Source organism: Glycine soja, chromosome 4, assembly GCF_004193775.1.
Source record: "Glycine soja cultivar W05 chromosome 4, ASM419377v2, whole genome shotgun sequence".
Classification (NCBI taxonomy): domain Eukaryota; kingdom Viridiplantae; phylum Streptophyta; class Magnoliopsida; order Fabales; family Fabaceae; genus Glycine; species Glycine soja.
In genome coordinates this window covers 35,437,467-35,581,645 of record NC_041005.1, presented here as the reverse complement: position 1 = coordinate 35,581,645, position 144,179 = coordinate 35,437,467, and the positions used below count along the sequence as shown (strand labels likewise).

The following is a 144,179-nucleotide window of genomic DNA, read 5'->3' as shown; positions in this document are numbered from 1 at the left end:
AGGTGATGATAAAGTGACCAATATGCATGATGATGGGGTGTTTCGTGGTGCCACAAGGAGGGTATCTATTAAACATAATCAATCAGATTTGGAAGGCTCAGGAGAAGGGTGCTCAAGGGTCCCACAAACTCAAGCTACTAAAGAGATCTCAACACAAGGCCAATAGATAAACAAAAATGAAAACAGCGTTGGTGAAATTAACAATTGTAATAGGGTGGTATGGCAATACAATGATGGTAAGGAGCACAAGAAAATTTGGGTGATGGTCCAAAATATGGGTGTTATCTTTGAGGGAGAAGGCAAGATAATGGTGGATAGATTAAAACAAAAGGAGGATAAAGACGAACAAGGATTGAGGAATGCTAGGTAAGGTGACAAGGAGGGGTTTCAAGAATAGTCACTTATGAAGATGCTATCATACAATGTGAGGAGTCTAGGGGGAGGGGAGAAGGGGAAGATTGTGAGAAGATTAGTGCAACAAGAAGAGGTACAAGTTATGTGTATTCAAGAGACCAAGAAAGATATGGTGGACAAGGGGCTTTGCTCAATGTTGTGGGAAGATGGAGACATGTGTTGGGTAGATTCGCCATTGACGCATGCATCGATGGGACTTCTTTGTATTTGGGATATTAAAGTTTTCCAAATTCAAAATCAATTTGTAGGGAGAGGATTTATTGGTTTGGAAGGTGTATGGAAAGAAATGGGAAAGAAATTGTAATAGTTAGCATCTATGCACTGTGTGACAGTGTAACACCCTGAAATATCATTAATTATAAATCGATGCTTAATTATATTTTTTGTGTTATTTGATTATATGATTGACTTGAATGAGTTTAGGTATGGTGTGAATTAATCATGTGTGATTTGTTTGATGTGAATGTTGAGTTATGTGGAGTTTTATTGACCTAAGTTGAAATTATGAGATTTCAAATTTTACCTAAACCTATTCCAGTAAAATCGTGATCCTGGGTTTGTTAACTGTTGGTTCGTCATAAAATTTTATTGGAGGTTCCTAAGACACATTCCCACGGTTTGACCGTTAGGATTTTCAAAGTAAGAACTTTTTTTACCTCTCACTTAGCGCGAGAAGCGCGCTAAGCGCAATTTCCTCTCGGGTTGGAATTGCGCCGAGCGAGAATTGTCGCGCTTAGTGCAAGAGGAATTGCACTCAGAGCAAATCCCAACCCGAGAGGAATTGCACTAAGTGAGAAAAGTCGTGCTTAGCACCAAAAGTGGACTCCCGCTTAGCGAGACGAGCTCGCTAAGCGAGATATGCAAATTATAGATACGTTTTTCAGCGTGTAAAACACGATTTCACGCCTCTCTCTCTCAAAACTCCGTCCAAACCACCCTAAAAACTCCTCCTCCACCACCCATGATCATCGGTGGCCACCACGAGCCGCCGTTGCTTGCTGCTGAACCACCACACCAAGAGGAACATTTTAATTGGAACGGAATCCTCAGAATCCACCTCAAGGATTCGATGAACAAAAATCCCTCAATCCTTTCTTTCGTAGCTTCTTTGAGGTAATCTTGACTTCTAAGCCTTTCTCTTAGTTAGTTTGAGTTTCTCTTAGTGTCTCTTGTGTTTTGGGTACTGTAATAGGGTGTTTTTACTCTTCCTTTGAAAAACCCTTGAAAATGAGACGTTGTAAAAGTTATCTTTTTATAAAATTGATGTTATTTTCGTGAACTTCACTGAACCCCAGTCATATTAGCGTGATCGAAATTTCAAAATGATGTCTCCTTTTAGTAGAATCCGAAACACCCCTTAGCCCTTTATGTTTTGACAGGGGTAATTGACCCTCAAATGTTGTTATTCACCTTGTTTTTGAAATCTATACTAAATTTCCTTCAATTTGGTATACAAAACCTTGCATTTGGACTTACAAACGTGAACGGGAGAGGTCTCTGGGCGACGCAATGAGGAACTGACAAGGAACTCACGATAGGTGAGGGGAGTTTATTATAATTTACGGGTTTTGATACGATAGTCGAGGTCAGGGAACCTAACTATGAGAATGTATGCTTGTCCCTATTGCATGCTGGTTTTCAAGAAAACAATGCTTTTGACTAATGGGATGTGATACGTCTGTTATTGATATATGACATTATTGTTTTTATTAGACTTGTTTTGTCTGAAGACCTGAGGAGTGTGAATCTCATATATGTGTGTATATACAGAATGTGATTTACTGATGATATTGTTATTGATGATATTAATTGATATGAGGTGACGTTGATGTTTATGATAATGTTGATAGAGAATGATGTTGTTATTGAAGATGGTATTGATAATAATTGATACGAGACGATGTTGGTGTTATGATAATGTTGATATGAGATGATGTTGTTATTGATGATTATGTTGATATGAGATGATGTTGTTGTTGTTGATAATGTCATTGAGATGAGATGATGTTGATGTTGAGAATGACATTGAGATGAGATGATATTGATGTGGAGAATGATATTGAGATGAGATAATGTTGATGTTGATAATGACATTGAGAAGAGATGTTGTTGATGTTGAAAATGTCATAGTGATGATGTGTGATGTGTATGTACATGGGGGGGGGGTGCAGTGATCATGTTGGATATCCCTGGTGGGGGAAATAGAGTAGTTAAAGAGTTTTGAGCATCTCTGGAGGGGGATGACTTAGAATCTTTAATTATCCACGTTTAGTACATTGATGATGCCCATGTTTCATACTTCATATTGCATGAAAATAGTATAAACTTTGTCAGTAAGTACTTGTAGTATCTCATGAAGGGGAATACTTGTACTTGGGGGCATGTCACTCGGTTTGGAACTCTCTTGAAACTCAGGCTGATCACCATGGGGGGAGGGAGTTACCTGTGCGTGACAGGGTGACCTCGACACTTGTTGCCTAGTTTTCCTAAGTGAGAGTGTCATGTGGACACGCTTAGGCTATTTCCTTGATGAATGGTACCACATTGCATTTAAGAGTTGAGGTCAAGTGCATGCATCATACTGAGCATGATTGATTGGAATTATGGATGGATGATGACTACTTGTTGAGTGTATGTTAGACTAATGGATGTTTGTGTATGCTTATGGTATTTGTTAATGTTTTCTTACTAATTATGATTATTTGACCTTTTTTTGTGTTAATTTCTTTTATAATAAACTCACCCTTGTAATTTTTGTACTGTGTGGTTGGTACTTGTGATGATTGCGAACCTTTGTTTGTGAGAGCAGAATGATAGCATAAGAGTACGTGAAGTGAGATTCTTTTGTGGAGCCGCCAAACGACGTGATGACGTTTGGATTATTTTGGGAGAGAGTTGTGTTTTGTTAATCAACTCCTCCGTGACTGGTTCCATAATTCTTTTTTTTTGAATTGAGGATGTAAATCACAGATTTAATTATATGTATGAACTAATTTACTTTCCATTATGTGAATGATGTGTACTGAGTTACTCTCTCTCTCTCTCTCTCTCTCTATATATATATATATATATATATATATATATATATATATATATATATATATATTCATTTAATTAATTGTGCGTTGTTTGATGAATGCATATTGTGAAAAATTTACTTTCATTTTTCATAAGCAAATTAATGGAATTTTCATTTAAAAATTGAAATAGTGTGGAATACATTCTTGATGGAAACATCTCAGATCATTGTCCTATTGTTATAAAAAAATCATTGTGTGGATTAAGGACCTAAACCATTTAAGGTCCTTGATTGTTGGTTTTCGGACAAGGATTTTGTGAAATTTATGGAGATCATATGGCAAGGTATGGTGTATATACAAGGAAGGGATGCCTTTGTTTAGAAACAAAATTTGAAAGGTCTAAAGAAGTGTTTAAAGGGGTGGAATTTGGAACACTTTGGTATGCTAGACAAGAGACAAAAAAGGGTGGAAAAGGAGTTGAACGACTTAGATAAAAAGGAGGAACTTGGGGAGCTTAGTGAAGGATAGAGGAATAGAAAAATTGAGTTGAAAGAAGAGTTTTGGAAGGTAGCAAGATGTAATAAATCTTTGGATAGACAAAAGTCTAGAGCAAAGTGGGCTATTGAAGGAGACCAAAATTCAAAATTTTTTCACTCATATATCAATTGGAGAAGGAGGAAAAATATGTTGAAAGGATTAATGGTGGATGGAGGAACAACGACAAGTTAAGGAAGAGGTGGGAAAGCTCTTTGAAGAGATGTATAGGGAGCAAAGGGAGTGTAGACCTAAGTTGGATGGCGTTCGTTTCAAGATAATATCACTTAAAGATAATTTATCCCTTTTGACAAAGTTTAAGGAAAGGGAGGTAAAGGAAGTGGTGTGGGAATGTGGAAGCTCAAAGAGTCTGGGACTGGATGACTTTAATTTTAGTTTTATAAAGGCTTTTTGGGATTTGATTAAAGGGGAGTTTATGAGATTCCTTGAGTAATACCATGCACATGGAACCTTTCTTATGTATAGTAATTATGGCAAACTATTGGCAATGCAAATTGAATGGGTGATGGTTTCAGTGATGACTAACATTATGCTTAAGCGTTTCCGTGTTTATTACTTTAAAAAGAAATCATGTTCATTCATTCTAAATTGATCAGAATCATCCTAAAAAAGGTTTAGAACAATTGTCCAAGTTAAGAACTCATAAGATTTCTTAAATCCCATCAGAATAGTGAAGATTGCTTCCCTTTGAATACTTCGTTTTTGGCAAGATATTGAATAACAAAGGCCTTACATAGAAGACTTATCAAAGGCTACATGGGGAGCATCCAAAGTCAAAATGAAGCTCTAGTAGAGTCAACATCAGAATGATAAAGACCTTGACTTTGAATATCTGAACATCATAATGACTCAAAAAACATCACAGGGACAACATCGGTTCTTCTGTAAGATGCCACACATATAAAGGATGCATTAGAAGATTGAATTTGACAAAGCACTTCATTTTTTGTATGCTGCCACATTAATTGAGGGCACATAAGAAAGTAAGAGCTAACCACATAAGGAAGATGCAAATCTGTTGAAAATTGAAGTTGTCCATGAGAAGCATTGATGAGAAACATCAGAATGAAAGACTGAAGAATGCCACTCAGTCTAACCTTGGACAAAACATTAACACCCCAACAATTGAACTTGTACTCAGTCTTGTTGACGTAATCAACTTTAGAATTCTTGAACCTGTGAAGAAGTGTTAAGAGTGATGAAGTTATGCTACTTCAGATTGGGATATCGGTATGAACTTCATCAACTAAATTCATTAAGTATGGATTCATTCTCATCATACATTAGAATGAATATTCTGATGGGTTTTTCAAAATGCCCATCAAAAAAGTTTCTTAGAATGGGAACCTCAAAATGACTACCTCAGAATGGCTCTGCATGTTGTCACTTCATAACAACTGTAAAGTGTACCTGCTTGTTCTAGAAGCTTGTCAGTTAAGTAGAGCCTACCTCAACGGTCTTCTTGGAAGCTTTATGAGGTATTTTCAAAGGGCATGATGAACAAGTTAAAGCATTCCAAAATAGAAACACCTAGAGCAAGATCCTTAAGTGAGAAATCTGCATTTTTGTTTCAACCCTCTTTGTGAAAGTGACTCACTTCTGCCTTGTGCTTAAAAATTTGTAATATTTTTTAGGTAGAAGTGAAAGATTTAATTCTTGAGCGGAATTCCTCTTTCAAGGTGAAGTCTTGTATTTTGTGCAGTAAAACACAGATCCTTTTTTCCTATCATAAGTCCAGCAGTAGTTGGCCAAGTTGAAATCCAGTGGTGTTGTTGGTCTAGTTGAGGCTAGGATTGAAACCCAGTTGGGGAATTGATAGGTTGTTGAAGAAATCCAGTGGTTGTTGGTACAGTTGGGAATGGTTGTGTTAGTGAAATGTCATCTTGAAGGGTGAGGACTAGACATAACCTAAGGTTGGGGTGAACCAGTATAAAAATCTTTGAGTAGTCTTCTTCCTCCTCTCTTTACTTTGGTTAGCACAGATCTAATTTTTGTTTTTTGTTCAATCACTAAACTAGATAACCTTTTCTAACCAACACCTAAACTAAACTTGTTTTCTTCAAAAAGGTTTTAAGTAAACAATTATCTTTGATACAAAAGCTTTGAACTATAAAAAAATATATTTCCAAAATTGTTTGCAATTTCATTTTGAGCAACTTAAATTTTTATTCTGATCTCAGAACAATTCTTCATTCTAAACTGGTTCATTTTGAACTAACATAAAAAACCTTTTGTTTTCAAAGGAAACATAAAAAGATTTTTAAAACTCCAATTCAATCCCCCTTCTTGTGATATTTTTGTCACTTCAATTGGCATCAAATCTTAACTCTCTAGGTTAAGCACACTTGACAATGTGAGAGGAAAATCATGGAAGAAGTGATTGTTGTACAAGTTCCAATTGTGTTTTTACTTGAAGGTGCCTTAACCAACAAGCCTCCTGGTTTTGATGGAAAAGATTTATACTACTAGAAAGGCAAAATGAAGATATTCCCAGAATCTTAGGAAGCGGATTTGTGGGGGCATCATACAAATTGGTCCCTACAAACCAAAGAAGATAGATCAAGCTAAAGTTGAAATAGACAAACCAAAAGAAGAGTGGACCCCAGATTAGAGAGCCAGAGTTCTTTTAAACTCTAAAGCCAAGTTCTTTCTGACATGTGCTCTGAGTATATTAGAGTATGATAGAATAAAAGAATGTGAGACAACACAAAAAATCTGGAACACAATCAGAACTACACATAAGGGTACAAATCAGGTAAAGGACTCAAAGGTCAATATTTTAACTCACAAGTTTGAAATGTTTAAGATGCAAGAACATGAATCTATAAAAGAAATGTTCACAAGGTTCACTACTATAGTGAATGAACACAATGCTCTAGGAGAGAAGTACACAACACATTAGAGAATCAAGAAGATTCTAAGTATTGGACAAGTGGCCTTAATAACTTAAGGGGGGGGGGGTGAATTAAGTTTTAAAGTTTTCGACTAACAATTTTTTAACCCCCTTTTAAATGAGATATGATAGGCTCAAAATGCAGAAGAAGAAGCAGCAATTAAGTTAATCAATGTTCTTTAAACGTGCAAGACAAAATTAGTTGCAATAAAATAAATGAGATAAGGGAAGAAAGAATTACAAACTCGATTTATACTGGTTCGACCACTTCCCGTGCCTACATCCAGTCCTCAAGCAACCCACTTGAGATTTTCCACTATGTTTGTAAATCCTTTATAGTCTTTGAACACACCTTGGGATCCCTCACCCTTGTGTTCAAGATTCTCACAAGCCAAGAGACAAATAGTCTCTTGATTACAACTGAGTATATGAGATGTACAGAAAGATTTCTCTCATTTAGAGTAAATGATACAAATTGAAGTTCCAAGAAGAATTCTCAATAGATTTGCAAGAGTTTGACCAATAGTTGTTTAGAGAGAACTTGAAATTAAGTTCTTGGAATAATATCTCTCATACTTTTCGAAGTTAGACACACATATATATAGACCTATTGTGCCTTTTCAAAATAGTTTGAAGAGATGTGTCTTTTCAAAAAGTTTTTTCTGAAATTTTCTCACTGGTAATCAATTACACAATTATATTTCTGAAGAGTCATGTCTTTTCAAAGATTTTCTAAAATCTCTTCGCTGGTAATTGATTACAGGATTCTGACAACTGATTACACAGATCAAAATTCAAATAAGTTTGTGCCGTTATGTCACCAGTTCAAAATTTCAAAATGCCATTTTCATGGTCTCTCTGGTAATCGATTACAGGATCTGGTAATCGATTACCAGTTTAAAAATATCTTACTTTTGAACTGATTAAACTTTGATAAAGGGATTTTGATAGAAGACTTTGAGGCCAAACTATTGCAAATAAAAATGAGATTCTTTTAACAATTTGACTAAGTCCTTATCTGTGATTATCTTGATCTTGTTTGTTGACTTGAAACAATCTGTGCTTTCATCAAGTAAATTCTTTTGGCATCATCAAAACCTGCATGATTCATACTAAGGAGTTTGCCCTAAATCTAGAGACCAAAAGTCATTGCCATAATAGAAGCCAATAATATGAAGACTCTAGCTATGGATGAACTTATTGGTTCTCTAAAGTTCATGAACAAGAGCTGATGGATGAGATACAACTACCTAAAGGAAAAATCATAGCTCTCAAGGTATCTCAGAAAACCAAAACAAAGCATTAGTCCAAAGCACTAAACTTGGTAGTAGCTTCTGATGCTGAAAATAATGATGATGAGCTTTCTAAGGAAGATGAAGAACTGGCATTCTTAACCCAAAGAGAACAAAGACTACTCAGAAGAAGAAAAAGGCCAAGAAGGAACTTCTCTAAAAGAGACTTCCAGCAAGGACAAAGTTCTAGATAAGTCAAATGCTTTGAGTGCAACAAAGTTGGCCACATCAAAACTGACTGCCCTTTCCTTAAGAAAGATATCAAGAGAAGTGATCTAAAGAAAAAGGCAATGATGGATACATGGGATGATATAGACTCAACATCCTCAGAGAAAGATGAGGAGCATGCAACCAACCTATGCCTCATGGCAGACTTAGCCAAATATGAGGTATTTGATTCTGAAAGTGATATGGATATTTCTAATTAGAAATTATTAGAACAAATCTTTTGATAACCTACTCTATGATTCACATATTTTAACTCAGAAATATGCTCATTTGAAAGAGCAGCTTTCTGATGCTCAGAAAGAAAATGCGAAGCTCAAAATGGATAATGAGAAAAACCATTGTTTGCAGGAATCTCATCTCAAGCTTTTTGAACAGTTAACACTAAGAAGAGAGACAACTACAAAATGAGTTATTTCTTTTGATCAAACCCAACTTGAAAATAAAGACAAATTTTTGAAATAAAAAATTGAGAAACTATCAAAAGATTTAGCTAACTTTGTGGCTAGAACAAATAATTTGGATAAGCTAATAGGAGTCCAAAGAAGTTTCTATGATAGAATTGGTTTAGGGTTCAATATGAATCCTAAAAGGTTTTTCAAAAGTATAATAGAAACAAACCTCATAATGTAATATATGGGAACACCAGACCTCAGAATGTAACAAAAAAGGAACATTCCTTTCTCTGATGTGTTGTGTACTTTTCTCCTAGAGCATTTAGTTCATTCACTATAGTAGTGAATGTAACAACCTGCCTCATTGCTACGATATCAACACTCTAATATGTGATAATTTCAATTTTTATAAAAATAAACTCTCTTAATTTGCTTATAAAAAAAATAGAAGTAATTTTGTCCCAACATAAGTTCGTTAAACTATACACATTTACTTAGGTGAATACACACACACACACATATATATATATAGGAACAACAACTTAGTACACATCATCCACATGAGGGAAAATTAAATCTATTCATACATATAAGTAAAATCTGAAGTTTACATCTTTGATTCAATAAAATAAAACTTGAAAACCAACTATGGAGGAGTTGATTACAAAACAAAACTCTCTCTCCCAAAATAATGCCAACGTCATCACGTCAGCTCGGCGGCTCCTCACCAGAATCTTACACCCTGCACCCTGCTATCGTCATTTTGCTCCCACGAACAATGTTCGCGATCATCACAGGTATCACCACACGATAAAAAATTGCAAGGGTGAGTTCATTATAAAAAGAACCAATACCAATCCAAATAATCACAATTAGCAAGAAACATAAGCAAAACATTATGAGCTTACACAACATTCATTATTCAATACTCACATCCAACAATTATTCATCATCCACATTCAACAATTGCTCATCATCCATATTCAACAATTACTCATCATCCATCCATGGGTCCAATCAAGACTGCACAAAATGATGCATGCACCTGACTCAACTCTCAGGTGCAATGTGGTACGTACCAACAACCAAATCCTAGGAAATAGCCTAAGCGTGTCCACACGATACTCTCACTTAGGAAACCATGCAGAGTTCGTCGAGACCACCCAGTCGTGCACACAACTGCCCCCCTAGGTGATCAGCCTTGGGCCCAAAGGAGTTCCCTACCAAGTGACGCGCCCCCTTAGTATAAAGTACACTTTGCCACAATTATTCTATTTCCTGTGTCGTATGAGCTATGAACCATGGGCACCATCAAGTGCAATGACCATGGACAAGTTAAAGCGCCTAAACATCCTTGTAGCGAATGCTTAGATTCTTTAACCACACTAGTCCCCCACGAATGTGCCATCCGACAAGGTCAATGCACCCCCCATGAACATACACTACATACGACGTATGAACGTGGCCACAAGCAAGTGCCAATGACCATGGACCAATTAAAGCGCCTAAGCATCCCCACAACAATGCTTAGATTCTTTAACCACGCTTGTCCTCCACGAATGGGCGATCCGACAAGGTCAATGAACTTCCCCTCCCCCACGAACATACACAACATCCAACGTATCGAACATGGGCACCATCAAGTGCAATGACCATGGACAAATTAAAGCGCTTAAGCATGCCCGCAACGACTGGTTAGATTTTTTAACCACACTAGTCCCCCACGAATGGGCTGTCTGACAAGGTTAATGCACCCTCCATGAACAACACAACATGCACATGCCAATGCATTTCTAACATCAGTCAACATTCATTTTCATACAATTCTCAACATTGGGTATCCCACACAAAAGCTTGACCCTTACAAGTCAGTTTAGTCAAAGGTAAAACCAACTTGGAGAAACCTTCTATGAATCTCTGGTAGTATCCTGCTAAACCTAGAAAACTCTTAATCTCGAAAATAGACTTAGGACTCTCCCACCCAAGAACAACTTCTATCTTAGAGGGATCCACAACTATACCCCCTTGAGATATCACATGCCCTAGGAAACTAACTTTCTCTAACCAAAACTCACACTTGGACAACTTAGCCTAGAGTTGTTGGTCCTTAAGGGTATGCAACACAATCCTCAAATGTTCTTCATGTTCCTTTCTAGTCTTGGAGTATACCAAAATATCGTGTATGAATACTACCACAAAACTATCAAGGTAAGGGTGAAAAACTCTATTCATGTAGTCCATAAACACTCCTAGAGCATTAGTCACACCAAAGGGCATGACTAGATACTCATAGTGACCATAACGGGTCCTAAAAGAAGTCTTTGGTATATCTTCAAACTTTACCCTAATCTGATGATAACCCGACCTAAGGTCTATCTTGCTAAACACACAAGCTCCTACCAGCTGGTCCATAAGGTCATCTATTCTAGGCATAGGGTACTTATTCTTAATCGTTACCTTATTCAACTAGCGGTAATCCACACACAACCAAATGGTCCCATCTTTCTTCTTCACTAGCAACACTGGTGCTCCCCATAGAGACACACTAGGCCTAACAAACTGCTTATCCAATAACTCCTCTAACTGTTTCTTAAGCTCAGCTAACTCTATAGGAGACATCCTATAAGGAGCTATGGATATGGGTCCAGCACCAGGTACTAAGTCTATGGAAAACTCTATCTCTCTCTCAGGTGGCAGACCGGATATATCCTTAGGAAACACTTCAGGAAACTCTCTGACAACAGGGAGGTCACACATAGAAACCTTTGTCTCTATTTCCAGGCTAGACAAGATTATGTATACTTGAGCATCTTCTTTTAAAGATGTCACAACTTGGTTGGCAGAGATAAACATCGTATTCTTACTCGCTCTAGAATCATCAAACACCACACTTTTATCAAAACAGTTCAACAAGACATGGTTGGAAGATAACCAGTCCATGCCAAGAATAACATCAATCTGGCTCAAAGGCAAACAAATCAAATCGATCAAGAAAGTTCTACCAGAAATCTCCACAAGACAATTCAAACACACATCAGAAGTTAACACAGAACCACTAGTAGGGGTCTCCACCACTAGATCTTTATTTAAAGAAGACACAGAAAGCTTAAGTTTTCCTACACACAAACAGGATATAAAGGAATGGGTAGCATCGGAATCGAATAGCACAAGCAACGGAATCCCATTTATGAAACATCTACCTTGGATTAGATCTTTGGATTTTGAAGCTTCAGCACCGTTAAGGGTAAAGACTCTTCCTGTGGCCTTTGGATGTCCAATTTGACCATTCGGGCCCCCACCATTTTGCTCCTTCTTGAGTTGTGAACAATCTCTTTGAGTATGTCCTTTTTGTCCACAATTAAAACATGTTACGCCTCTATCAGGACAATTTGAGGAGATGTGCCCTGGCTTACTACATCTGTACCAAATGATATGAGTGGGGAAAGTACTGGGTTTGCTACCACTACCACCTGCAAATCCCCTAGCAACAGTCCTCTGATTGTTGGGGCGGTTACCATATTACTTAGAAGGGGTTGAGTATGGTTTTCCCCGATGTTGAGGCCCATTCTTTTTGTTCCTCATTGGACCTGTATTCCTATAATAGGTTGCCCTATCTCTGGAGTCCTCATCCCAAATCCGACACATGTTAACCAAAAGTGGGAACTGACGAACACCTTGGTAATTCACAGCCTACTTCACTTCAAGTCGCAAGCCATTCAGAAACTTTACACACTTGGAACTTTCACCATCTCTCCCTTGATAATGGGGAAAGTACCTCACCAGCTCCTCAAACTTGGCTGCATATTGAGCCACAGTCATGTTTCCCTGCTTGAGCTCCAAGAACTCCATCTCTTTCTTGTTCCTAACATCCTCAGGAAAATATTTCTCCAAAAACACTCTCTTGAAGACTTCCTAGGTCACATCTTGACCTTCCGCCTCTAGGCATTGGCGAGTATTCTCCCACCAATATTCAGCTTCTTCTGCTAGAGTATACGCACCAAAAGCAACCTTTTGCCCCTCTGGACATGCCATAACTCAAATTTTTTTATCAATTTCCCTTATCCAGTTCTGAGCACCATCAGGGTTGTATCCTCCATTGAATGAAGGAGGGTTGTTTCGTTGGAAGTGATCCAACCCTTGGTTCTCAACAGCTCCACCAGCTTCTCCCCTATTCGGATTCCCTATAGCCTGAGCTAAGGCTTGAAGGGCATCGGCTATCGCACGATCATTCCATCCAGCCATCACTCCCTATACACACCAGGGAGTCAGACATGGAAGGAATACACACAAGAAAAAGAACCACACAACAATCACAACCATCACAAATTCCTACTTAGTTACTCTTGAGAGTTGATGCCTCAAGACATTAACACTCTCTTTCCATCATTTATATTTTCTAATCGCTTGCCATATCATCCCATTGCCCTTCACAAATTATACAGATGGCCAGTCTGATAACCCGTGACCTGGCATTGAAACTCATGGTATAGCAGACATCAGAAAAACAAATCCAATATGACTACAACAATCAAATCTCTATAGGTCATAGAAACACAACTAGTGAGTAAGTGCTAATAGCAAACAACGAACATCAAGCATTAGCAAACAACCAACATCAAGCATTCAACAAAGCAACCAGAGAATGCATAGAAAAACATAGCAGACTCACAATTCACGGGCCGAAAGGTTCAACCTGCTATGATACCACTAAATGTAACGACCCATCTCGTCGCTACGATATCAACACTCTAATATGCGATAATTTTAATTTTTATAAAAATAAACTCTCTTAATTTGCTTATAAAAAATAGAAGTAATTTTGTCCCAACATACGTTCATTAAACCATACACATTTACTTAGGTGAATATATATATATATATATATATATATATATATATATATATATATATATATATATATATATATATATATATATAGGAACAACAACTTAGTACACATCATCCACATGAGGGAAAATTAAATCTATTCATACATATAAGTAAAATCTGAAGTTTACATCTTTGATTCAATAAAATAAAACTTGAAAACCAACTATGAAGGAGTTGATTACAAAACACAACTCTCTCTCCCAAAATAATGCCAATGTCATCACGCCGGCTCGGCGGCTCCTCACCAAAATCTTACACCCTGCGCCCAACTGTCATCATTTTGCTCCCACGAACAATGTTCGCGATCATCATAGGTATCAACCACACGATACAAAATTGCAAGGGTGAGTTCATTATAAAAAGAACCAATACCAATCCAAATAATCACAATTAGCAAGAAACATAAGCAAAACATTATGAGCTTACACAACATTCATTATTCAACACTCACATCCAACAATTATTCATCATCCACATTCAAAAATTTCTCATCATCCATATTCAACAATTACTCATCATCCATCCATGGGTCCAATCAAGACTGCACAAAATGATGCATGCACCTGACTCACGAATGGACCGTCCAACAAGGTCAATGCACCCCCCCATGAACATACACAACATGCACATGCCAATGCATTTCCAACATTAGTGAACATTCATTTTCATACCATTCTCAACACAGACATCATCTCGTCTCAATGACGTTATCAACAACAACAGTGACCTCATTTCATATTCACAAAATCATCAACAATAACATAAATTCATGTTAACATGGTCTTTATTAACAACTTCATCTCAAATCAATATCATCATAATTATCAACATCACCACATATCAATTAAAATCCTCAATAGCAACATCAACAATAAATCGCATTCCACTCATACATATTTCTTTTATGCCTGAGATTCACACTCTCCAGGTCTTCAACAACACAAATCAAATAAGGACAACAATTTCATTCATCACAATAAATATATATATCGCATCCCATTCGTGAAAAACATAGTTTTTTCCTGAAAGCTAGCATGCATATCAATAACTATTATATCGCATCCCATTAGTTAAAAACGTTGTTTTCAGTAAGGGAATATCGGCATGCAACATCAATATCAAATATATCGCATCCCATTAGTTAAAAACGTAATTTTCTTGAAAGAAAAATCAGCATGCAACAGGGACAGACAAATATCCTCATAGCTAGGTTCCCTGACCCTAACTATGGTGTCAAAATGGTAAATTTTATAATAAACTCCCCTCATCTATTGTGAGCTACCTGCGGGTTCCTCGTCACCTCACTTGGAGATTTCTTTTTCGTCCCCGCTCATCAGTTTCATGCAAGCCTTTATCATACCAAAACGAAGGAGACTTAATATAGATTTCAGAAACAAAGCTAACAACAATGCTCTGGGTCAAACACCCACGTCACTACATGAAAGTGCTGAGAGCATTTCGGGTTTTACAAAGGGGCATCATTTTGAAATTCCGATCACGCCAATGTGACCGGGGTTCAGTGTAGGTCACAAAAATAACACGCATTTCATGAAGAAATAACATTTTACAAAGTCTCTTTGCTCTAGGGCTTTTCAGAGGAAGCGTAAAACATGCAATGGCGGTTTCCAAACTTAAAAATGATGCAAAGTTAAGATGAAACTAAAAAGAAACAAACATAGAATCATAGTTACCTCAAGGAAAGCCATGAAGGTCAGACCGGGCTTTGTTTTCAACCGAAACTATGAGGCAAGTTTGGAAGATTCCGCTTCGGTTGAAGGGTTCCTCTTGGTGTGGGGTTTCAACAGAGAACAACGGCGGTCCGTGGTGGCTACTGGTGGCTGTGGGTGATGGAAAAGAAGCTTGGCACGTTGGAAATGGTTTTGGAAGAAAGAAGGAGAAGGAAATGGCGTTTTTCCAAGGCTACACGAAAAGCAAAGGCTGAAACACTCAAGTGTTTCTGCTCACGGGAAAGGAAGCGTTCCTCACACGCTAGACGTTGTATCGAAGATCGCAACGGTCAGATCGTGTACAAGTGCTCTGTGAAGCTGCAGACCAAATGTTGAGAAGATCCAACGGTTAAAGAAGGTTGGGTAGCGTTTTTACCAAGACAGCTTCATGTAGCTTCCTTGAGAAGCTTCATTAAGAGGCTTCCTCGAGAAGCTTCCTTGTGGCTTCTTTGAGAAGCTTTCTCGAGAGGCTTCTTTGAGAAGCTAGATTCTTATCTACCCACACCGCTCTATTAACTAAATTCAACTCTTTGAAAATAATTACAGATAAAATAACACAACAAATATAATCAAACATCAAACATATTACTAATAATATTTCAGGGTGTTACGGTGAACCTTGTGAACATTCATTTCTTTTTGTTACATTCTAAGGTCTGGTGTTCCCATATATTACAATTGGAGCATTTCCTTTTGGTCTGGTGTTCCCATATATTACAATTGAAGCTTAGAAAGGTTCAAAAAGGCTAACTTCAGGAAGGCAAAGCTTAGAATAGGAAATAGAAGTTGATATGCCAAGAGATTGAAGATTTGTTTCTTTACATCCTCCAAATCTAATCATTGTATAAACAACATCTGGAATCAAGACAAGAGTCTCTCTGAATAGAGAAAAAGGAATGGTGGCTCTTCTCTCAACCCTTAAGTCTAAGAATATTGATGCACATTGCATGAATATTCTTGGGTGACTTCTATGGAAGAGAAAATACGTCAACTCACTAAGAACAAGGTTTGGAATCTTGTTTCCCTCCTAAGAATCGGTTAGCGATTGGAACCAAATGGGTGTTCCAAAACAAGCTTAATGAAGAAGGAGAAGTAGTAAAAAACAAGGCTAGACTAGTTACTCAAGGGTATAGTCAACAGGAAGGAATTGACTATAAAGAAACCTTTGCACCAATAGCAAGACTTGAAGCCATCATAATACTTTTAGCCTATGCAACACATAAAGACATCAAGCTCTATTAGATGGATGTCAATAGTTCCTTTCTGAATGGATTCATAAATGAAGAAGTGTATGTGAAGCATCCACCTAGATTTGAAGATAAGGAGAAACCTTAGTATGTGTACAAGCTTGTCAAAGCCTTGTATGGATTGAAAGAGCTTGGTATGAAAGACTAAGCCCATTCTTAATTCAGAATGGCTTCTCCAGGAATAGTGGACACTGCACTATTCAAAAAAGCTCAGAAAGGATATTTGCTTATTATACAAATCTATGTAGATGGCATAATCTTTGGTGCAACCTCAAAAAGGATGTGCAAGGAGTTTTCTAAGCTAATGAAAGGTGAATTTGAAATGAATATGATGAGTGAGCTAAATTTCTTCCTAGGGCTTCAAATTATTCAGAAAGATGATGGAATATTCATCCATTAAGAGAAATACACAAAGGATCTACTTAAGAGGTTTAGAATGGATGAAGCCAGACCTATGGCTACCCATACGCATCCATCTACTATCATTGGCAAAGATGAGAAAGGTAATGATACTCCAGAAAAGTACAAAGGTATGATTGATTCCTTATTATATTTAACTGCTAGTAAACCAGATATTGTCTTTGATGTGTGTCTTTGTGCAAGATTTCAATCTTGTCCAAAAGTGTCGCATGTTACTGCAGTTAAAAGAATTATGAGATATCTTGTTGGAACTACCAATCATGGCCTACGGTTTGAGAAAGGGTATGAGTTTGATCTTGTAGGCTATTGTAATGTTGATTTTGTTGGTGACAGGTAGAAAGGAAAAGCATGAGTGGTGCCTTCCAATTCCTTGGAAAATCAGTGGTATCTTGGTTATCAAAGAAACATAGCACAATTGCCTTATTAACCTTAGAAGTTGAGTATGTCTAAGCAACAAATGTTTGATTATTCACTTGAATATACAAAGATTTGCATTTGGTGTGACAATACAAGTTCCACAAATCTATCAAAGAACCCAATTCAACATTCAAGGTCCAATCACATAGATATCAAACATAATTTTATCAGGGGTCATGCTTAGAAAGGGAATACTGAGTTGAAACTCAATGAGACCTTATGCGTAAAAATATGTTTGCACTAGAGCAAGCATACCCAAAGGACTAAAAATTTGGATATCGAACCCAAAGGACTAGTTGTGTTCCAAAATAAATAATTTTGTAAAACTAAGAATTAAGGTTACATTATGAAAGATAGTTGTGATCAATTGCTTGATTTAGTAAATAAGAATCAGAGATAGAAGAGTTGATGTGAAAACAGTTATAATAAGGAACCTAGGATTGTGATTTCACACTTACCCCAATTTCTCCCAATTCTAATTCTAACAAAACCCCAAATATTGTCAATTACCAATATTCCCAAATTCAATTATTAAACTTTGGTCATGGTTTAATAACACTTTTTGCCCTCATCAATACTCAATTAATCATAGAAATATCATATTAGGTCAAAGGATTAAGTTCAAAACAAGGCTGATCAATTAATTAGTCTACTGGAATTTCTCATAACAAGTTTGGCTAGAATCTGTCCCAATTGTGATCTTTGGGCTCCTCCGCAACTTAGAGACTCCTGCATGACCCTCTTCTCTCTCACAACTCTCAAGAACATGAATAGAACAAAGGACAAAAAAGAGAAATGTCGTATTCCTTATTTACAATATTCTATGGAGGTTCTCCTTCTTTTTCCTTAATTAAACAACATTATCAATTAGGATTTAAATCTGGTAGGTGATCCTTACAATCTTTAAGTGATAGGTGACATAGGCAGGCGACAGACAAACAAAATTGTCACGGCCATACTAAATTACCATGGCCTTAGTCTTTTGGTTAGCTCCAAAAATTCATGATATTTAGTTCTTTTTCACATAAAACCTCTTAAGCACTCATCTTTCACAAACTTACCCTAAACCATGAGTTTTGTGAAATAAAATATATCAAAATGCATGAATATGACATGAAAACTCACATCAAAATACAGTCAAATCCAGGTTTATCAAGACCAAACTTCAATTAGTTGATATTCTCACTAAACCTTTGGCTGAAGACATGTTTAAGTTTCTTAAATCCTTAATTAATGTCCAAAGTTTGACTAATCTTTGATTGGGCAGGTAATTTCGTGCTTAGTTTGTTGAGTCCAAAACCTTTGTGTTTTACTTATGACAAACTTTCTGAACACAAATCATAAGCCTTATGAGTTTATGCCTACTAATGAGTTTGCTTAAGTGTATTTTGAAAAGATAAGTTCTATGCAGAACAACAAGTAAACTCAAGGGTGCCATGACTCACTCAAAAGGATGATAGGCTTGAAAGCTCAAAGTGTCTTCGGTTGTGTACTTCAATGAAGAAGTCAACACACTCACTAGATGAAGAGACAACTTCAAGTCATGAGAAGTAATCAGCAGCTAAAGAACAAGAAGAATGTTGCACATGAAGATGTGCAAAATGAACATGACATGAAGAACAACATTGTTGCAACACATTTAGAATTGAATTTCATCAACAAGATGAGTTCTTTGTGGACATTGTATCTGGAGTTCTACAAATGAAATTGAGTTGTTCTTGGTGGCTATAAAAAGCTTGAAGAAATGTCTTCAACCTTCATCAATAAGTTATTGTCTTTTACAACTTGAACCATGGACAAAATTGAGCCTAAAGTTGCAGATGACGGTCTGCCTAAACAACTTGATATGTGCAGTAATTTGAAGACTGCATGAGCTACAAGGGTTCATTTGAGATTATATTAGTGTCTATGGAAAGACAAGAGAAATATATATATCTTTCATGCAGAAGTTGTGAGCTAATATTACTTTTGTCTTGGAGGAAATTGATGATCAAGATAAAAATGTCATTTTTTCCTCACAATATAACACAACTACAATGCTTTGAAGATTGCTTATGTTGTATTGGTCCAAATGACATAAAATGAGTGCTTGGATTTCAAGGAAAGAATTACCTACAACTTTCATGAAGACATCAAAAGCTATTTTGGCCATTTAAAGGTTCAAAGAAATAAAAAAATAGTAACAGGCATAACATGCTACAACAAGCTCACACTAGAATGTTTGGAATACAAGTTTCCCATGCCATATCATTAAATTATTCCTATAAGAAGAACATTTTGTGTCTTTCCATCTACATTAGAGAACACTCTCAAAGCATAACATCATATGCAGGAAAGCTATGCAAGCAAACATATCTGCAAACAATACATATACAAAAAGCATAACATAGTATGTGTTCTTACGAGTTCAGAACAAGCTCAAAATAGATGTCTCAAATGTGCTTTCAAGTGAAAAGCTTCAAAATATTTGAATGAATCCCATTTGTGTGATGAAGTTAGTGCTTCCATCTAAAGATCTCAACCTTACTAAGTTGCAAAGACATCGAAAAGGCCTTATATAAAAGATTTATCAAAAGCTACAATGAGCATATAACATCAGAATGGTTTAATTAAGAACTCTAAGAATAAGAACATCGTAATGATACTCTGATTATAGACCAAAATCAAAACAAGAAAGATTTTGAGATAACTACATCAGAATGATGTATTGAATCAAGATCATGCAGTATATATGCAGCAGAAAAAAGTTGCATCAGAGTCTAGATCAGAATGATGAAGAACCTAACTCCGAAGTCTGAACTTTAGAATGGTTCAGAATGCACCTCAGAAGACAACACCTCACTCTTCATATGTTGCCACACACATTGAGGGGACATCAGAAAGTAAATGCTAACTGCATTTGAAGATGCACAAGTTAGAAATTGAGAATGTCCTTGAGAAGATAAGGTGTGCAACATCAGAATGAAGATTGAAGAGACTTTGTGAAATCCGAATCAAGGAATGAACACTAACACAACAACAAATTTCCATGTTACCTATGTTGAAGTATGCTACTTCAGAATGATATGTGTTATGATGAAGTGTTTTGGATTGATGAAGTTGAGCTATCTACATTGTCATATCATGTTATCTTCATCAGAAGGAACCTACATCAGAATAGGTCCTTCCTTAGAAACATCAAAATGCATTTCTAAGGGACCATCAAAAAGCTACTAATAAATTGATCATCAAAATGACAACATTAGAATGGACTGATAAAAAAGGATCTAACAACTGTTAGTTAAAAATAGTCTATCAACTTCAAAAAGAATTCATCCAGTTGTGATAATAACTAGATAATGGCTAGTTTGACATGTAGGGCCTATAAAAGGATAGAAGACAATTGCAAAACTAGAGAGAGAAGGTAGGAGACAATCTACATTGTGTAGAAACCAGATTCATCTCCTTTCCCCACTCTGGATGCATTTTGAACTCAAAATGGTTGCAGCAGAAGTGAATATAACTTAGAGCTTCAATGAATATTCACCTTGATAAGTGTTGTAAAGCTGTAAAAACCCCTCAAACACATTCTCCTAGTTTGTAATCTGTATGTATCCCAAATTAACCATGTAGATTAAGTTTGGTTGTGAAAAAAGTGATAGGAAGAACTTATGTGGGTAGCTTAGAGAAAGTCTCTAAGATGACAGCCTAAAAAGGCTAGAGTGAAATAATACTTGAGTAGTTTGGATAGGTGAAAAAAATACTTGTTTTGTCTCTTCCATGACCAATTGGGTGTTGTGGTTTAGTGGGTTTTGCTTCCCAAGATTAAGGAGAATCATTTTATGGGTTAAGCCCATATGAAGAGGTGAAGAATACTTGGATTGTCTCTCCCATGATGTTGTAGTTGAGACATGTTATCTCCAAGCCAAGACCAAGTGTGGTGTTGTGGTGAAGGAGATGTTATGAAGCAACAAGTGGTTGGATGTTGTAAGAATCCAGCATGTTGTTGGTTGTGTTAATGGAAATCTTATCAATTTGAGTGAGGGCTGGACGTAACCCAAGGTTGGGGTGAACCAATATAAAAATCCCTATGTTGAATCCTTGTTTCCCTTCTTCCCTACATTAATTTATTTGTTGTCATATATACTGCATCTGCATCAAAACATTTGAGCATTAGAAAGACAAATATCAAAATACATACATAAGAAAGTTTTCATAACAAGCTTAATTATTTTGTAAAATGGAATATATGAACTAAATCATGTTTTTGATAACAAGATCTTTTTTAAACCAATTCTATTATATGCATCAAAGTATGAAAAGCTTTCATAAAACATGAAAACAATTTTGTGCATGAAAAGCTAGAAATAACATTTTGAACAATGTCATTCTGAGTATAACATTATGAGTAACAAAATTTTGTGTATTGCAGTCATCACAAAAACTTTCCGAGTGTTGAATCATCATTACATAATCTATGTTTTCATAACAACTAAGATACATTTATCTATGTAATGATCTTTTGAACACGAGCAAATGCACATTGACATTAGGTTCTCATAATCATATCAAACATTTAAGAATGAGTGTTGTGACTAACCACTTAGAAATTCAAACTCTCTATGCTTGAACCTTTGTGTCAAGACTTTCTGAACACCAAGGTAATCTTGAGTAAAAGTTGATAAAGGTTAAAGTTGACAGTCACAATGCAACCCTCATTCTTATGATATTTTGATCTTTGATTGGGCATGTAATTTTGTGTTTAATTTCCTTATCTAATAGGATATATGCTTGGGTGTTTGTTATAATTGTTAATTTTGACGTGTTGCATTTATGCTTGACCATTCTGGGATTGTTCTTGTTTTCTAAGCCATGTGCATTTATGGAAAAACTATCCATTGTGCTCAATGACTATTTTATTAAAATATGTTTTTCTCATTTAATTTTTATGTTTTTATATTTTGTCACTAGTATTATTTACAATAGTGACAAAAAAAAGTTGTCACTATAATTTTATTATTAGTAACAAAAAAAATATATTTGTCACAAAAGACTTGTCACTAATATCTACATATTTTAATTCCATATTTTAAAATTGTCACTAATGCACATTCTAGTCAAGTAGTCAACGTTATTAAGGTATTCAAGGCAAAAAGAAAAAAAAATTGCATTTGTCATAAATATTATATTTGATTAGTTTATTTGTTTTCAATTACAATTGAAAAATTATTCATCATAAAAAATTTAATGCAGAAAGAAGAGTTGAATCTATAATCTCTCACTATAAAAAGCAAACTAAACCACTAAGCCATCTTTGTTTCTTGTAAATTAAGTGACAATTAATATATTTATATTCTATTTATGTTATACATTTACATATTGTATTATTAATATGGCATTATTAGTATTTTATTATTTATATTTTTTAGTTATATAATCTTATTCATTTTTATTTATAAAAAATATAATAATGCAAATATAAATAATGAAATATAAATAAGAAAACATAAATAAGAAAATATAAATAAGGGCATATAAATAATGATAAAAAAATATATAATGATCATGTGGTAAAAATAGACGACTTTCCATAAATAATAAATTATTAATATAAACATTTACATTTTTATTAACATAAATAAGAAGTAAAATGACAAACCAAAAGGTAAAAGAATATTCTTCTTCATACGAAATCATTTCTAATTTTTATAGTAAACATAATATTTTTATTTTTTTTTATTTTGATATAGCATTTAAATTTGAAATTTTTCAATAGAAATAGTTTTACGTGATGCAAAATAATTTTTTTACTTAAGGTTAAAATTTTCTTTTTTATATTTTCAAATTCTTCTTCAATTTAAGTTTATTGATATAATCTTGATGTTAAAATTAATTCAAATAATGGGATAAAATTTTATACATTTTAATTTTTTAATAGTTATCACAAAAATGATAAATAAATAAATAAAAATAAGAAATAAAATAAAAACCAAAAAAAGGAAGAAAAATGTTCTTTATTCACATATTCATTAACTATTACATACTGAAATCAATTAAGTGTGGATTCAAATTCCTAATTTATATTTAGAGGAATTCAGGTCAAGAAAATATGCCTTATCAATTGATTCAAATTCCTAATATATATTATCCAAAACAATGCTTCTTTAATTGATGATTTGGTCATTCATTTTTAATCTCACCGTGCATCTTTGTATTGTGAATTTAAATAATGAACTAAGAGCTAATCATTATTATACATAAAGTCACGTGACAAACAACAATATTAAATAACACACATCATCAATTGAAAGTATGAATTATAATTTATAAGCTTATCACATTTTATAAGGTAAAGATCACAAGTATCCATTACGAAAAGCAATCTAATTCATTTGACAAAGTTCTCCATCATAACATTGAACACACTTATATACTAAAGGTTTGAATTCGAGATCATACGTTGAAAATGAATAATTAACTATGATTACTTATATCCACGAGCTCAACAATACGTAAGAAATCACTGAGCAATTGAAAAAAGTAATAAAGGATGAAAGAGATGCAGAGAAATAAATTCAATTTCAGATTAAATCTTGTGCATTTTGATGTAGTTAACATAAGTATACCTATCGCTATACCTATCGCTAAAAATTCACCAAAGAAATTGGAATTTTATTTTTCTTATCGTGGTTAGTTTTTATTTTTCCTAATATCTTTTTATATTTATCTCTTTTGCTTTATTAATAATTATTATTTTATCATTTTTATATGTTTGCTGTCATTTTATACTAACTATTATTACTCGTTATTTAATTTGTCAAAAATACATATGTATTTTCTAAAAAAAAATGACAAAATTGTGTTATAAGAAAAAATGTTAATCCAAAAATTAATAAAAATAAATTTTAAGTAAATAATTTTATTTTTTTATACATTTTAAAGTATTTTTTTAATGCATAATATTTATTTAGTCTAATTATATTATAATATTTTAACTATAACTATAAATTTTATGCATTAAATGCGACTCATGTAATGCACATGAAAAAATAATAGTCAGAAAAAATATATATTTAATAAATTAATTATGATAATAAAGTTATCTTGATTAAGAAAATAACATTATCAACATTTTAAAAAATTGTTAAAAGGAAATTTATCACATTAACTTTAATTATCTAGATTTATCTTTTCTTTTAAACTGATTAAAAGTTTAGTTTTAATTTTTATTTAATCATCTAGATTTATGATTATTTTTTGATATTTTTTCAACCTATTGCAATTTGAGCGTTCTATAACACGTTCAACATTGTTTCTGTTGCCCACTCTCTCCGTATATATGAAGGACTCATGAGAGAGCACAAGTGGGGAATGAAACTTATCAAAGAAAACAAGGCGGGAAAAAAGTGGGTCAAAAGTTAGATTATGTAACTTCTAGTTTTGTAGCTTTTTTTTCTTATGTCCAAGAAAAAATGTTCAAAAGGTCAAGGATTTGTAATCGAAAGAGAAGGAGAGAGGAAATACAAGGTGCATGCTTTTTTGTTCGCACTATTGATTTTTCTTATGCAATTTTATTCATTCATTATTGTAATTAGATCACTCTACACATGCAACTCATGTCGCTTGCCTTACCCATACCGTAATTCTATTCCATTCTCATTGTTGCTTAATGAATAATTTTTATTGCTAATGATATTCTTTGCTTTTTTTATTGGCATGCTGAATCAATTGTTTCTAAAATTTACATGAATCAACCAATCAAGTTATGGTAGCATGAGTTAGCTGGGATCCCTATTACCATTAGAAAAAAAATTGGCTTTCTTGAACGACATGATGAGGTATATGATTTTCCTCTCAAGTGTTAATATATGGTTTGTCACAACCTACCCTTCTGTGGGAGGGCGAGGTGAAACAAAATGGCGCGTCTTCTCATGGTTCAGAAAACGTGTGGAGTCGCCACCAACGTTTATTCGAGAAAAACATTAGAAAAACCAAAAAGACAAAGGTATGCATATTTTGAAAATAAGGCTTCGGGAATTGTTTATGCACAAGAAAGGTATTAGCACCCCATGCGCCCGTCACAAGGGACGACAACCTTTAATCAAGTGTGCAAAACATGACTTCAAAATTATGTATTTTCCCTTTTTATGTTTATTATTTTTTTTGGGGTCGACAAGGGTGTTGCCCTTGCTCCTACGTATCCTCAGGTGCAATGAGGAATTCAGACCTACTTAGTTCTTTAAATCTGAAAGTTTGTGTGTTACATTGATTTCATATTTTTTGAAAGATTGATTTTAATTGCAAACAAAAGTCATTTAAGACGTTGGACCTTGAAACGATGTTTTAAACTTTGAAAAGCGGAGATAATCGTTAAGGCGTTGGACCTTGAAACGATCTTTTAAATTTTGAAAAGAAAAGAGAGTCATCAAGGCGTTGGACCTTGAAACGATCTTAGGCGATATTTGATGAAATGAAGAAGTTTATGAGTTGGTTTTATTTTGGTTCTTGCTTATTAACCTTCAATCTTTTTTTAAAGATAACGTGTGGCAATAATGAACGGTTAAAACTTACTTTACAAGAAGAAAAAAAGATTACAAATGATAGAAGAAGGAGATGAAGATGCACAAAACAAGAAAGAGGACCCCTAAGGGTGCATAGATCATATTCAAATCCTTAAAACAAAAACTAATCGGATGACGAACGAAGAACGATGTAGAAGTCGATTACGATTGCAATTCGGTAGCGCCTCCGCCTCATTTTTCTCTTCTTTCTTCTTCTTCTTCTTCTTCTCTCTGATTTCTCTCAATGTTGGTCCTTTTCCCTTTACTCAGCCCCCCTCACGCCTATTTATAGCAAAAGATGGACATTAGGGGTCATGGCAGCTCATCCAAACGTGCTATTGCTTCAACCTGAAGTAACCTTGCTCGCCCAGGCGAGCTGGTTACTTCACCCCTAAGCTATTTGGGGCCTAGGCAAGCCAGAGGCTAGCCTGGGTGAGCCAGGGTTCAGAAAACCCTTTGAAATGACCCTTTTGCCCCTCCCTTTCAGTATCTTTTGCATTCTTGATCAAAACATTGAATGATCATATGTTTCGCATTGTAACTGGCGTTCAACACCGTAAGTCGACTAACAAGGATCAAAAGATCAACAAACGATTGTCCCTGGACGAAATTAGGGTATGACATGGTTTTATGAATAGTAATTTATTTTCATGTTTTGGTTCTTAAATATATATATTATTTATTTTATTCTTTTATACTTAGCATTAAATTGGAATATTTTTTTATGGGAAAAATTCTTAAATGGCTTACTCCTTCATTCCTTCTTCATAGTGGAGAAGGAGAAAATAATGTCAAAGGTTGAAGGTTCCAAGTACAAGGAACTTAGAATACGGAGAATTTTAGAGAATCAAGCAAAAAGTAGAAGCTTTAGGGTTGTTCAAATTGGCAACCATTTCCAAGGATAGAATTCAAAAGGTTAAGAAAAAGGATAAAAAGAAGGTCAATGATGATATGATGAAGACTATGTACCTGAATATGAAGGGGACTTGGATCAAATCCTTCAAGTGAAAATTACGAGCATGACAAGCATGATGAGTTTGCTACTATAAATGATCTTGAGTCACATAAATGAAAGGTAAATCTTGAAATTTTTTCAATATAATGCTAATATACATTATTTTGTTAATAAATGAGTGGGTGGTTTGGTGAGTCAAAGTAATATATATATATATATATATATATATATATATATATATATATATATATATATATATATATATATAGTATGTGTATCAATGATCTAGGCAACTTTTCAATGCAAGAAACAATTTAGTTAAAAACAATGTATCTGTGTAACATGTGAGGTCTTTCATTTCCATAGGAAATTGGCTTCATTTTCCTGATCTATCTACATCTTGCTTAAAAAAAATCTCAATAAAATTCACTCTTGCTTAAAAAAATAAAATTAGTTAGTGATTAATTGTGCCGTAAGTGTATCATTTGATGCTAGGAAGTTAAATTTGGAGAATTGGTTAATTTCAATTGTAAATTGTATATATGTTGTTTATGAATTTATCTATTCTTTATTCTTTTAGGCTGAAAAAAATTAAGATATAATTTTCCCATTAAATATACAGGCTTTCTTGATGTATTACATTTATAGTTTATATTAGACACAAGTTTAACTTATATTTTATTTCTTATTTTTATGATTAATCTTTGTGATTGACAGATGGTGAAATCATTGATATTGAATTCTAAAAGAGTCTATAATAATCCATCCATACACCACTCTCTTGAGAAACAAGTGAAGGAATCTCTACCTAATAGTGCATCTCATGCCTCAGAATTGATCAGTGTAGAACAAGTTGAATCTAATGGAGGTACTTTTATAGAATAATATTTAATAAAAAAATTATTATTGAAAAAGTTATAACTTATTTATTTTAGGTAAGCATGTCTAAAAGAAGGGATGTGAGCATTGTAACGACCCGCCTCGTCGCTATAATATCACCACTCTAAAACCACGTAAATTTCAATTTTTAAATGAAAACTCTGTTAATTTGCTTATGAAAAATGAAAGTAAATTTTTTACAATATACATTCCTCAAACAACGTACAATTACTTATATGAATATATATATATATATATATATATATATATATATATATATATATATATATGTTAATTCAGTACACATCATTCACATAATGGAAAACAAATTAGTTCATAACTATAATTAAACATGTGATTTACATCCTCAATTCAAAAAGAATTATAAAACCAGCTACAGAGGAGTTGATTATCAAAACACAACTCTCTTCCAAAATAATCTTAACGTCGGCATGTCGACTTGGTGGCTCCACAAAAGAATCTCACTTCACGTACTCTAATGTTGTCCATCTACTCCCATGAACAAAGGTTTGCAATCATCATGGGTACCAATCACACAGTACAAAAATTTCAAGGGTGAGTTTATTATAAAAGAAATTAACACAAAAACCAAATGACCATGATTAGTAAGAAAACATTAACAAATACCATAATCATAACACAAACATTCATTAGTCTAACATACACTCAACAAGTAGTCACCAACCTTCCATAATTCCAATCAATCATGCTCAATATGATACATGCACCTGACCTCAATTCTCAAATGCAATGTGGTATCATTCATGAGGAAATAGCTTAGCGTGTCCACATGACACTCTCTCACTTAGGAAAACTAGGCAGTAAGTGTTGAGGTCACCCTGTCGTGCATAGACAACTCCCCTCCCCCCCATGGTGATCAACCAAAGTCTCAAGGGAGTTTCAAACCGAGTGACATGCCCCAAAGTACAAGTATTCACCCTTATGAGAAAATACAAGTATTTATTAACAAGCTTTATACTATTTTCATGCAATATGAAGTATGAAACATGGGCAACATCAATGCACTGACCATGAATAATTAAAGATTTTAAGCCATCTCCCTCTAGAGATGCTTAAAACTCTTTAACCACTTTATTTCCCCTACCAGGGATATCCATCATGGTCACTGCACCCTCATGTACATACACAACATACATCATCACAATGACATTTTCAACGTCAACAACATCTCATCTCAATGTCATTATCAACATCAACATCATCTCATCTCAATGTCATTCTCAACATCAACAACATCTTATCTCAATGAAATTATCAACATCAACAACAACAACATCATCTGATATCAACATAATCATCAATAACCACATCATCTCATATCAATTATTATCAATATCATCTTCAATAACAACATCATACTCCATCAACATTATCATAAACATCAATGTCACATCATATCACTTAATATCATCAATAACAATATCATCAGTAAATCACATTACACACATACATACATGTATAATTCATGCCTGAGATTCACACTCCCAAAGTCTTCATACAACACAAGTCTAATAAGAACAATAATATCATTTATCAATAATAGACGTATCACATCCCATTAGTCAAAAATATTATTTTGCTTGAAAACCAACATACACAGGGATAGACATACATTCCCATAATTGGGTTCCCTGACCCCAATTATGGTATCAAAGTCATAAAATTATAATAAACTCCCCTCACCTATCGTGAGTTCTCCGTCATTTCCACTTTGCGTCGCTCAAAGATCTCTCTCGTTCACGATCGTCAATCCAAACACAAGGTTCTATATACCAAATCGAAGAAAATTTAGTATAGATTTCAAAAACAAGGTTAATAACAACATTCAGGGTCAATTACCCCTGTCAAAACATAAAGGGCTAAGGGATGTTTTGGATTCTACTAAAAAAAGACGTCATTTGGAAATTCCAATCATGCCAATGTGATTGGGGTTCACCGAAGGTCACGAAAATAACATTAATTTTATAAAAAGATAACTTTTACAATGTCTCATTTTCAAGGATTTTTCAAAGGAAGTGTAAAATCATCCTATTACACTACCCAAAACACAAGAGACACCAAGAGAAGCTCAAACTAACTAGGAGAAAGGCCTAGAAGTCAAGATTACCTCAGAGAATCTATGAAAGAAATGATTGAGGGATTGTTCTCCACCGAATCCTTGAGGTTAGTATATAATTAGGTCAATTATATTAAATTTATTTATATATTTGAATATTAGTTATATCTTCAAATTGATTTGATAATGTATCTTGATAGTATTTAATTTTTACTTTTTTTGATTAAAACATGTGATATAATGATGCTTCTAGTTTATATGATGAGGTGAAAGAATATGCAATAAAGAAAATTCAATCTCAATACTTGAATAAACTTTATCATTTACATCATGCTTATCTTAAAGAAAAGGGTAGACCAAAATATGTATCTCCAGGGGATTGGAATTGGCTAATTAAAAACAAGTGGAGTGGTTCAAAATTTCAGGTAAGGTTATTTTATTATTTTGCACATGAGTTTTTAAAAGGTTTATACTTATAATATAAAATCATTTATACTTTTATGTAGGAAAGAAGCTTGACAAACAAAGCTAATTGAAGAAAGCAAGAAATAAAATCAATTATTGGCACAAAATCAATTGTGCAAAAGGCATTTGAAATGGTAACATCTTTTAATATTTTATATTAATTTTCTTATAAGTTATGTTAGTGTTTAGCTCTACTGAGCTTTAAAAGATTGGCTAAGATTTTGTTAAAACATAAGCACTTAGACAATGAAGGAAAGCTGGAGTTGCTGCACATGATGTCCAACGTTATGTCAAGGAATAAGATCGGGCTGCACAATGCACAAGGCAAGATAAAATGTCAAATGAAGAATTGAAGTTGCAGGATCCACGATGTCGGATACAATGTCCTGACATCCTGCCCGAGAATACTGGAGTTGCTGTACAATGCAAGATAAAAGTCAAGTGCAGAATTGAAGTTGCAGGATCCACGATGTCGGATACAATGTCCTGACATCCTGCCCGAGAATACTGGAGTTGCTGTACAATGCAAGATAAAAGTCAAGTGCAGAAGTGAAGCTGCAGGATCCACGATGTCGGACACGATGTCCTGACATCTGGCCCGATAATACTGGACACATAAATCTGTTATATCTTTAACAGATTATTGTGCAGTTAGCAAGAGATAAGAAGATCTATCTTTAGGAACGAACTAAAAGATCATTATAGTTCGAATTTCAAAGTAGAAGAGTTCGTTCAGGGATTAAAGATTAAAGATTAAAGATTCAAACTAAAAGATCAAAAGTTATCTTTTAGTTCTTTAACTGCAGATTTTTTCAGAAGAAGATAGATCTCCTCCAGCACAAGCCGTTGCAGCCCAGAAACGCAAATTGCTATATAATCATGGAGGCTGCACGAGTTCTGTACCAAGTCCGGGATTGAAGAGTTATTTTGTGAGTTTTGGGACTTGAGTCTTTTGTGAGCCACCTTGATGGTACCCTAGCATCAAGTGTTGGACCTATGTGTGTAGAGTTGATCTCTTGTGTCTAGAGTTGATCTCTAGTGTGTAGAGTTGATCTCTTTTGTTCAGAGTTGATCTCTGGTGTGTCTTTGACTTAATTGTAAACACGGGAGTGTGAGTGAGAGGGAGTGAGCGGAGGTTCTCATATCTAAGAGTGGCTCTTAGGTAGAGATCGCACGGGTAGTGGTTAGGTGAGAAGGTTGTAAACAGGGGCTGTTAGACCTTGAACTAACACTATTGAGAGTGGATTTCCTCCCTGGCTTGGTAGCCCCCAGATGTAGGTGAGGTTGCACCGAACTGGGTTAACAATTCTCTTGTGTTATTTACTTGTTTAATCTGTTCATACGGACACATATAATCTGCATGTTCTGAAGCGTGATGTCGTGACATCCGGTACGACATCTGTCCCCCAGTATCAGAATTTCAATTGGTATCAGAGCCAACACTCGAAATCACAGAGTGAGATCTAGGGAGATAAATTCTGATGAACATGGAGAAAGAAGGAGGACCAGTGAACAGACCACCAATTCTTGATGGAAGCAACTATGAATACTGGAAAGCAAGAATGGTGGCCTTTCTCAAATCACTGGATAGCAGAACCTGGAAAGCTGTCATCAAAGGTTGGGAACATCCCAAGATGCTGGACACAGAAGGAAAGCCCACTGAAGAATTGAAGCCAAAAGAAGACTGGACTAAAGAAGAAGACGAATTGGCACTTGGAAACTCCAAAGCTTTGAATGCTCTATTCAATGGAGTTGACAAGAATATCTTCAGACTGATCAACACTTGCACAGTGGCCAAGGATGCGTGGGAGATCCTGAAAACCACTCATGAAGGAACCTCCAAGGTAAAGATGTCCAGACTGCAACTCTTGGCTACAAAATTCGAGAATCTGAAGATGAAGGAGGAAGAATGTATTCATGACTTCCACATGAACATTCTTGAAATTGCCAATGCTTGCACTGCCTTGGGAGAGAAGATGACAGATGAAAAGCTGGTGAGAAAGATCCTCAGATCCTTGCCTAAGAGATTTGACATGAAAGTCACTGCAATAGAGGAGGCCCAAGACATTTGCAACATGAGAGTAGATGAACTCATTGGTTCCCTTCAAACCTTTGAGCTAGGACTCTCGGATAGGGCTGAAAAGAAGAGCAAGAATCTGGCTTTCGTGTCCAATGATGAAGGAGAAGAAGATGAGTATGACCTGGACACTGATGAAGGTCTGACTAAGGCAGTTGTGCTCCTTGGAAAGCAGTTCAACAAAGTGCTGAACAGAATGGACAAGAGGCAGAAACCACATGTCCAGAACATCCCTTTCGACATCAGGAAAGGCAGTAAATACCAGAAAAGATCAGAGGTAAAGCCCAGTCACAGCAAAGGAATTCAATGCCATGGGTGTGAAGGCTATGGACACATCATAGCTGAATGTCCCACTCATCTCAAGAAGCAGAGGAAAGGACTTTCTGTATGTCAATCTGATACAGAGAGTGAACAAGAAAGTGACTCTGACAGAGATGTGAATGCACTCACTGGGAGATTTGAAACTGCTGAAGATTCAAGTGATACAGACAGTGAAATCACTTTTGATGAGCTTGCTACATCCTATAGAGAACTATGCATCAGAAGTGAGAAGATTCTTCAGCAAGAAGCACAACTGAAGAAGGTCATTGCAGATCTGGAGGCTGAAAAGGAGGCACATAAAGAGGAGATCTCTGAGCTCAAAGGAGAAGTCGGTTTTCTGAACTCTAAACTGGAAAACATGACCAAATCAATAAAGATGTTGAATAAAGGCTCAGATATGCTTGATGAGGTGCTACAGCTTGGGAAGAATGGACTTGGGCTTAATCATAAATCTGCTGGCAGAATAACCATGACAGAATTTGTTTCTGCCAAAAACAGCACTGGAGCCACGATGTCACAACATCAGTCTCGACATCATGGAACGCAGCAGAAAAAGAGTAAAAGAAAGAAGTGGAGGTGTCACTACTGTGGCAAGTATGGTCACATAAAGCCCTTTTGCTATCATCTACATGGCCATCCACATCATGGAACTCAAAGTAGCAACAGCAGAAAGAAGATGATGTGGGTTCCAAAACACAAGGCTGTCAGTCTTGTTGTTCATACTTCACTTAGAGCATCAGCTAAGGAAGATTGGTACCTAGATAGTGGCTGTTCCAGACACATGATAGGAGTCAAAGAATTCCTGGTGAACATTGAGCCCTGCTCCACTAGCTATGTGACATTTGGAGATGGCTCTAAAGGAAAGATCATTGGAATGGGAAGGCTAGTTCATGATGGACTTCCTAGTCTGGACAAAGTACTGCTGGTGAAGGGACTGACTGCAAACTTGATCAGCATCAGTCAGCTGTGTGATGAAGGATTCAATGTAAACTTCACAAAGTCAGAATGCTTGGTGACAAATGAGAAGAGTGAAGTTCTAATGAAGGGCAGCAGATCAAAGGACAACTGTTACCTATGGACACCTCAAGAAACCAGCTACTCCTCCACATGTCTATCCTCCAAAGAAGATGAAGTCAGAATATGGCATCAAAGATTTGGACATCTGCACTTAAGAGGCATGAAGAAAATCATTGACAAAGGTGCTGTGAGAGGCATACCCAATCTGAAAATAGAAGAAGGCAGAATCTGTGGTGAATGTCAGATTGGAAAGCAAGTCAAGATGTCCCACCAGAAGCTTCAACATCAGACCACTTCCAGGGTGCTGGAACTACTTCACATGGATTTGATGGGGCCTATGCAGGTTGAAAGCCTTGGAGGAAAGAGGTATGCCTATGTTGTTGTGGATGATTTCTCCAGATTTACCTGGGTCAACTTTATCAGAGAGAAATCAGAAACCTTTGAAGTATTCAAGGAGTTGAGTCTAAGACTTCAAAGAGAAAAAGACTGTGTAATCAAGAGAATCAGGAGTGACCATGGCAGAGAATTTGAAAACAGCAGGTTCACTGAATTCTGCACATCTGAAGGCATCACTCATGAGTTCTCTGCAGCCATTACACCACAACAGAATGGCATAGTTGAGAGGAAAAACAGGACTTTGCAAGAGGCTGCTAGGGTCATGCTTCATGCCAAAGAACTTCCCTATAATCTCTGGGCTGAAGCCATGAACACAGCATGCTACATCCACAACAGAGTCACACTTAGAAGAGGCACTCCAACCACACTGTATGAAATCTGGAAAGGGAGGAAGCCAACTGTCAAGCACTTCCACATCTTTGGAAGTCCATGTTACATTTTGGCAGACAGAGAGCAAAGGAGAAAGATGGATCCCAAGAGTGATGCAGGAATATTCCTGGGATACTCTACAAACAGCAGAGCATATAGAGTATTCAACTCCAGAACCAGAACTGTGATGGAATCCATCAATGTGGTTGTTGATGATCTAACTCCAGCAAGAAAGAAGGATGTCGAAGAAGATGTCAGAACATCTGGAGACAATGTAGCAGATGCAGCTAAAAGTGGAGAAAATGCAGAAAACTCTGATTCTGCTACAGATGATTCAAACATCAACCAACCTGACAAGAGACCCTCCATTAGAATTCAGAAGATGCACCCCAAGGAGCTGATTATAGGAGATCCAAACAGAGGGGTCACTACAAGATCAAGGGAGGTTGAGATCGTCTCAAACTCATGTTTTGTCTCCAAAATTGAGCCCAAGAATGTGAAAGAGGCACTGACTGATGAGTTCTGGATCAATGCTATGCAAGAAGAATTGGAGCAATTCAAAAGGAATGAAGTCTGGGAGCTAGTTCCTAGGCCCGAGGGAACTAATGTGATTGGCACCAAGTGGATCTTCAAGAACAAAACCAATGAAGAAGGTGTCATAACCAGAAACAAGGCCAGACTGGTTGCTCAAGGCTACACTCAGATTGAAGGTGTAGACTTTGATGAGACTTTTGCCCCAGTTGCTAGACTTGAGTCCATCAGATTATTACTTGGTGTAGCTTGCATCCTCAAATTCAAGCTGTACCAGATGGATGTGAAGAGCGCATTTCTGAATGGATACCTGAATGAAGAAGTCTATGTGGAGCAGCCAAAGGGATTTGTAGACCCGACTCATCCAGATCATGTATACAGGCTCAAGAAGGCTCTCTATGGATTGAAGCAAGCTCCAAGAGCTTGGTATGAAAGGCTAACAGAGTTCCTTACTCAGCAAGGGTATAGGAAGGGAGGAATTGACAAGACTCTCTTTGTCAAACAAGATGCTGAAAACTTGATGATTGCACAGATATATGTTGATGACATTGTGTTTGGAGGGATGTCGAATGAGATGCTTCGACATTTTGTTCAACAGATGCAATCTGAATTTGAGATGAGTCTTGTTGGAGAGCTGACTTATTTTCTGGGACTCCAAGTGAAGCAGATGGAAGACTCCATATTCCTCTCTCAAAGCAAGTATGCAAAGAACATTGTCAAGAAGTTTGGGATGGAGAATGCCAGTCATAAAAGGACACCTGCACCTACTCACTTGAAGCTGTCAAAGGATGAAGCAGGCACCAGTGTTGATCAAAGTCTGTACAGAAGCATGATAGGGAGCTTACTATATTTAACAGCTAGCAGACCTGACATCACCTATGCAGTGGGTGTTTGTGCAAGATATCAAGCCAATCCCAAGATAAGTCACTTGAATCAAGTAAAGAGAATTCTGAAATATGTAAATGGCACCAGTGACTATGGGATTATGTACTGTCATTGTTCAAGTTCAATGCTGGTTGGGTATTGTGATGCTGATTGGGCTGGAAGTGCAGATGACAGGAAAAGCACTTCTGGTGGATGTTTCTATTTGGGCAACAACCTTATTTCATGGTTCAGCAAGAAGCAGAACTGTGTGTCCCTATCTACTGCAGAAGCCGAGTATATTGCAGCAGGAAGCAGCTGTTCACAACTAGTTTGGATGAAGCAGATGCTGAAGGAGTACAATGTCGAACAAGATGTCATGACATTGTACTGTGACAACATGAGTGCTATTAATATTTCTAAAAATCCTGTTCAACACAGCAGAACCAAGCACATTGACATTAGACATCACTATATCAGAGATCTTGTTGATGATAAAGTGATCACACTGAAGCATGTTGACACTGAGGAACAAATAGCAGATATTTTCACAAAGGCTTTGGATGCAAATCAGTTTGAAAAACTGAGGGGCAAGCTGGGCATTTGTTTGCTAGAGGAATTATAGCAACTACAGCAATCTGAACGTGCCCAAACGAATCACTTAACATTAATAGCACGTTCACTATTAAGCCAAAACGAATTCGACCGTTGCTTCACACGCCCCTCTACATTCTTCATTCAAATTTATATCTGCTTGGCATTCGTGTTTTCACCAGCATTTCCCAATAGTTTTCTGAGATTTACGAAATCATTCCAAACGCTCTGCTTTTCCATGGCTACCTCACCAAAAGGAACTTCCGCTTCTGGTTCACCCGCTGTACCATCATCTCCGCACCAGGAACAACCAGAATTCAACATCCAACCCATACAAATAATTCCTGGTAAAGCTTCAGTCCCTGAGAAACTGGTTCCCAGAAGACAACAGGGAGTAAAGATTGCTGAAAACCCTAGCCTTGCAACAAGTCCTAGGGAAGTAGACACGGAGATGGATAAGAAAATCCGCAGTATTGTGAGTAGCATTTTGAAAGACGCCTCTGTGCCTGATGCTGAGAAAGATGTTCCAACATCGTCCACCCCGAATGTTTCTGTGCCTGATGTTGAGAAAGATGTTCCAACATCTTCCGGTCCAACTGCTGAAGTACTCTCTTCCCCCAGCAAAGAGAGATCAACAGAGGAAGATGATCAAGCGACAAAGGAGACCCCTGCACCAAGGGCACCAGAACCTGCTCCAGGTGACCTCATTGACCTGGAAGAAGTAGAATCTGACGAGGAACCCATTGCCAACAGATTGGCACCAGGCGTTGCAGAACGATTACAAAGCCGGAAAGGGAAAACCCCCCTTAAGAGGTCTGGACGAATCAAGACTATGGCACAGAAGAAGAGTACTCCAATCACTCCTGCCACATCCAGAAGAAGCAAGGTTGCTATCCCCTCCAAGAAAAGGAAAGAAATTTCCTCATCCGATTCAGATGATGATGTCGAACTAGATGTCTCGACATCTAAGAGGGCCAAGAAATCTGGAAGAAAGGTGCCTGGAAATGTTCCTGATGCACCATTGGACAACATCTCTTTCCACTCCATTGGCAATGTTGAAAAGTGGAAATATGTGTATCAACGCAGACTTGCGGTTGAAAGAGAACTGGGAAGAGATGCCTTGGATTGCAAGGAGACCATGGACCTCATCAAGGCTGCTGGACTACTGAAGACAGTCACCAAGTTGGGAGACTGTTATGAAGGCCTAGTCAGGGAATTCATTGTCAACATTCCCTCTGACATATCAAACAGAAAAAGTGATGATTATCAAAGAGTGTTTGTCAGAGGAAAGTGTGTTAGATTCTCCCCTGCTGTGATCAACAAATATCTGGGCAGACCTACTGATGGAGTGATAGATATTGGTGTTTCTGAGCATCAAATTGCCAAGGAAATCACTGCCAAACGAGTCCAGCATTGGCCAAAGAAAGGGAAGCTTTCAGCAGGGAAGCTAAGTGTGAAGTATGCAATTCTGCACAGGATTGGAGCTGCAAACTGGGTTCCCACCAATCATACTTCCACTGTTGCCACAGGTCTGGGTAAATTTCTGTATGCTGTTGGAACCAAGTCCAAATTTAATTTTGGAAACTATATTTTTGATCAAACTGTTAAGCATTCAGAATCATTTGCTGTCAAATTACCCATTGCCTTCCCTACTGTATTGTGTGGCATTATGTTGAGTCAGCATCCCAATATGTTAAACTACACTGACTCTGTGATAAAGAGAGAATCTCCTCTATCCCTGCATTACAAACTGTTTGAGGGGACACATGTCCCAGACATTGTCTCGACATCAGGGAAAGCTGCTGCTTCAGGTGCTGTGTCCAAGGATGCTCTGATTGCTGAACTCAAGGACACATGCAAGGTGCTGGAAGCAACCATCAAAGCCTCCACAGAGAAGAAAATGGAGCTGGAACTACTGATCAAAAGGCTCTCAGAGAGTGGCATTGATGATGAAGAAGCAGCTGAGGAAGAAGGAGAAGCAGCTGAAGAAGAAGAAGAAGCTGCTGAGGAAGAGGAAGATGCAGCAGAAGAGACAGAATCAGATGATGATGATTCTGAAGCCACCCCATGATCATCAGACCCTTATTTTTGCTTTTCACTTTTATTAGCTAAAGGGGCATGTCCCTTGAACAATTACTAGTTATTGGTCTGTAATATTCGCACATTAATTTCATGCATCCTACTTTTGCCAAATTTATGTCTAAAAAGGGGGAGTAATAGTATTATGCTTGCTATTATGCATGATTATGTTGAATGTATGATGTATGGCAGTAGGATAGTAGGATACGATGTATGCATGATTCATGACCTTGAGGGGGAGTTGTATGTACACGATTTTGAGGGGGAGACTGCTGCTGATGATGACTGATGTAAGCTACTAGAAGCTGCTAGAAGATGCTGCAGTAAGAGCATGAAGACAGGGGGAGCAGATAGCGGATGTCACATGAGATGTCTCGACATCCTGGAAAAGACTAGTAGCTGATAGAAGATGCTGCAGTAAGCATGAAGACAGGGGGAGCAGAAGCAGAAAGCTGATGTCACGTGAGATGTCTTGACATCCTGGAGAAGACTTGTAGATTTGCAACTTGAAGAATTTCCGCTGTGCTTGATTACTCTGATAATGGAAGTTGCTGATCCCACTTGCATAACTGCTCGTACCTGCTCAGGAAGTGTCTAAGTATGTTTTAGACAAAATTTGCCAAAGGGGGAGATTGTTAGTGTTTAGCTCTACTGAGCTTTAAAAGATTGGCTAAGATTTTGTTAAAACATAAGCACTTAGACAATGAAGGAAAGCTGGAGTTGCTGCACATGATGTCCAACGTTATGTCAAGGAATAAGATCGGGCTGCACAATGCACAAGGCAAGATAAAATGTCAAATGAAGAATTGAAGTTGCAGGATCCACGATGTCGGATACAATGTCCTGACATCCTACCCGAGAATACTGGAGTTGCTGTACAATGCAAGATAAAAGTCAAGTGCAGAATTGAAGTTGCAGGATCCACGATGTCGGATACAATGTCCTGACATCCTGCCCGAGAATACTGGAGTTGCTGTACAATGCAAGATAAAAGTCAAGTGCAGAAGTGAAGCTGCAGGATCCACGATGTCGGACACGATGTCCTGACATCTGGCCCGATAATACTGGACACATAAATCTGTTATATCTTTAACAGATTATTGTGCAGTTAGCAAGAGATAAGAAGATCTATCTTTAGGAACGAACTAAAAGATCATTATAGTTCGAATTTCAAAGTAGAAGAGTTCGTTCAGGGATTAAAGATTAAAGATTAAAGATTCAAACTAAAAGATCAAAAGTTATCTTTTAGTTCTTTAACTGCAGATTTTTTCAGAAGAAGATAGATCTCCTCCAGCACAAGCCGTTGCAGCCCAGAAACGCAAATTGCTATATAATCATGGAGGCTGCACGAGTTCTGTACCAAGTCCGGGATTGAAGAGTTATTTTGTGAGTTTTGGGACTTGAGTCTTTTGTGAGCCACCTTGATGGTACCCTAGCATCAAGTGTTGGACCTATGTGTGTAGAGTTGATCTCTTGTGTCTAGAGTTGATCTCTAGTGTGTAGAGTTGATCTCTTTTGTTCAGAGTTGATCTCTGGTGTGTCTTTGACTTAATTGTAAACACGGGAGTGTGAGTGAGAGGGAGTGAGCGGAGGTTCTCATATCTAAGAGTGGCTCTTAGGTAGAGATCGCACGGGTAGTGGTTAGGTGAGAAGGTTGTAAACAGGGGCTGTTAGACCTTGAACTAACACTATTGAGAGTGGATTTCCTCCCTGGCTTGGTAGCCCCCAGATGTAGGTGAGGTTGCACCGAACTGGGTTAACAATTCTCTTGTGTTATTTACTTGTTTAATCTGTTCATACGGACACATATAATCTGCATGTTCTGAAGCGTGATGTCGTGACATCCGGTACGACATCTGTCCCCCAGTATCAGAATTTCAAGTTATATAAAAATTACTCATTTTTTTATTGTGATTTTTTTATATGATATATGAAAGGTTGGTGAAATTTATAAAGGCACGATGCATTAGATTATATTATTTTTATATTATTTAATTTGTTTTTTACTATATTTAATTTTAATAGAAAAAATATTCAATATCTAGTGAATGGCTAGATGCTATGGAAGTTTGGAAGGCTGCACACATGAGATCTAATGGAACTTGGTGCATTCCAAAAGTAGAAGAAATCATGGTAAAGAAAATTTTCATTGAAGTCTTGATGTTGATATTAGAATTAAAGACATTAATTGTATTATGATATCATATCTAGTTATATTTTTGTGAAATGTTTTTGTTTCCATTTGTCAACTAGTAGTGTGAAGATTTTAATGTCATTATAAAAATTATACATATTTTTTTAACATTGTGCATGAAGCTTTGGAGAATGTGGGTGATATATATCAAGAGGAAATTTTAAAAGCTCTTGTACCACTTGTTGAACACTTTGTCATGGTATTAGGAAGAAAGTCAAACCATTCTTTAGGCGTTGGTAGTGCACCAATAACAAAGAAGTTTTAACATAAACAAAATCGAGCATATAATTTGGAGTTGGAAGTGCAAAAGTTGACAGATTTACAAAAAAGCAAGAGGGTGTCATTACTCAACTTGATATTGAAGTACAATTCCAAAAGAGTTTATTGAAACTAACCAAAAACAAATGAAGCAAAATTTTGAAAATAAAGTGAAACACCAAATTGTAGACATATTGGAAGAATTATCGACCTCTGAATCACCTACTAACTCAAGTGCTCAGGTTTGTAATATAAAACTCTTTTATTGAATATTTTCTTTTAAGACTTATTATATGATTATTTCTCTAAAACCAAAATACCAATTATTTTATTTTTATTTGATTTATTTTTTATATTTATTTGTAGGATTAAAACTCACGAAGATACTACTTACTATAATTATGGGATTGAAACTTATGAAGATAGTATGTTTTATTGTTATGTCAACACTTTAATATTATAGGTTTTGTAATTGGTTCTATTATTTTTATGAGAATTTAAATATTGTATTAATTTATTTTATTTACATATTTTTGGATATTATTGTTTTAGTTTATCGTTCAATGTGTAATGACTTTGTTATATTTTAATGTAAACTTTGATTTATTTGAATTTTTTACTTTTATTTTAATGATATTTATTTCAGCATTTAAAAATAATTTTCAATGCATTATTGGTATATTTAAAAAATAATAGTGATAATAAGACAATATTTTATTTTAAAATAGTAATAAAAATCATACTAATTGCTATTAGTAACTAGTTGTGACAAAAAATTGACACTAATAATAACATTTGGTCATTAATTATTTTGTCATTGTAAACTCTTATCAAACATTGGTGACGATTATATAAAAATACTAGTGACGATATTTGTTTTTACAATAAAATAATATTTTTGTGACGACAAAAAATATCGTCACTGTTATAACAATGACTCGCGTATTAGTGATGACTAGTGACAAATCAAAATATTGTCACAAAATATTTTTATTGACATTTTTTTTAAAGTTTTTAATGATAACTTTTTTCATCACAAAAGATATATTTTCTTGTAGTATTGGGCTGGGAAGAAGGTTGTCTATGGCAGATACATTGATCTCTTAGACATCAAGGAGAATGATTGTGACATTCTTTGTTTATTGAAAAAGCAGAGGAGAATTGGGTTCTTTGAAGTGAATGAATCAGTCTACCCAAGTTGGTGAGAGATTCTTTGTTGTTGCTAAGGTAGCAACAACTTCACACTAAAGGCTACATTAAAGGGAGATTCTAATCTCAGAACAACTCCTAGCAGATCTGTTGGGAGTTCCTATTGATAGCTCAAAGCTTTATGATGATTGGATCGAGATCATGGGGCTTAGAAAGAAAAAGATTAAAAAGAATTTCCTGGAGGATAAACATAAAGACTTCAAGTCTAAGTCTCTGACATATTTTAGAAGGATAGTCCATTGGATCAACTTGCATTTTGAGTTGCCAAGGGCCGGTACCTTCCAAGAGGTAAATGACCATGATCTTCTGGTTATTTATTGTTTATGGAGGAAAAACCCTCTTAGTCTATGCCATTTGATTATCAACCATATTGATGTAAGCTCCATTGGAGCTTGTAGGCCTAGGATCTTCTTCATCAATGGATTCCTTTGCTTCTTGGAAGATGAATGGCAGTGGAATGGAGAAGGAAGAGAGAGAGGAGATGCCACTTCAATGAGAAGATGAGTCTAGAAGAAGCTCACCACCATAGGAGGCCATGGATAAGAGCTTGGAGGAAGAAGGAGATGAATGAAGGAAGAGGAAGAGAAGAGCACAAAATTTTATGCTCTAAAAGAGCTCTGAAATCTGAAGTTTAATTTTCAAATGATCAAAGTTCCAAAAAATGCACACACATGACCTCTAATTATAGCCTAAGTGTCACACGAAATTAGAGGGAAATTTGAATTTCTATTCAAATTTCATTTGAACTTGGAATTGAATTTGTGGAGTCAAAATTTCACTAATTACGATTAGTGAATTTTAGCTATGGTTCAGCCCACTAATCCAAGATCAATTCCAAGATTCTCCACTAAGTGTGTTTAGGTGTCATGAGACATGTAAAGCATGAAGGACATGCACAAAGTATGACTATATGATGTGACAATGGGGTGTAGCAAGCAAATGCTCACCTCCCCCTCTAAAATTTAGTTGGATTGGGCTTCTCCCAATTCAATTAAATTTATTTCCAACCACACACATCAAATATTCACTTAATGCATGTGAAATTACAAGACTACCCCTAATACAAAAACTAGTCTAGGTGCCCTAAAATACAAGGGCTGAAAAATCCTACATTTCTAGGGTACCTTAACTATATTATGGAGCCCTAAATACAAGGCCCAAAAATAATGAAACCTTAATCTAATATATTCAAAGATAAGCGGGCTCATACTTAACCCATGGGCCCGAAATCTACCCTAAGGCTTATGAGAACCCTAGGGCATTCTCTTGCATCTCTGGCCCAATCTTCTTGAAGTCTTCTATCCAAGCCCTTACGGGGTAGGATTTCATCACATATGATCAAGGAAACCAAGCCTATCAAGTCCTCTTCTAGTGTTCCTTATAGGATGTTGGTGACTGTGATTTTCAGACACATTGGAGTACCTATGGAGGATGAACCAAGGGGTGATAAGGTTCTATCCAGGGGTGCATAGAATGTTGTAGCTTTGAGGTTGAATCCCCAACCACGAATGGAGACTACTTGCACCTGTTTTCATAAGGATAATGCTCAAAACAAGGAAAAGAAGAAGAAGAAGAAAGAAAGAAAGAAAGAAAGAAAGAAAATAAGAAGAAGAAAGAGAAAAAGATATCCTTGACCCTTATCGCTAATCTTGTCAAAAGTGAGAAAAGATTAAAGACCAAGATAGGAAGAAGCCCTTAATCAAAGTCTAATGAGGTAAAGGAGACCTTAGAAAGGAAGAGGATAAGGAGACTATTTACTCTCTGGCTGCCGAAGCAGCTGCTTCAGAAAAAGGAGTTTTCTGAGCAGATTAAGAAGGTTGCTGAAGAGGCAAGAGTGAGTCATGAGGAACCTTGAAAATCTAAGAAGAAGAGGTCTTCTGAAGTTAATTTTGAAGGAGCTAAGAATGGGGAGTAAAAAGTAGTATCCCCTCAACATAAGGAAGAGGTATCAAAAGAAGATCCTTCTAAGGAGCTACTGGATTTTGGCTCTTTTTATGATAACTCAAAACATCATTATGAGGAAGAGAAGAAAGATGAGGAAACTATTATGAGCCTAAAAATGAGGAGTTTGCAACTGATGAAGGTTGCTCAGAATGAGGTTGATTTAGAATGAAGACATCCACCCTTCTGAGGGTGTGGAAACTGCTAAAGCTTAGAACCCCTCGGGTTCTGCACTTGCATAAGATGATCTCAATGTTGAGATTATTGTTGATGTGTTGGCAAAGCTTAGGACTATTGATTCTAGATTAGAGAAGGAAAGCATAAAAGGAAGAAGCAAAGGAAAAAAAAAGCCTTCTTAGAAGGCAGAAGAGGTTGGTGTTGTACTACAACTGCTCATAATACACCAGAAGCAGAAGTTGGTGATAGGACCCCTATTGGGTCAGTGAAGGATTCTATGCTCAACACTGAAAATCTTGGGAATCTGCATTGTTGTTTTCATTCATTTGATAAAGAGTAAAATAGAATTCATTTTTATAAAATAAAGAAAAAATGGAGTAAATAATAGGCTGTGAGTATCCTAGCAAGACATAATAGGTTAGTTTTTACATTTATGACGCATCTCTATGATCTCTCTTCCTCTAAAATTCGTTTTTCTTTCTCCCTCTCCCAAAACCCTTTATTTTTCTCGCATATACTCAAACCTGTCCCAATAAAACTGTTATCCTAGACTGATTATTCGTTGGATCGTCATGAATATTGAACACCATGTTTTGAACTCATCTTCAAACATCACCGCCGTTTGGATTTACGAAGTAATGTGTATGGTGAAAAGAATATCCCTTGCATTGAGATAGTAAAATGGAGGCTCTAATCCCTTCTCCTTCTCTCTAACGCTTACAAACCTTAACAGAGCAATTAGAGGAAAAGTTTGAGGAATCTTAGGGAACCACTAGAGACACCGCTATCACTGTTGAAATATACATGTGAGTTCGCTTAGAGGTAAGGGATGAGTTTATTATAATTGGGGTTAGAATGAACATTTGTAGGGATCCTTAGAGGATTAAATTGGAATTTATTTTGAGATGTTTATTGAATTATAATTCTTCTTTTACGATTTTAATTACGATATTGTTGTGTTTGACAAACCAATTGATGTCTTGATGTAAATTGGTTGATAAAATTGAGTGCTCTTAGTGTTTTAATGTTTTTGACCTATGATTTTGATTCCTTTGATTTTGATATGATTATGTGAAATTGTTTGAGGGGTTTTACTCCCCATGTTTTGAGAAACATTTTTGTATAATGTGTTTATGTTGGATCGAGTGACCTCAGAATAATTAAGAAGGGGGGTTGAATTAATTATTCCTAAACCTTTACTAATTAAAAAATTACTCTTTTAATGCTTTTACTAAATTGTTAAGAGAATGAGGAGTAGAAGAGAAACTTAACTGAAAGTAAAAGCAGAAATTAAATGCACAACGGAAAGTAAAAGAGTAGGGAAGAAGGAAACAAACACACAAGAATTTTTATACTGGTTCGGCAACAACCCGTGCCTACATCCAATCCCCAAGCGACCTGCGGTCCTTAAGATTTCTTTCAACCTTGTAAAAATCCTTTTACAAGCAAAGATCCACAAGGGATGTACCCTCCCTTGTTCTCTTTGAACCTAGTGGATGTACCCTCCACTAGAACTGATCCACAAGAGATGTACCCTCTCTTGTTCTCAGTCAAACCCAAGTAGATGTACCCTCTACTTGTACCACAAAGGATGTACCCTCCAATGTGTTAAGACAAAGATCTCAGGCTGTTAAACCTTTGATACTTTTTGAATGGGGATACAAAAGAATGCTCAGGCGGTTATTCCTTTGAACACTTTTGTATAAAGGAATGGGAAGAATCAAAAGAATTCTCAGACTGTGTTGTTTCGAATTCTTTGACAAGGGAGAAGGGAGACACAAAAGAATTCAGGCGGTTAGTCCTTCGTTCTTTTGGAAAAGGGAGAAGAGAGACACAAAAAGAATTCAGGCAGTTAGTCCTTGGCGAATTCTTTTTGGCAAAGGGAGAAGGGAATGAAAAAGATGAATAGCACAAGTTTTCAAGGTTTGGAAAACCAGAAAACTTCAGAAAGCTTTTGGTACAAAGAAGAAGAAGAAGTTCAAAGAGATTCAAGGCTTGTAAAGGATTGTAATGAAATGATTGGAAAAGTATACAAGATTTTTGAAATGCAAAACAAAGCCTTGCTTTTATAGACTCTCCATGTCTGGTCAAGAAGACCATTAAGAAGAGTTATAACTCTTAGAAAAACTTAAAACCCATTTGAAAAAGTCAAAACCTTTTTGAAGAGTTACACCTTTTGATTTTTTTCAGAAATAATCACTGGTAATCGATTACCAAATATGTGTAATCGATTACACAAAGCTTTTGAGTGAAAGGATGTGACTCTTCACATTTAAATTTGAATTTCAACGTTCAAGGGCACTGGTAATCGATTACCAAAACATTGTAATCGATTACAGCCTTTTGAAAATAATTGGAATGCTGTAAATTCAGTTTGAAAACTTTTTCAAACTCATTTTGCTACTGGTAATCGATTACCAGAGAGTAAAAACTCTTTGGTAAAGGTTTTGTCAAAAACTCATGTGCTATTCAAAGTTTTGAAAAAACTTTTTAATACTTATCTTGATTGAGTCTTTTCTTCATTCTTGAATCTTGAGTCTTGAATCTTGATCTTGATTCTTGAGATCTTGAATCTTGAATCTTGATTCTTTTGAGATGTTCTTTGATTCACTTGAGTTGTTCTTTGATCTTTGAGCTTTTTGTTCATCACCTTTGTAATCATCTTTTGTTGTCATCATTGTTATCATCAAAACACTTTTGAATCACATTCACCATGAAGCCTTGCTTCTACAATTTGTGTTCGACAAGTTTTACTAAATTAGCATGATAAATTGTTATATTGGGATCATGAAATTGTGATTCAAATCATGTTTAAGTGATAAATTGAATATGTGATGAATTATAAGATACATGTGTATTGAAATGTTGTGTAAATTGAGTTGTGAGCTATGAACCGTATAATCACACGACTGTAGGACCCTTTAATGGCGATGTGTTAATGTGCGACGAGTATTGTGATGAAAACCACTATGGGAACCCGACGAGCTTAATCATTTTGAGACGCGATGAGATAAAATTATTTTGAGAACAATTGAGGAGTCGTGTGTTTTGTGCAGTTCATAGATAGAGTTTGTGTGCTAAAATGTTTTCCGGGTTAGACCAGAATCAGGAGGGAGAGGCCTTGACGGACTCTTTAAAGTCTAGGCCTTGAGGATAAGTACACTCTGTTGCATAACGCCTATGTAATGACTATTGTGACTCGTTATGTGATAGTGGGTAATGAATTATGTGAGTGTGAGACACTGTGTTGTACTTGAGATGTGTTGTTCAGAACATGTAATTAATGTGAAGGTTTGGAATGTGATTGTGTGATTAATCCTTAGGACAAGTGATGTTACACAATGAGTGATAAGATGATGTGAATTGTGCTAAGTTGAGTTTGTTATACTTATATTATATATATGTGATTTTGTTTATCTCTACATGTTTAGGAATGTGATAACTCACTCCCTGTGTGTTGTTTGTGTTTGGATCCTGTGATGATCTCGAACCTTGTGTTCATGGGAGCAGATGATTAGGTGGATGACTTTGAAGAACCTCGTGTAGAGGACGTTGGGACACAATGCTCTGATAGGAAGTGACATTTGGGACATGAGTTTTTATTTCAATTGCATGATGTTCTGAACATGTTTTTTTACTTTATTTTATTCTATTGCTTAACTTGAGTTCTTTTGTAAACTTGGACGGCCTTGTTCTAAGCCGGATATATTTTTAATAAGTTTTATTTGGTAATAGTAAAATGAATGTGACCCTTTTACCCACATGAATTTGTTTACGTGATTTGAATACAATTGGTTTGATTAAATTCCTTTTTTTTATATGTTTTTCTTATTTATATGTATGCTGGGATAGAAGGTGTCACAATTATGGGATCAATGTTCTGATTGAGTCTAGAAATGACCTTTGTCTCACAGTTGGAGGCGATGCAATATGGTGTGCTCTGAATGGAGAGGACATGAATAAAAGTACAGACAATTACATGTGCTCCTCTTTCATGTTGAAAGCGGCCCTTGAGAGAAAATTTTGCGAATTTCTTCTATTCCCTTCTATTATGCTTTCCTTAAATTCAAATGTTAGCAATTCAAATAAAGATAAACAAATATGAATATTCAAAAAGCAGTTTCGTGCACTTCCCTTTGTGGCTAACATAGTCCTTTTGTACTTTGTTGGATGTCACTCCTAAAGATATAAAAGGAAGTCTATTAGTGATTTAAGTCCAGTGTACGTGAATAAAAACACCTCAGTGTGCAAACATTACGTGATTAATTTAACAACACATTGGACATTGAACATATCTTAATAAAACAATTTTCCACTTATGGGTGGGCACATACTTACGTGATTATTTCATGATGTTTCTATGATTAATATTGTTTGTTTGATGACTTATTGTTGGATTATGGTGATTTATGTGCCATGATCATGAGTAGAAGTGGTGCAAAATATTTTCTTGATGATTATATTGAGATGAAACATATGGTGTTTCATAGGTCCATTTTGTTTTATTCTATTTTTTACATGTATAAAAATAAGTTTTAGATACATAGAATTTTATTGTTTTATCTTTAAAAAATGACTATCAAAGAAATATTAAAATCCTTACAATTTAAAAATTTCTAAAGTTGTTAATGACATTTTCTAAACACACATCAAGTGTGGAATATTTGGGTTTAGGTCCAACAATCCTAACTATAATTCATTTTGGTAGGTAAAAAGAAAAACAAAGAGGTTAGTTTGGATCTGAATGAAACATGTTCCATGATTGAGGAAACATATAAGATTTTAGTATACGACTGAACTTCTTATCGTAGAACTAATTGAGGAATTTATATAAAATTTGAGTAAACAAAATATTTAGTCCTTAAAAAAGATAATTTTTGGTTGTTTCAAACATATGAAAACTTATCAGTAGTCAGTAGCTTATGTCTTTTAAGCATATGATAAGGATTTAATTCCTAACTATGCTAATAGAACAGTATATATCGGAAGAGGATTTTTTTAGATGGCATATATAGGTGAAGTGAATCAGAAGGTCACTAGAAGAGGGCTCAATGGTAATATTTGACTGACTATTGCTTATTTTGTAAAAAAGCATGCAACTTCTAAAGTTTTAAAGATAGATTAGAGTTTAGTTTTTTGGAATTCTTTTTAGGAGCACAACTTATCCTTTTATAGTTCTTTTGTCCGAAGATAGTTTTCTCATAAAAACCTTACAAAGGTACTATTATATGCCGCTTCATAAGCTACTTAAAATATCATACTCTAGCTAGTGTAGAATTTGTTCTTTTCTTTTATAGAAAAGAGTAGACGTTGCTTTTGCATTTTGAAAATAGTTTGAAAAATTTCTTATGATTTTATATCAAAGATATAGCATTGTAAAACATGTACAATATGACTTTTGGTCTATACCTTCTATATCATATTTTCCTTCCTAGCAAAGAGCTTCAACTATACTTCAATGTCCTGAAACAACGCCTTGAAGATGATCCATGCTCCTTTTCTTGAGAGGCTTAGAGGCCAAGGAGATCTATAGTGAGTTGTCTCCATTAACACAATTACTTCCTACTTCTTTCTTAGTTGGAACAACTTGCACATAATTTAAATTAAAAAATTTGGTTGTTGGTGCTTGTTGTTAGTGGCTCATGATGACATAGCTCCATGTGGAGCTTGTAGGCCTTGAATCTTCTTCATCAATGGAGTCCTTTGCTACTTGAATATCAATGACAGCGGAATGAATAAGGAAGAAAGATGATTGGAGACGTCACTTCAAGGAGAGATGAGTCAAGAACAAGCTCACCACCATAGGAAGCCGTGAATATGAGCTTGAAGGTAGGTGAAGTCGAGTGAAGAGAGAGAGAGAGAGAGAAGGAGCACAAAATTTTATGCCTCAAATGAGATCTGAAATTTGAAGTATAATTCTCAAATGATCAAAGTTCAAAAAAAGCACACACAAGGCCTCTATTTATAGCCTTAGTGTCATACAAAATTGAAGGAAAATTTGAATTTCTATTCAAATTTCACTTGAATTTGAATTTGAATTGGTGGATCCAAATTTGGAGCCAAAATTTTACTAATTATGATTAGTGAATTTTAGTTATGGTTCAGCCCACTAATCCAAGATCAAGTCCAAGATTCTCCACTAAGTGTGCTTAGGTGTCATGAGGCATGTAAAGCATAAAGGACATGAACAAAGTGTGACTATATGATGTGGTAATGGGGTGTAGCAAGTAAATGCTCACCTCCCCCTTAAGATGGTCCAAAATTTAATTGGATTGGGCTTCTCCCAATTCAATTAAATTTATTTTCCAATACACACATCAAATAATGCACTTAATGCATGTGAAATACAAAACAGCCCCTAATACAAAAACTAGTCTAGGTGCCCTAAAATACAAGGGCTGAAAAATCCAACATTACTAGTGTAACCTCCCTACATAATGGAGCCCTGAATACAAAGCCCAAAAATAATGAAACCTTAATCTAATATGTATAGAGATAAGTGGGCTCATACTTAGCCTATGAGCCCAAAATCTACCCTAAGGTTTATGAGAACCCTAATGACTTCTCTTGCATCTCTGGCCCAATCTTCTTGGAGTCTTCTATCCAATGCCCTTAGGGGGTAGGATTGCATCATTCTCTCCCCTTTGAAAAGGATTTGACCTCAAATCTAGAGGTTCTTGAAGCTCTAGGCTTCTTCCCACAACACCTGTAAAAAGAATAAAAACATATATATTAGTGGTGTTTGGTATGTTGGAGTAGGGTAAGGTCTGAAAACCCCTTTCATGGGCATCTTCCCATGAAGGAACATGGTTCCTCACCAAATCAATGAGTGGTGCTACAAGTATAGAAAAATATGGGACAAACCTTTTGTAAAAGTTTGTTAAGTCATGGAAGCCCCAAATTTTCCTTATACTTGGTGGAGTGGGCCATTCAGGAATGACCTTTATTCTCCTAAGGTCCATGAGAACCCCTTGATCTTTATTTAAAAAATTAAGGAAAGTAATGCAATAAAACATACCTTTTTCTGTATTTTCATGTTGATTATTCCTACCAAAAAGTACGACAAGCCTAAGGTGTCCCATATGAGCACCTAAGTTTGTATTGAAACTAAAAATAAGAACAAACCTACCTAATGAGTCCCTATGTATGCGAATCATGAAGATGTTGGATGCATGGGTGATTTTACAAAAGAGGGTTGCACCACTCAAACACATTCATCATACCACCTATCATAGGGATTTGGTGCCTCATAATACCTATTTTGGGCACCAACAAAGCACAAGGATTTAAGCTCTTATGAACCAAACCCTCATCCAACAACTCCTTTACTTGAGGAATAACTTCAAGCTCAAGAGGTATGACAGTGCTAAGGGATGTTTCCCTTGATAGGAGAAGGTAGAAGGATTGTTTAAGAAGGAGTGCTCTTTTGATATCACCTTTTGTTGCAAAATGGTTTTCCTTCTTTACAATCTTCTTGGAGGAATCCTTTTCCTCTTTTTCCTTCCCCTTGGCCTTTGAAGACAAGGCCTTACTATCCTTCTTTTTCTTTTGTTTTTCTAGTTTTTCTTCCTCATCCCTCTTATCTTTCATAGTTAGTTGATCTTTGACCACCCGTGAAGGTGTTTGAGGATGCAACACAAACTTTGTTCCAAGGTGGGTGAGGGTTATCTCATTAGTTAGGCCATTATAGATTATTTTCCTATCATATTGCCATGGCCTACCTAAGGGAAGGTATCCTGCCTCCATAGGAACTACATCACAAATCACTTCATCCTTATATGCTCCAATGTAGAAGGGCACTTTCACTTGTTGATTGACAATCATCTCCCCTTGCTCATTGAGCCATTGAAGTTTGTAAGGCTTTGGATGGGGAGTGATAGCAAGGCTCAACTTAGAGACTAATCTAGTGCTGCAACAATTGCAACATGAACCACTATCCACAATGAGAGAATAAGTTTTATCTAAAATTTTGCATCTTGTATGAAAGATGTTCTCTTTGGGATTGGGATAGATCACAAGATTAACCTCCAAGGAGCCTTCTAACCATTAGGAGGTCACCTTCTTCATAGGGGTAGACTTTCTCACTAGACTCTTCACCCCTTACTTCATCTTCACTTGCACTAGAGGAAAGGGAAGAAGTAGTCTCCTCTTGACTACTATAAATATCTTGACCCCTCATAATCATGATTTTCTTTGTGGGGCATTGAGAGACAATGTGACCTCTCCCAAGACATTTGAAGCATTTAATGTTGCTAGTCCTTGCTTGGGAACTAGTCTTAGGGGTGAGTTTCTCTATTGTCTTACCTTTATCTTCCTTGGGTTTTGAAGGTGCAGCCCCCAAAATTCCTTGGGCTTGGTCCTTCCGTGGATAAAAGTGAAAGCCGTAAGATTTTGAAGAAGGTTTTCTTTTAATTTGTTGCTCTACTCTTATACAAAGTTGGATTAGCTCATCTAGGTCCCTATATGGAAGGAGTTCAACCTTGTCCCTCACTTCCATATTAAGCCCACTAAGGAACCTAGCTAAGCTTGTTCTTTCCTCCTCCCTAAGTCCAGCTCTTAAAAGGAGTAGTTCCATTTGTTGTCTATATTCTTCAACTCTCATACTCCCTTGTCTAAGCCTTTAGAGCTTGTCCATAAGCTCCCTTTCATAGTAGGAGGGGATGTGCCTCTTCCTAAGGGCACTTTTCAAGTCATTCCAATACTCTATTGGAGGATCCCCATGAATCCTTCTTTCCCTAACAAGGGAAGTCCACCAATAGAGTGCATACCCTTGTAAGCTAAGGGTAGCCAAAGGAACCTTTTTTTTCCTCACTTGTATGATGGCAAGCAAAGAGTTGCTCAACCTTCATTTACCAATATAAATAAGCATCTACATTGTCCTTCCTATGGAAGTATGGGAGGTTAATGTTAGCCTCTTGAGGTTTTCTTTACTTTTCTCTCCTATGGGAGTGGGGTCTAGGATGTGACCTATGCCTTCCTCTATAATAGTCACTAAATTCTTGACTTAGGCTCTTGCAAGAGTCACGACTACTATAGGAGGCATGTTTTTCTTTTTCCATTTCTTTTATTATTTTTCTTCTTTCTTCCTCTCTTATTTGTTCTCTCTCATCTTGATTTATTTCTACCCTCTCTTTTCCTTTTTCTTTTCTTTCGAGTTTTTCTTTCTATAACTTGAGGGAACTCAACTCATCTAAGATTCTAGATAGAGGGTCCTTATGACTAGTACCCTCACCATTAACACTAGATGAATGATGACTCATGTTGGTTCCTAAATTGTGGTTCTTTCTTGTTGGAGGTTTGTAAAAGTAAAAGCTAGGGTTCAAAAGAACTCAATATAAGTGGGATAAACAAGAAGAAAGTATTATGTAATTACAAGATAAACTAGGCGTGACTAGTAAAGAAAATAAGCTATAAAGTAAGCAAGAAATTAAATTGCAAGAAATGTAAACTAGGTGGATCCTAGGAGTGTTTGGATGACCACATTTAAGGTTCCCAAAAAAACACTCACTATCCTAATGGAAAATTGCCTAAAATTATTACACACAAATGCAAGTTTGGTAACCTATTGGAGGCTCCCAACACACTTCCAATGAAAGGCCTTTTTGTTACAAAACTTGAAAGCAATGAAGGTAAGTAAATTGTCGATTACAAAATTACAAAACGGTCCTCAATTTTGGTGGTTGTTCTCTCTTTAGTGATTCACTCAATTTGGAGTGCTTCTTAGTCCAATAGCTCTTAAGGTGGTTGGCCCCTTGCTTTTTGACTCAAATTCTTCAAGGGATGACATGATGAGGACATGACCAAGAGCAAGGGCAAGGATCCACTTGAAGGACTTGGAGGACCTATGACAAGGGCTAGAGTAAGGAAAGCCAATGAAGCTCTTCAACAAGTGCTGTCCATACTATTTGAATACAAGCCCAAGTTTCAAGGAGAAAAGTCCAAGGTTGTGAGTTGTATCATGGCCCAAATGGAGGAGGACTAAATGGCACCACTTTGTCTCAATTTTAGAGTGTTTAGTTTGTCTAAATAATGGCCCAATCCTTGTAAAGTTGGCTGACCAAAAATGTTTTGGGTTAATCAAATAAAAGGGCTTTAGTTAGGTTTAGTTCAAGTTGTAATAAGGGCCCAATTGGCAACCTAGGCATCAGCCTTTTGGGAGACCAAATGGTGGCTGACTTGATGGCTGTTGGGGGTGACTTTTGGTTGCCACAATTTCAGTTACACTCAACCATTAAGTTCTTTAATTCCCTAGGTTAATGGCATTAAGTTATTTTAATTCTAGGTTAGTGGGTCATTACTAAAATCTGATGTAAAGCTTCTATATAAGCTGAACCATTTTATCAATAAACACAAGTTGAGTTTTATTCAGAAAATTAGAGTTTATCTCTTTTATCTTAGTGAGAGTGATTCTCCTAAATTCTTGAGTGATTCAAGAACACCCTGGCTGTATCAAAGGACTTTTACAACCTTTGTGTGTTGCCCTCGCCGGAAAAAGTGATTCTTTCCTTCCTTTCATCTTCAACCTTGTTCTTTCAAACCACAATTCCAGAAAATTCACTTCTGCCCAGAATTATTTCGTGGCCATAACTCCCATTTTACGCACTCAAACTAAGTAATTCTTGAGCCTAAATTGAATTTCAAAACGAGACCTTTCATCTCGTTTTGGAATCACCTCATTTGGAGCCCTGTAGCTTGAGGTATTGTCATTTCTATATTTCTGTCCAGCCACCACTTAACCTACGTTTTACCATCCCATTCATCCATTTCATGCCAAGTACCACCTTATTAAGACCCACAAAATTAACCACCTTATTTTCCATCCTTGATCAATTTCAGCATTTTCCATCAAGGTTTAATCCTAGACGATCCTAAGTCAGCCCTTGTGCCATGAGGGTTCATATCATTTGGTATCAGAGCTCCGGTTCTAGGATCAATACTTCCTTTGCTAGAAATATTGGGTAACATCCTTCTTTGTTTTTTATTTGCCATTTATATTACCTTCTTGTTCATGTTCTTTTTTTTTTCTCTTAGGCTGAACTATTGCAAAAGTTAAACCTTTTGATCTCTTTGTTATATAAAAAAATAGAAATTCGTATAAGCAAAAAAAAAAAAAAAAACTGGGCTAAATGGTTCATGCTTGAAGAACTTTTTTTTTAAAAAAAAAAAATCTCTTTAAGGTAATATATTGGTTGTATGAAGGATTGTTACTTGAATTCCTAAATTCTGAATTTTATTTCCTTCAATCGTGCCTAAAAACATTGTTAGCCTTTTTCTTGGTTAACCTTTTCCTTGTCTCTCTAGCCTTACCTTACACATATTGGTGAATTGTTCTTTATTGTGGCCATAATCTCTTGAATTGCCTAAGAACTCAAGGGGAATTAGAGTGGTAAAAGGCAAGAGTGTTTTCATTAGAGAAAAGTCATAATTGTGTGATACACTTGAGTGGGTGAGGTATTCAAATAGCAACTATAATTGTCTTGTTATGTTTGATTTGTTTGTTTGAGATGTCAGGTACTAATCCTAATGATGGAGTGGGGCTTTCACAATTCCAAATGCAAGCTTTGATGCAACATTTGGAGAGGTTAATGAAACAACGAGATGATGCGCTCTATGAGAGGTTGGATCAAATGGAGAATAGAGATCATAATGAAGAAGAAAGGAGGAGAAGAGGGAATGATGGTGTTCCTAGACAAAACCGAATTGATGGCATTAAACTCAACATTCCTCCCATTAAAGGAAAGAATGATCCGGAGGCCTACTTGGAGTGGGAGATGAAAATAGAGCATGTTTTCTCATGCAACAACTATGAGGAGGACCAAAAGGTGAAGCTTGCCGCCACGGAGTTTTCCGACTATGCTCTTGTGTGGTGGAACAAGCTACAAAAGGAGAGAGCAAGAAATGAAGAGCCAATGGTTGATACATGGGCGGAGATTCAAAGAAACCAAAGAGATTCAAAGACAAGTGGATGAACTCATTAGCAAAGGTTGGGTAAGAGATAGTGTGAGTCCTTGTGTTGTCCCAATGATTTTGGTCCCTAAAAAGGATGGGACATGGCGCATGTGTTCCGATTGTAGAGCCTTTAATAACATCACCATTAAATATAGGTATTATATACCTAGGCTTGATGATTTGCTTGATGAATTGCATGGTGCATGTTACTTCTCTAAAATCGATTTAAAAAGTGGATACAATCAAATTAGGATTAGAGAAGGGGATGAATGGAAAACTGCTTTTAAAACAAAATATGGTTTGTATGAATGGTTGGTTATGCCTTTTGGCCTAACTAACGCTCCTAGCACTTTCAGGAGATTAATGAACCATATCTTGAGAGAGTTCATAGGAAAGTTCGTTGTGGTGTACTTTGATGATATTCTTATCTATAACACTTCACTTGATTTGCATATTGATCATTTAAAATCTGTCTTGACTGTGCATAGAGAAGAACAATTGTATGCCAATCTTGAAAAATGCATCTTTTGTACTAAACATGTTGTGTTTCTTGGTTTGTTGTGAGTTCAAAAGGAGTGCAAGTTGATGAGGAGAAGGTTAGGGCTATTCAAGAATGGCCTACACCTAAGTCCGTGACTGAGGTGAGGAGTTTTCATGGCTTAGCAAGTTTTTATAGACGATTTGTGAAGGATTTTAGCACATTGGCAGCACCTCTCAATGAAGTGCTCAAGAAAAATGTTGGTTTCAAATGGGGAGAGAAACAAGAAGAAGCTTTCAATATTCTTAAGCAAAAGCTAACTAATGCCCCCATACTTGCGTTGCCAAACTTTCAAAAATCTTTTGAAATTGAGTGTGATGCTTCAAATGTTGGGATTGGGGCTGTGTAGATGCAAGAAGGCCATCCAATTGCTTATTTTAGTGAAAAGTTAAGTGGTTCTACCCTTAACTATTCAACTTATGATAAGGAGTTGTATGCCTTAGTACAGGCTTTGAAAACATGGCAACACTACCTTTATCCCAAGGAATTTGTCATTCATAGTGACCATGAGTCCCTCAAATATATCAAGGGGCAAGGCAAGCTTAACAAAAGGCATGCGAAGTGGGTGGAATTCCTAGAGCAATTCCCTTATGTTATCAAACATAAAAAGGGAAAAGGTAATATTATAGCCGATGCTCTTTCTCGGCGTCATGCATTACTTTCTATGCTTGAAACAAAATTGATTGGTCTTGAATGTTTGAAAAACATGTATGAAAATGATGAAACTTTTGGAGAAATTTTTAAAAATTATGAAATTTTTTCAGAAAATGGTTTCTTTAGACATGAAGGCTTTCTTTTCAAAGAAAACAAATTGTGTGTGCCTAAATTTTCTACTAGAAATTTGCTTGTTTGTGAAGCACATGAAGGAGGTTTAATGGGGCATTTTGGGGTCCAAAAGACTCTAGAAAAATTACAAGAACATTTTTATTGGCCTCATATGAAAAAGGATGTGCAGAAATTTTGTTAACATTGCATTGTATGTAAAAAGGAAAAGTCTAAGGTAAAGCCTCATGGATTGTATACTCCATTGCCAATGCCGGAGTATCCTTGGACTGATTTATCCATGGATTTTGTTTTGGGGCTGCCAAAAACAAGCAATGGCAGAGATTCCATTTTTGTGGTTGTTGATAGGTTTTCTAAAATGGCTCATTTTATTCCATGTAAACAAGTTGATGATGCTTTCCATGTGGCTGATTTGTTTTTCAAGGAGATTGTGAGACTCCATGGTTTGCCAAGGAGCATTGTTAGTGATAGGGACTCTAAGTTCCTAAGCCATTTTTGGAGGACTTTGTGGAGCAAGTTGGACACTAAATTGTTATTTTCAACCACTTGTCACCCACAAACCGATGGGCAAATGGAAGTTGTTAATAGGACTTTGGGAACTTTGCTTAGGACAATTTTGAGGAAGAACTTAAAAACTTGGGAAACTTGTTTACCCCATGTTGAATTTTCTTACAATAGAGTTGTTCATAGCACCACTGATTGTTCTCCTTTTGAAGTTGTTTATGGTTTTAACCCACTAACTCCTCTTGATCTTTTGCCTATGCCTAATGTTTCTGTTTTTAAGCATAAAGAAGGTCAAGCAAAGGCGGACTATGTGAAGAAGCTTCATGAGAGAGTCAAAGATCAAATTGAGAGGAAAAATAAAAGCTATGCTAAACAAGCCAACAAAGGGAGAAAGAAGTTGTCTTCGAACCCGGAGATTGGGTTTGGGTGCACATGAGAAAAGAAAGGTTTCCGGAACAAAGGAAATCAAAACTTCAACCAAGGGGAGATGGACCATTTCAAGTGCTTGAAAGAATCAATGACAATGCTTACAAAGTTGAGCTGCCCGGTGAGTATAATGTTAGTTCCACCTTCAATGTCTCTGACTTATCTCTTTTTGATGCAGATGGAGAATCCGATTTGAGGATAAATCCTTCTCAAGAGGGAGAGAATGATGAGGACATGACCAAAAGCAAGGGCAAGGATCCACTTGAAGGACTTGGAGGACCTATGACAAGGGCTAGAGCAAGGAAAGCCAATGAAGCTCTTCAACAAGTGTTGTCCATACTATTTGAATACAAGCCCAAGTTTCAAGGAGAAAAGTCCAAGATTGTGAGTTGTATCATGACCCAAATGGAGGAGGACTAAATGGCACCACTTTGTCTCAATTTTAGAGTGTTTAGTTTGTCCAAATAATGGCTCAATCCTTGTAAAGTTGGCTGACCAAAAATGTTTTGGGTTAATCAACTAAAAGGGCTTTAGTTAGGTTTAGTTCGAGTTGTAATAAGGGCCCAATTGGAAACCTAGGCATCAGCCTTTTGGGAGACCAAATGGTGGATGACTTGATGGCTGTTGGGGGTGACTTTTGGTTGCCACAATTTCAGTTACACTCAGCCATTAAGTTCTTTAATTCCCTAGGTTAATGGCACTAAGTTCTTTTAATTCAAGGTTAGTGGGTCATTACTAAAATTTGATGTAAAGCTTCTATATAAGCTGAACCATTTTATCAATAAACACAAGTTGAGTTTTATTCAGAAAATTAGAGTTTATCTCTTTTATCTTAGTGAGAGTGATTCTCCTAAATTCTTGAGTGATTCGAGAACACCCTGACTGTATCAAAGGACTTTCACAACCTTTGTGTGTTGCCCTCACTGGAAAGAGTGATTCTTTCCTTCCTTTTATCTTCAACCTTGTTCTTTCAAACCACAATTCCAGAAAATCCACTTCTGCCCAGAATTATCTCATGGCCATAACTCCCATTTTACGCACTCAAATTAAGTGATTCTTGAGCCTAAATTGAATTTTAAAACGAGACCTTTCACCTTGTTTTGGAATCACCTCATTTGGAGCCCTGTAGCTTGAGTTATTGTCATTTCTATATTTCTGTCTAGCCACCACTTAACCTACATTTTACCATCCCATTCATCCATTTTATGCCAAGAACCACCTTATTAAGACCCACAAAATTAACCACCTTATTTTCCATCCTTTCCATAATCAATTTCTTCATTTTCCATCAAGGTTTAATCTTAGACGATCCTAAGTCAGCCCTTGTGCCATAAGGGTTCATATCATGACACCAATCTTCCTTTCCAATTTCCTATATGGCAACTCACAAATAAGGAATCAAAGAGACAAGCAATAACCAAAGACCAAAAAAATGAAATAAAAGCTAAACCAATAGAGTTTTAACAAGAAAATTTTTCAAGGATTATTCATCAATTAAAGCAATGAAAAACACATAAAAGCAAGCTAGGACTCAAAGAGAAACCTAGAATGGCTCTAGAGTAGAGTAGAAAAACTAAAAAAAAAAAAAAAAACTCAAGAAACCTTTAGTTTTGGCACTTATTTTCACACTACTTTGCAATTGAAATTTCACAGCTAAGATTGGTATAAAATTGGCACCAATCATAGAACAAATTTTGAGCCAAAAAACAAGCACACTTCCCTTTCACTTTTTTTTTCTTTTCTGGACACTGATTTTCCCGTCAACGTGTATGATTTTTATTATTTTTTTTCCATTTATCCAAATCACTTGGTTCTTTTTTTCTAATTTTGGTTCAGATGTCTAGAAAATTCAAAAAACATTTCAGCTCAAAATTCTTAGAGACCAATTCCTTGTAATTTTTAAAAGTTCGTATGTTCAAGCTACCAACACTAGCGATTTCAACCTAGAAATCAAGAGTAGTGTTTATGTTGCTTAAGGCTTGGATAGTTACAATTTGTATTTGCTTATGCTTAATTGTTTTGAATAACACAATCCAAGAGAGCTTAAGACTTATTTTTATTCACAAATCCAACCACAACTCTACTTCTTCATAGGCATCATGTAGGAAACTTAGAAAACAAAAAAAAAGTTGAACTACAAGACTACTTCTAGGAATTGATTTAGAACATGTTATGAACTAAATAACATGCATGAATTAGACTCAAAATTCAAAAGATAGGCTAAGAATGACAAGAATACACGAAAAAATGTATCTAGAATTCAATCAACAAAATCAAAATTCAACACAAACTTAAAACATAATGTGACAATTGTTATGACTAAACATGACTCTAAGACAACATGGATTAAGTGATTTACACTTCGATTTTTTTGTTTTTTTTCTAATCAATATTTTGGAAGAAAATTTAGATCTAAAGGTTCAACACAAGAAGATTATGACTGAAAAATGACAGAATCTAAAATCAACACAAAAACATGATTCAAGAGTAGGTCTATAAAATTTGAATCGTAGAAATGCAATAACAAGTGTAGATCTAAGATTTTATCGGTTTATTTTTTTGAATCTACTCTAAATAGGACCAAACCAGAAGACAATGAAGGATATGCATGGAGAATAAGATGAAGAACAAGGAATTAAAGTGAATTGATCAAACAAAAAGATAGAGGAAGCAAAAGAACATCACCTAGATGAAATTGCTCTTGATATCACATGACGTAGCTTCATGTGGAGTTTGTAGGCCTTGAATCTTCTTCATCAATGGAGTCCTTTGCTTCTTGAAGATCAATGGTAGCCGAATGGAGAAGGAAGAAAGATGATTGGAGATGCCACTTCAAGGAGAAGATGAGTCCAGAACAAGCTCACCACCATAGGAAGTCATGGATAAAAGCTTGAAGGTAGGAGAAGATGAGTGGAGGGAGAAGGAGAGAAAGAGCACGAAATTATATGCCTCAAGTGAGGTCTAAAATTTGAAGTGTAATTCTCAAATGATCAAAGTTGAAAAAAATGCACACACATGACCTCTATTTATAGCCTAAGTGTCACACAAAATAGGAGGGGAATTTGAATTTCTATTCAAATTTCACTTGAATTTGAATTTAAATTGGTGGAGCCAAATTTGGAGCCAAAATTTCACTAATTATGATTAGTGAATTTTAGCTATGATTCAACCCACTAATCCAAGATCAAGTCCAAGATTCTCCACTAAGTGTGCTTATGTGTCATGAGGCATGTAAAACATGAAGGATATGCACAAAGTGTGACTATATGATGTTGTAATGGGGAGTAGCAAGCAAATGCTCACCTCTCCCTTAAGATGGTCCAAAATTTAATTGGATTAGACTTCTCCCAATTCAATTAAATTTATCTCCCAACACACACACATCAAATAGTGCATTTAATAGTGTGACTATATGATGTGGTAATGGGGTGTAGCAAGCAAATGCTCACCTCCTCCTTAAGATGGTCCAAAATTTAATTGGATTGGACTTCTCCCAATTCAATTAAATTTATCTCTCAACACACACATCAATTAGTGCATTTAATGCATGTGAAATTACAAAATTACCCCTAATACAAAACTAGTCTAGGTGCCTTATAATACAAGGGCTGAAAAATCCTACATTACTAGGGTACCCTCCCTACACTATGAAGCCCTAAATACAAGGCCCAAAAATAATGAAATCTTAATCTAATATGTACAAAGATAAGTGGACTCATACTTAGTCCATGGGCCCAAAATCTACCCTAAGGCTCATGAGAACCCTAGGGCCTTCTCTTGCATCTCTGACCCAATCTTCTTGGAGTCTTTTATCCAATGTCCTTGGGGGGTAGGATTGCACCACATCACTTCTATTTTCTCTTGCATTGTCATAAGTTCTGCTACTCTAGAAAAGTAACTTTTTTGCAGGTTAGTGTTCCTCCTTTTTGTTACCATTGTAGATGAGTTTGAAACTCATTTTCTCATCTCTGGTTACCTTGTTGATATAGGACTTCCGTTTGGTGACTAGCTCTCTCTTCTTTAGTTTGATCCTTGTCTTCATAGGATCTTGTCACTTCACATGACAGTGCCTCAATACACTATTTGCATGACATTTTCCTTCATAGTTTCTTGTACGTGTTTTTGAATTGTGTAGATACTTCTTCCTTTACTGTTGTCTTCTGCATTGCATCTTTTGATGATCCTTAAGTTATGTGTAACTTTTGATATCTATCTCTTGACTTAAATTTTCTTTAGAATCATGCTTCTAGTGATATGTAGTTTTTGATATATGCACTTTGATGTAGAAATCATGATTATTTTTCTGCTTCTAGTTTCTTGCTTTTGAAGTTAGATAGTCCTCAAATTTGAGAGTCCTTCACTATAGGCCAATGATTCACTCCACTTTTCATGCATCTTGAATAAGTCCTATTTCTTTAAGAGCACTCAAGGCTAGCACAAGTCTAAAGGATTAAAATTTATAGCTTACAAGTTTATTGTTATTACAATGTTTCGTTTAAGAAAGGTTATGCTTCAACCATAGAAAGAGGAATTTGTTCCTTAATTATTAGTATTAGTATTATAATTTTTTCAATATATTAGTTTTACACCTTTTAACTATAAGAAATCATGTTTCAAAAGAGAATTTCAAATGTAAAGAAATTGTATTTCAAAAGACAACTTTTAGTAATTGTTTAAAAATCATAATTGACTGAAAAAATTACACCATTTTAATTAAAAAAAATCGATAAATAACTAGAGAACATGATAATATGATGAATGGACTAGCAGTAGCAAAAGCAACAGACACCACAAGACAATCCACGAAGATGATGAGATGACATCAAAATGAAGTGGTTCCACCACCGGTAACAACCACTACCCTCATGCCATGGCCTCCTTCTTCAGATTCTCCCTTTCCCTCGACGCCTCCGATTCCCTTCAGTCCAACCTACATCCCCCTTTCAAAATCAAAACCAAGCTCATCGAGGCCAACCTCAACTCCAAGCCTCAGCTTCGGGCTTCGAAGCCAACGCCCAAGCCAAACCGACAACACCCAAAAACAAAACCCAGTTACTTACCCAAGAACACGGAGAAGCAGAAACTCTTCTTCTCACGCGATGCTGACGTCGATTTCTCTCCCGAACTGAGCACGGAGCACTGCAACGCGATCCTCAAACGCCTCGAAGCGAGCGCCGCCGCCGCCGACAAAACGCTGTCGTTCTTCGAGAGGATGAGGGCGACGGGCAAGTTGGAGCGCAACGCCGCCGCTTACAACGTAATGCTTCGGTTTCTCAGCAGAAGGCAAGACTGGGAAGGCGCGGAGAAGCTCATCTACGAAATGAAGGGTTCCGAATTGATAAGTTGCAACGCCTTCAACACCCTTATCTACGCGTGCTGCAAGCAGAGCCTCGTGCAATTGGGAACAAAGTGGTTCCGAATGATGTTGGATTGCGGCGTCGTGCCCAATGTGGCCACCATTGGGATGCTCATGGGGCTCTACCGGAAGGGTTGGAACCTCGAGGAGGCGGAATTTGCCTTTTCCCGAATGAGAGGGTTTCGTATTGTGTGTGAATCCGCGTATTCGTCCATGATTACCATTTACACGCGTCTCAGGTTGTATGAGAAGGCCGAAGGCGTGATCGAGTTGATGAGGAAGGACGAGGTGGTGCCCAATTTGGAGAATTGGTTGGTGATGTTGAATGCTTATAGCCAGCAAGGGAAACTGGGTGATGCTGAGAGAGTCTTGGAGGCAATGCAAGAGGCAGGGTTTTCTGATAATATTGTTGCTTTCAATACTATGATAACTGGTTTTGGAAAGGCTAGGAGAATGGATGCTGCACAGAGGTTGTTTATGAGGATAACGAGGTGTTTGGAGGTGGATCCGGATGAAACTACTTATCGATCCATGATTGAGGGTTGGGGTAGAGCTGACAACTATGAATACGCGACAAGGTATTATAAGGAGCTCAAACAGATGGGGTTCAAGCCCAGTTCATCAAACTTGTTTACGTTGATTAAGTTGGAAGCTAATTACGGAGATGACGAGGGTGCTGTTGGGATCCTTGATGATATGGTGGATTGTGGATGCCACTATGCTTCTATAATTGGTACTCTGCTGCATGTGTATGAGAGGGCTGCGAAGGTTCATAAGGTGCCGCGTTTGCTCAAAGGTTCGTTTTATCAGCATGTGTTAGTAAACCAAAGTTCTTGCTCCACTCTCGTCATGGCTTATGTGAAGCATCGGCTGGTGGAGGATGCCTTGAAAGTGTTGAATGACAAGAAGTGGCAAGATCCTAGATATGAGGATAACCTGTATCATCTTCTGATTTGCTCGTGCAAAGAGGCAGGTTTGCTGGAGGATGCTGTGAAGATATACAGTCGAATGCCCAAAAGTGACGACAATCCGAACATGCACATTGCGTGCACCATGATTGACATTTACAGTGTCATGGGCCTCTTCAAGGATGCCGAAGTGTTGTATCTGAAGTTGAAGTCTTCGGGAGTTGCCTTGGATATGATTGCTTTTAGCATTGTTGTAAGGATGTATGTCAAAGCTGGAGCTTTGAAGGATGCTTGTGCAGTTTTGGATGCAATTGACATGCGGCCTGATATTGTTCCAGACAAGTTTTTGTTATGTGATATGCTGCGTATTTATCAAAGATGTAACATGGCGACTAAATTGGCTGATTTATACTACAAAATCTCAAAAAGTAGAGAGGATTGGGACCAGGAACTATATAATTGTGTCCTAAACTGCTGTGCTCAGGCTCTTCCAGTAGATGAGCTTTCCAGGCTTTTTGACGAGATGGTACAGCATGGATTTGCACCTAGCACAATTACCTTCAATGTCATGCTTGATGTCTTCGGGAAAGCCAAGCTTTTCAACAAGGTTTGGAGGCTGTACTGCATGGCTAAGAAACAAGGCCTGGTTGATGTGATCACTTACAATACTATCATAGCTGCATATGGGAAAAATAAAGACTTCAACAACATGTCATCAACAGTCCAGAAAATGGAATTCGATGGGTTTTCAGTTTCTCTCGAAGCATACAATTCAATGCTGGATGCTTATGGGAAAGATGGCCAAATGGAGACATTTAGATCTGTATTGCAAAAGATGAAGGATTCCAATTGTGCCTCTGACCACTACACATACAACACTTTGATCAATATCTATGGAGAACAAGGATGGATTAATGAAGTTGCTAATGTGCTTACAGAATTGAAAGAATGTGGACTCAGACCTGATTTGTGCAGCTATAACACATTGATCAAGGCGTATGGGATTGCAGGAATGGTTGCAGAAGCTGTAGGTTTGATCAAGGAAATGAGAAAAAATGGAATAGAACCTGACAAGAAAAGCTACACTAATCTTATCACTGCACTGCGACGAAATGATAAATTTTTAGAAGCAGTTAAATGGTCATTATGGATGAAGCAGATGAAAATATGAATTTCATAAAGCTATGGCATTATCTAAGTGGTCTTGGACCCTCTAACCCTTGTTCTTTGAAGAATAGTTTGACCTTAAAATTCCTACATGAGTAAAGCCTCTGAACTATGGCTTCCCTTGGTAAGATTTTTCTGTATATCTTGTAGCAAAAATAAAACAAATAAACAGATGTTTGTTGATGTATCAAGTTTTGCAAATTTGTGTTCGAGAATCAGAGCCATTCATCCTTCTGATACTGACTGTTTGATGATGTTCAAATATCAACGTCACACTCCCACAGGGGTGAGACCTATTTGTATGAGTGAGTCATTTATGTATGCTTGTGTGGTCAAGATTTACTCTAACAACTATATTGCAAAAAAAATCCTCTCACTAAATACATCTCCACTACCACCCCCCCACCCCGACACATATATATGTTGTGTATAAAATGAGAATTCTTATTATTGTGAAAATAAGATGTATAAATGTAGATTATTAAATCATATTTAAATGATTAAGATTACATGTGCATGACTTTTCAACTCTAGTTACTAATCTTGATCATTCATGTATAGTTGCATGACCAATATTTATAGTCTGATTAGCACAAGTTCATATTTTCATCTATAAATTGTGTATGTTATATGTATTTTATTCAGAAAGGAAGTTCTTTTTATTTGCTTTCTACATCCGTTCTTTTCATAGTAGAAATCATGATTGACTTCTGAATCTGAGTCCAGATATCCTGGTTTTTCAGTGCAATAGCCGTACAAGATATTGACCTGCATGAATTGTTAAGTATGAAATGGAAGTATGACGATATGCCATGGAAAGTTACTGTGATGACCCTGAATATTTCTCGCTAATTGCACGAGCACAATATGCACTCTCGCATATGCAACCAATCGGTCGAGAAGATAAAATGCCACTTAAAGCTCCAATTTTGAGGCTGATTTCAGAAATTGCCTGCGCTAGAGTTTTCAGCTCCAAAAGCAGCCATATGGTTGAATCCGGAATTGTGATTCACTGAAGCATTGGTTCTATGATGGTAGGTTGGCACATTACATAAACTAGGTCTACAATTCTGTATTATTACTTCCTACAAAGTGTGCTTTTCACTGTTTATTTGGTAGGTACATGATTTTATTACTTGTGCTTATGAACTACTCCTAGAAAGTGATTACATTTCTTTATACGGGCTTTCTGTTTCCATAATTATTGTGCTATGAGCTGAATATAACCCTCCTCTGAAACATAGACATAGATCTTGCTTTAGAAGAACAAACTCTCTGAAACTTGTCTTCTTTTACGATTAAATATGATTTTGGTCCTCGGAAATACATCAAATTTAGTTTATAATCTTCAAACTTTTTTTTTTCATTGATTTTATTTCTCAAATTTTTAAAAATAGATAAAATTAGTCGCTCACCTTAACTTTGGTAAAATTTTTGCTAATACGACTAATGATTGACATCTAAAATGAATGTCACATGTTAGTTTCATGTGAATGTCACATGACATAAAAGGATCAAAACTATGATTATTTTTTTAAAAAAACGGGAGCAAAACCAATTTTGACAAAATATTTAGAGACCAAAACCATGATTTTGAAAATGTAGGTAGGGACTAAGATCAATTTTGACGAATTTTTATTGTTGCAATAAAATGTGTTTAGTCCCTAAAAATTGTCAAAATTGACCTTAGTCTGCAATTTTAAAACTATGGCTTTAATCCTTGAAGATTTGGTCAAAATTAGTTTGAGTCTTTGCTTTTCTTAAAAAAGTTCTCAATTTTCTTTTGATGTCACGTGACACAAACATCACATGTGGCATTCACGTAGTAGTTGTTAGTCACATTAGCAAAAATGTTAACAGAGTTAAGATGAGGAACCTTCCACCTATTTTCAAAAGTTTGAGGGCCAATATCAATAAAAAAAAAAAGTTTAAAGATAAACCAAATTCGATGAAATTTCTGAAGATCAAATATATATTTAACCTTTTTTTTACGATGATAATAACTTCTTGCTTTCACCACACTCCATTCAATTCAAGAGTTTATTGATAGACTTTACATGCAGTAGTGGATGGGCGTTCGTTCAGGAGTTTGAAGAAAGAAGCATAATTATGGCAATATAGTCTAAACTCCGATAACTAACCTAAATAAAGATTAAATGTGATAGTTTGAGTAATTGGAGTCCTCAGAATGTGAAGCCACACCACCTCTATTATTTCTTGGTTTGGTTGAACTAAAGCTTTGTCAGTTGTCACTAGAACGCAGAACAGTTATCAAAGGATTGAATAAACTTGTGCTAGCGAGGAATCCAAACACCCATACCCTTCATCAACTCAGACAAGGGTTCAAAAACCAATTGCATAACTTTTACATGCCACTTCCTCGGAAGGCACATGCTTGTTAAATGGAATTCACCCTTTTAACCCCATCGTGAAGTTCTCACCGCAATGATACAGAAATAAGTTATTGACCGTTTCAGTATTTTCCATATTATGATGAAAGTTAATGGTTTCGCATTAACATTACATGAGTGCAGATAACGGCGTGCAAACCATAAAACATACTTGCGGCCTAAATACATTAATGAACTGCAATTTAATTCATAGCATTAGTGGTTCTTTCTTCAAACTTCAATTTGGGATAACAAGGACGAACTGCACTATACTTCTGCATTTCTTCTCAATATAACACTTTATAATTGCATTTCCTCTGATAATTTTATATACTATATAATACATTTATCATTTATTTTGCAAGTAAAAAATGCATTGTCAAAGTTAGCCCTAGCCATAGGTTCCGCACTGTACACAAGATTCTGCTGCAAGCAGTTAGCAGTACCCACGTCTATTGTGCAGCAGCAACTCAATTCAGGTGTTGGATATCACCAACATTAAAATTTCATGGTGAATTTCCTTCCCTGAATGTTGGTTATAAATTTGAGGGGTGATAAAACCTCTCTGTAATGCCACCTTGTGTTAAATAGATCTTTATATCAAGTTCTGTGTTAGACACAACGTGAAAAACTGCTGGATTCGAGGCCAGCACCTCCAGAATATAAGGGAGAAGAGGATAGAAGAAGGCACAGAAGGAAAGGAAGCTTGTATTTTGTTCATATATCATCACTTTTACAATTGTTTATTTATACTAGTTTCCCTACTAACGGAATTTGTCCTTTTGTGCTCAGGGAATATTTTCTAAATCATTGGCTAATTCTATTGTGATCATGCTGTCCCCTGCAGTACCAACAGCCAACAATTCTGCAATTGTGGATTTCCTTTGCGCAACCAGGTCAGCTTCCTTTCTCACCAACTTTCATATGTAATCCTTGAGGTAAGAGGGCCTTGTGATGACCCTCTTGGGTTTTCCTACTGACTGCACCCGTGTCTTGTGAATGCACCCTTGTTTCGTATTCTTGGTCTGCTATTGCTGTTTTCACCTCCTTCTTGCTTGTGCTTTTGCTTCAGTCTTTGTATCATTCTGACTTCAGAGCATTCTAGAACATGATACATTTTCAAAATATTATCAGAACCTATTTTCTTTCCTTCTCGGCCTTCTCCATAAGCAATGTTGGATCAGCATTCCCATCTCCAAACAGGATGAATTGCACCCCACAAGTTCATCCATATTTTGCATTGGAAGCAAAGAATACTTTCAGTGCAACTTATAATTGTTGAATGTGAAGAATTGCTCAGTTGAAGAAGTATGGAGAATCAAGAACCTTCTGTAAGTCAAAATCACCTCTCTTTGGCAAAGGAGGGAAAGCCAATCCTGGATATGTAGTCTGGAAGCCCTCAAGCAACTGTCAACAAATCAAAGTTCCATCATGAGAAGGTTAAAGAAAACAGCCTATGGTTTTTTTTTATCCACTCTGGTGCTCTAAAAAGGTACATTTTGGATTACAAACGGACAATATGATTTAGCATAAGTTTACTTTCAACTTAGATGTTGTCAGTTTAATATTGGCCAATGGATAAATATTTTTTTAAGAAACATAGCATTATCTCAACCAACATCTGTAATAGTACGTAGGATCAGCTGAGCTTTAACATTTCCTAGTTCACTGGGAAAGTAATTTATATAAACTAGGTGAATAAATAAATATTAAATCAATTCAACAATAATATAAGAGATAGATAAAGTGCACAAGACAGTGGGGTTTGGGGGAAGGTAGATGCAGATAGGCTTGCCCCCACAAAAGCAGAGACCTTTTCCAAGATTTAAATTCATGACATTCAAGTCCCTTGGCAGCAACCTTACCATTGCATCAAAACTTTTACATCATTCCATAATATAATAAATTTAATTTAAATTTTGAGGCAATAGAAATCTAATAATACTTAAGCTTTCAGATTCCAGAGTACTAGTCCGGGTGTCCTCAAGCAAATACCACGATAGTATAAGGCTAAAGCTATGGTCAATCCTGTACTTAAATGGTCCTCATATAATGAACCTGAGCAAGCCTTAGGATGTTTATTTGCAAGTTTCAGAAAAAATAATAACCTCAATGTGAATTTCAAAATGGGATAAATTTCAAAGAAAAATTTTCTTTTGCAGTTTAGCACACATTTTACAAAATGTTTTAGATCAAAAAATTCTATAACTTCACCCATGATAAAGGTCAATGGATAGTGAGATGAAAAATATTAATTTTTTCTCCATGTACTCCTAGAAGATAAGCATATATTTCTCAGGCCACAGCAAGAACTCACATTTTCAAGTATAGGCATGTTATAAAGCTCCACAAATTTTTCCCTTAGAATCTGATTCATTTTCTCAACATCGCATGGGTGTGTCCAAAACGAATCATGAACCCCTGCAAATAATAATCATTTCTCAAAAATCAAGCAGGAAGAAACATGTAAGAAAAGAAAAAGAAGGCATATTTCTCCAATAGACATTTCCCTCCACCAAATTTCTCGAAGTTAAGCATAAAAAGTGAAAATAAATGTAAATATATTTACAGAACCTGAAAGCTAAAACTGGATTTATGTTCATTAAAATGGATTAACCTAAATTTTCTCATTGATCAAAGCACAATCTCAAGATCTTCAGTATTGAACACGTATTTAAAGACAAACTGAGAGGTTTGAGATGAAGAAACCAGAAAAAGGATCAGGACACAATGATGAAAGAATGACATTTCAACTATAGAAACTATGATATACGGCCAATCCTACTCATACTAAGTGAACTAAAGATTGAATTTTCTATCTCACAAAAGAGAGAGCGCAAGCAAGTTTCTGCATGCAATTTTCAGAAATTAATCACTAATTTCACATACGGCAATTCTATTAGTGTCCCTGTGGATGACCTTAACTAGAAGAATGGATTCTATAAAGAAAGAAAGAAACTCCTCTAAAATGCAAGCCTACAGCAAACTGCATTTTCTTTACAATTACAATCGTAAAAGTAACTGATTCCAACTCCATCCCTACTTCCAAATACAATTAAACAAACACCAAAGACAAAACAGGAAAATTCTATCCATTTAAAAAGAATAGCAAACTAATATTTATGAATTTATTATTCTAAAGCGAAACTTCACAAATGTTTATTATATCATTAGTAAAATGTTGTCTTCAAACCTGCAAAACATAATCCAGCGTCATTGCAAGCTAGAGCAGTCATCATCATGTGTGAACTATCCAATGAATGTACAAAGTTTGGAGGAAATGCACTTCTCTGCTTCTTGACAGATACCTGGAATACAGTCTTAATAATGAAAATAGTTCAGAAAGAAAAGAAAAGTGGAATATAAAGATTATCTATACTTACTGCGCTTCCCTCCCTCTGCAAAGCCAAAAGCTGAAGAGATGTTCTTATCTGCAGTCCATGGTGAGATTCATTATTAAAATGTATGGAGATCAGCCAAAAAGTTTAAAATCCATATAATTTTATCAAAATGTATAATTATTGGCACCTGGCCATGGATTTCTATTTTCTATAATTTATATTATCGGGCTATTTATGAGAAAATATCAGGTTGTCAATATGCTACTAATTCCAAGTGCAACAGAACGCAGTGTCCACTATCACTAATATATTATTACATATTGTGTAGGTAGACTGTTGATCTAGGCCTGGCCCACTTAGGTAGGACTTTAAATTTGCCGTCTCATTGTTGAGTTACTATTCTATTTGTTGAAATTATCGCCTCATGGAAAGATGGAGAAGAGAGAAATATACATAAATAAGGAGATGTGATACAAAGCACCACCCTAGACTCCTATTATACTAATATTCTGGACCAACTAGCACAAGCTAAACCCAGTAATACCACATAAATAATAAGGCTACTAACAACAGAAATTCTAATATTTTAACACATCCTCTCAAATCAAAACTTATAAAAACTCAACTCGTTACAAATAAACACACTGAAAAATACATATTACGTTCAATAATCCAGTTTAAAGATATTCCAACTCCCAAACAAGTACAAAGTGAAATGAGGCATTCCTAACATTTGACTACTAAAGAAACAAATTATCATAGATGCAAAGATGACAGTGAGAATATGGACGAAATGATGCACAAACAACACATGGAATGCTTAGCTCCATTTTTTTTTTAATAAAAAAAAACTCAAAAGCTAATTTTATGCTAAATCTAAAGATAAAAAACGGTACAAGTCGTTTGCCATATTCAATTTTTTTAGCCTAAAAGCTACTTTTAAGCTAAAAGTTTTTTGGTAATATTTTTAAAATCTTTAGTTTTATTTAAAACTACTTATCTCGACCAATGAAAAAATAATATTTATAAAAAATATTCTGTAAAATTAATTTAATTTACATATAACTATTTTAATAATAATGAAAAATATTAAAGTATAAATATTTAAAAAATTTAATTTTTAAAAATGTCAAAAAATTATTTAATTAATAAAAAATTTTAATGGTGATTTATAAATAATATATATAATATTAATTAAAGTATTATAAACATTGATTGCAAATGATAAAATATATAAATTATTGTATATTGTTGTTCAATAATATTTTAAAGGAGATAAAAAAAAACAAGTTTATTTAACATAATTTAATTCAATAAGAGTTTAATGGCCATGCATAGACAGTACAAAACAAGTTTATACTGGCATTCAATCACAAGTCATTGTTGGTGTTGAGAATCTGAAAGATATTCTAAATGACATTGTAATAAATGTAGTTTGTAGGCATATAATCCTTGATTTAAAGGAAACCAAATATCATGTATTTATGTGCAATCAATGCTATAAGCCTATATAAACTCTACACCGTTGTGTATTGGAACACATGGTTTCAGTCTATTATCCCTATATATTTTCTCTCATTTTACATGGTATCAAAGTCTATAAGTCCATATTGGTTCTCGCCTTCACCTATTAGAGTAGGCTTGCTTGTTCTGGCAGGCATCTATATGGAAGGGGGTGTTAGGAAATTCCACATTGCTTGCTCTTTGATTTAGGAAGTTCCACATCTCTCTGTGAAACGAGATAATCAATTACCACAATCTGTAATTGATTACCACGTTTTTGGAAATGCAGAGCAAGAGGGATTTGAACAAATTAATTGATTACCACACTTAATAATCGATTGAATCGGTTTTATCTGTTAAAATTATAAATAGCTTCACTTGTTATTTCTCATTAGTGACTCTTGATTCAATCTTATCTTTTAAAAAACACTTTCTGAGAGTCATCTATAGGAATCACTTTGCATTTCAACAAGAGATTCAAGTTGGTCAAGATTCATTCCTTTTTGGCTCTTTTCTCCTACAAGATTCATTTAAACCTTCTGAGGCTGATGTGTTCTCCAGCTCTCTTTCTAGCAATATTCCCTGACTTCACCAAGATCTCTGAGTTATCTTCAAAATAATGGTTTGAAGCTTCCAAATGTTGGTTTTAAGAAAGTCAGAATTTTCTTTTTTTGGACTCATGGATATTCTAGCTCTTTCTTTCTAGAAATATTCCTTGACTTCACCAACATCCCTGAGTTGTCTTTCAAACTATTGTCTTTTTTTTAGTGGAACTCAAGTTTTATGTACAAATGCAAATGTAGGAGTATGCCAATAAAAAGATCAGCTTCTAGTTGTTTATACTCGGACAAATGTACATGGTGGGAACTAAATAGGAGTTTGCTACAAAAATGCTCCGCATAAGCATAGGAGAAGCTATTCCAATGGAGCTTTTGTAGAAGCTTTTTTTTTTAGAATTATACTATAAAATAAGGTCCTTATAATTTTTAGAACTTCAATATAAATACTGTTTGGTCCAGCTTCTCCTGTTAAGAAGAAAAAAAGCTAATATTATGCAGAGCCAACACTACCTTAGAATGGCACCAGCTCAAGATGGCCAAACTCTTACTTTCAACATGTTATCCAGAGCTTGACAAGAGACAACTATTTCATGCCTTCCGGTGGACCCTATTAGTGCTAACATTTTTTTCAGAAACTGTCTCCTATCTGGTTTTCAGCTCATGCCAATGCTCAGTGATTTCCCCTTTTTCCAGTCACTTCCAGCCCTTCTGTGCCACTGTTAGTTGACGTACTCTCCTGCTGGCAACCACACACACCACTTCTGGTCATGTCACCTTTATTTTTTGGCTGCCACTAACCGCCTAGTATATTTATATGTAACAAGCTTGGTGCATATGATTCATATACTCCAACTAGAGAGGGAGTGCATATGATTCATACTATATCATGGTTTTTTGTCATGGGACTATTCTAGGTTCTATGTAATTACAGTAATTAGGCAATTAGGATATCTGCAATTATTCCTTTATTATTATCCATAGAATATAATAATATACTTGGCTGTGTAATACACTCCCGGATTCAGTTCTCTTGTTTTCGCTTCCTTTCAATAAATACCAAAAAGAAGAAAAGAAAATATCCATGAAGGCTCACCTGATAACGTTCAGTTTTACAGTATGGTTGTACAACAGGAAGACCAAGAGGAGTGGTCCAGCGAACAGCCTGGTTTTCACAAGCAATCACCTGTAGAATGTTTCAGAGTGACCCTTTTCAGGAAAAGAGACTAAGCAAAGAAATATGCAGCCACACATATATGCATAAACCCATAAACAAAGTGCCAAAAGTAACTAAGAGGACCAATGGCATCATTTGGAATCCAACATACTGTGTGTGATAAGAGAGCTAACCTTTGCACAATCCCCAAGCCAACCCATGATGCCACGTGCAGCTTCAAAAACTTCTCCAAGGGCAGCCAATGTCACCTACAGAAATTAAGTTTGAAAATGTCAATCAAACTTCCTAATAATAACCAGAATGATAAGAGCATTTGAATACATCAAAAAACCTGATGGAATGCATAAGCATGTCAATAAAGATTTTTCTTTTTTTTGTTTTTACATAAATACAGAGATCTTAGTAGAAAGAAAATTTTGCTGTTCTATTCTATTAAGTATTAACCATTGAAGGAGGAAATGATCTCACAATGCAATGATAATAGTTTAGTAATTGCACATTAAGGCAGCAATTGCAATCTCTAACAGCTAAAATCCTAGAATATAATGTAGCTGATACTCACCTTAGCTGCATAGCAAGATGCAGCATATAAAAGTCTATCATCAGTAATGAGACCTTTCTCCCCTAATCTTCTCTTAATTTGCTCCCGTGCCCCAATATAAGTAACACCATAAACAGAAGTCATTACTGTCTGTTTGACCAGTTTCCTATCAATCTGAATACTTTCAAAAGTTTAGAGTAGAACAGAAAAAAGAAACCATAGCCAATTGCTGGAGTAGAAATTTTATCATTTAGTAATTAGCACAACTTTGAAACTTGAAATCAAGACTGACCTGACCAAGCAACACCTTTGCTAACAAAGCATTTGGAAAGGTATCTGGGTCTTTGTTGCTGTCTCGTCTCATTATATCATAAACCCTACCCATATTTCAATTTAAATGTCTAAAATATTAATAGTCCAAAGTAATTATGACAAGAATATGATGGATCACAAAAGATCTTCTGAGTTTGGATAATTTACACAAGAATAGTAGGTCATGAAGTAAGATTTAACAAAAATGAAACTACCCCAATGAAAAACACAAAAACATGTAAAAGTTTTCTATTCAGTGAGGAAGTACAGTAATAACAAGAAGGGCTCAGATGTCAATATAGTAACAGCATCAAATGCAAAACACAGCTGAAATGAATTTAATATACCTAACAGCAATCTCTGTGTAAACATCAGCAGGTTTCTCTTTAGCAACCAAGTTAACTGCAGCAGCCTCCAGCTGAGAAAGTACATTTATTCCAGTAAAGTGAGAATAATAAATGCCACTAACCAGAAATGGAAAATAATGTAGAATAATTTATCACTTTAACCACACTAGTAATGGAAGGAAGTGGATCAAAAGCAAAGGGACCATATATGTGTGTGGGACAGATTAATAAATTCTGCACTGACAAAGATCACTGTAGCCATTTTAGAATGTGATTAAATAACAAACACCTTAATTGCCATAGAAATGTAATTATCAATCATTGCAATCATGAGTTGTTTCTGGCGATACTGATCAATGACTCAGGTGGTCAGGAACATCACTACAAAGCATGGCCAATTTTAAATAGATCTGATCCAACATAGCAGAAAGGTAATAGAAAAACTAATCACTACATTTAGCTAGAAGCATGTTGATGCAAATAAATTTAAAACCAATGATTGAAAGAAAGGGAAGGCAATTAGCAAATTATAAATTATAAGATTGATATCACTTAATTGTAAAATTAATTACTGGCCATGGATATATCATCACATGAAGGTAACGTAGCATCAAATAGCTGCCAGAATAATAAAAAACAAAAAGGAAGACTATTTTTCTATTGAATAAGCTGTATTGATACGATGACTCACAGGAGTACTAGATAGTGGTTATTTTATTTCAATACACTATAACAAAACTTGTCAAGGACCCACTTTCCTAAAAGCATAATTTATTAGGTAAAGGCCCATTAATGATTTTACATTTATAACACACCATGCAAGAACTGCTTGGGGTGTGAACAATTTATAGTCTAATAGACACGCTGTACCTTAATATTAAGTTCAATTTATGAGGTTTAAAGGAATTATGGATAGAAATCTTGACCACTTGATCATAGAGACTGTTATTTCAAGGAACAACTTGCCTAGAATCTTCCAGTATTAGATTAAGGTCTATTTCCATAAAATGATTTTCATTGTTAACAATACTAGCACATTTAATGCCAAAGTTACTCAAGGATAAATGTTGAAGAAAGCTATACAAAAACATTATATAACAGTGAAATCATCACAAGTCCACAAAGTATATAAAGTTAAAAAGATTCTATTAAGAGCCATTGCAAAAGGAAAGAAACGAGATTTGTAAACCTACATTATCTCTTCCCAGAGCTGCATAGTGCTGTAAGCCATTGCAGGAACCATCCTAAAATTTCATCAGAGTACCATTACTAACAAATACTTTTTGAAAACATACAGAAAAAAAGTTTAAATTGAAAAGTGACCCATATCATAGAGTTTTGCAACATGAAAAAGCCAACAATGCATTCACTTATAGGGTTTTTGTACCAAATTTCATCTTTCATTTTTTCCTTTTTGCTTTCTCTTTTATTGCATTTACCTTTTGGTCTTGAGGGTCTACTGTTGGAATCAATTTTGATTAACATCAAAAGAACTCCCAAAAGAAAAAGGCTATAACAGCTTTCTTTTTTCATTGCTTTTAAGGCTTCCAATGATGAATTTACCTGATGAATTGGAAGATGAGAGATAAAAGAATTTGGTGATGAGCTTCTTAAGGCCTCTGATAGATTAATACAAGCAGCAAGGCACTGGAAAGGATCCTCCGCTGTTAACCACCAACGATTTCCGTTAATAGGGTGATCAGCAGAATCAAATATATCATGAATATGATCCTCTATAAATCCTAGGCGCCCATCATAAGAATGCTTCTCAATACCACCAGCATACAAATTTGCTAGATGTATCTTCAGCCACCTTAGTCCAGACTTTCCCAATGGCCTCCCTTCAGCAAATTCAAGTAGTCCTCGACACAGATCAGAACCTAAATGATTCAAATGAGGATGCATAGGATATGCTCTACCACGGAAATCAAGATTGTGAGGATAATAAAAGCCTTCCTCATCTTTCATTTTTCGTGCCACCTGTTTAAGAATGTATTTTCTTTAAATTATTGCTCAACTAGTGAAACATGGGATAGTATTGAACATGATAATGGTAAACTTAGTTCAGATTATGCGATTAATGATCACATTGAACAAACAAACTTTGGAAATCACATCTAATTATGTATTTGGATGCTTTTCCTTTCATTTGTGTCATGTGAACAGAGAAATATATGCACAACCCTACACAGGGCTCTAAAATTATCCTGTGTGGAGTCCTTGTGTTTGCCTCTCATGTCATAACCCTACCAACATCCTATTATGTAAGATGCAAGTAAAATCATAGGACACGGATGTAACTAAATTTGGAATTTGCAGTTGTTCCCAATAGTTCAAACATATCACTGAAAAAAATATTTTACGGTGAGAGGGAAGGTCTTACAGAAAGCTTAAGTTCGGTGTCACATCTTAGAGAATGCCTTTCCAGATTAATTTTTTTTGCCTTCCTTACACTGCATTTCCACTCCTGAATTAGCTTTAAATCCTCTACAGGCGGCTTATCTGGTTTAGGAACCTACAAGTCAAAGAAGAATATATGAAGGCTAGATTAATTGCATAGTAATAGGTAACATTGAGAATTAATTAGCCATCAAATGAACATGTATATGGATTTAGCCATCAAATGAATTTGGAAATTTTAGACTGAGTCTGTGATTAATCTCGACTCATTGCAGTCTCAAGGATGTCAAACGATTCAAATACTACCATACAGAAGTGAATATATTTTTAGTTCATGTAAAGTCCCTTTTTACCTCACCTAGTGGATAAGGCTTTGTCATTATTTGTTTGTTTGTAAAGCCACTTTTTTACTTAGCTTTTTTAGTGGCAGAAGAAATAGGTAAATGGGGGAAAAAAGCAGAAAGAATACAATCACTCTTCTATGAAGACCTAAAAACCTGCCCCCTCTCTCTTTTATACAAGCACTAAATTCATTTGGATGGACAGAAGAATATTACAAGTAATCAATTATGTTTTTTTTATATATGCTTACATCTTGTCGGAAGCAACAAGGGGGGTTGTAGATAATAGGCCTTTCGTGGAGTTATGGAAACTAAGGATACCACCTAAAGCGGCGTTTGCATGGAGGCTCATTAGGAACAGGCTACCGACAAAGGCCAACTTAAGGAAGAGACAAGTGGAGATATCTGATGTGACATGCCCATTATGCAACAATATGGAGGAGGATGCAGCACATCTCTTTTTCCAATGCAGCAGACTACTCCCCCTGTGGTGGGAATCATTGTTATGGGTGGGAAAAAAGGCTGTCTTTCCACAGAACCCAATTGAACACTTTATGCAACACACCAACGGGAATGTCTGTAGTATTAAGGATACAAGATGGAAATGCTGGTGGATAGCCCTCACGTGGACCATTTGGCAGCATAGAAACAAAACAGTTTTTGACACACATATTTTCAACACAAGCAAAGTAATGGATGACGCACTTCTCCTATTATGGTCATGGCTTAAAGTTATGGAGAAAGACTTCACTATGCATTACAACCAGTGGTCCTCTCAGCTGGGGGATGTATTTGGGTAAATAGGAAAGAAGGGTACTGGCTAGGATTCTCTGTAGTAGGTACACCACAGCAGTAATCTTGGCCTTGGGTTCAGATGGTATCTAATATTAACCTCTAGGATAGTATTGATACCAGCTGTGTATATCTCTATTGTCTGTATTTTAAGTACCTCTGGTACTTTACATATATCTAATTACCTATTTTTGCTGAGCAAAAAAAAAATGCTTACATCTTTACAATCAACCAGTCCTGCAATGTTACCCCCTCCAGCCCAAATTGACTCGACAACTCCAAGCATTCTTCTATTTACTCGCCATTTGGTGTTGCCAAGAATATCCAAGGTCTGCACAAAACAATGATGCCTTTTTATTATGAAAAAAAAAGTATATATATATAGATACAATTCAGTGAACCAGAAAATGCAGAATACAAAGATTGAAACTGTTTAGAAATACTGACTACTGACAATACATTTTTAATAATAAGAAACTTGTAACCATTGAATGAAAACAAGTTACTGATTTGGTAATGCAAGCAATTCATCAAATTTCTTATCATATTTTTATATAATACTGCTACACATTTTCATTGCCAATCAAAAAAGGAATGGCTACATGTCACTTTTGGTCCTTTATGCATATTTAGTTTTAAAAGTTTCATTTTGATCTTTTATGTTTTCGAAAGGTATTGTTTTGGTCCTGTCTTTAATGTTCCATTTAAAGCATTAGTGTTTTGTTAACATTTAATTTTTGAAATAATTATTTCAACATATTAGCGGTTTTTAGCCACCACTATCTTTGTTTTGTTTTAAAAATTAGAAACAAAAACAAATAAACAAACAATGGTGCTTTATGGGTAACCGACATCATTGTTGTCAGGGGCCTCTGAGACTGGTGACTTCATGTCTACCTCCGCCGCCAACAACCTCATAAAGCGCTGATCACCATCATCATCCTCTTCCTCTGACAAGCCCAGAACCAAGAAGCTCTTCTATGACCAAGAAGACCTCACCCTCTACTGCTTCTTTGTTGTTCCTATTCTCCTCAATATCAACTCCCTCATCAACAAGCATTGCCCTGTCCTCTGCCACTGTGTCAAAGAACTCCACTTTGCAGGCAAGGGAGTCCGAATAAGCGTCACCTTGCGCCACCACAACATATTCCCCCTCATTGACCGCTCCATTACATTACCTCCCACTCTTGGTTGCGTTGCCACATCACCTTCACCCTCCCCGCAAACCATCTCAAACACTTTGCTCCTCCACTGCCATAAGAACTAGAAAGGGGCAAAATGAAAACCAAAACATGAAACGCAGAACCGAATTCAGATCTTTGCCATGCAATGTTGTCAAACACGCTAGTAAACTCGCATACTCGTTCGTGTTACGAGTTTTTGGGGCTTCCTCGTGTCAACTCGTGATGAAGATCATTGCTACTACGGATTGCACAGGGGAACGTAAGTTTGCTCGCAAACATGGTTGGTTGAGTTCCGTCTCAATCCAGAACGTTGGGCGCAGGTCGGGTTCAGCCCAATTTGAAGTTGGGCTTTTCGGGTCGGGTTCAACAAACCTAGTTCGAAAATAAAGTAAGACCCTATTCTAGGGTTTCTATTAGGAACGAAGAATTAAAATGAAGAAAAGAAAGAATTTTACTGAATAGATAGAAAAGAACAGAAATAGGAGAGAAAACTCTCCTTCAAGGGTTTCCCCTTCACAAAGGATTTCTCCTTTCACAAAGAGCTAATGCTCAATTTACAATGACAACAAATTTGCCTTTCTCCTATCCTTCTTCCCCTATTTATATCTAATAAACCCATCTAACTAACTAACTAACTAATTAACTAACTCATTAGTAGTCTATCTTAACTAACTCTCCCTTCTCCTTATATCCTAACAATACACCCCTCCTAAAAATCAACCTTGTCCTCATGGTTGGAATTTGAAAACTGTAATTGTACATTGAAATGATAGATTTTCTCAAGTTTTCTCCAATTGCCGGAAGACATCATCACCCATTGTGGCTTAGCTAGGAATGATCCACTGCCCTTGCATGCGGGGTTAAGTTTGGTGGCTCCGGTGGAGATCTGGATGGAAGCAAATTCTGATTAATCTAGACCTCCATAGGTGTTACTGCAATCTTTTTCCACCTTTTCTCTATTAACGTGTCATCAGCTATACATGCATCCAAGTTTAGCAGTATAAATCTAGCCACCCAGTTGAACTCCAAGTTTTTGCTCCTCCCTCTTTTATGAATCCCATTTCTACAGCCCATTATGTAAAAAGTTGGACCCACTTTATAGAATTCCAAAACTTCCCTTTACTCTTTCTCATCCTTCAAAACTAAATCATTGACACTAACAGGATGTGCCTCTTTGGTGTTCTTCCAGAGGGAATCAATTGCAAACCCACTGGCCACTTTATGCAAACTCAGGTACGGCAACTTCGGTGGTGGTGGGGACAAGGATGGACTCCGTATAACATGAATCATCATGACTGCCTTTGTACATCCCTTCTGTCTTGGCCCCATTGTCGAGCTATCATCCATAGACACAACAAAGTTTAATGCTAAAGGCTCACCCAACAAGTTGACATTCCAAGATTCCAACACCATTGATGTTCCAGCCACCTTCATGATCAAATCTGGGTCCAACGATGATTTTTGTTTCATCATAACAATCTTTTTATGGAAATCTGAATCTTGAAAAGAATGAGGCTTGGCTGCATCACCAGCTTCGACTTCTTTCTTGATCAACTTTGGTATTGGATTATCAAGAAAATGGTCTTTGCAGCCCACATTTTTCACTTTGTGTTCCTTGTGTTTCTCCTTCTTGATCAAAGGATCAACTTCTTCCTCCATCATAACTTTTCCATTTGCTGTTTCTCTTGCTAATTTTGCTTCATCATAATTTTCATTGTTAAGAACCCAAATCACACAATAGAAGAAAGGAAAGAAAGATGGAATATCTTGATCCTAAAAGAACAAAAAACAGGAGAGAAAACTATCCTCCAAGGGTTTCCCCTTCACAAAGGATTTCTCCTTTCACAAAGAGCTAATGCTCAATTTACAACGACAACAAATTTGCCTCTCTCCTATCCTTCTTCCCCTATTTATATCTAATAAACCCATCTTACTAACTAAGTCATTAATAGTATATCTTAACTAACTCTCCCTTCTCCTTATATCCTAACAGTTTCAAACAGAAAAGCGGACCTGCAAGACCCTTCTCTGCAAAATGCTCTGCTGCTTCCCCTTCGCTCAAAGGTGCCATCTCGATCATCGCCGATGCTTCCGTCAGCGGTCGTTGTCAACACTTCCGTCATCGTTGTTGGTTGTCGCCGACGCTGACTGTGTTGTTTGGACTCGTTGGTTGTCATTGACCCTTCTCTACTTGATGTGACGGTGCTGGTAAGTGTTGTTTGGTGTTTTCTGTTTGGTGATCCTTCTATTTTTTGTTTGCGAGCCCACTGAGTATAGTTCTATCCTGATGCTATTAATGAGGAGGAAGATGAAGATCACATGGAGGATGACTATCCTGGTTTAAATTTGAATGATATTCTAGCCTATTGTGTTTTTATTAAGTAATTTCAACTTATTATGTCTTACGTATTGGATCTTAATCTTTATGTTTTATTATGAGTTATCCCCTTTTTTTTCTTGTCTGTATTATTATGTATGTGTATGTATGTAAATATATTTTTTATATATGCATATAACTCTTGCGAGTTGTGTTATGATCTTTTACCCCCATACCATTCCTCTTATGAGTTACAAGTTTGACAACATTGTTGCGAAGAACAATTGAAGAAAATTGGATCCAAAAAGTACACCACGTCCCTCCCATCACTTCAATTTCCATACAATTAGAACAACTCTTAGCTTGGATTTCTATTAATTGCTACCATTTTCTTTTATGCTTTTCAGAATTAACAAAGGTGCAAGGAGGCTTGATCCCAAAGGAGCATGTTGGATCTCTCTACTCCTTCGTCGAATAAGGCTTTGTCCTGTTTGAGCTTTGAAGAAACCTCCGCACCTGATTCAGTGGTTTAAAATTGAAACGTGAAATAAAAGTTCTGAATAATGCTTGTTTATTTATTTATTTTTGGGGTGTGCTTGCAGAGGCTCAAGCCTGAGAAGAATGAAAGAGCGTTTGAAAGAGAAGATAATTATTTCAAAATTTAAATGTTAATAGAACTCTAACATTTTAAATGGTAAATTAAAATACGGACCAAAACGATACATTTTGAAAACATAAAGGATAAAAACAAACTTTTAAAACTTAATGTACCAAAATAGAAAAACATAAAGGACCAAAAGTGACATTTAGCCAAAAGGAAATGGAAATTTACATGCACTACCTCAAAAACTTTTTGCATTTGTGCTCCATTGACATTCTTCATTACATCTTGTTGCTTCCTAGATCCATGAGTACGCATGATATAAGATGGTAAGAATAAGTGTCCGCCCTTGTCATATCTGGAAAGAGTATTATGAAATGTTAGACACAAACACGCAGGCAAGCAACTAAGTTACAAAGGATTAAATATTAAAAAAATGTGAAAAGTTACATCCATCCTTCACTATTATATGTTTTTTACAAATTTATTAGAGTATGTACTTGTACAACTGTGAAAACAGTTTTGTAAAATGATTGTAAGGGCTGTTAGTTTTTGCTAACAGCACCCCTCTAGTGTTAAACAACAAATTATATGTTTGCAAGGGTTGTTAGCTTCGACTAACTGCACCTAACTAGGATTAGGGAGTCAGAATTTGTTAGTGTTAGTTTAAAGGGTCAGAGATCTATATATACCTCTGTTGTAACTAACTCTAACTAACTTTTCAGATCATAATAATATCAGTTCATTTTTCTCCAGTTTTCTCTCCTTTCCCTTCTCAGTTTATTGAATATGATATCTAGAGCCATTTTTTTCATAATCATCGTCCCTTCACAAGGTTCAGATCAGTGCTTTCATGGCTTCCGCTCTGTCGAACATCGTTTCTCAGTCATTCCCAAACTCCATTGCGGAAAAACTTGATGACTCAAACTACACTGATGTCAACATGTAGAACCAATTATCAAATAACACAAGTTGCAGCGTTTCGTCGTCAATCCCGTCGTTCCACCTCGGTATCTCTCGGAGGACGATCGAATTTCCGATCACGTCAACCCTGACTATGAAGCTTGGGAGGTTCAAGATGAAATGCTCCTTGTTTGGCTTCAATCTACTCTTTCGAAATCAATATTATTGCGTGTTCTTGGGTCGAATCACTCCTATCAAGTTTGGGAGAAGATTCATCAGTACTTTAGCCTGCATACGAAGTCCCGTGCTCGATAGCTTCGCACTGCGATGCGCATAGTTACACTTGACAGCAAATCAATTTATGAGTACTTGTGCAAAATCAAAGGATATGTTGATGAACTTGCTGGCGTCAGAGTTCTTGTTCATCACGAGTAGTATGTTGATGCGCTTCTCGAAGGACTACCGTCAGATTACGTGTCAATAATCTCAGTAATCGAGAGTAAGAAGCGCACTCCTCCATCCATTGCAGAGATAAAAGCTTTACTCTATGGTCATGAAACTTGTCTAACACACTACAACAGAGATGCACAGGTGATAAGTTCTGCGTCCTTGAACTATACTCAAGGCTATTCGCACCAAAACTCTTATAAAACTTGTGGCTCCGGCAGAGGAAGTGGTGGTGGTCGATTTGCCAACTTCCAATGTCAAATTTGTCTTAAATATGGACACACTGCCAATGTTTTCCATTTTAGGTTTGATATGAATTTTCAGCCCTATGATCCTACCACACTTCAACCCATTCCTTACTCCATTGGATCAGTCAAAGCCTCCAATACCTGGGTTAATCCAAATTCCAAGGTTGTTGTTCCAGGCCCCAGCCAACTAGTGCTATGCTCACAAATTCTTCCTCTCATGGGAATGGTCTTGCTGGCTCTACCTGGATTCCAGACCCTGGAGCCAGTTTTCATGTGAGTGATGACTCAGAATATTAAACAATTCACCCATTTTGATGGACCCGATCAGATTTTCAAAGGCAATGGTGAAGGTTTAAGTATCTCTAATACTGGTTCCTCATCCTTTGTGTCTCCTAATGATGCTGGCATAACATTTAAGCTTCACAAATTATTATGTGTTCCTTCAATTTCGAAAAATTTGTTTAGTGAGTTAATTTGCCAAAGATAACTCTATTTTCTTTGAATTTCATCCTCACTTATGTCTTGTGAAGTCTCAAGAGACCAATAAGATCCTTCTTCAAGAAGTTGTTGGTGCTAATGTACTTTACTCCTTACATAATCTCAAGCTTCAAGACAAACCTTCTCTGCTGATGTCTACCTCAACCTCTGTTTCAAATACAAACTTCCCTAGTTCAGCTGCAACTATTAATAATAACTCTAGTATAGTTTCTAATTCTGTTGTTTCTTCTTCCAGTATTACTAACCTCTGGCATGCTAGGTCATAGAGTTTGAGAGAGAGAAAAAGAAGAAGAAAGCTGGAAGATATTATTATTGATTTAGCAGGAATATGATACAACTTGAGCTCTTTAGCTAAGACTTTCTCCCTGACAAAAAAGATGTCAATTTCCGTGTGCTTAGTCTGGGAATGAAGAACTGGATTATGACTGATAGCTACTACACTTTGGTTGTCACAATAAAATAAATCTCTAGGATCTGAAACGGAACAGATAACTCTGATTTTGAATCCATGTAACTACAGTCGTGGCTTGAGCCAAGCTCCTATATTCAGCTTCAGTGGAAGATCTAGCCACAATTTATTGTTTCTTGGACCACCATGAGACCAAATTAGGACCAAAATAAATCACTGCACCAGAGGTAGACCTTTTATCATCTGGATCTGAGGCCCAATCAGCATCACACAGGGCTTTGATAGTAAAAGACTGAGAGGAAGGAGCAGCCTTGAAATGCAGACCATGATGAATAGAGCCTTTAAGGTACCTTAGAATGCATTTAACAGTTGTCCAATGAGAGTCCATAGGATTAGCCATGAGCTGACAGACCTTGTTCATAGCATAGCTTAACTCAGGTCTTGTAACGGTTGTGTATCGAAGAGCACCAACAACAGACCTATAGAGAGATGGATCACTGAATAAATCCGAGCTAGCTTTAGTTAACTTGCAATTAGCAGTCATAGGGGAAGAAATAGGTTGTGCTTCTGCCATTTTGGTTTTCTGAAGCAAATCTCTGATATATTTGCTTTGAGTCAGTATAATAGTCCCATCAGCCACTGATTTGATTTCAATACCAAGAAAATAGTCAAGTTTACCCAATTGTTTAAGAGAAAAATTGGAATGCAGCTTAGTGGTGAGTTGCTGAATTACAACATTGGAGGTACCAGTGATAATAATATCATCTACATAAACAAGAATGCAGATAATGTGTCCTTTTATTTTATAAACAAACAACGAAGGATCGCACTTGCTGGCCACAAACCCAAGCTGTAAAAGAGTTCCTTTGAGCCTATCAAACAGCTGTCTTGGGGCCTGTTTAAGGCCATACAAAGCTTTTTGTAGCTTGCAAACCAAGGTTTTATCTGAACTTTCAAAGCCTTGTGGTTGTTGCATCTAGATAGTCTCTTCAAGATGGCCATTTAAAAAGGCATTGTTGACATCTATCTGGAACAAATCCCATTTATTAGTAAGAGCAAGAGTGATTGTAATAGGTTTTATCACAGGAGAAAAGGTTTCATTAAAGTCACAACCAACAACCTGATGAAATCCTTTAGCCACTAACCTAGCCTTGAACATGTTAACAGTCCCATCAGCATTCTCCTTAATTCTGAAGATCCACTTACAAGCCACAACTTGTCTATCTTTGGGAAAAGGAACAAGATCCTATGTTTTATTGTTAAGAAGAGCTTCATACTCTTGTTTCATAGCAGCAAACCATTGAGGGTCAACAAGAGCCTGTTTAGCAGTCTTAGGTTCACAATGTGCCAAAAACAGTGAAGGATGCAGCCTAGATTGATGAGTTCCAGACTCGAATCTGGTTTGCATAGGATGGACATTTTGTGAGGGAAGAACAAGGAGAACTGACAGTGTGAGACTGAGAAGAAGAGGTACTGGACAGTTCACTTGGATTTCTGTTTAAGTCAGAAACAGTGTTAGAGTGTTCATTAGTAACAGAATTTGGTTCAGCATTTGAAAGAGGAGAAAATGATGTGACATTTTGAGAATTAGGGAATTTAGTATTAAGAGATCTAGAGGGATCAACACTTACAGAAATAAAATTAGTTTCCACATGTTGAGAAGAATGAGTGAGTTCATTAGGTGAAGTTGAAACAAGAGGAATATGAGCAGTAGGTAAAAAATCACTCTTAGAAGAAGTGACAGAGTTGGATAAAGGTGGAAAAAGATCATTGTAAGGATATTTAAGCTCATTGAAGATAACATCTTTGGAAACATATAATTTGCCATTAGGAGAGAGACACTTGTAGCCTTTGTGAGAGGTGGAATAACCAAGGAACAAACACTCATGTGACCTGAAATCAAGTTTGTGTTTATTATAGGGTCTAAGAAAAGGATAGCAAGAACATCCAAAATTACTCAAAAAATTGTAATTAGGTGACTTGTTAAACAAAACAATATAAGGAACTTGAAATTGAAGAGAAGCAGTGCGAAGTCTGTTTATCAAATAAACAGCAGTTTGGAAGGCAAAATCCCAAAATTTTAAAGGGAGAGAAGCTTGTTTGAGAAGAGTGAGGCCTAACTCAACGATATGCCTGTGTTTTCTTTCCACAATACCATTTTGATGAAGTGAGAGGGCAAATTAGCCTGTGAATGATCCCATGGGTTTGAAGAAATGAGGTAAGAGGTCTAAATTCACCTCCTCAATCTGTTTGAGCACTCTTAATTTTGGTATCAAATTAGAGTTCAGTCATGGATTTAAATTGCTGAAAAACAGAAAATGTTTCTGATTTATTTTTAAGAAAATAGATCCAAGTGAACTTACAATAGGCATCAACTAAGCTGATATAATAACAGAAACCATTTGAGGATGAAATATGAGATGGTCCCCACAAATCACTGTATATAAGTTCAAGAGGAGCAGAATATACAGTTTGAGATAGAGAAGATGGTAGTCTATGTGACTTTCGAACACAATAAGAAGCACAGAATTCAAACATAGTTTTATTAACTATGGGTATATTACAATAATGAAGCACAAAAAACCTTCTTAGTGTCAGTCAATTCTGTAAAGATAACTCAGTTTTCTTTGAATTTCATCCCTCCTATTGCGTGGTTAAATCTTAGGTTTCTAAAGAAGTTCTTCTTCAAGGATTGGTGGGTCATGATGGGCTTTATCATTTGCCTAACTTGCTTTAGTCTTCAAGAGTATCTTCTTAATCAAGTGTTTCTCTGCAATCTAGTTCTTCCTTTGTAAATAGGAAGAATAATGTTTCACTTGTCAATGTTGCTTCTACTTGTAAAGAATATAGTGAGAGAATGAGTAGAGAGAGAAACATTGGGTGGGAGAGAGTTAGGGCTAGAGGAAAGGCTAAAACGAGTGACAAAGTGAGATTGAGAGAGGATCCCCGTCGGACCTACGCCGGGAACAGGAATGGACAACAACAAAGCTATAATCGAGCAAAATGGAGGGACAAGAAAGACATAGCATCTTTCTACTTCACCCAATTCCCTGAGGACGCAACCGAGAAGGACTTGTGGTACCACTTCAAAAAGTTTTTTTTTATCAGCAAAAATACTAATATATTAATTGAGTACCAGAGGTACTAGAAAATACAATAGACAACTCAGAATTGGTCCCTATGCAGTAGTTGAACCAATGCTGAGAAAATAAAGATAATACAAATGTTTGCTTGAGAATGCTATCCTGTACTATTAGAGAATCCTGCTCTGATATTGGATGACCACTGGTTGAAATGGATACTGAAATCCTTCTCCAAAGTGTGAGCCATGTCCATAACAAGAAAATTGCATCACCTAATAATATGTTAGCGTTGAATGTCCCATTAGAGAATATCATGTCATTTCTTTGCTTCCAAATGGTCCATGTCAATGCAAGCCACCACCATTTCCATCTACTAGACCTCTTTCCCTCTGTCACTCCATGTATGTGGTAAAGAAAATGTTGCCTTGGTTGATTTGGGAAGGCCCCCATCAAATTCACCCACGACAATGATTCTCACCAAACTGGAGATATCCTGCTACAATGAAAGAATAAATGTGCTGCACTTTCCTCCTCAGATCTGCAAAAAGGGCACCTCGGATCGTCTACCTCAATTTGCTTCCTCCGCAAATTTGACCTTGTCGGTAGCCTATCTCTTATGAGTCTCCAAGCGAATACCGTAATTTTTTAGGGAATCTTAAGCTTCCGCAGTTCCTCAAGAGCCCCATCCAGGTTCCCGTCAACCACCTCCTACCGTAGAACGCAATAGGCAGATTTGACCGTGTATTGCCCACTCGGATCTACCTTCCACACCCACTGGTCACCTTGCTGAGCCTGAATCTTGAGACACTCGACCTCCCTTAGGAAAGAGGCCACCATATCTACTTCATTATCGAACAAACACTATCCCACCCTGTATCTCTGAAGACCCCCATGTGCTGTATATATTGATTTTGCTGTGAGGATATACCATACAACCTGGGGTATCTTGCTAGCAGCGATTCTTCCACACCCATCCATGCGTCCTCCCAAAATTTAAACCTGTCCCACAACCCACCTTCCATAGTGTTGAGTTGTTCATTATCACACCATGTTGTGGGTGTTGAAACACAAGCTTTAGGTCCCTCCACCACATAGATTATGTCTTTGCTCTAGTTCCTTCGCTCAAGCCCTTCCAACCACCATATTTTGAGTCCAGCACCCTAGCCCACAACTCCCCCGGTCGTTGAAATAGGTTCCAATTCCACTTACCCAGTAAAGATAAGTTAAAGGAATTAATGTCTTTGACTCCCAGACCCCTGGCTTCCTTTGGCATGCACACCGTCTCCCAATTGACCCAAGCTATTTTCCTCTGCTGCTGATCACCACCCCATATAAAATTCCTCTGAAGTCTTACTAACTTATCCACCACCTTATGAGGAATCCTATAAAAAGAGAGAAAGTAAATAGGATGTTAGCACTGACTTTAAAAGAGTCACTCTCCCCCTGAAAGACAAATTTCTCTGTTTCCACTTCACTAATTTTCTCACACTTAAAGATGATAGGATCCCACGTCTGATATCTTCTCGGATTTGCTCCAATAGGAACACCAAGGTATGTGAAAGGGAGTGTCAACAAGCTACAATTGAGGTAATCAGCTGCCTCACTTTTCCATGACTCCATCTCCCCGAAAGCACCAAATCCACTTTTAGCAAAGTTGGGCGACGTAAGGGAGATTTTCATCTCCAAACAACGGAACAAGAATGGAAGGAGGTATGGTTTTGCTAGATTTAAAGGGGTGGAGGACGTGCACAGCTTAGAAAGGAAACTAGACAACATCGTCCTTGGCGGTCTAAAGTTGTATGTCAACATTCCAAAATTTGGGAGAGACGCGGTGGAAAAGATAATACCAAAAGCCAAACGAATGGAACACGACGAGCAAAATGAAAATGAGGCACCCCGACGAAGACAACCATACCCGAGAATGAATCCAGGCTCGTATGCGGAGGCGGTGGTGAGGAATAATCGGAGCTCAAGCCAAAGGAGAACATCATACAACGAAAATCATAGTCGTGAAGGATAGCTGTCATCGGTATATCTTGATGTACCACTGACTGGAAACGAAAACCTCAATGCGCCGACAAGAACCACCCCAACCTCAACGCCGGGAACGAAGCTTCACGAGCTCGCGACTTTACCAAATGGATCAGAAGGAAATGCAAATCCAAAGGGTAAAGACAATACCCGTTGGGTATAGGTACCCAAGCAGACACGGGGCAGACCTGATTACACATCGGATACCCATGAGAATCAGACAACGCGCCATCGCTCGATGTCAGCTGACCGAGAAGACCATACACGCAAAAATGTTGGAGAGCAGTGCATGGGGAACACAATCTTAGCAGAGAGGAATAAGCTATTGCACGAAAATGGAAACTGTGGAGGTGGAAGGAGTTGTGGTATGTTGGGGAGACAAATTTTGAAATTAAAAGAGGCACGTGACCCGAATGTGACTGAGGGAGATTTTAAAATTGGATTGGGCTTTGCTACCCACACCCCCACTAAAGCAACAGAACAACATTTCTTTAGCCTACAAACCAACAAAGCTGATCCAACTAATGTCTGGCAAGTATACTCGCGAAAAAGGGGGTACAAAAAGCAACTTGACATGGGCTGTGCAGATGGCGTAAATTCAGACACAGCTACAGCTCTAAGTATAACGAGCCCGCAACAGCAGCACAAGGTGTACAAAGATAAACATGGGACTGAACACGGTGAAACTACTGTCCACCTAGAAGGTACATCAGCACAAGATGCAGCTGAGGATGCAAACTCAGACAATAATCAAATGCAAGAGGCAGCAGCTCTATGAAATATGGCAAAAGAATTGGGGGTCACTTGCGGGTCAGTGCAGGGGAAATTTGTTGAGAAAATAAAGGAAATGGAGGAAAGAGATAAGAAAGAGGCAGAGTGATTGGGAAATAGGAGAAGTACAACATGAACATCATCACATACAATGTCAGAAGGCTAGGGAAGGAGGTCAAATGGCCATCAATTAGAAGAATGTCAAGAACGAGCACATAGACATGATCTGTATCCAAGAGCCAAAGAAGGAGGTAATTGAGAAATCCATGTGTCAAGCATTGTGGGGGGATTCTTAAGTTAGTTGGGAAGCGCATCCTGCGTGGGATTCTATGTATATGGAGTGAAAAAACATTCAAACTAGAAAGGAAAGTCATTGGCAATGGTTTCATAATGCTGGTAGGGCAGTGGCTTAAGGAGGCACAACAAGTTCATGTTATCAACATCTACACACCATTTGATATTTAGAATAAGAGAGCCTTATGGGACAGTGTTAAGCAGCTGAAAAACCTAAACCCTGGGGGATTATGGTGCATATTGGGTGATTTCAATAACATTAGAATTCCATCAGAAAGACTGGGCGCTTGTCAAAGGGGGTAGGGGAAAGTAACATCAGGGAGTTCAACAAATGGATTGAAGAGTTGGAGGTAGAGGAAGTGCCATGGGTGGAAAGAAAATTCACATGGTTCAGACCAAACGGAGCTGCTAAGAGCAATCAAAACAATTTTGGTGAGGCATCAATGGAGAATGTCAAGGCAATCAAAACAATTTTGAGGACCTTTGAACTTGTATCAAGCCTCAAAATTAACTTTGTAAAAAGTTGTTTTGGAGCATTTGGAATGTCGGACCAGTGGAAACTTGATGCAGCAAATTACCTAAATTGTAGCTTGCTCTCCATTCCTTTTGTCTACCTAGGCATACCTATCGGGACAAATCCAAGGCAATGTCAGTTGTAGGATCCTATCCTCAACAAGTGTGAGAGAAAATTAGCAAAGTGAAAACAAAGACACATTTCTTTCGGGGGGAGAGTGACCCTTATACATTCGGTCTTAACATCCATTCCTATTTATTTCTTTTCATTTTTCAGGGTCCCTAAGAGGGTGGTGGACAAGTTGGTGAGCTTACAACGAAGATTCCTGTGAAGTGGCAGATCTAAGCAAAACAAGATAGCATGGACTAAATAGGACATAGTGTGCCTCCCAAAAGAAAAAAGGGGATTGGAAATCAAGGATACAAACACTTTCAATCTTGCATTGCTTGGCAAATGGAAGTGGAATTTATTTTAGCATCAAGGACAATTGTGGGCTAGGGTACTGGAGTCTAAATATGGTGGCTGGAGGAGCTTGAATGAAGCATTACGAGACAACAACGAATCCATATGGTGGAGGGACTTAAAGATGGCTTCTCAACATTTGCAACAGGGTGATGCATTCCAAAATAGAACATTGTGGAGGGTCGGGTGTGGTGATAGGATTAAGTTCTGGGAGGACAACTGGATTGGCGGAGAGGGAACATTATTAGCAAAATACCCTAGACTGTACCTTATCTCTTGTCAGCAAAATCAAGTTATCCAGCAGATGGGAGTCCACAAGGACACAGGGTGGGTGTGGGATTTCATATGGAGGAGACCACTGTTTGACAATGAGATAGCCATGGCTGTTAGATTCCTAAAAGATGTTGAAGGCAAGCCAATCCAGCCACATAGAAGAGATGATTGAGTGTGGACGGCAGATCCAAGCAGCCAATACTCGACACAAAGTGTTTATAATATGTTGAGGGGGAAAACAATAGAGGGGACTTAGGATGGAGCTTTTGAGGAACTGTGGAAATTAAAGGTCCCAAGCAAAATTTTAGTATTTGCATGGAGATTACTCAGAGATAGACTGCCAACAAAAATAAACCTGCAAAGGTGACAAGTTGAGATCAATGATAGACGCTGTCCATTTTGCAGCAACATGGAGGAGGATGCAGGCCACTTATTTTTCCATTGCAGCAAAATCCTTCCCATTTGATGGAAATCTTTGTTTTGGGTTAATATCTTTGGTGCTTTCCTGCAAAATCCAAGACAACATTTCCTCCAACATATATCCGGATTGGCTGATGGAATAAGGGTCAACAGGTGGAAGTGCTGGTGGCTGGCTTTAACATGGTCCATATGGCAGCAGAGGAGGAACAAGATAATCTTTTCCAATGACACCTTCGATGGCAACAAAGTGATGGATGATGCAGCTTTCTTACTCTGGACATGGCTTAGAAGTTTGGAGAAGGATTTTGCAACTCATTTTAATCAATGGTCTAGTAATCTTACAGCAGGGTTTGTTTATTAGCTGAGGCTAGCAACATAGACTAACAGTAGAAATTACACTCATGTATGTAGCTAGATATTGGTTCCTATCGAGACTACATTAAGTCTAATAATTGGAACCAAATGTATGGTCTTTCCTAACTTTGTAACCTTTGTACCTCTGATACTCAGATTTATATATATATTTATCTTTGCTGATAAAAAAAAACAATAATGAAGCACAAGCCTTAGTACATTAGCATTAGGATGGCCCAATCTAAGGCACCATATAGTTTGAGAGCTAGTACTAGGTGTTGTTTTAACATCAGAAACTGCATTTACAAAGGAATCAAAAATGTGTATTAGAACCACTAGAAACAGAATCAACACTGAAATTTGAAAGTAAGCAGGTGGCTGAGGTAGAATCTTTGAGTGCAAGATGTGGAAATATGTAGAGGCCATCAGGACCTAGTGAACCTTGCAGTAGGACTTCATTGGTTCCCTATGATTTCACAGCACAAAATTCAAAGAAAACATTGTTATCCTTAGAAAATTTGTTGACACTGATTAAGTGTTTAGTGATGGCAGGTACATGTAATAATTGTTTTTTTTTTATCGGCAAAGATAAATATTATATATTAAAAGGAAGTACCAGAGGTACTCAAAGTACAAAAGAACTCCATATAAATGGTTCCACAGTCAAACTTGAAATTTTGAAGGGGAACCAGTCTATGGATACAAAAAGCAATTACATGCATAAGTGAGAAAACTATGCTGTCCTCTGCTAATACATAAAACTCTGTGATATGTTACTTGACCATTGATTGAAATGCACTGTAAAGTCCTTCTCGAAACCCCTAAGCCAAGACCAGAGAAGGAATATGGCCTCATCAAACAGCTTATTAGCATCAAAAGTCGCGTTAGAGAAGATTATGCTATTTCTAACTTTCCAAATGGACGAGGTCAAAGCTAACCAACAACAATTCCATCTACTATTTCTCACACTAGCAGGTTGAAGACCCAAGTGATGGAGAAAGTGCTGCTTTGGGTTTAAAGGAAAAGCACCTTTGAGTTGCAGCCAAGACATGGTTTCCCACCATATGGGTTGAACTTTACTGCAATGGAAGAAGAGATGGGCTGCGTCCTCTTGATGGGTTCTGCAGAGAGGACAAAGAGAATCTGGTAGAGGAATCTGTCTTCTCTGCAGGTTTTTTCTTGTCGGCAGCCTATCCCTTAGGAGTCTCCACCCAAACACCAGGAACCTAGCAGGAACCTTTAACCTCCAGAGCTTCACAAAACATTCCTCCTGGCTTCTATCTCTTTCACCTTCTCCAATCAAATCATAGGCACTGCGGGTTGAGTAATGCCCCTCTGGATCTGCAGACCACTCCCACTTATCTGAAATCTGATGCTGGATTTTAATTTGTGCGACGTCTTTAAGAAAGTTAGCTGCTGAGGTGATCTCACTGTCAAACAAGGCTCTTCTCCAAGCGAAGTTCCACTCCCACTCCCTATCTTGACGCATTCCCATGGAACTAATGAGTTGGTGTTGCTGCAGCGAAATTGAATACAGCCTAGGGAACTTCTCTGCTAATGATTCCTCCTCCCTCAACCATCTATCCTCCCAAAATTTGATGTGATTACCCCTCCCCACCTTCCACTTGAATCCTTTTTGAATAAGCTGTCCAGTATTAGTATTAAAAAGAGCCTTCTTTAAATCTCTCCACCAAATTGATTGGTGACCCACCCTACCCACTTCAGCCAAGCTTCTCCACCCTCCATATTTAGAATCCAAAACCTTTGCCCACAACTCTCCTTTGTGGTGCATTAAGTTCCACTCCCATTTGCCAAGTAGTGCCGTATTGAAACTTGTGATGTCCTTTAAGCCTAAACCACCTTTGTCTTTTGGCAAGCACACTGATTTCCAGCTGACCCAAGCAATTTTATTTTGATCGGGTCCCCCCCCCCAAAGGAATCGACGCTGTAGACGCACCAACTTGTCTTCCACTGATTTAGGCACCCTGAAAAAGGAAAACAAATAAATAGGAATCGAGGTTAGCACGGATTGAATGAGTGTCACTCTCCCCCCAAAGGATATATTTCTCTGTTTCCACTTAGCTAGCTTTCTCTCGCATTTTTGGATGATAGGATCCCACATAGCGCATCTCCTAGGGTTTGCCCCAATGGGTATTCCCAGGTAATTGAAAGGAAGAACCAACAACTGACAATTTAGATAGGTGGCAGCCTGCTGCTTCCAGAGATCAGATTTGCCAAAGGCTCCAAAGGAACTCTTGGCAAAATTTATTTTAAGGCCAGATACAAGCTCAAAGGACCTTAGAACAGCCTTAACAGTTTTGACATTCTCCATGTCCGCTTCCCCCAAGAAAATAGTATCATCTGCGAACTGTAACAGGCTGATTTCCACTTTATTTGATCCCACTTGATATGCCTTGTACATATTCTCCTCCCTAGCTTTTCTCATCAGACCATTCAGCCCTTCAGCAACCACATTGAACAAAAATGGTGCAAGTGGATCCCCTTGACGTAATCCCCTTTTGGGAAGGAACTCTCCCGTAGGGCTGCCATTGACCAAGACTGAAATGGATGCAGAATTGAGGCATCCCTCAATCCATTTGATCCATTTTGAATTAAAACCTGTACGTTGAAGCATGTAGAGCAAAAATCCCCAGGACACCGAATCATAAGCCTTCTCATAATCAACTTTAAATATAAGGCAAGATTTATCACTCCTTTTAGCCTCCTCAATCACCTCATTTACAATTAATGCGCTGTGCAGAAGGTGTCTTCCTTCAATAAATGCAGATTGAGTTTCATCAACAATAGAGGTCATCACCCTCTTCATTCTATTGGCCAGCACCTTAGCAACAATCTTATACATGCTTCCAATTAAAGAAATAGGACGATATTCAGTCAGAGTCTGAGGATCAGCCACCTTAGGGATCAATGCTATGAAGGATGCATTGCTACCCTTTGGGAAGACACCATGGACATAAAACTCATCAAGGAAGCGCAGAATATCAGGTTTAAGAAGCTACCAGAAATTCTTAATAAATCTGAAATTCAAACCGTCAGGTCCCGGACATTTATCACTCCCACAATCCCAAATAGCCTTTTTAACTTCCTCCTCCTGGAAACGTGCAGTCAACCTCTCGTTCTGGTGCTGATTTAATTTCTGGAAGCGGATGCCCTCCAGAGTAGGTCTATGGAAATCAGGTTCATGATATCTATTTGAGAAAAAAGTTTTGACTTCCTCCTTCACCAAAGCTGGTTCAAAAATCCAGTTGCCATCAACCATAACACCCTTCAAGAAATTATTCCTACGAGTTGCATTCATCATTAGGTGAAAATAGCGGGAGTTACAATCTCCCTGCTTGAGCCACCTAACCCGCGCCTTTTGCCTCAATAAAGACTCATGGGTTTGAGCCGCTGTCCACAAAGCTTCCTGCAGATGTTTCAAGTGCATCCCCTCATGAGTAGTGAGCTGTCTATGGCTTGTTTCCTCTTCTAACTTGTTTAACTCTTCTTCAAACCTCTTGACCCTCTTAAAAGTATCACCAAAATGATCTTTATTCCACTTTTTCAGAGCTTGCTTTAAAGATTTTATTTTCTCTTTTAGAGCATAACCACCCCAACCTGCTATCTGAGAAGAGGTCCAGCACTTGGAGACGGTGTCCTTGAAAGATTTATCTAACATCAAATAGTCTAGGATCCTAAACGGCTTAGGACCCCAGTCCACTGATGAAGATCTAAGCAAGATAGGACAATGATCGGAAAAGTTTCTAGGAAGGGTGGATTGAATGGTTGTAGGCCATCTATCCAGCCATTCGGGAGAGAGTAAAAATCTATCAAGCTTGCTCCTGGACGTCCCATTTGGTCTAAACCAAGTGAATTGTCTTCCCATCCAAGGGGGCTCTACCATCTCCAAGTCTTCAATCCATTCATTGAATTCCTTAATTTCATTTATCCCTGAGCCCCTTTGGCATAATCCAAACCTCTCATTAATGTCCCTAATGCTATTAAAATCACCAAGGATGCACCAAAGGTCCCCTAGGAAAGACTGTTTGAGCTGTTTAATTTGGTCCCACAACAGCCTCTTGCTTTGAATTTCGCAGGGTGAGTATATAGATAGGACACTGATTTGTTGAGCTTCCTTCACCCATTCACCTCTCAAGAAAATAAAACCACTTCTGACAACTTTTGTCTGTAATTTGAAGGTTTGTTCACTCCAAAGGCACAAAATACCCCCTGCAGTATTATTAGCTGGCTGTAACTCCCAGCTGACTCCCACATCTCCCCATAGAGATTGACACAAAAGTTTATCAACTGACTCTCTCTTTGTCTCTTGAATGCAGATCATATCCACATGCTCCTGCCTTACCATCCTACGAATAGCTGCCCATTTGACTCCCCTCCCTAAACCCCTGATATTGTAGGATATGATATTCATGGAGAACCACTACTATTTCCCAACCTGTCAGCTTCCTGCTTGTCTCTTCTGTCCATATCCTTAAGTCTGGGAATAGCTAACTGCATACCTTCTATTGCTATAACTCCCAACACCTTGGCTCGATTCCAGACCTCCACAGCCTCTTGAAAGGAAGATAGATCTTCAAGCTCCTGGGTACCCTGATGTGAAGATGATTGTTGTTCTGTATCATAATTCTTTTCCGGAATTACGTTCTGGTCATGATTCAGGGGATGTGGGTCTAGCTGAGATTGGGAATTAATTGAGTGCATGGTTGTCTCCTTAGCAATTGAAGGCTGACCCATTACATTTTTCTTCTGGAACCACCTCTTTCGGGTATACACCTTACAATTGCTCCCATGTCCTCCGTTATTCATCTGCCATATTGGGCCGGAGATCTGTTTATGTTGTGGGGGGGTGCATATAGAAGTTCCATCATTACTAACTGGGCCTCCTAGCTTCACATGGTTGGGCCGACTGTCCTCATGCAACAATCTTTCACAAGCTTCCAGCTGGCCTTCGTAGCTTTTAGAGTTAGCTACCCCCACTTCATAGGTTTCTGCCACGTTATGTATATTTGACACTTCACTGTCTGCAGCGGCAAAAGCATGCAGAACAGCTTCTCCATTTGTTAAATCTCTCTCCCCTTCCTTTCCTTTCTGGTGACTCAAAATACTTACTCCTGCAGTAGTTAAGTTTCCAACGCTCCTCCCCCCCTCCCTGTGTAGTATACCTGTATATTGGGCAAGTGACCGTTGGTGATGGCCCCACAGGTTCTGGTGTGGTGTGGCTGATGCTGGTTTTTGATCGACTGATAATACCATTATCCGGTGGGTAAGAGCAACGTCGGGATCCGCTGGACAATCGTTTTGTCTGTTGGTCTTCTTCGGTGTCTACGACCCATGATTGCAGCGCCACCATTGCCTCTGCGTGGTGGTCGTCGGAGCAACCCAACCTCGTCGGGCTAGTCCCTTGTTCGCGTTGTTGGTTGCCAGGCCTGTTGAGCGGAGACATAGGTCCGATAGAGGTATCGTCGGAGACGATTTCATCGGACGTTCCGCTGAGGCTATGTCGTCTTCTACAGCATTCATGGCTTCCACCCCCACTCTCCTCAACGACGTACACTTTGAAACTTTCGCCCTTGTCGCCGCTAATATGAACGTCAACCATGTATTTGATTGACGGACTCCATTGGGTCTTCACAAGCACCCTAGCCTTGTCGAGCCTCCGTTTGGCCTCTGTGTCGTCATCGACGTCCACCATATCCCCCAGACCCGCTACTATGCTCCTGATGTGCTTCAGGTTCCATGCCTGAAGTGGTATACCCCAGACTTGGACCCATGTCAACCTGGATGTCGTGCGTAAGGTGGGGTTCCATTTTTCTAACGAGCGGAACAACGATGGCCCCCCCTGTTGCCCGTCCTTCATGAGTTGTTCGGCTCCACTGTCAGTAAGTCCAAGTAGCAGCACTAGATCGTCACCTATATACCTAGGTGATATATCCAGTCCTGTCTCCCATAATATCTCATCCTCAATTCTCTCAAACAAAGCTGGGTTTGCTAATCGCCCTACCCAGGCGTCCTGTAGCCAAATGGTGTCTTCGGGGTCTAAGGTTATATGGATGGAGGCCCCAGAGCCCTGATAACCTGGGTAGAAATGATTAAGGGGCTTTCTTGGTTTCTCAGTATGCACATTCCTTCTTAAAACCTCAGCATATGAGCCCTGATATCTTAGGTGTCGTCTATGAATGGGAGCATCTATAACAGGGTTGCTTTCCTCTCTGCCCGGAAGCTTGTTCCTCGTAATACGCTGCCTTGGCCCCTCCCTACTGTATCGCGGTACGTTCACGTACATCTTCAGACCCCCGAAGAGGACTCCATCCATTTGTTTTGCCAGTTGGTGCATATCGGTAACCCCTTTGAACCTGACAAAACCATACCTCCTTCCATTTTTATTCCTTTTGCTAGGAATAAAAACTTCTCTGACATCACCCCACTGCTTGAAATGCCTCCATAGCTCCTTCTCCGTGATCTCATCTGTGATACGAGTAAAGTAGAAAGAGGATATATCCGCTCTATCCCTCCAGTTCGAAGTGTTAGTTTGCTGGTTTCTTCCTGAAAAACCTGGGTCTAGCCATCGTGATCTCCCCGTGGAGTGCGCTTTGTCTCTTGCTGTTGTTCGGCCCCTAGTTCTAACCCTCTCCCACCCATCGTCCCTCCCCCTCTCTATGTCTCTCTCTTTCAAGCTCTCAGAGGCTCTCTCTCTATCTCTCTCACTCATCTCTCTCTTTGGCATCGTGTTCTTGTTACATTACTGTTTGATACCTGTTCATCGGCATTCACGAATGTAAATCCATTTCGAAACTGTGAAGGTATTGTATCATCATCAACATCAAAAACACTGTCATTTAATTTATTGTGAAATCTATTAATGAAACATACATTCATTCCCCTGTAATAATTGTTTTAAGGACAAACTGACTCTAGGATTAATAGGGGAAACAAACTTTGTGTAACCAGAAGACTTAATAGAAAGGTCTTGGCCATTATCAATGTATACTTAATCTGGTCCCTCAAATGGACCAAGCTGCTGGATGTTTTGAGACTCTCCAGTTATGTGGAATGATGCACCTGAATCAGGTATCCAAGTAGTAGAGCTAGGATCTTGATTTTCAGAATTAACCAGCATTGCACTAGGTTGGGAATCTTTGTGAGAATTATTTCCCTGATTCTGTTTTGAACCGAAGGCGTTTGATGAATTGCTTTGAAACACCGGTTCCATCAACATGAGAGACGCGTTTGGCTGAAAATCAGAATCATAGCAAAAATGACACACTACTGTTGTGTGACCAAATTTGAAGCAAACTTGGCACTATAAATTTGCATAACGACCGCGACCTCTTTCTGCATCAAGATTTGAAGTTCTCAGAGGCAAACTCAATGTAAAGAGTGTTTCTTCTTAAAACTCTTCCCCTGGAGTTTGAGGGGGGGAGGGGGGGGTATTAGAGTATGTACTTGTACAACTGTGAAAACAGTTTTGTAAAATGATTGTAAGGGCTGTTAGCTTCGACTAACTGCACCTCACTAGGATTAGGGAGTCAGAATTTGTTAGTGTTAGTTTAGAGGGTCAGAGGTCTATATATACCTCTATTGTAACTAACTCTAACTAACTTTTCCAATCACAATAATATCAGTTACATTTTTCTCCAGTTTTCTCTCCTTTCCCTTCGCAGTTTATCGAATAAAATTCAGGTTTGTTTTCGAGATTAAAAGAAGTAGCTAAAAGTTCATTCAATAGTTGCATTCTTCTCTTTGGTCTTGAGAGAGGTTGAAACTGAGCACAATAAATCATGTTATAACAATATAAAATTAAAGCAAATTCAGGCATTTCAAAATACAATACAAGAGAGACACCCATTCCATTTGTCATACCCTTTCCATTTTTTGGGAGGTATCAACATTGGCATGTAAGGTATTAACATATGTTTAGCCTGCACAAAAAGTCATATCAGTAAGTAAACACCTTATGCTATACACTTCTGTAGTGCATGCTAACTATCCTGAATGAGTTAGAAGTATCTGATGTTTAATTTAAGCCTAATGGCATGCTTAATAGCAAACAAGTTTGAGAATAACAACAAATCAACAGCATTTACGGGGAAGTTCAGATATCACTATTTCAACAAAACTCCTTGTGATTTTAGCTAGGCATAACACAAGGAAGTCATAAATATATGTACCAGATTTCATGCAAATGGAAAACATAGAGCAAGATGCTTATGCAGATTCATAAACAGCATTCTCTTCTACCTACATCTAATTGCTAGTTCTTTCTCTTTTGGGAAGTGGGTAATGAGATCTAAAATAGTTCTAATTTACAAGAATATCATAGACATGTGAGATAATAATGGATTTACTTAGCATTCATGAAGGTATCACTGAAGCTGTTATCATATGAACAGAATAACTTCATCTATGACATAATATTGTTTAAGAAATGGAAGACAATATCTTACACATTTTTCAAGCCCAACTAGGACTAAGGGATCACATTGTATAACGCCATACTTCTTCGAAAACTTTTGCCTACAAGCACAAAAACAGTTTTTTGGAATTACAATTGAAAAACAAGTGTGATAAAGGAACTTCCATGAATCCCTTGCATACCTACTCTATCAAGATATGTCATTGGTCACAGTTTAAAACATCTACCTTGTTAGAAATAAGAACATTTTAGGAGATAAGAACTTCAATATTTATTTTTCCAAGTTCCCTAGATACTTGTTATAGCTAGGTTCAATGCATCATAGGAAGTAGCGATATCTTAATTGTTCTCTAGTAAAATGTTTTGGCATTAATTATCTTTGTAATACTTTTGAATATATTAATAAGTCCATTCTGCTGGGTGGGATAATTACTCAAGCAAATTCAGAAAATATTTGTTTCTCTCTTCTCACATGGTATCAAAGCTTCAGGTCTAAGGGGGCTCTGCTTCCACAAAAAAGTCTCCATAGAAGGTTTTACTGGCTCTGGAAGCTGTCAGATAATAAAAAATACAGCTGGAATTTCCCAGTAACATTTTCTGGTGACCGTCATTTCTTGGCCACCGACAGACTTTCTGAAAACTGTCAGAAACTTATGGCAAATTTTCCAGTTAATATAGTTTGTTAGAATCTGATTTCTCATTGATCAGAAAATGATTAGATAGTTACAAAAGGATAGAGTCATCTCTATATATAGAGTGAGTAACTGTTAACTAATCCTATCAGTTACTAACTAACTATAGTTAGAACTGTAATAACTAACAGCTCACTGACAACTTACAAACAACAGATAACAGTAGACACTAAGTAAAAAGACTTAGTGGAGTAGGTATACTCTAATACTCCCCCGAAAGCTCATGGTGAGTGATTCTTAGGAAAACCAGAAGAATCACACGCACTGAGTTTGGTTGTGTACAATTCAAAGTTGGTAGGAGAGAGGGCCTTGGTGAGAATATTAGCCACTACTCTGGCTTTGTACATATTGACAGTACTATCAGAATTTTCCTTTACCTGAAACACTCACTTGCAACCAATAGGAATGCTGTTAGGGGGAAGGGTAACTAGGCTCCATGTTTTGTTCTGGATCAAGGCATCATAGTCAGTTTGCATTGCAGCAAACCATGTGGGATCAGCTAAGGCTTGCTTAGTGGATTTTGGTTCAAATGAATCAGAAGAAGGGTAGGATGAATTCTATGTTGAACAATACCAGATTTGGATCTGGTTTGCATTGGATGAATATTTTGAGGTAAGGGCTGTAGAGATGGGGAAGGGGAAAGAAGAGGCTGGTCAAGGTTGAGGGGTATTGGGAGAGGGATTTAAGGTCTAGAATTAGAAGCAAGTGGTATAGAGGCTGAGGGAAAGGTTAATTGAGGCTGTGATTTAGATGAAAAGGATGAGGGAAAGAGGTCATAATGGGGAAATCTGGACTCATTGAACACCACATCCTTAGATACGTAGATTCTGCCTTCAGAAGAAAGACATTTATAGCCTGTGTATAGGAGAGTATCCCCGAAAAATGCATTCTTGAGATCTGAATTGGAGTTTATTCTTGATGTATAGCCTTAGGAGAAACAGCCAAAAACTCAGAGAAATGCGTAGTCAGGTTTGTGTTTAAACAGTTTTTCATAGGGAATCTCAAATTGAATAGAAGAACTAGGAAGTCTATTAATTAAATAGACACTGGTCAGAAATGCATGATCTCAATAGTCATGGCATGTGGATTATGAGAGGACATAGGGCTGGAGGTGGGCATAAGTGGAGGCATAGAAGTTGAAGAAGGCACTTGCTGAGACATTGCATTTTGAGGAAGAGTACCCCAAAAAATTTGAGGTTGCTGCTGCATAGGTTGCATTGGCTGAGGCATGGATTGCTGCACAAAGGTAGGAGAAGGTTGCATTTGTTGTGGCATAGGTGCCTACACAATCTGATAGGATGAGGGGAATTGCTGAGGTGTAGCAAAAACAGTAGAGAATGGTTGTGTCAAGGTGGGAAATTGTGCAAACACAAGATAAGAAGCACCATAAGAAGATGAAGGCCTATGCCAACAGTTTGCAGCATCATGACCAAACTTTTGGCAGATGTAGGACTCAATGTTGCTACGACCTCTGCCACCACGGCCTCCTCTACCTCCAAAGCGGCCACCATGACCACCATTAAAATTTTGATACTGAGTTTGATCAGACTAAGAGTTATTTTGATACTGATTTTGATTCTGAAACTGACTTTGATTGCCAGATTGTTGCTGAGTGTTGCTTTGTTGCACGACATTAGCTTAAGGTGAGACGGAGCGGGGCACAGAGTTTGCAGTAGAAGTAGAAGCAACATTGAGAGAGACTACAGCTTTCTTCCAAAATTTATCAATGCGAGCCTCATGACCAAGGAGAATAGTTTCAATTTCATCAATAGTTAGGGGTTCAGACCGATTATTGATGTGTGAAACAGAAGACTCATAATTTTCTGGTAAACCTTCAATAATAATGTCAGCATGTTCTCTAATAGTTATAGGATCACCAATAGCAGTGAGAGAATCAACAAGATTCTGAATCTCAGTCAGAAAATCAGAAATAGTACTTATTCCCCTTGTCCCCAGCAATAAGAAAATAGCAACTGCAGATGGCACTCTTCTAACTTGTAGCTAGTACAGGAAACATCTGCATAAATCCCTTCACAACCCTTAAAATATTCACATGTCCCAAAGTTGTCCACAACTCATGTCTCTGAACAAAAACTTACAAAAGACATATCTTGCACTGTTATTTTTCATAAAAATTGTTGTGTATTCTAGGACAAAACATCAAGACGACGATAAGGGGAATGACCTTTATCTTTTTGAGGATCCACATGTGCCCATTACAAAAAGAACCAGTGCCATTCATTCATGTCAAAGTCTCTATTGTTAAAAAAGAAAAAGATTTTACTCTTTCATTATCGGTTAGGACACCCCTCTTTTGAAATCATCAAAGTTATTGTTCCATCTTCATTTTCTTGAATAAAAATTGAATGTCTTCAATGTTATGTGTGTGAAATTGCAAAACACAAGGGTGTCCCTTTTCCGTCAAGTAACAAGAAAAGTATATTTCCTCTTTATTCTGTTCATACTGATGTTTGAGGGCCATCTCCTATTCAAAATATTCAGGGGCTTGCTGGTTTATGACTTTTATTGATGATTGTACCCAGATCACTTGGGTTTTGTTCTTAAACAAAAATCTGAAGAAAGCAATGTCTTTTAAAATATCTTCTCAACGATTAAAAAGTCAATTTGGTGTGTCCATAAAGAACTTGAAGATTGAATGGGATGGACCAATGAAACCATACTGTGATAATAAATCAACTATCAGCATAGCTCATAATCCTGTTTAGCATGCTCGAACAAAGCATGTAGAAGTTTACAAACATTTTATCAAGGAAAAGCTCAATTGCTGCTTGATTTGTACTCCATATGCACCTTCACAAAGTCAACTTGTGGAGGTTCTTACCAAAGGGTAAGCAGTTCACATTTATTCTAAGCTTGAAGGGGGTGTTGGAAACAGGAATATTTTAAGAGATAAGAATTTTAATGGTTATTTTGCCTAGATATTTGTTATAACTAGGTCTAATGCATTATAGGAAGTAGTGGTATCTTAATTGTTCTCCTGTAAATTGTTTTGGCAATACTCATCTTTGTAATACTCTTGAATATAATTAAGTCCATCCTGCTGGGTGGGATGATAAAAAAGCTAATTCAGAAAAAAAAAGTTTTTTCTCCTCACATACCTCATATCATAGACATAGGAACTCTTGAGAACCTCTTTTAAAATGTGGACTATTATTCTTCAATTTATCTTGAGCCAAGATTATCTCTCATAGTTCATTACAATACATTCTATGCCGAGGAGCATCAAGTCATCAACATCTTTTTTGTATGTGCATGTGTGTGTGCATCTGCATTACGTGTGTGTGTAACTACGTACGTGCACGCGGGTACGCTCATGACAGAGATAAAGAAATCATAACAAGACACATTCAGACATGCATATAATACTCAAATATCTCCTATCACAGAAACAGTCAATCTTAACTTCGTCTAACCAGACAGTATCACTTAGTTGTTAGGGAGCTCAAGTCTTAATTAAAAAGTTAACACCCCCCTTTCTTTTTCCACAAAGAAAAAAGTGAAACCTCACCCTGGATGCCATGGTACAGCCTTAAAACCATGCCTGAAAGCTGGTCGAATATCGGGTGGAGTATCGGCAGACTGGTTAACCGGAGAGTGTACATATGCTGTATCGATTAATAATTCTATTAATCGACTTCCCAGCTGCATAATTTCAAAGCTAACTCATTAAATTCCCGTTTTAAAACCAAGAGAGAGAGAGAAGATAATTGACTAATCAAAGAAGAACCTTAGCCTGTGTGTCCTGGCTCCAAGGACTACATTCTTCTTTTCTCAATATCATCTGCACTTCCCTCAGTCTATTTTTTTTAAGCAAACTGTTTAAATAATTTCTTTGTTTTTCTTTATCACTATCCAAACTGTCTTCAGCATCACCCTCTGTCTTCTTACTCCGGTTACTTTTATTTCCTTCAATGAATTTATGAATCCTAACCTGAAATACAATAAGATAATTACAACATCTATAAAATAACTGCACCAATTATGTTTCAGTCAAGTCAGATATACGAAGGTAACTTTTCTAAATACTTTGATTAAAGTCCACTTTGGATCAATTGTAAAACCTTACTGTTCAGACCTTCCTAAAGAATGGGTGTTTACAGAGAAGTTACATGATAAAGTTTTTTGAAAATGTTGAAGAACATAAGTTAATTTTAACTTGTGCAAATTTTTTTACTCATTTTACCTTCTTGATTCATCTTATTTCCTTTTCTTATATGTGTTTGCTAAGAAGTTCATCCAAACTGACCCTAAATTCCAATCTATATTAAACCACTTAAGCATTAGAGGCTTATCTAGTTCTTCTATTCTGCATTGGCATTCACGATGCAGCCAGCCAATTAACCCTGTATTACACAAGAGTCACCAGAAAAAGAGAGATGAGAGAGAGAGGAGAGAGAGAGAGAGAGGAGAGAGAGAATAGAGAGAGAGGAACGGGAGGAATGCCTTGAGAGAGACACAGGGTGGGTTCGAGTGACCAGTAGAGCCAAGAGAGATGTGAGAAATCGTGTGAGCCTCAGAAACAAACCCCATGAGAGGTATACCGAGACAAGAGGAAGAGTTCGACAGAGTGCAGTTGTTACAAATTGGAGAGATCACCCAGATATCTCTTCATTTTACTTCAAGAGATTCACGGATGAGATCACAGAGAAGGATCTTTGGCAGCATTTCAAACGATGGGGAGATGTAAGAGAAATCTTCATACCCAATCGAAGGAACTACAATGGAAGAAGATATGGCTTTGTTCGATTTAAGGGGGTCAATGATGTTCAACAATTGGCGCGGAAGCTAGATAATAGCGTCATTGGAGGACTGAAGCTCTTCGTCAACGTTCCCAAGTATACTCGAGCGAGACGAACATATGAGAACAGGGGTAGACAGATAGAGACTGACAGAGGAGACATGACCATACGTGACCAAAGAAACAGGCAACAACCCCAGAGACTAACACTCTCGTACGCGGATGTGGTGAGGGAGAAAAATGACAATCAGCCACCAAAACATGAACAACCGCAACCTTCTTCATGGCACGAAATTAGCACCTCCTCTGTACTTTTATCTGTGAAGAAGGAGGAAACTCAGTGGCTAGAAGACGCATGGGTTGGACGATTAGCTAACCCTGCCAAGTTCGAAGTGTTGGAAGAGGAGCTAAGATGGGAGTTAGGACTGGATTTAACCCCTCGATACCTGGGGGATGACCTAGTCTTGTTAACTGGAGTGAACGAAGTCGTGGCTGCACAACTCATGAATGGGGGACCAAATGGTTCTCTGGTCTACTCTCTGGAGAAATGGAAGTCAAATCTTCGCACTGGAAACAGGATGGTGTGGATACAATGTTGGGGTATTCCTTTGCAAGTTTGGGGTAGGAATCACATCTGGCAGATCGTGGGAACCATGGGAGACATGGTAGATGTAGATGATGATGTTGAGACTAAAAGACGAGTGGATAGGGCGCGGGTCCTTATAAGGACCCCATGGCCGCCGACGATCACGCACGTCATCGATGTTCACGTCGCCGACGACACCTTCAAGGCCTACGTTGCTGAGGAGTGCGGTTCAACGACATGCGAACATCATAGCAAACGAAGTTATTACGGCGATACGTCGGATGAACAGGAATCCAATGGTAGCTGCACCGGAGATGAATTCGTAGAAGACACTTGTTTGGAGGGTACTAACTGCGAGATTACGCGAGCCGCGCCATCGAATCACCGCCCTAACACTCCACAGAGCCTCGTCGGCGTCGGAGACACCACAGTGACTGCTACGCGAGCCGCGCCATTGAATCACCGCCCTAACACTCCACAGGGTATCGTCGGCGCCGGAGATACCACTGTGACTGCTTTGTCCAATGGATGGAAGCGGACTGAAGACCCCATGGATAAAGATGACGTCCTGCGGATAAAGACCACTCTGAATAGCAAGCCAACATTCGACGCAAATCTCGAGGTGCATGCGGCAAACCTTCCATGTATGGAAACTCACCTCAACGGTCAACCACGGCAACCCAATGCTATTCTTGAGAGTGGGCAGAAAGAGAAGGGGGAGAGCAGTGGTACCAGTGTTATTCACGAAAGTGGAAAGAGAGAGAAGGGAGAGAGCAGTGGTGTGAAGTGCCAGCCAGCTCCACGTGCTTTTGAATGTGAAGGTAACCCGAATAAGGGTAAGCAGATTATGGAGGTGAAAAAGAAAGGCTTGTATGACAAAGGAAATAGTTTTGAACAGCAGTCTACTCACTTACAATGTGGGCCTCAATTGGGCCAGCCAACAGAATTACTTAATGAACCTCACACTTACCTGGCCCATACACCTTCTAAAAAAGCAATGGAAGGCAATTGGCGGGTATATTCCCGTGGAAGTTGGTCTAACAGGAGGAGTCAAAGGCGTGGAAGCCTGGAAGGAAGGCATATGCCACTGAATATCATACGGCACAGCAATAAAAGAAATAATTACAGAAGTGAAACAGGAGACATCAATTCAGATCAAGAACAGGAGGCAAGTAGAGACATCAACTCAGATCAAGAACAGGAGGCAAGTGGAGGTTCTATTCAGACCCAGGAAACTATTAAAATGTGGAAATTGATCCAGCAATTGGGGGTGAACACTGGAAACAATCAGGATGCCCACCACAGGGAAATTTTACAAAAATTAAGCAGTATGGAAACCAGAGACAGATTGGAAGTTGAGAGGTTGGGAGATAATGCTAGGGACCCATGAATATAGCCTCATATAATGTTAGAGGTTTGGGGAAGGGAGTAAAATGGGCTGCCATAAGGAGATTAATCAACAAAGAAAATATTCAAATGCTATGTCTGCAGGAGACTAAGAAAGATAGCATTGATAGAACATTATGTCAGGCTATATGGGGTAGTGATGAAGTTAAATGGGAGATGCAACCTGCAATCAATTCAGCAGGTGGCATTTTGTGCATGTGGACTGAATCAGTCTTCAAGTTACAAAACAAGGTCACTGGAAATGGTTTCATGCTCTTGGAAGGAGTTTGCAACAGAGAGGCCATGAAAATCTGCATTGTGACAGTATATTCTCCCTGCGATATAAATAACAAAAGACTATTGTGGGATTCTGTGAGACAGCTGAAACAAGCATCTCAAATAAAGTTATGGTGTGTGCTTGGGGATTTTAATTGCATAAGGAACCCGAACGAAAGAATTGGAAAAACAGCCAGATTAGTGGGTGATAATAGCATGCAAGAATTCAATGAATGGATTGAAGACATGGAGTTATTGGAGGTTCCTAATGTGGGCAGGCAATACACTTGGTTTAGGCCAAATGGTGAATCTAAAAGCAGATTAGACAGGGCATTAATATCCCCTGAATGGAGGGACATGTGGCCAGAAAGTGTGCAGTTCACTTTAGCAAGGAATTTTTCAGATCATTGTCCTATTCGTATCAAAGCTAATAATGTGGATTGGGGTCCTAAACCTTTTAGGATTTTCAATTGCTGGCTAACAGATAAATCTTTCAAAGATGTAGTCAATCATTGCTGGAATTCTGTCCAAGTTTCAGGATGGGGAGCTTATGTATTAAAAGAAAAAATAAAAAGGTTGAAGGGCAGATTAAAGATATGGAACAAGGAAGAATATGGGGATACTTTTAAAAAAGTTCAGCAACTGGAAGTGGAGCTTAATAAATTAGAGGAGGACACACTACATAGACATATGGCTGATTTGGAAACTTCAAGAAGGAAGAAGTTGCAGGAAGATTTGTGGGTGGCTGCCCAAGCACATGAAACATTATTAAGGCAAAAATCTAGAACAAGATGGCTAAAGGAAGGAGACTGCAACACAAGATTTTTCCATGTCAGGGTGAATGCAAACAGAAATAGAAATAGCATCAAAGGACTTCTCATTGAAGGTGTTTGGACAGAGGAACCTAATAAGGTGAAGGAAGAAATCAGAACCTTCTTCTCCAATAGATTTCAAGAAGCAGATTTTCAGAGACCTAGAATTGATGGCATCAGTTTCAAATCCTTAGACCAACAGCAGAATTCCATGCTTGTGGCACCATTTCAGGAAACTGAAATTCAGAATGCTGTCTGGGAATGTGGCAATGATAAGAGCCCAGGTCCTGATGGTATTAATTTCAGATTCATAAAGCAGTTTTGGGAAACTATAAAGCATGATATATTTCGATATATTCATGAGTTCCATGCTAATGGTGCTATCCCCCGAGGCTGTAATGCTTCTTTTATAGCTCTCATTCCCAAGATTTCAAACCCACAACATTTGGGAGAATACAAACCCATATCCTTAATTGGGTGCATGTACAAGATAGTGGCCAAGGTGCTTGCAAACAGAATTAGAAGAGTGCTGCCAGCAATAATTGAGGAAACTCAATTCGCTTTCATTGAAGGTAGACATTTGCTGCAAAGTGTCTTAATCACTAATGAGATAATAGATGAAGCAAGAAAGAACCACAAACCTTGTCTTATCTTCAAGATCGATTTGGAGAAGGCTTATGATTCGGTATCTTGGGAATTCTTGTTGTATATGTTGAGAAGGTTTGGCTTCAACTCCCGGTGGATCACTTGGATTGAAGGAAGCCTCAAGTCTATGTCAATGTCAGTTTTGGTGAATGGAAGTCCTACAAATGAGTTCATACCTCAAAAAGGAATTAGACAGGGGGACCCGCTGGCCCCCTTCTTGTTTAATTTGGTGATGGAAGCCTTATCTGGACTGCTGAGAAAGGCAATAGCTGAAAACATGTACAGGGGTTATCCAGTGGGATCAAAAAAGGTTGACATTAGTATATTACAATACGCGGATGACACTATCTTTTTTGGAGAAGCAACTATGGAAAATGTGAAAGCATTAAAGGCTACTTTGAGGGCCTTTGAGTTAATCTCGGGCCTAAAGATTAACTATGCTAAGAGTTGCTTTGGAGCTTTCGGGGTTTCAGATCAGTGGAGGAGTGATGCTGCTAATTACTTAAACTACAACCTGTTATCTCTTCCTTTTACATATCTTGGCATACCTATAGGGGCTAATCCGAGGCAAACACAAACGTGGAACAACATTATCCACAAATATGAGAGGAAATTGGCAAAATGGAAACAAAGATACATCTCATGGGGAGGGAGAGTGACATTAATTAAGGCTGCACTAACATCAATTCCAATTTACTTCTTGTCTTTTTTCAGGATCCCAAAAACAGTGGTGGAAAGGCTCAAAAGGATACAACGTAGATTTTTGTGGGGTGGAGAAATAGAGCAAAAAAGAATTGCATGGATTAAATGGGACCAAGTTTGTATGCCAAAGGAAAAAGGTGGGCTGGGGATTAAAGATATTGATACCTTTAATCTTGCTTTACTAGCCAAATGGAAATGGAATTATATGCAAGAGAAGGGAGAAATCTGGTCCAGGGTGTTGGAGTCAAAGTATGGAGGATGGAGGAGCTTATATGAACAAGGAAGGGCAGGGCATCAATCTCTATGGTGGAAAGATTTAAAACAAACTGTCAATTCAGCACAACATGGAGACATAGTTTACAGCAACATGAGGTGGAAAATTGTAGGAGCTGATAAGGTCAGGCTTTGGGAAGATAAATGGCATCAGCAGCAGCAACCTCTAGCTGAGAGGTATCCTAGATTGTACCAAATATCTACACAGCAAAACCAAACCATCAGACACATGGGCCAGCACATGCAGTCAGGTTGGGAGTGGCAGTTTCTGTGGAGAAGACCGCTGTTCGAAAATGAAATTGAGTCAGCAATCAATTTTTTAAAGGATATCGAAGGTATACACATTCAGCAGCAAGGATCAGATGAATGGGAATGGTTAGGTGATCAAACAAGGGTATATTCCACTCGTAGTGCCTACAATCTGATTTTGGAAGCTTCTAAAGGGGGTCAGCAACAGGACTGGTGTAAGGCATTATGGAAGATTAAAATTCCTAGCAAAATTTCAGTTTTTGCTTGGAGGCTAATAGAAGATAGACTACCAACACGGATGAATCTGCATAGGAGACAGGTGCAATTGCAGGATCTGCGATGTCCTTTCTGCAGAGAAGCTTTAGAGGAGGCATCTCATTTGTTTTTCCATTGCGTCTTTATCCAACCAATTTGGTGGGAATCGATGTCTTGGCTGAACTTACATACTGCCTTTCCTCTTGGACCTAAACAGAATTTTCTACAGCATATCTCTATCCAGGCAGAAGGTTTAAGGAGTAAGAGATGGCGATACTGGTGGATGGCGGTAACTTGGGCTATTTGGAAAACCAGAAACAGAGTTCTGTTTTCAAACGCAGAATTTGATGCTAACAGATTGTTCGATGAAGCTGTTTTCTGGACTTGGACTTGGCTTAGACATTTTGAGAAGCATTTCTCAACTCATCTCAATCAATGGGCAAGCAATATTAGTCAGGGTTTTATCATGTAATGGGTGTTACAATTAGAACAAAAGACATGTTCTCCTAATATCTAGAATACCTTAGTCTCGGTGTCTAGATATCAGGATGTATATCCCTATGTACTAGTACCTCTGGTACTTTTGATCATTGATATATATATATAATATATTTAGTTTTGCTGATAAAAAAAAAAAAACAAGAGTCACCAGTCACATGGAAGTAAACTGGACTTTACCTACAATATCAATAATATTTCAAAAGCTACCCATAGAGGGGATTTTACCCAACCACTACATTCAAGGACAAGGTTAATCTGAAAGCTATGCATTGTATTTTTTATGGTCTAGACATCAGGTATCCTCCAATGGAAGCAATCATGTTCGAGCCAGGAACAACTTCGAATGGAGACAACTGTTAAGGTGGAACAACCCATGCCAATTGATCTACATGCTCGGTGGTTCAAAGCTATGTATTGTATGTCTGACCTAAAAGGCTAAAACTAACCCATTCTTGTAATAATTTGAAAACAAAATAGTGCCATATTACCTCCTGTTCTAGAGCCAAGCCAATATGAATAGCAGCATGAACAAGCTGAACACAGCCTTCCTCACTCTCCATCACCATGGCCATCATCTTATGCATAACAATGACGGCCACCTTATCTGCGGGCAAGTCGTCGACGTGGGGGGCAATGGAGTCCTGCTGCTTCTTGGGGCGGGCGTGGTGAGCCGTCTGCTCGGCCTCCACGGCGGCCCTGAACGGCTCGAACCAGCCCAAGAGGAGCGCCTTGACGTGCGGCAAATTGGGCGCCAACATCTTCTCCCGCATCTCCCTCTCCAATTCCCTGTACTCCTCCACCATCCTCTCCCAGGCCTCAGTCTCCGCCTCAATCTGCCTCCTTCGCAGCAAATTATACTTCTCCCTCTCCTTCCCCTTCTGTCTCATCTCCTCTTCCTGCATTAGCAAACCCTTCAGGAACAGCCACGGCGGCTCCTGGACGAAGATCCTTGCGGCGGCCGGAGACGCGTCCTCCTCAACCGCAGCGCTGAGGTCTTCGACCACGAAGTTGCCGTCGGTGGAGAGGAGGTGGTGGTGGCGAAACTGGAGGATTGGGTCGGAGTGGGTGAGGGGGAAGGAGGAGCAGGAGAAGAGGAGCGCGGAGGAGGGGGGAGAGGTTGGGATTAAGAGAAAGTGGAGGGTTCGGTGGGGCTTGTTGCGTTTAATGATGTGAAGGTGACTTCTACTTCTGGCGGGGTTGTCGAAAGCGTGAACCTGTGGAGTGGGGAATGAAGATGCCAATGTCATTGTGTGTTTATAAAATGAATGAAAGCGTGAACGTGTGTTGGTGTTGTGTTGATTGTTCCGAGAGACCGGAACCACGCGCGGGGGCAGGAAGGAGAAGGAAGGAAAGAAACGGAGAGGATGATTGTGTTTCGCTCGCCTTCTAGGATGAGGTTCAAACCTCTCTTAAACCTTGTAATCCTATGGACCCGGCAGAATTTTTTAAAAAAATAAACATAAAATGAAAATTAAAGATATTTTATTATTTTAGTTTGATTAAATTGTATTTTGGTACTTTTAGTTTTTTAAATTTACGATTTCGGTGTTTTTCATTTTTAATTGTAATATTTGATTTCCAAGTATTACAAATTAATGATTTTCGTTGATGCATTAAATTATTAACTAAAAATCATGATAAATATTAAATTAATTATAAATTAATTAAAAACCATTAATTATTATAAAAAAAAACCCTTTAATAATAAAAATATCCTTGGTTGCACAATCATATATGGAGTCGCTTGCACCGATGACATCTTGCCACCCATCACTGCAATCCAAAATGAATTGCGACCCTAAGGTTACAAGTGCATACCATAATCAATTCATTGCTGGATATCTTCAATTATAATACCATAATCACCTTCGCTTCCACCATCAACATTGACACTGATCCCACATTTTCCGAAAACCTCGACGACAAGGCCATGTTTCTCGTCCGTGTTACTCCCTTTTTACCTTAATCATATCGTCGATTTCCCCACAAAACTCATGCATTTGCTTCCCACCAAGGCATGGAAGTTGTCGCCAGGACTTAGGTGCAACCTCACATGGGCTCTCACCATCCTCGTCAACCAAAAGCTTTGCGGAGGTGGATGGACAGGGACAAATCCACTTCGATTAATTCGCTAATCACAACATTTACGCTCCACCATAATGTAGGACAGTATTCATCCTCATCGGAAAACATTTGGTTCAACTTTAGACTCCGCATTTTCCCTTGTTTCCAACAACAGTTTCTAGTAACAAAATTTTCCAAATCATGTCAACCGAATACTCCCTCTCACGCACAAATCTTCAATAACACACCCAATTGTGTCATGATTAATTTTTTTTCATAATTAATAATTTTTAATTAACTTTTAATTAAATTAATAATTAATAATCCACCAAGATGAATCAGAATCATCAATTCATATAATTAGGGAAAGCAAATTTTAGAATTAAGAATTAGATGACGAAAATCATGGATTTGAAAAATTAAGAGCACCAAAATTTCAGTTTAAATTTTTTAGTTTTTAGGTTAGTTTCCTAAAAAAATTTCTTAATTATGACTTCATGATGGGTATTATAGGGATTTTCAAGAGTTGAGGAAATTGACTTGACTTGACTCTTCGGATTGATTTTTTTTTTTTGTTTGTGTCAAATTTGACCCAACTCGATCAAGCCCGAATGACTTTTAGTTAAAGAGATTTTATTTTTAAACACTCTTGTTGTCCAATTCATTGATGTTATATTTTATGATTATTATTTAGCTTTTTAGAATAATTAAAACTAGGAATGACAGTGGGGGCGGTTTTTGTTTACCCTACCCCTGCCCCCGAAAACCAACGGGGCTAGAAATTTACCCCCCGCTCCTAAACTCACTAGGGGTCGGTTTTTCCCCGTCCCGCCCCATCCCCGAAATACAATTAAAATATCTTGTTAAAAATTTATATATAAACAACAATCATAGCATAAATATAATTTTGGACAACAATGGCATAAATCAAAGTGATAATTATGGATATCAATCACAACATAAAAGATATAATTATCAATAACAAACAATTAACATAAGTTTTAAACATTCGAAATAAGTTTCAAATATTCCACACAAGATTCAAATAAGTCTCAAATGTATGTAACTAGAATAAATTTCCAACATTAGATGTAGAGTTCATTCCTCTAAAATAAAAATAGCTACACTCCTAATTCTTCAATGATTGGAAGTATATGTAGTATTCATTCCTCCAAGTGGGTAGTATGGCCATTTCCCATCATATCACTTGCATTATCACATGTATAAACCATAAACCAAAATTTTAATATAAAGAAGAAATTAATCATTTAAAAATTTACATTCTTATATAGCATATACTTTCATCATATGAAGTTATCTCATTAACCAAAGTACCACTTTGTGCAAGAATTTTAGATTTCAAAATACCTGTATCAAATGTAAATAATTAGTTATTAAATTAGAAATAAATAGTTATTTAATAGGATAACTAAATTAAGTATTCAAGATATTTTACCATCAGTTTCTACCCTCAATAACCAACTTCTAGTGCACATCAATGCCTCTAAAGTAGTCCAATGAAGTTGACTACGATGAAGACTTAAAATCTGGCCACCGATGCTAAAAGCAGATTTAGAAGCTACTGATGATACAGGAATAGCTAAGATATCCTTTGCAATATGTCAGACCCCAATTTCGTCTAGGGACTATCATTCATTGATGTTTTGATTCTCGCTAGCCAAACTGCATTGTTCAACGCCAGTTACCGCATAAGACGAAAGATCGTTCAATGTTTTGAACAATAATGCGAAAAATACCAAAAAAAATGAGGGACAAAAGGGTCTTTTCATTGAGTTTCCGAGACCCTAACTCGCACAGGCTAGCCTCTGGCTCGCGCAGGCTAGCCTGTGGCTCGCCTGGGGCCCCAAATTACTTCAACCTGAAGGAACCAGCTCGCCTGGGTGAGTTGCGGCTCACCTGAGCGAGCCAATTACTTCAAGAGTAAGCCTTAGCTCGCCTGGGTGAGCTACCATTGTCCCAAGTGCCTTTTTTCTATAAATAGGCGTGAAGGGGAGCTGAGGAAGGGGTTCCAAGGTTCAGAAGTGGAGAGAATTGAGAGAATTAAGAAAGAAGAAGAAGAAAGAAGAGGAAATGAAGCTGAGGCAGTACCTTGCTTGGGACGATAATGATTCATCTGAAGGCTCTGAGCAATGGACTGAGAAAACTGAAAAGAAAAATTATGGACTGAGAAAATTGAAAAGAAAAATTATGGAGAAAGGAAGGCTAAGAAAGCCTACATTGCTTGGGACGATAATGATTCATCTGAAGGCTCTGAGAAAGAAGAGATCAACCTCTTAACAAAGAACTATGAAAGCGAAGAAGATGATTCTCAAGAAATCAAAGACTAAAGCAAAAGAGTAGAATGTTTCCTAAAAGCATCTTCTTGACAACATTATCAGTAAAATCTCAAAAGAGGTAACATCTGAACTATCTCAAAGTTTGATTATTGCATTCAATTAAGTTTTATTATTGTGGCTAATTGAAGATAATTCCAAAATTGTTTGATTATGTTAAAATTTATTATGATTAATTAATTATATTTAGTTTAAAGATTTGAATATACATGATTGATTGAATTTTTAGTTGATCATGCTTGAAATTGACTATGTATGATTTGACATGATTGAATTCTTTTAAAATTATATTGATATGCTAAAATAATTGAAATGTTATAAGTTATCATGTATGTGTTCATGACTGATTTTTTTTAATTTAGTTTTGATTCTCTGGTAATCGATTACCACTATGAGTAATCGATTACAGCAGAACAGACTTCTTGTAATCGATTACAGTTCACACGTAATCGATTACATATATAGTATTAGTTTTGGTAATCGATTACAATAACTGTATAATCGATTACAGCGCGTCTCCTTCTATAAATACAAAATGTCAGAAACACAGTCTTCTCATTTTCTTCTCCGCAACATACCTCTTTTACCCAAAACTTCAAAATCACATAACTTCTTCATTTCTCAACCAAATCACTTCCCACAAAGCCCATTCTTCATCATTTTCAATTCTTTTTCATCTCTATTGATTAAAATTCTCATAAAACTCCTACAACGGCAAAACCATCGAAGAAGCGAAAGGGGGCTTCAACCTCTATCGCGGCCACCGGAACTCGATGCCATAGAGCCTCTGGAGCACAGCCAGCATCAATTCCTCCTTCTATATCATCTTCTACGTTGTTCTCCTCGGAAGAACGAGGAGAACAACGTATCCAGTACACTTCCCTTTTCTCTTCTCATTCCATCATAGACCCTAAGTTTATAGACTTGGCATTCATTGATGATGAAATGTTTGATTGTTTTCAAGCATTTCAAAACTCCGGGATAATCCATTTTATATCTTTAAAACTTCCTTATTATCCTGATTTAGTTAGAACCTTTTGTTCAAATTTAGATATTCAGGATGGTACTCTAATTTTTGAAGTATGGGCATATCATTTCCAGTAGGGGCATAGAGGTAGACCCTGCAAAAATAGTTGTTATTTCACAATTGCCTTACCCCTCTTGCATGCGAGAGGTTCGTTCTTTTCTTGGTCATGCGGGGTTTTATAGGCACTTTATCAAGGATTTTAGCAAAGTGGCCCTTCCACTATCCAATCTACTGCAAAAAGAGGTGGAGTTTGATTTTAATGACAGGTGTAAGGAGGCTTTTGATTTCCTTAAGCGTGTAGTGACTACCACCCCTATCATTCAGGCTCTTAATTGGACAACCCCATTTGAGCTAATGTGCGATGCATCCAATTACGCATTGGGGGATGTCCTTGCTCAAAAGATTGACAAGCTGCCTCGGGTAATCTACTACGCTTCCAGAACTTTGGATGTTGCCCAAGCAAATTACACTACCACAGAGAATGAGCTATTAGCGATAGTTTTTGCTCTTGAGAAATTTCGTTCATATTTACTTGGTACTCGTGTTATTATTTATACTAACCATGCAGCTTTGAAGTACCTGTTGAAAAAGGTTGAATCAAAGCCTAGATTGATCAGGTGGATGCTTTGGCTCCATGAGTTTGATTTGGAAATCCGTGATCGGAGTGGTGCACTGAACCTCATGGCTGACCACCTGAGTAGGATTGAGCGTGCGTCTAAGGACTCACCCATTCGGGATGATTTTTCGGACGACCAGTTGTACATTCTGTATAGTATTTCTGATTCCTTCCCCACTCCCTGGTTTGCTAATATTGTGAATTATTTGGTTGCTTCTGTTTTTCCTCCCTTAGCATCTAAAGCTCAAAATGATAAAATTAAGAGCGATGCTAAGCATTATATTTGGGATGACCCCTATTTGTGGAAGTTGTGCAGTGACTAGGTTATTAGGAGATGCATTCCAGACCATGAGATCAACTCAGTCCTACAATTCTGTCATTCTTCCGCACCAGGTGGCCATCTTGGCATACAGAGGACAGCTCGCAAGGTGCTTGACTGCAGTTTCTATTGGCCCACCATCTTCAAGGATGCGTGGAGAATTTGTAGCACTTGTGAGCCTTGTCAAAGAGCAGGCGGTTCACTTTCATGGAGACAACAAATGCCTCAACAACCCATGTTATTCTGTGAGGTGTTTGATGTCTGGGGTATAGATTTTATGGGGCCTTTCCCTGTCTCTTTTGGTTTTGTTTGTATTCTCCTTGTTGTTGATTGTGTTTAAAAATGGGTGGAAGGTTGTTGTAGATTTTGTTAGATCTAATCTGTTTTGCAGGTTTGGAGTCCCTAAAGCCATCTTTAGTGATCAAGGCACCCATTTTTGTAACAGATCCATGTATGCCTTGCTCAAAAAGTATGGGGTCGTGCACAGAATTTCCACACCTTACGACCCCCAAACTAATGGGCAGGCTGAGATTTCAAATAGGGAGATAAAAAGGATCTTAGAGAAGATTGTGCAGCCGAACAGAAAGGATTGGAGCACTAGGTTGGATGATGCTCTTTAGGTGCATAAGACTGCCAACAAAGCACCCATAGGAATGTCGCCTTATCGGGTTGTCTTTGGCAAGGCATGCCATCTTCTTGTAGAGATAGAGCACAAAGCCTACTGGGTTGTTGTCATACCCTAATTTCATCCGGGGACCATTGCTTGATGGCATGCAACCTTTGCTTGACCGCTTCAAGGTACTTGGCACCCATTGTTGCATAATCCGTGAGGTTCTGTAACATGTCAGAAGTCAAAAGGAAGCATTGTTGCACAATTCGTGAGGTTCCGTAACATTCCAGAAGCAAAAAAAGGGATGATTACGTAATCCGTAAGGTTCTGTGACATTACGGAAAGAAAACAAGTATCGTTACGAAATTCGTAAAGTTCCGTAACGTTATGAAAAAAGAATCAGCAAAAAAAAGGTAGGGGTGTATTTAGTAAACGGGGGGTGCAAATAGCAACCAGGCCCACTTGGGCCTTCCAGGAAGTTCCACCAGAAGGCGGTGCCTTCGGGAGGAAGCAACCTAGCTTGCCTGGGCGAGCTGGGTGGCAAGCTTCTTCCTCTTTTCTCTATAAATAGGGGGAGGAGGGCAAAACAAAAATGTTCAACCCTCCTGGTATCTGAGAATCACTTAAAATTAGTGAGAAAAATTGTTTTCGTGAAGAAAATCCAAGCCGAGGCACTTCCGTAACGCTTCCGAGACGTTTCTGTGGGCAATTTCACGAAGGTTTTCCACCGTTCTTCATTGTTCTTCGTCGTTTGTTGGTCTTCAACCGGTAAGTTCCCGAAATCGAACTTTTCAATTCATTCTGTACCCTTAGTGATCCCCACTTGTTTCGCGTACTTTTATTTACATTTCATTTACTTTCCGTACCCCCTTTTGATGTGCTTTAATCATTTATTCTAGTCATTTTCTCGCCTAATCAAAAATAAAATAAATTTTCACCGATCATTTGAATTGTAACATCTTTTAATTTTTGTTAAAATGAAATCCGACCGGTCGGTCATGCCGTAACCACGTTTAAAACCAAAAAAGAGATAAAATAATAATATAATAATCAAAAAATATAATTTAGTAAAATAATCAAAAAAATCAATCGGACGTTTTTCTTTGAGATTTTTCTTTCTTAATTGAATTGACTAATAACTAAAGTGAAATTAAGGCTAAAAATCAACTCACAAAATCAAGCTTTGTCCGCAAAAATCACTGAAAACCGTTTTAAGGTCCAATGCCTTAAACGATCCTCTTTGCTTTCATCGGTTAACATGGACCGTTCGAAAGCGTAAAATCAACACATCACTTCACTACCTTTGGAAAGAACTACGTAGGTTTGATTTCCTCTTCAATGGAGGGTACGTAGGAGCAAAAGCCCCGCTTTTGTCGACCTCAAAAATAAAAAGAGACAAAAATTTTAGATACATGATTTCACACAACTGTAATCTAAGGTTGTTGTCCTTCGGGACAAACGTGAGAGGTGTTAATACCCTCCTCAAGCGTAAAGATAACTCCCGAATATGGAATATTCTTTATGACCAGTTTCCTTTGGTTTTTCTAACATTTTCCTTTCAATAAACGTTGGTGGCGACTCCGCGCATTTTCCTCCCATGGAAGACGCACCTGTGAGCCTCGCCTCGCTCGCCCGCAAAAGGGTAGGTTGCAACAGTTGGCGACTCCACTGGTGACTTTTTTTAAGTGAGTTAGGCCTATTTTAGGAAAGATTGGAATTATGAAACTTTGTGTGTGCGTTTTTTCTTGAACTGTGTAAAAATAATAAATGTTGTTTTTTCCACATTTTTACACCGCATTCTAAGCACCCACGGGTTTGAGTAAAAAGGGCCCTACACCCGGGTTCATGGAAATCTAAGGAGTGGAGGTGGATCTATGGTCATGCTAGGTCTCCGACTTGCTTGATAATAGTGAAACCTCGTCTAGAGCTTTCCCTCTTTATAATGTGTTGTCGCTGATATTCCATACCGTTGCAATATTATTATCTTGAGTGATGATACCTCTAGAGAACAGCCATGTGAGATATGGATCGTTGGGAGTAGTTATTAGAGACCCCTAGATATTATCCTATAGGTCCCTAAATAGGGGCATGGAGCAAGCACGCTCTGTACCATTTGTTTTCATGCATTCTTCTGCGAATATCACATAGATTATAGTTTTGTTGTATATCTAGTGATATCTTGTCTCTTTAGAGTAGCGCTTCACTTTTTATTGCATACATTGGGGCGCCGCAATGCCTAAAACGTAGAATTAAAAAGGTGGATCTTTTTCGGTCTCGTGTATGTGAACTACCACTTGTTTTTCTTCTTTTCGTTTCATGCATGTGCATTGCATCATTCATATCAAAGCCTTGATTCACCCCTTTTTAGGTAAATGATGGGAACAAATCAAATCGGAAAAAGATTCTATCAAGTCAAGATTAAGGGCCTAGATGTCACCAGCCTTAAGGAGTTGGGACGGTTGATGGGACCCCCCCAAATGCAAGCCTTCCGCAAGGCGTACGAAAAGATTTTAGATTTGACCATAGTGGAGGTATTCACGGAAGCCGTTGTATCCCTCACCCAATACTATGACCAGCCATTGAGATGCTTCACGTTTGGGGACTTCCAAATAGTACCGACTGTTGAAGAATTTGAGGAGATTCTAGGATGTCCTCTTGGGAAAGAAAATCGTATCTTTTCTCCGGGTTTCTTCCCTCCTTGAGCAAGATTGCAGTTGTGGTTAGGGATTCGACGAGAGAGTTGGAAGGAAAGGCAAGGGATATGGCGAATCAAGAGGAGTGGGTCCCGTTTGCGGACGTATTAGCTTTGCTAATCTTTGGGGTAGTTCTCTTTCCAAACATGGACGGTTTGGTGGACCTAGTCGCGATTGATGCTTTCCTTGCATATCACCATAGCAAGGAGAGTCTGGTGGTAGCTATCTTGGCGGACTTATTTGATACATTTGACTGAAGGTGCGAGAAGAACAGCGCACAGATTATCTGCTGCATACCCGCTCTTTGTGTATGGTTGGTTTCGCACCTATTCCAACAAGACATAAGGCACCCATGTCCGCTTCAAAGTCATCGCTCGTGTGTCAAAAAGAGAAGAGTAGATTGGGACCAATACTTGGCTGGGATAGGAGGCAGAACAATCAACTGGTTTCCTTGATTGAAGGAAGAAAAAGAGGGAGTTCTCTTCTCATGTGGGGACTACCCAAACATTCCGTTGATAGGGATGAGGGGTTGTATTAACTACAATCCTGCACTTGCTATAAGACAGTTAGGGTACCCCATGAGGGGAGCACCGACGGAAGACAGCCTCTCACCTTTCCTTGTGAGAGATTTCGGCATGCAAAGTTTCAAGATTGTACAAAGAGTCCACAAGGCATGGGAAAGCCCGTTAAGAAAAGATAAAGAACTTAGGGGCATCCGTAATGGCATCATCGGTGGTTATCATGAATGGCTGAAAGTTCATACACGAGGGTCAGATTGGCTCTCCAAGTTGAAAATTATCAACGAGGAGAACTTCGAAGCTCCGGAAGAGGATGAAGAAGTCCGAGCTCTAAAAATAGAGCTAGGAAAGGCAAGACTCGCTAAAGAAAAATTCAAGTTAGTCGCTACAGACGTCCGGAAAGCGAGTGCCGAGTTACGAGAAGAAAATGCAGCTACCGCAAGAGCCCTTGAACAAGAAACCAAGAGGGCTCGCAAGGAAAAGCATGGCCGAGACAAATTCCATGGAGCTTTGTGGGGCAGCAACAAGGAACTCAAGCTTCAAAGGGAAGAGAGAGACCAATCACGAGTACATAGCATGATCTTAAAGGAGAAGTTAGCTGCTTGCTCAAGATCCAAGAGGAGTTTGGCCCAACACTTAGAAGACACGGAGCAAAGCATGCTAGCTATAATAGGGCAGTACAAAGAGGAGTTAAACCAGTCTTTGGCTCATGAGCAAAAGCTAGTAGAAGACTTCGCACAAGCATACGCCGAGAAGGAGGCAAGAGGAAGGGTGATTGATGCATTGCATTAAGAAGCGACCATGTGGATGGATAGGTTCTCCTTGACCTTAAATGGAAGTCAAGACCTCCCACGACTACTAGCCAAAGCAAGGGCCATGGCCAAAGTGTGTTCAGCCCCAGAGGAAATTCATGGGCTAATCAATTATTGTCAACACATGATAGATTTAATGGCCCATATAATTAGAAACCGTTAGGTTCTATTGTAACACTTTTGTGAAATCTTGGCTAGATGAAAGCTTTTGTTCCATTTTTATAAAAAAGAGAAGTTCTTAAAACTCATCACGTTGTCTAAAAAGGGGTCTTGAGGTGGATCTAAGTGCTCTGATCATTCATTAGCATAACATATTCATGATTTAGTGGCATGCTCACCACTGTTTGTTTCTTTAGGAAACTCGCCATAACTAAAAAAGCGCAAAGCCACCCCTATAACACCCGATCCAAAAGTAAGATGGGTAACAAAGAGGGAGTGCAAGAACAAATGAAGGCCAACATGTCGGCTTTAAAAGATCAGATGGCTTCTATGACAGAAGCCATGCTAAAAATTCAAAAATCAATAGAAGACAATGCTACGGCGGCCGCTTCCAACACAACTAGGGAAGCGAAACCGGTGCTACAACCCGCAATGAACTCGGGCCGGGACAGAAGCGCGACGAGTTTCAATCGGAGGTATAGTCCTCAAGCCTACCCTTATGGCTTGCCTCCAGACTTCACTCCCCGTACCGCTCTAGACGATTTGAGCCAAGCCCCTACCTTCGAAGGGCAACTCCCTCCTCATGCCGACTATCCTCTGCAGGAAGATGATGAAGGAGATGCCCATTTAGGCCCTTTACTTCCCCCAAGGGAACCGGCCCCCATGAGTTTCCCCAGCCAAACATAATCCGCCATGCCCCATCTCAATCCGCACCCGTTAAGGAACCCGTTCCCATTTCAAAAGACAAGGGAAAGATCGATCTGCTTGAAGAGAGGTTGAGAGCGGTGGAAGGCCTCGGCAACTATCCTTTCTCGGACTTAGCCAATCTGTGTCTGGTACCTGACATCATCATTCCTCCCAAGTTTAAGGTACCAGATTTCGACAAGTACAAAGGGACGATGTGTCCAAAGAGTCATCTTCGGATGTATTGCCGAAGGATGGAGGCATATTCCATGGATGAAAAACTGTTAATGCACTTCTTTCAAGACAGCTTAGCCGGAGCAGTAGTGGCGTGGTACACAAATCTGGAAGCCTCTTAGGTCCGGACGTGGAAAGACTTGGCAACTGCCTTCATTAGGCAGTACCAATACAACACATATATGGCTCCCGATCGGAACCAACTTCAAAGCATGAGCAAACGGGAACATGAGTCCATCAAGGAATATGCTCAAAGGTGGAGAGACCTAGCAGCCCAAGTCATCCCACCCATGAGTGAGAGGGAAATGATCACGATCATGGTAGATACGCTGCCTACGTTATACTACGAGAAGCTGATAGGATATATGCCGGTCAACATTGCAGACCTTGTCTTCGCCGGAGAAAGAATTGAGTCCGGACTAAGGAAAGGCAAGTTTGAATACGCCTCCAACACTGGCCCTAATAGCAATAGAAGAGCCCCAGTGGTGGGCACACGGAAAAAGGAAGGGGATACCCACGCGGTCACCACCACCCCAACATGGATGAAAACACCCCAAAATGCTCAAAACTCATACCAACACAACCACCCGAATTTCTCGATCCGAGCCGGAAGTTCCCTCCCAACTCAAGTAGAAGGGCCTACCACGACAGAAAAAGCGCCTTCACAAAACGCGGCTCCAGCCACACCCCGGCCAGCCAATAATACGACTCCTGGCATGAGCTATGACAATCGCGACACCCCCCGAGAGACCAGTTCTCTCCTATTCCCATGGCATATTTTGAGATATGGCCCTCATTGTTGGAAAACCATTTGGTGGTGGCCATACCCGGAAAGGTCTTCCAGCCACCATACCCCAAGTGGTACAACTCAAGCGCCACGTGCGCATACCATAGTGGAGCCCTCAGACACAACATTGATTCTTGCCTACTGTCGCAACCTACCCTTCGGCGGGAGGGCGACGCGAGACTCGCGGGATGCGTGTTCCACGAAAGGAATACGCGCGGAGTCGCCACCAACGTTTATTTGAGGAAAACGTCGGAAAAACCGGAAAAGACGCGATCTACGAACTTTTAAGTGAAAGGTTCGGGAGTTGTATTTACGCACGGGGAAGGTATTAGCACCCCACACGTCCGCCCCAAGGGACGACAGCCTTTAATCGAATGTGCAAACATGACTTTGATTTTTTATGTTCCCTTTTTATGTCTCTATATCCTTTATACCCTTTTTATATTTTCTCTTTTTTGTGGTCGACAAGGGTGTTTCCCTTTGCTCCTACGTATTCCTCAATTTGTGATGAGGAAATCAGACCTACGTAGTTCTTTCGGAACAAAGTGTTTGGTTAAGTTGTTTTTGTCCTTTTTTGCAAAATATGTTTTTATTGAACAAAAGGTCATTTAAGGTGTTGAACCATTAAACGGTCTTTTGATTTTGAAAGGGGAGAAACGTTAAGGCGTTGGACCATTAACGATCTCTTGTTTTTGAAAGGAGAGAAACGTTAAGGCATTGGACCATTAACGATCTCTTGGGGTGGTCGACAAAAGCGGGGCTTTTGCTCCTACGTATCCTCAATGAGGAACTCAGACCTACGTAGTTCTTTTTTTATCAAGTGATTCTTTTTTACTTTAAGAGGTGATCATTTTAAGGCGTTGGACCTTAAAAATGATCCATTTTACTTAGTGAGAAAATGAAATGACAAACTTCAAAAGCCTATTTTTATGGACGAGCTTGACTAGGCGAATTGATTTTAGCCTTTAGTTTCACTTTAGTTATTAATCAATTCGATTAAGAATGAGAAATCCCAAAGAGAAAACGTCCGATTGATTTTCCGCTTTATTTTACTAAAAGATGTCTTTTTGATTATTATATTATTTTTTACCTCTTTTTGATTTCCAACGTGGTTACGGCACGACCGAACGGTCGGAATTTATTTTAACCGAAGTTAATGGATAATACAATTCAAACGTTCGGTGGAAATTTATTTTATTTTTAAGTTAAGCGAGAAATGACTTAAGTAAAATGGCTTAAGCACGTCAACAGGGGGTATAAAAAGTAAACAAAACGAGAATAAAAATGCACGAAACACAATGTGGACCACTACGGGTACATAGAATGAATCGAAAAGCTTGGTTCGAGGTACTTACCCGTTGAAGATCGAAGAACGATGAAGAACGAATGAAGAACGTCGAAGAACGGTTGAAACCTTTGCGAAATTCTTCACTTACGGAAACGTTTCGGAAGCGCCTCGGCTTAGATTTTCTTCACGGAAACGATTTTTCCAAGCAAATTCGAAAGAGAGAGAAGTGCCAAAGGGGCTGAACCCTTTTCTTCTTCACTTCCTCCCCTATTTATAGCAAAATAGGGGAGGTGGTTGCCGCCCAGCTCGCCCAGGCGAGCCAGGTTGCTTCCTCCAGAAGCAACAGCCTTCTGGAGGAATATTCTGGAGGGCCCAAGTGGGCTTGGGTGCTATTTGCACCCCCATTTTTACTAAGTACACCCCCCTCTGCTTTTTTTTGGTGATTCTTTTTTCGTAAATTTACGGAAACTTACGAATTTTATAACGATACTCGTTTTCTTTCCGTAATGTTACGGAACCTTGCGGATTACATAATCATCCCCTTTTTGACTTACGGAATGTTACGGAACCTCACTTAATTATGTAACGATGCTTCCATTTGATTTCCGGTGTGTCACGGAAACTTACGAATTGTGCATCAATATTTTTTTGGTTTTTCGGCATGTCCTGGAATTTCACAAATTGCCTAATGATGGGTACCAAGCACCTCACAAGGACCAAAGAAAGGTCGCATGTCATCAAGCAAAGGTCCCCGGACGAAATTAGGGTATGACAGTTGCCCCTCTTTACTTGTCTTTTATTGGAGATAAAAGGAAAGTAAAGATAAGACACTAATTTCGTTCCTCTCGATTTGACGAGAGTCGCGGGTGACCATAAAATCTCCACATGCAAATGACTTGTTGCTCCCGGAATTTCACAAATTGCCTAATGATGGGTGCCAAGCACCTCACAAGGACCAAAGAAAGGTCGCATGTCATCAAGCAAAGGTCCCCGGACGAAAATTAGTGTATGACACTAATTTCGCTCCTCTCGGTTGACGAGAGTCGCGGGTGACCATGAAATTTCCGCATGTAAATGACTTGTTGTTCCCGGAGGAACAAAAGGTGCAGAAGACTATGTCAGCCTCTGCATGCTATCAAGCGTTCTGTCTTACAGATAGCAAAAGAATGTTTATACGGATAACCACTCGGGTATTTCCGCGTATCATCGGGCCCGCCGCCTCTGGATGATACAAGGGTGCAAAATGACCAAATTTGGTCTCTGCTTGTCATCGGGCCCGCCGCCTCTGGATGACAAAAGGGTGCGGATAACCGTAAGGTATCTCCGCGTATCATCGGGCTCGCCGCCTCTGGATGATACAAGGGTGCAGAATGACCAAACTTGGTCTCTGCTTGTCATCGGGCCCGCCGCCTCTGGATGACAAAAGGGTGCGGATAACCGTAAGGTATCTCCGCGTATCATCGGGCCCGCCGCCTCTGGATGATACAAGGGTGCAGAATGACCAAATTTGGTCTCTGCTTGTCATCGGGCCCGCCGCCTCTGGATGACAAAAGGGTGCGGATAACCGTAAGGTATCTCCGCGTATCATCGGGCCCGCCGCCTCTGGATGATACAAGGGTGCAGAATGACCAAATTTGGTCTCTACTTGTCATCGGGCCCGCCGCCTCTGGATGACAAAAGGGTGCGGATAACCGTAAGGTATCTCCGCGTATCATCGGGCCCGCCGCCTCTGGATGATACAAGGGTGCAGAATGACCAAACTTGGTCTCTGCTTGTCATCGGGCCCGCCGCCTCTGGATGACAAAAGGGTGCGGATAACCGTAAGGTATCTCCGCGTATCATCGGGCCCGCCGCCTCTAGATGATACAAGGGTGCAGAATGACCAAACTTGGTCTCTGCTTGTCATCGGGCCCGCCGCCTCTGGATGACAAAAGGGTGCGGATAACCGTAAGGTATCTCCGCGTATCATCGGGCCCGCCGCCTCTGGATGATACAAGGGTGCAGAATGACCAAATTTGGTCTCTGCTTGTCATCGGGCCCGCCGCCTCTGGATGACAAAAAGGGTGCGGATAACCGTAAGGTATCTCCGCGTATCATCGGGCCCGCCGCCTCTGGATGATACAAGGGTGCAGAATGACCAAACTTGGTCTTTGCTTGTCATCGGGCCCGCCGCCTCTGGATGACAAAAGGGTGCGGATAACCGTAAGGTATCTCCGCGTATCATCGGGTCCGCCGCCTCTGGATGATACAAGGGTGCAGAATGACCAAACTTGGTCTCTGCTTGTCATCGGGCCCGCCGCCTCTGGATGACAAAAGGGTGCGGATAACCGTAAGGTATCTCCGCGTATCATCGGGCCCGCCACCTCTGGATGATACAAGGGTGCAGAATGACCAAATTTGGTCTCTGCTTGTCATCGGGCCCGCCGCCTCTGGATGACAAAAGGGTGCGGATAACCGTAAGGTATCTCCGCGTATCATCGGGCCCGCCGCCTCTGGATGATACAAGGGTGCAGAATGACCAAACTTGGTCTCTGCTTGTCATCGGGCCCGCCGCCTCTGGATGACAAAAGGGTGCGGATAACCGTAAGGTATCTCCGCGTATCATCGGGCCCGCCGCCTCTGGATGATACAAGGGTGCATGTCACATGACCTCAGGGTCAGTATGACAAAGATTATGGGGCGGCCGACAAAAGCAAGGCTCTTGCTCCTACGTATCCTCCAATGAGGAATTCAGACCTACGTAGTTCTTGATAACTTGTGAGACTTGAAAAGTCTCCATCGGAAAATGCTGACATCTCCGGAAAGGGCGCAGATGACCATATTGGTCTCTGCTCGTGAATCACACTTGGGGTCACTGAATGACGAGGTGCGGATAACCGTAAGGTGTCTCCGCGGGCTACCAGCTCTTGAGTCATGGCAACAAAAGGCGGTGTGGTCGACAAAAGCGAGGCTCTTGCTCCTACGTATCCTCCAATGAGGAACTCAGACCTACGTAGTTCTGGATAACTTGTGAGATTTGAAAAAGTCTCGGTGTTTTCTCCACTAAAATGCAAACATGCTTTAGCAAGGAGACAAATATTCCAACTGATTTAGAGCAGCATATGCTTTTTTGAGTGAAAAACAATGCGTCTACCGGGGAAGGAGAGTCTGCTGATGAAATCTCCCATAACCATAAATGAGATTTTGGATGTTAGCATTTCGTTTCTAAATGATCATTTAGAGGAAACACTGGGTTCGACAAAAATAGAAGAAATCCACTCAAAGTGTATCAATCTCGCACAGGTAAGTGTTTCATCCTAATTCCGAACCATAGATATGTCATGACTTGACTTTGCAAATTATTTCCTATCAAATCAAAAATTACACGCGTGATCATGGATCAATAGGGCTTCCCTTGGGAATGGGTTCTTTTGGTGGTTTCTTCTTTCGGCTTTTGTGTGTTTTTGGCTTTTGATTTTTCTGGCTTTTTTCTTTTTCTGTTTTTGTTTAGTGCGGGGCGAGAAAAAAAAAAAAGTCGCTAGCGCACGGGATTTTGGTTGGTAATCAAAGGGAGAAGACTATTTTAGGTCGTGGTTCCCTTTCCTTCTTTTTTCGTTCATTTGGTGACAATTCTGTATTGTTCAGATATTGTCCGGTCCAAAGACCTCTCTGCATATTTCTTCTGTTTTTCCTTCGATCCCCGATCAGGGGCTTTCTTTCCTTCTTCTTCTTCTTCTTCTTCTTTTTTTTTTTTTACTTTCTCCCATTCTTTGATTGGGAATTTTCTTTCTTTTCTTTTTGCTTTCTCCCACTCTTTGATTGGGAATTTCCTTTCTTTTCTTTTTTGCTTTCTCTTTGATTGGAAATTTTCCTTCTTTTCTTTTTTGCTTCCGAGGGTAAGGATTGACATTCTCACCCTAGGTCAAGGTTTATGGTGAGTCAGGATTTTGGCTCAAGGTTTGTAGAATGGCTAGACATGATACGTGTCGGGGTTTGGTTTGGTTCAAGGATAAAAGGGATGCCCCACATTATTTCTATGACACAAATGCAAAACTGATGATTTAGAAACTTTATGCAAAACTGGTCATGCATGCACCTATGTGGACACTCAAGTGTCAAATTTTTATGGTCATGTGATGCTAGGGCTCAGGATTCATTTCCTCTATTTTAAATCAACCCAATGTTTCCAAAATATGTTCTTTTATCAATTTGTGCATTCATCCGGGTCCATTTCGGGCGTCCGGGGAAATTTCACAGCATTCACCCTTCAGGTGTAGACACGTTTTTTTCTCTTCAAAAATCGGTTATGATCAATGAGTTTTTTTCAAAGGAAAGTTGGAAATCATCTCTTTTCAAAAGCATGTCGGTTTTTAGCTAGACAACTTATTTTTCTTTTCCTTTTTTATCATTTGTTTATTTCTTTTTCTTGTTTGTTTTTTTGTTTTTTTTTTTCATGAGGCATTTTGCTACCTAAACATGTGTATATTTTTGTGAGGTATTTTTGCTATATACACGCATATCCAAGGTATCTTGCTACCTAAACATACCTATATATGTTTTGTAAGGTATTTTTGCTATATACATGCATATCCAAGGTATCTTTCTACCTAAACATACATATATATATTTTGTGAAGTATTTTTTGTTTACATACACGCACATCTAAGGTATCTCTCTACCTAAACATACATATATATTTTGTGAAGTATTTTTTTTGTTTACATACATGCATATCTAGGGTATTTTCACTACCTAAACATACATATATATATTTTGTGAGGTATGACTACCTTCCGAGCTTGCGCTTGTTTTATTTAAATCCCCAGGATCATGAGCAACTAGGTGCGTCCTACTATAAAAAGTGATCAAATAACAAGCATAGATTCAAAAGGTACTAGGTTGCCTCCTAGTAGCGCTTCTTTAACGTCTTTAGCTGGACGCCTTATGACTTGTCGGTCACTGACCTAGTACTTTGCTTACCTTTGGCTTTGGACTTGGTCGCCTATGGGTCGGCCATGTGTCGTAGGCAACGCTCTAACTTTTTTGTGGATGAGCAGAGGTGAACTCTAAAGGTGGTGGCGGTGCGTCTATTGCCCGCTACCGGCCATCCTAATGCTACTGTGGTGTCTCACCCTGCGTCTGCCTGGGGGCGCAGTACTTCTTGATGAAAGCTCGATCAGTAGGGGGCCTGATGCCCTTGCTGGAGGTTACAGGTACTCTGTAGAACTGACAGAGACCCGTAATTAGAGCTTGACAACTCCAAGACCCTGTTGGACTTCTTCGGGTCCACTGGGTGTCTTGCAGGTGCGATCCCTGCAAACAATTGATGAAATCAGAAATCAGTTGAGCGATGTGCATACTTACCTATGATGACATAACCTTGCCGGGGGGGTACGGACACCCTGTAGGACTGATAGAGGCCCGTAACCAGAGCTGGAAACCCCAGGGCCCTGTTGGACTTTTCCGGGTCCACTGGGTGTCTCTTGGGTGCGATCCCTGCAAACAATAGATGGTATCAGAAATCAGTTGAACTATATGCATACTTACCCATGTCGGGATGACACAAACCAACTGATACTTTTGCAGGGGGAGATTGGCGTTGCGGTCGCTGGGCAGAATGTTGCTAAGTAGCAATGTCATCTATATCTGTGTAAGAGTGGTCATGTTGGTGCGCATGATCCGCACTCGTCTCTTTGCAGCGGCACGGGTGAAATCTTGCCCCGGTATGCATAGTAGTTGTGTGATAGCCTCCCTCTCTGGTTGTGCTCGCACAGTTGGCCCTCCTCCAATATCAGGGGGTGGCCCAGGAACCGTTAAAAGGAAACTACTGGCCCCTTAACCGGAAGTTCAAGTCTCGGTTAAGCATTTAAGGGCAGAGGACCTTAAATTCTTTTAAGGTGTGGATGTCGAGCACACTGAAAATGAGGACACGTAGCCCTCTAAAGGTGAGGGCGTGCAGCCCTCTCAAGGCGAGGAGGTGTAGTCCTCTGGAGGTGAGGGCGTGCAGCCCTCTGCTGGCAAGGACGTGTAGTCCTTTCAAGCTGAGGGCGTGTAGCCCTCTGACGGTGAGGGTAACTAGTACCCAAGGTGAGGACGTGTAGCCCTCTCAAGGCGAGGACATGTAGTCCTCTGGAGGTGAGGGCGTGCAACCCTCTGATGGTGAGGACGTGTAGTCCTCTCAAGGCGAGGACGTGTAGTCCTCTCAACGGTGAGGGTAACTAGTACCCAAGGTGAGGGCGTGTAGCCCTCTCAAGGCGAGGACATGTAGTCCTCTAGAGGTGAGGGCGTGCAGCCCTCTGATGGTGAGGACGTGTAGTCCTCTCAAGGTGAGGGCGTGTAGCCCTCTGACGGTGAGGGTAACTAGTACCCAAGGTGAGGACATGTAGCCCTCTCAAGGCGAGGACATGTAGTCCTCTAGAGGTGAGGGCGTGCAACCCTCTGATGGTGAGGGTATGTAGTCCTCTCAAGGCGAGGACGTGTAGTCCTCTCAACGGTGAGGGTAACTAGTACCCAAGGTGAGGGCGTGTAGCCCTCTCAAGGCGAGGACATGTAGTCCTCTAGAGGTGAGGGCGTGCAGCCCTCTGATGGTGAGGACGTGTAGTCCTCTCAAGGCGAGGACGTGTAGTCCTTTCAACGGTGAGGGTAACTAGTACCCAAGGTGAGGGCGTGTAGCCCTCTCAAGGCGAGGACATGTAGTTCTCTAGAGGTGAGGGCGTGCAGCCCTCTGATGGTGAGGACGTGTAGTCCTCTCAAGGTGAGGGCGTGTAGCCCTCTGACGGTGAGGGTAACTAGTACCCAAGGTGAGGGCGTGTAGCCCTCTCAAGGCGAGGACATGTAGTCCTCTAGAGGTGAGGGCGTGCAGCCCTCTGATGGTGAGGACATGTAGTCCTCTCAAGGCGAGGACGTGTAGTCCTCTCAACGGTGAGGGTAACTAGTACCCAAGGTGAGGGCATGTAGCCCTCTCAAGGCGAGGACATGTAGTCCTCTGAAGGTGAGGGCGTGCAGCCCTCTGTTGGCGAGGACGTGTAGTCCTCTAAAAGTGATAGGTACAAGTACCCAAGGGTCCACCCTTATGAGAAAGCAAGAGATCGACTCATCGAGAGGGCCGGTCATCCCAAATCCACAAGATTTGGACATATAGATGTAGGGAATCTATGTAGTTAACATGATTTTGAGGGATGCAAATGCATGCAACCTTTGTTGTGAAATTTGGTAAATGCGGACTTCATATGAAATAATGCAATGAAATGGAAAGTTTGTACAATGTTCATGTCATTCTTTCCTTGTTTTGTGATTTTGATTTTGATTTTGATTTGATTTTTTTTTTTTTTTTTTTTTTGGAAAACACAAATTGACTGTCCTTTTGAAAGAGGTGATAATTCATGCAACCTTATCCTATCTTTTGCAAATCTCTCCGGGAACCCCCTTAAAGTGTATGTTCTGTTTGATTTAGTCACTTGACCATTTTGGAGTGACGGCAATGGAGTCGTTTGATGTTTAATCAATCCATTGAAATCCTAGGGTTTGTCCCCCCCCTTTTTTTTGTTAAAAACATCGATGGGTGAGAACTTTTGATCGGCCCCTATGTTCACTTGAGGCTTATGCACGGTGCCCCTCATTGCCCCAGTGTAAGGCTTTGAGGTACCAATCGTTGTCTTTCGTCATGACCTTGTAGCTGGGAACCTATTGAGTGAGAACTTCTAATCTGCCCCTAGGTTCGTTTGAGGTTTATGCATGGGGCCTTTCATTGCCCCAGTGTAGGGCTTAGAGGTACCAATTGTTGTCTTGTTTTCACAACCTCGTAGTGAGGAAGAATGAAAGACGCAATTGATTCTTGCAAAAAGAATTTTCCAAGGACGAGAAATAGTTGAAGGATTTTTCAGTTGATGGATTAAGTCAAATGACTCCTATGTAGAAGCAAGATGTTTTGATGTCTTGATGATGCTAAAGGATCAAGTGCTTCTAAGTTTTATTCAAGACTAGAATCCAAGAAAATCAAGACATATGATCAAGTTTGATCTCTTAGAATCTTTAGGAAGGTTTCCAAATTGAAACAAACAAAAGGTTTGACCAAAGAATTCTATCATTTCAAATTGAGATTTGCTCTCTGGTAATCGATTATCAGTAGTTTAAAATGTTTTAATTCAAATTTTTAAAACCTGTAATCGATTACATAAGTCTTGTAATTGATTACCAGAGGGGATTTTCAGAAAATAATTTCCAAGAGACATATCTATTCAAATGTTTTATGAACGGCCATTCAAATGTTTTAAAGAGAGTTTTTATTGCCCAAACAGTTTTATCCTCTCGAAAGATCAAGAGTATTTCTGAACTGAAATGTCTTATCCTCTCAAAAAGATTCCTTGGTCAACCACTTGCATATTCAATAAGGAATTTTGATTGGTCTTCATTGTACAATCTATCCCTTTTAAGAGAGATTTCTTCTTCTCTTCTTCTTACTTCTGAAAAGGGATTAAGAGACTGAGAGTCTCTTGTTGTAGAGGATTCTTGAACACAAGGGAAGGGTTGTCCCTGTGTGGTTCAGACTTTGTAAAAGGAGTTTTACAAAGAGAGTGGAAAATCTCAAGTGGGTTGCTTGAGGACTAGACGTAGGCGCGGGAAGTGGCCGAACCAGTATAAATCAAGTTTGCATTCCTCTCTTCCTTTAAACTTCTTTTATTGCTATTTATCTTTTGCTTTAAAGAAGTTTATTTTGAATTGTCTTTTGAGTAATTCATGTTAAGGGTGCATTGTTAATCCAAAAAGAAAGAGTGATAGTTCAATTGGGGAATAGTCTTTGCATCTTAATTCAACCCCCCTTTTTCTTAAGGTAACTGAGGCCATTTGTCCAACATCCTATTCTTGATAACTCACTTCTCTCTAAAAAGACAAAATGAGGTCACATGAACGTCTATATTTTTACTTGAAAACACAGTCAATCAAATGCCTTTTTATTTTTTATTTTGAAACTTATTTGTTTTGAACTTTGCTCGTTGTTTTACGGTACCCCCACCAACGTGCAAGATGAGTAATCTCTGATTGAACGGTCTTGGAAGTCAACACTCAGGAGCGCAGGTTGCTTGAGCAAACAGACCAATGGCTTACACCCACATTCCGGTGAAAGTTGAATAAGCAAACATGCGTTTGTGAGAGGATGAGGGACAAAGATATCAACTTTATCCATTTCATTTAACATTGTAGCTGTGGTTTACAATAATGGCATAAACTTGGAAACCCTGATGAGTCATTAGGGACACCTAACAACAGCTTTCAAAATTGCCCCATGTGTGGCATCTCTTGTCAATGTCAGGATTTACACGCAATTCTCCTCAAATTTCAGCCAGCCCGCATCAATTAGACCTTGCACCTTACGCTTCAGAGCCCTACCATGCTCAATGGAACGCCCCGGGGCTTCTCCGTGACAAGCACACGTTGCGTTCGAGTCGTATTCTCAGAGAAATGGAGGTTGATGAACCTTGGCTAGGGTTATGGCTACCATTGAATTATCAAGTAGATATGGGAGCAAGTCAGCATAGGACACTGGAATTGGGGTGAATTCTACAGGCTTTCTTGCTGCAAAATTCACTTCTTGGTTGGTGTTTTTGGTTTGTGCTAAAGGTGGTGTTCGTCATTGGAAGTGCGGTAGACAGACTTTGTGGTAGATTTAGGGATGGCCTTTGTGGATAACTGGGTGGTGGGTAAGGAGAAAGTTTGTTATTGGCTGAGTAAAGATATTGTTGGGTTGGTGGGAAACTTGGCCGTACAGGAATGGCAGTCACAGCATGGGTTTCTCCCTCATCCTCACCCTCTTTAGATTTGGGAGCCAATCCAGTCCTTGTGTTCGGACTCTCAGCCACTTATGATAGCCGCCGATGATCCCATTACTGCTTCCCCTAAGCTCTCTGTCCTTTCTTCACGCCGCATCCCATGCCTTGCGAACTCCTTGGAGTACCCTCGCGTTGTGGTCACTAAAACCCCGTGCGATGAAAGGCGTGATGCTTTCGTCTAATGGCGCTCCTCTCATGGGGTAGCCAAGCTGTCTTATGGCGAGAACGGGATTATAATTAATACAACCCCTTGTTCCCATCAAAGGAACATTTGGACATCCTTCGCATGAAGATAGAATCTTGATTCTTCCTTCCTTCTAGCGAGGGAACCAATTAACAGACGCCCCCCCATGCTAGCCAAGAGTTGGTCCCAATTCGCCTTTCCTTTTTCGACGCACGAGCGGTAACCTTGTAGCGGATAGACGGGCCTACCTTCTTGGAGAAAAAGGTGTGAAACCAGCCCCACATAGAGAGCTGGAGTACAGCAAACAATCCTTGCATTGCTTTCTTCACATCTTCGGTCGAAGGTGTCATATAGGTCGGCTAGCATAGCGACAACCGGACTTTCCTTGTGGTTATGATAGGCGAGAAAAACGTCGATCGCTGCCAGGTCCACCAACCCATCCACATTTGGAAAGAGGACTCCCTCGAAAATCAACAGTGTGAGAATATCTATGAATGGGGTCCACTCGCCTTTATCTGCCAAGATTCTTGCTTTTACCTCCAAATATTTTCTCGGTATTCCGACCACCCCATTTTCGACTTGCCTTTGGCGGTCTAATTCCTGCGCCGAGATTTGGACTTTTTTAGAAATTCTGGCCAATGAGGGGTAGAACCCTGAGAAGAGGTATGGTTTCCTTCCCCCTAGAGGACATCCTAGGATCTCTTCAAATTCTTCCACCATTGGTGATAGCTGGAAGTCCCCAAAGATGAAGCACCTCAACGGCTGATCATAATACTGGGCGAGGGAGGCAATTGGTTCCATGGAGACTTCTACCCTAGCTAGGTCCCAAATGCTTACCATAGGCTTTGCGGAAGGCTTGCCGTTGAAGTTGACCCATTAATTGCCCGAACTTTCGTAAACTGGTGACCTCTAAGCTCTTGATTTTGACTTGATAAAACCTCTTTTTAAGCGAAGGCTTTTGACTTGATCCCATGTTTTACTAAAGTGAAATAAAATCTAGTGCGAATCAAAACTCCGACATCTATCATGGGTGGAATGGATGAATGCATGAAGGAATGCATACGGATGCAATTTATGAATACGGGAGCTCGGGAAATTGTCTCCTTCTTAGATACAACGTCTTGGGGTAGCAAAGTGCCCAACGTATGTATTTAAGAAGGTGACACAGACCCTCCGTTGGTTTGCCCAAGAGAGGGGATTAAGACGAAACCCGCACATGATGCACATGCGAAAGGTACAATACAGGGATGTACATAGTATGATAATATTCACTGAACATAAGCAAACGGGTATATGATACTTATGCATGGCAGTGTGAAAAATGGCACGCAGCGTGTTTGCTCCGTGCCCCTATTTAAGGGACCTATAAGGGAGAGAACTAACTAGGCTTTTAGCAATAATCCCCAAGGTAGTCATATCTCTCTTGATGGTTTCTAGAGGTATCATCCCCTTCGAAGAACATATTGCAGCAGTAGGGACTACTAGCAACAATAAGTTTTCAAAGAGAAAAGCTCTAGATGAGGGTTCACTGTAATCAAGCAAGTCGGAGACCTAGCATGATCACAGATTCACCTCCACTCCTTATGTTCCCATGAACCCGGGTATAGGGCCCTTTTTCACTCACAGTGTGTGCAAATAGTGTTAGTGTTTGTGTGCATCAAATGAATAAATATTTACCTCATGCATACATTCTAAAACACACTAAAAGCAACAAATATTTTATATACACAAGAACATAAAACAAATAAAGGGAAACCAACAAAGGAGAAAGTCATGATAAAACATTGCACAAGATTAAATGGCCTAACTCTCTAAAAAACAGTCCCCAGTGGAGTCGCCAACTGTCGCAACCTACCCTTCGGCGGGAGGGCGACGCGAGACTCGCGGGATGCGTGTTCCACGAAAGGAATACGCGCGGAGTCGCCACCAACGTTTATTTGAGGAAAACGTCGGAAAAACCGGAAAAGACGCGATCTACGAACTTTTAAGTGAAAGGTTCGGGAGTTGTATTTACGCACGGGGAAGGTATTAGCACCCCACACGTCCGCCCCAAGGGACGGTAGCCTTTAATCGAATGTGCAAACATGACTTTGATTTTTTATGTTCCCTTTTTATGTCTCTATATCCTTTATACCCTTTTTATATTTTCTCTTTTTTGTGGTCGACAAGGGTGTTTCCCTTTGCTCCTACGTATTCCTCAATTTGTGATGAGGAAATCAGACCTACGTAGTTCTTTCGGAACAAAGTGTTTGGTTAAGTTGTGTTTGTCCTTTTTTGCAAAATATGTTTTTATTGAACAAAAGGTCATTTAAGGTGTTGAACCATTAAACGGTCTTTTGATTTTGAAAGGGGAGAAACGTTAAGGCGTTGGACCATTAACGATCTCTTGTTTTTGAAAGGAGAGAAACGTTAAGGCATTGGACCATTAACGATCTCTTGGGGTGGTCGACAAAAGCGGGGCTTTTGCTCCTACGTATCCTCAATGAGGAACTCAGACCTACGTAGTTCTTTTTTTATCAAGTGATTCTTTTTTACTTTAAGAGGTGATCATTTTAAGGCGTTGGACCTTAAAAATGATCCATTTTACTTAGTGAGAAAATGAAATGACAAACTTCAAAAGCCTATTTTTATGGACGAGCTTGACTAGGCGAATTGATTTTAGCCTTTAGTTTCACTTTAGTTATTAATCAATTCGATTAAGAATGAGAAATCCCAAAGAGAAAACGTCCGATTGATTTTCCGCTTTATTTTACTAAAAGATGTCTTTTTGATTATTATATTATTTTTTACCTCTTTTTGATTTCCAACGTGGTTACGGCACGACCGAACGGTCGGAATTTATTTTAACCGAAGTTAATGGATAATACAATTCAAACGTTCGGTGGAAATTTATTTTATTTTTAAGTTAAGCGAGAAATGACTTAAGTAAAATGGCTTAAGCACGTCAACAGGGGGTATAAAAAGTAAACAAAACGAGAATAAAAATGCACGAAACACAATGTGGACCACTACGGGTACATAGAATGAATCGAAAAGCTTGGTTCGAGGTACTTACCCGTTGAAGATCGAAGAACGATGAAGAACGAATGAAGAACGTCGAAGAACGGTTGAAACCTTTGCGAAATTCTTCACTTACGGAAACGTTTCGGAAGCGCCTCGGCTTAGATTTTCTTCACGGAAACGATTTTTCCAAGCAAATTCGAAAGAGAGAGAAGTGCCAAAGGGGCTGAACCCTTTTCTTCTTCACTTCCTCCCCTATTTATAGCAAAATAGGGGAGGTGGTTGCCGCCCAGCTCGCCCAGGCGAGCTCAGCTCGCCCAGGCGAGCCAAGTTGCTTCCTCCAGAAGCAACAGCCTTCTGGAGGAATATTCTGGAGGGCCCAAGTGGGCCTGGGTGCTATTTGCACCCCCATTTTTACTAAGTACACCCCCCTCTGCTTTTTTTTGGTGATTCTTTTTTCGTAAATTTACGGAAACTTACGAATTTTGTAACGATACTCGTTTTCTTTCCGTAATGTTACGGAACCTTGCGGATTACATAATCATCCCCTTTTTGACTTACGGAATGTTACGGAACCTCACTTAATTATGCAACGATGCTTCCATTTGATTTCCGGTGTGTCACGGAAACTTACGAATTGTGCATCAATATTTTTTTGGTTTTTCGGCATGTCCTGGAATTTCACAAATTGCCTAATGATGGGTACCAAGCACCTCACAAGGACCAAAGAAAGGTCGCATGTCATCAAGCAAAGGTCCCCGGACGAAATTAGGGTATGACACCTACCATTCAAGTATAAGGTGCAACACCTAATAAATGTCGGCTGACTATCATTTCAAGAAGAGGGCCCCAACGTTAAGACCAATCCGCTAGCCAGTCATGGAGGAGCTAGCGTAAACGCCATCGAAAAGGATAGGCAGTCAGGGTCAAAGAGATTAGAAGATGTGGCCACATCCAGAAGATTCATCAACCAGTCGCTACAGGCAGCATGCATGGTCTCTCGTGGCGGAGATAAAAGCGATGAATGTCTATTTCATCTCGGGGAATTACACGACATGGAAACATGCCCCGCGGTGGAAGAGCTACTTCAATGGCTCATGGACTGGGGGCAACTCGAAGTGTCCGAGAGAGGTAGGGAAGAGCCGTAGATTTGCACTCAGTCGGCAGAAAGGAAGGCTCCCCCAACCCCCAAAGCCCTAGTAATATGTTTCACTAGGAATATGACCAGTCCTAGGTCTGAGTACCCCCCGGCAGTGCCCAAGCCGACGCCATTTTCCTATCAAAGCAATAAGGTCGTCCCATAGAAATATACCCCTCCTGCTTTTGGAGAAGGGGCTGCAACCGAGGTTGACTCCTTGTCAGCCAAGGTGACCAACATTACCGACCTTAGTGGCGTAACCCGCAGTGGCCAGGTGTTTGCTCCCCCTCACTTAGCGGAATTGCCCTCCAAGGGGAAAGCACCCATGACCCAAGAGTCCTTAGGCGCGGCCACCCCCTCAAAAGAAGTGGATCCCCCGATAGTAAAGGGAGCTGAAAAGAAGGAAGATCTCCAAGGAAGGGCGATGACCTTGCAAGAGGCTCATGAGTTCCTTCGTCTCATCCAACAAAGTGAGTTTAAAGTGGTTGAGCAATTGAATAAAACTCCAGCAAGGATCTCCTTGCTCGAACTACTCATAAGCTCCGAGCCTCATCGTGCACTATTAGTAAAGGTCCTCAACGAAGCCCACGTAGCACACGACATCTCAGTCAAGGGTTTTGAAGGCATTGTTAATCACATAACTACCAATAACTACCTCGCGTTCGCGGAGGAGGAGATTCCAGTTGAGGGGAGAGGGTATAACAAAGCTCTACATGTGTCTGTCAGATGCATGGACCATGTCGTCGCTAAGGTACTCATCGAGAATGGTTCAAGTTTAAATGTGATGCCAAAGACCACCTTGGAGAAGCTTCCTTTTAATGCGTCACATTTAAAACCGAGTTCGATGGTAGTACGAGCTTTCGACGGTAGTCGGCAGGAGGTGAAGTGGAAAATTGGCATCCCCATTCAGATAGGCCCCCACACTTGCAATGTGGTTTTCCAAGTGATGGACATAAATCCCGCCTACAGCTGCCTTTTGGGGAGGCCATGGATCCACGCGCTAGGAGTGGTCCCCTCGACGCTTTACCAGAAACTGAAATTCACAGTTGGTGGACTCTTGGTGATAGTGTTGGGCGAAGATGATATGTTGGTAAGCTGCCCTTCCTCGGCACCATATGTAGAGGCAGCGGAGGAATCATTGGAAACAGCTTTCCAATCCTTCGAGGTGGTAAGTTGTGGCTCTGTGGAAACAAGCCCATTGCTACCTTGTTTCTCTAATGCGGCCCTGATGGTGGCCCGGGTAATGCTCAGGCACGACTATGAGCCCGGAATGGGTATAGGCAAGGATAGCCACGGGAATGCCGATGTGGTTGACATTAGGGGTAACCCGCACAAATATGGGTTGAGGTATGAGCCCGGGAAACCTGGAAGAAGGAATGCACCATTAAGACTCTAGGCAGATAGGGCATGGCCCGGTCATGTTAGCGAGTGTTTCACAAGTGCCGGGATAATGTTCGAGGAAGAGGTGGCGGCAATAGGAGGAGAAGCTCCATAAGATCCGCCGAGTTTCATGTGACCGTGCCATCTCAATTTCCAACTGGGGAATTGGCACGTGACGAGCCAGTCGGAAGTCTATACCGCTGATTCAATGTAATTGGAGGCTATAGATTCCTTTCTCTTTTGTTTTGTGAAACCTACCTTATTAAATAACAAAGAGATCTTGTTTCATCTGTTCTTGCGATTCCACCTTTTCTCATGTCATTTTGCATGTTTTTGTTG

The 144,179-nt window shown here is 38.6% G+C and overlaps 2 protein-coding genes across 7 annotated transcripts; one reads left to right on the top strand and one right to left on the bottom strand.

Moving 5' to 3' along the window:
* Positions 1-63,409: 63,409 nt before the first annotated feature.
* LOC114409623 (pentatricopeptide repeat-containing protein At4g30825, chloroplastic) lies at positions 63,410-70,077 on the top strand. Of its 3 annotated transcripts, XM_028373138.1 has the most exons (3): positions 63,410-66,211; positions 66,831-67,121; positions 69,270-70,077. In XM_028373138.1, the coding sequence occupies exon 1, from the start codon at positions 63,527-63,529 to the stop codon at positions 66,089-66,091; it is 2,565 nt and encodes an 854-aa protein (XP_028228939.1). In that variant the 5' UTR covers positions 63,410-63,526; the 3' UTR covers positions 66,092-66,211; positions 66,831-67,121; positions 69,270-70,077. The 3 variants fall into 3 exon arrangements, with proteins under 3 accessions (XP_028228939.1, XP_028228937.1, XP_028228938.1); XM_028373136.1 differs by lacking the exon at positions 69,270-70,077 and having other exon boundaries at positions 66,831-67,288; XM_028373137.1 differs by lacking the exon at positions 69,270-70,077 and having other exon boundaries at positions 63,410-66,373; positions 66,831-67,286.
* On the bottom strand, positions 69,170-115,562 carry LOC114409621 (DNA-directed RNA polymerase 3B, chloroplastic-like). 4 transcript variants are annotated; one of them, XM_028373133.1, is made up of 19 exons: positions 114,656-115,562; positions 107,472-107,675; positions 107,253-107,386; positions 103,063-103,132; positions 102,479-102,537; positions 84,131-84,248; positions 80,006-80,119; positions 78,639-78,770; positions 77,819-78,235; positions 77,449-77,499; positions 76,256-76,326; positions 75,889-75,973; positions 75,618-75,770; positions 75,229-75,303; positions 74,975-75,064; positions 71,861-71,908; positions 71,671-71,785; positions 70,795-70,898; positions 69,170-69,884 (listed from the first exon to the last, which is right to left on the bottom strand). In XM_028373133.1, the coding sequence occupies exons 1-19, from the start codon at positions 115,412-115,414 to the stop codon at positions 69,774-69,776; spliced, it is 2,910 nt and encodes a 969-aa protein (XP_028228934.1). In that variant the 5' UTR covers positions 115,415-115,562; the 3' UTR covers positions 69,170-69,773. The 4 variants fall into 4 exon arrangements, 2 of the variants coding, with proteins under 2 accessions (XP_028228934.1, XP_028228935.1); XM_028373134.1 differs by lacking the exon at positions 80,006-80,119; XR_003666144.1 differs by lacking the exons at positions 69,170-69,884; positions 70,795-70,898 and adding an exon at positions 74,392-74,620 and having other exon boundaries at positions 71,700-71,785.
* Between the last annotated feature and the right edge of the window lie 28,617 nt (positions 115,563-144,179).

Excerpts from the sequence above, each read along its gene's own strand:
- LOC114409621 (XM_028373133.1), bottom strand. The coding sequence starts at position 115,414 with ATGACATTGGCATCTTCATTCCCCACTCCACAGGTTCACGCTTTCGAC. Across the intron at positions 107,676-114,655 it reads GCTTGGCTCTAGAACAGGAG|GTTAGGATTCATAAATTCAT; the intron begins GTAATATGGCAC and ends ATTGTATTTCAG. Across the intron at positions 84,249-102,478 it reads CCTCCCAAAAAATGGAAAGG|ATATGACAAGGGCGGACACT; the intron begins GTATGACAAATG and ends TACTCTTTCCAG.
- LOC114409623 (XM_028373138.1), top strand. The coding sequence starts at position 63,527 with ATGGCCTCCTTCTTCAGATTCTCCCTTTCCCTCGACGCCTCCGATTCC.